General features: G+C 38.1%; 4 protein-coding genes across 6 annotated transcripts; 3 read left to right on the forward strand and 1 right to left on the reverse strand.

Annotated features, from left to right (window-relative positions):
* Positions 1 to 6,302: 6,302 nt before the first annotated feature.
* On the reverse strand, positions 6,303 to 38,933 carry MMUT (methylmalonyl-CoA mutase). 2 transcript variants are annotated; one of them, NM_001133673.2, is given in 13 exon segments: positions 6,303 to 7,405; positions 10,998 to 11,165; positions 15,652 to 15,799; positions 17,282 to 17,413; positions 20,082 to 20,197; positions 23,123 to 23,238; positions 24,272 to 24,383; positions 26,914 to 27,162; positions 29,034 to 29,205; positions 31,534 to 31,691; positions 33,145 to 33,512; positions 34,535 to 34,958; positions 38,769 to 38,883. In NM_001133673.2, coding segments are annotated over 12 exon segments (2,253 nt in total). In that variant the 5' UTR covers positions 34,920 to 34,958; positions 38,769 to 38,883; the 3' UTR covers positions 6,303 to 7,276.
* Positions 38,934 to 39,006: 73 nt separating this feature from the next.
* Positions 39,007 to 66,308, forward strand: CENPQ (centromere protein Q). 2 transcript variants are annotated; one of them, XM_009241945.4, is made up of 9 exons: positions 39,007 to 39,119; positions 45,806 to 45,973; positions 46,668 to 46,722; positions 47,765 to 47,885; positions 48,492 to 48,560; positions 56,692 to 56,821; positions 61,557 to 61,676; positions 61,812 to 61,889; positions 65,345 to 66,308. In XM_009241945.4, the coding sequence occupies exons 2-9, from the start codon at positions 45,872 to 45,874 to the stop codon at positions 65,474 to 65,476; spliced, it is 807 nt and encodes a 268-aa protein (XP_009240220.1). In that variant the 5' UTR covers positions 39,007 to 39,119; positions 45,806 to 45,871; the 3' UTR covers positions 65,477 to 66,308. The 2 variants fall into 2 exon arrangements, with proteins under 2 accessions (XP_009240220.1, XP_002817018.1); XM_002816972.4 differs by having other exon boundaries at positions 45,854 to 45,973.
* A 10,444-nt stretch (positions 66,309 to 76,752) lies between these two features.
* Positions 76,753 to 106,493, forward strand: GLYATL3 (glycine-N-acyltransferase like 3). The gene is made up of 6 exons (XM_024248958.2): positions 76,753 to 76,871; positions 88,771 to 88,876; positions 92,465 to 92,572; positions 94,265 to 94,391; positions 100,056 to 100,182; positions 104,900 to 106,493. The coding sequence occupies exons 2-6, from the start codon at positions 88,799 to 88,801 to the stop codon at positions 105,324 to 105,326; spliced, it is 867 nt and encodes a 288-aa protein (XP_024104726.2). The 5' UTR covers positions 76,753 to 76,871; positions 88,771 to 88,798; the 3' UTR covers positions 105,327 to 106,493.
* Positions 106,494 to 127,053: 20,560 nt separating this feature from the next.
* C5H6orf141 (chromosome 5 C6orf141 homolog) lies at positions 127,054 to 129,028 on the forward strand. Its single transcript, XM_054557617.2, has one exon. It carries the CDS (start codon positions 127,355 to 127,357, stop codon positions 128,087 to 128,089), a length of 735 nt encoding a protein of 244 aa, XP_054413592.2. The 5' UTR covers positions 127,054 to 127,354; the 3' UTR covers positions 128,090 to 129,028.
* The last annotated feature ends 15,151 nt before the right edge of the window (positions 129,029 to 144,179 follow it).

The raw sequence follows: 144,179 nt of genomic DNA on the forward strand, positions 1-144,179 counted from the left end.
TTTTTTCTTCAGTTAAAACAAAAATATTTCTACTAGAATAAACATATTTTGCATTAATAGACATTTTCACCATAACATATATGGTTTTATTAGATTCATTTTTAAGAATAGGTTTTTGACTAGTATGAAGCGCAGAGGAGTTTAAGGATGCGAATGGAGGGTGGCAGTGACATGCGGCATAATTTTGTTAGCAAATAGACAGATCTAGAGCTTTTTAAAAGCTTCTCCCCTCACCGCCCACCCCCCATTATATAAATTCCCATTCTGTGAGATGAAAATCGAAGGAAGGAGTAATCATCCAAATTTTTTTGTTGTTTTCTGTTACTTTAAATCTCCAGTTCCATGCAGGTTTTGCTCAGAAAGGACACCTCTCCAAAGCTCTGCTTCACTTCCTGTACTTAAAATATTTATACAATACTTAAATTTTCATTATGTTACAGGAAGAGAATTTTCATGCCTTCAGTGCCCCCTAAATACATCATTCCGGTGCTCTTCTGATGCCGGAAAAGCTCAGAGAGCCCTAGTATTGACACAAATTATCACTGAGAAAAAATTCCCATCATTTTACCTTTTCCTGATTTTGACATTATACCAGTGTATTCAGTCATGTAAATCACTGCACATCAAAAGAGGTCCAAAGAAAACAACCGAAATGGGTGAGGGGATATAGCAGATTCCACACAGCAATACCTAAGGATCTAGAGACTTTTTTTAAAAAGATAGAATCTAGTTTCTGTCAAGCCAATCTTCCAAAATAAAATCATATCCTCTCCATTTCTGACATCTCTCATCAGCGCCTAAGCAGATAAGCTTAGATACTTTGAATTCTCTGTTATATCACTATAACAGCCTTTTAATTCTTTTCTCTGTCATTGCCCACATAAAAAGGCATATTCTATCTGCTGTACTGAAACAATCAGATTATTTCTTTGGTTAAAACTCTTATATGGCTCTCTATAATCTTCAGGATAACAATCCAAATTTCTTAACAGCATAAGCCTCTAAATAATCTGTTCTCCGCCTACCTTCTTGGTTTCACACCTTAACATTCATTATTTCTATAAAATAATAATAATAGGAACACTAATACAATAATAATAATATAATAACTAATTTTACAAAGCCTGTATTATGTGCCATTGTCCTAAATATATTGTTTTTATTTTGATAAAATATTTATATAACATACAATTAATCATATTAACCATATTTCAGTGTAGAGTTCTGTGGACTTAAGTGCATTCCCATTGACCTGCAACCATCACTGACTTCCATCTCCAGAACTGTTTTTCTCTTGCAAAACTGAAACTCGGTAGCCACTAGAGAATAACTTCCCCTTTTCCCCTCCCCTCCCAGCTCCAGGCGACCACATTCTACTTTTTTCTCTGTGAATTTGGCAACTATAGAAACCTCATACAATTGGAATCATACAGTACTTTTTTTTTTTTTTAACTGGCTCATTTCATTTAGCAAGATGTCTTCAGGGACACATGTGCATATTGTAGCATGTGTCAAATTTTCTTCCTTGTTAAGGCTGAATAATATTCATTGTAAGTATATACCACATTTTATCATGGACACTTGGGTTGTTTCTACCTTTTGGTTATTATGAGTAATGCTGCTATGTGCTATGAACATTTGTGTCTTTGTTAACAAATTACAATCGACTGCATGGCTTAAACAACAGGCATTTATTTCTCTTATTCCAGAACAGGCAGTTCTGGAGGCTGGGAAGTAGAAGATCGAGATGCTAACCAGTTCAGCTCCTGGTAAGGATTCTTTTGAAGATGGCCGCCTTTTTACTGTATCTTCACCTGACCAGGAAAACTCTGGTCTCTTCTTACAAGGGCACTAATTCCATCATGAGGATCCCATCTTCATGACGGCATCCAAACCTAATTACCTCCCAAAGATCCTACCTCCAAATACCATTACACTAGGGGTAAGCACTTCAAAATAAAAGTTTGGATAGTCACAAACATTCAGTTCACAGCAATTAGTGTACAAATCTGTTTGAGTCCTGCTTTAACTTCTTTTGAGTACATACCCAGAAATGGAATTACTGGATCATGCAATATCAGAACTTTAAAAATGGCACTAGGATAACAAGGTCAGGAGTTCGAGACCAGCCTGGCCAACATGATGAAACCCCGTCTCTACCAAAAATATTAAAAATTAGCTGGGTGTGGTGGCACGTACCTGTAATCCCAGCTATTAGGGAGGCTGAGGCAAGAGAATTGCTTGAACCTGGGAGGTGGAGGTTGCAGTGAGCCAAGATCACACCACTGCACTCCAGCCTGGGCAACAGAGTGAGACCCCATCTCAAAAAAAAAAAAAGAAAGAAAGACACTAAATTAGCCCTACTATAAAGGGCTGTTCTTGACCCAGACTAACACAGCTTAAAAGCAAGCATGGAAAAAATAAAAATGAACTGCAAGTAGTTTAACTTCGTGCGAGGACATAGTTCAATACTCTTTGAAGGAATGCAACTGATATGGTTTGGCTCTGTGTCCCCACTCAAATCTCATCTTGAATTGTAATCCCCACTTATTGGCGGGACCTGCTGGAAGGTGACTGGATCTTGGGGGTGATTTCCCCCATGCTCTACTCATGATAGGGAGTGAGTTCTCACGAGACCTGATGGTTTAGAAATGTGGCACTTCTTCTCTTTCTCTCTGCCCTGCTGCCATGTAAGACATGCCTTGCTTTCCCTTCACCTTCTGCCATGACTGTAAGCTTCCTGAGGCCTCCCTAGCTATGCAGAACTGTAAGTCAATTAAATCTCTTCTCTTTATAAATTACCCAGTCTCAGGTAGTTCTTTCTAGCCATGTGAAAACGGACTAATACAGCAAACTAATACAAAACTTACAATATCTGTCATCTAATGATCAATTACCAGGTCTACAAAAAAGCAACATAACCCATAACCAGAAAGAAAAAAAAAGAATGCATACTCCAAAATGACAGAAATAATAGAATTGTCATGCAAAAACCTTAGCATAGCTAATATATTACAAATATGTTCAAAAATGTAGAGAAAAATGTGACAAATAAGAGAAATAGAAAGCTACAAAAAAAAAACCCAAATGTAACTTCTAGAGTTGAGAAACACAGTATCCAAATGAAAAATATGTCACTATTGTTAGGCAAACAGCCTCCTTACTTTTAGACAGGAAACATATGATACAGAATTTTTGAATGACTTAACTAGCACTCTATTATTAGAAGACTATTAATTGGAAATATATTTTCTGGATTATCCAGTCTGGAGTTCTTTTTTTCTATATTTTATATATATTTTCTATATTTTTTCAACAACACTTTGTGCAAGACTTTGAAAGAGTCCAAGGCTCAACAAATGAACTTTCCTTCTCCAGATTAGCTTTTTGATAGAACACTGCAGATAGATAAGATGTGATGCCACTAGCCTACCTATGATATTGCTCGAAATACTTTGTTTGCCTTCCCTGTAGTTATGGAACTCCATCTATTATAGCCAGAAGTTCCACTTGAGTCTATTTACTCCTGACTTATTTGGGAAGAAGAGTCAATGGTGTCTATAATCAGAGCAGTCTTTACAGTAAAGGAAAAGTAGTGCCTGCTTTGTATAACAATTACTGTTAGTTGTTACAGTCTTGGAAAAGTCTTAACGTATTTACTAATCCCAGTTGACATATTCATTAATAACAGAAGCAGCTCTGAGAATAATTTTTTTAAAGACTGGTTTTGAGAAAGTACATCCTCAGATACCTTTGAGGCAAATGTCTGATTCAATACAAAAGTGATTCTTCTTCAAATTTTTTGTCATCAACTATATATGTACTGACTCTAAATTTTGGACCTTTCTGCGGAATAATGAATAGAAAATATGGGTAGTTATAAATCTTGATAATGTGGTTTTCCTCAGATATGAATATGAAAACTGCTGAGTCTGGAGCCAGCAAACCAGGCTGTAGACACGCTATAAATACCATGTCATCTTGGTTAAATCTTCTTCCTTTTTCTGCATCATTTGCCTATACATAAAGTGACGGGATATGATGATTTTGTAATGTGTAATGTGTCAATTTAGCTAGAATGAACTACAGTCTCCAAAATTCCCTTTCTAGTATATCTCCAGTTAGGGTGAGATACAACGGATAAGATATTCCCTCTCTTTTGTGGATTGGAGGATGGAAAGGAGACAATCCTTCTGTAGCACACACACAAACACATTCTCCCAGTTGATCAAACACTAATCTCTGAATAATGCTGGAAAGAAATTTTGTAGATATAATTAAAGCCCCTAAACAATTGGCTTTAATCAAAAGAGAGATTATCCTGAGCAAGCCTTCTGACTTAATCAGATAAAAGCTCACTAGATAAATAAAATGTGGCACACATACACCATGGAATACTATGCAGCCATAATAAAGAATGAGTTCATGTCCTTTGCAGGGACATGGATGAAGCTGGAAACCATCATTCTCAGCAAACTAACACAGGAACAGCAAACCAAACGCCGCATGTTCTCACTCCTAAGTGAGAGTTCAACACGTGGACACAGGGAGGGGAACATCACATACAGGGGCCTGTTGGGGAGTTGGGGTGCAAGGCGGGGGAGAACATCAGGACAAATAACTAATGCATGCAAGGCTTAAAAAACTTAGATGATGGGTGCAACAAACCACCATGCCACATGCATATCTATGTAAGAAACCTGAATGTTCTGCACATGCATCCCAGAACTTAAAGTATAATGAAAAAATAAAAAATAAAAATAGTAAAAAGGGTTTGAACCTTTCCTGAGCCCAGACTCCAGTCATTGAATCAACAATTGCTCTCCCTTCCATCTATTATCTTCCTTCCTGACTGGTTCCCTGAAGAAAACAAGCTTCAGCTTATGCCTGTGGGGTTCCAGCCGGCTCATACACACACACACACACACACACACACACACACACACACACACACACACACACACACACACACACACACACTCACACACACATTTCTCCTACTGATTCTTCTTCTCTGAACCCTGATTGATAAGGGTTTGAGTTAGTTAATGCCTGAGTTCCCTATTTCTTCAGTTCAGGTGTGGATATGTGTATGTGATGTGTTTCTCACAGATGAACTCTTGATTCTTCATTAGCCTATAAACAAAGCAAAGATATCTAGATCACACTGGCTATGAATGCAAAATCTTCTTCCTATCTCTGTCAGTTGCCTCACTGGCATCATGCATCATAAATATAATCTTATCAAAGATGAAATAGCTGTAACTAAGATTGGGCACTATTAGATTGATGAAGTGCTCACCTGTGAAACGACACATATCAGTAAGTTAAATTGCTTTGTGCAGTATGTTTTGGTTGTGCTGGAATCTTCTATTTTGAATCAGATGTTTTCAATGAAAGGAAATGAGGAAAGTAGTTGTCTTCCTGATCCATTAATTATTTTCTTGTACTATTTGGTGAATATGGGATAGCTTATCTGTATAAAATATCTATCCACTTTTTTAATATACTCGGTTATTTTCCTGATCATTTCCAAAAGTCTGCTTATTGTTGGGCATACAAGTTTTCATCCAAAATAAGGATAGTAATAAAAGTCGGATGAAATTTCTTTTGGAATCTTTTGGAATCTAAATAACACTAAAGTGTTTAAGTTTTAACACTTTCTCGATTTAATAATAACGAGAAAATTTAGCGTCAGGCCAGATTTCATTTCTATGAGTTATGCCACTGGATATTTCAGAAAATAGGTTTTCAATAGTAAGGTTATTGGAGCCAGTACTTCTGACTACAGGTAAACACACACACACACACACACACACACACACACACACACACACACACAATGGATGTGAAATTTGGCAGCAAGTGGCTGCTATTCTTCCTCTCAAAGTAGTCTACTCAAAAGATACTGTCAAGAACTGTAAATTCCTCAAGGATGAGTTTATTTCACATGTCACCCAGCACACAACTGAACACATCACAGAAACCAAATACTTACTAAATTAGTGTGCATTGCTTTACAAGGAAAAGCCAATAAAATGGCATAGTGAATATATCATTGGACTTGAAGTCAGTGTTCATCTGTAAAATGGGAATAATCATGACAATACCATTCAGATAATCATATTCTGAAAATTAAATACATTGTATTACAATGAGTTTGTAAATTCTACAGTAATGTATCTATAATACTTTCCAAAAGACTGCTCTCTGATCTAATACAATAGAAATGTATCACAAAAGATAATTATTTATTTTATATTCATGTAATGGATCACGTTAACAATAAAGGACAACTTTCCTTTTTTATTTAAATTTTTTTATTTTACATTCTGGGGAACATGTGCAGGATGTGCAGATTGGTTACACAGGTAAATGGCAACTTTCCTTCTTTAGTGAGCAAATCTTTCAATAAGCAAAGTACAGGTGTTCTCTGTGATATTTTTACTTTTGAAATTTATGTTTAAGGAGCAAATCTATAGAAGGTAGCATCTTTCTAGATCTGGAAAGTTGAATTCTTTCTATATCATAGACCTACACTCACAGTTGACATCACCATTCTAGACAAAGCCATAACTACAACCTAAGCACTTTTATTTAAAGGAATGTTCATAAACATCCACTCTCCTTGGTCTTGAGCCAAGCCCAGAAATAACAAGGTCAGATGGTCATGCTCAGGAAGAAAGTAAAATCAGACTTGAAGAAATATACTGTCAAATTCCCCATATCCCAACCTGCTGTGCTTGATTTTAATACTTCTTTTATCAAGGTGATTCTGGTAGAATTTGGCTGAGGACTCCTCCCAAAATCTCTTTTGCCACATAAATACACTCCACTAGTTTTTCAAGATCGGTTTTTATTAATATATGGATTTTATTTTCCGGTGCTCAAGACAATGTAATGCTAAACTGACAAATGGGAATAGTCAGAGTTTTTTTAGATACAGTTTAATTCTTAATATAAAAAGTAAACAGATTTATAAGAAACATTCTAATAAATACATCACCATGATTTTTAAAAATAATACCATTGTCCAGAGTTCTTGATAAAGTATTGTTATAGAGAGTTTTTAGGGATTTTTTTTTTATTTTTGAAGCGAAACTGTATGTACATACTTATGGCATGACACCAGGCTTATAAGCAACATATTTTAAAGTAAAGCTTTCAAGGAAAGTACAAATCAGGTATTGAAATTAAATTGAAGACATAGCTTTACTCTCTTCTTTGATCATAACTAAAATAATATTTAGACAAAAGCTAAAACAAAAAGAGGATATTATACAGATTGCTGCTTCTTTTCCAAACACTTCTCAATATCATCAAGCACCTGAACGGCAGCCTTTGGAATTCGAGTCCCAGGACCAAATACATTGGAAACACCAACTTCAAACAGAAATTCATAATCCTGTTGAAAGAATGTGTTTAATTAATGAGACACTGTTTCCATTTTCACAGAAATAAAACTCTATCCTTTCTTCTTTGTCACTCAATTACCCAAAACCTTCTCAACTGGTATACTATTGGCATTTGGGGCTAAAAAATTCTTCCATGATTGGGAGTGCTACTAATAGCCATCAGCACCAGCCTCCCAGCCCAAGTTATTTAAAAAACAAAACACTCCGCCCATTTTCTAAATACCCCTATGTGTTGCCTGTGGTAGGAAGCTGGATATCCTGACTGAGAACTTCTGAGCCTTAAGCCATAATTTTCTCTCACCTAAATTTTCACTAGTTGTCATTATTTGTGTTAAATTTAGTATGATATGATAAGTTTGAGCTTAAAAAACTATCTTCTCCTAGGTATTTTGTCTGCAGTTAGTGAATGATGGCACTTTGAATTTGGACAACTGATAGATTTTCTATAAATGAAAATAAGCCCATTTTTTTTTTCATTCTCTGTTGCTATTGCTGTTTTTTTAGTTTATTTATTTGTTTTATTTATTTATTTATTTATTTTTTGAGATGGAGTCTTGCTCTGTTGCCCAGGCTGGAGTGCAGTGGCGCTATCTCGGCTCACTGCAAGCTCCGCCTCCTGGGTTCACGCCATTCTCCTGCCTCAGCCTCCCGAGTAGCTGGGACTACAGGCGCCCACCACCACGCCCAGCTAATTTTTTGTATTTTTAGTAGACACGGGGTTTCACCACGTTAGCCAGGATGGTCTCAATCTCCTGACCTCGTGATCCACCCACCTCGGCCTCCCAAAGTGCTGGGATTATAGGCATGAGCCACCGTGCCCAGCCTTTTTAGTTTATTTTAACAGCCAAAGTATGAGTGAAAAGACATCAAGGGCACAAATAATACTGCAGGATTTAGGCTGTTATAACATCTGAACATTTGTAGCTGCAATATCGATTGAGGTTAGGATGTGCTACAAGAACCTGATCATTATCAAGTAGGGTGATCATATATGACAAGACAGTCTGATTTGTGTTTATTGTTGCAGCACCCTTTTTAAGAGCACCCATTTCTATTCTCAAGTGATAAATTATATGGTTACGCTAATTACTCCCCAACTACTACTTTTCTGTCTCTATTATATACTTGTAATATTCTTATAATACTATAATATTGCAACAGAACTTAACACATCTCATTGAACTTGTCTCCTTCTAGTCTGTGAAATTCTCAGAGCTATCTGTTTCCCCAGTACTTGACACATAAAAGTGCTCAAAACATGTCATTGTTCTTGAGCAGATGATACAGAGTTTAAGAGCTCATAAGGGAACTGAATGAAACATGTAATAATAATCATCTCTAAATTGGAGATGGTCAGATTAATAGGTCTTATACTTCTCTCCTTCCTAAAAATCCCATGTGCCATTTGTCCTGACATCTGAGTTATGGATTTAGAATGGAGGATTCAACAGGAAGAGAACTGCAAGATGTTGCAACTGAAAAAAGGGTATGTGACTTATCTAACTGTTTCTTACATAAGCCTTGTAAAATATACCTTTGTGAGGGGGTTGTATACAGATATTTTTTGTACTATTTTTATTTTTGCAACTTATCTGTTAGTTTGAAATTATTTCCAAATAAAAATATATGTTTGAATGTCCTCCACTTAGCTGGGCCAGGGATAGCACAGTGCCTACTTCATGATGGAAGCAGGCATCATGAGTCTACTCAACTTGCTGAAAAAACTTGGAGGTGACTGCTGCTAAGAGAGTTAGAAAATGCTGATTGTAGTAACATACTGGTGAGGACAGACCACGTTTATTCATTTAATCAGACTGCAGAAACTGTAAGCTCCACATGGCAGAGGCTGTATCTGTTTGATTAGCCACTAGATATTAGTGCCTTCTAATTTAAAACTAAGTGACCTTTAACTGAATAATAGCAACATTTTACATATTCACTACAAACAAATAGTGAGAAAATACAAGGGTGTTAACTGCTATAATTATATAATACCCATATTCACACAAAAGTATAACACAGAAAATGGTCCTTATCCTTAGTTGTTAAATTCATGGGAAAAATCACATGGCAAACACCTAAAGATGTTCTAAGTAATTTAAATATTCAGAGAATTAATACAACTTATTTGAAATATAATTCTTGAAAATGTTAGCTCACTTATATAACAGGCATTTTTTTTTTCTCAACATGAATTCCAATTCAAATGTTTTCTACTGGCTAATTATTTTGGTCCTTACATTTTAATATCATGCCCTAGGTATCACAGACTCTAAAACTGCAACGCTGATAGAAGTGTTCTGTAGATAGACTGCAATAAAGAATACCTACCCTTTATTTTCTCAAATAATGACCTATTTTATGAATATAAATAGGCAAGCATATTAACAAAAAGAATTTTGTGTTGATTATATCACATTAAATAATGTATTGTTGGAAAGAAAGTAAATATGTAGTTTGTTCAGTAGCCCCACTTTATTACGAATCTCACAACTTTACTCATATGAATTTTCTCCTTTCACAAGTAGTATATGAATGTACTATTCTATATTCTGAGTATTAATGGAGGAAAAAAAAACTGTAGAGCTGGAAACAAGGTCACACTTTCCTGACGGATTCCTGCTATAGTGATGGGGCCTTTGTAGCTAGCATCTATGAGTCATTTACTTACAACAGCTTCATATACAGTTCTTCTAACTTGACATTTTTTCCATTCTCAGTAAAAAAGAAAATCTTGATATAATTGAGAACTGGATTGGAAACAGAACCTATTTGTATCTTAAATAACTATTTTAACTGGCCAGGAATATCATATGTGGAAGGTGTCTCCCTACCTCATTAATAAATTAACCAATATCATTGTAGGTAACATCTGTTTCTCCTTTCCTAAGAGGACTCACAGTTTTGTTCATGTATTCACCTCCTCCCCATTCAGCCTATAATTTTCAAGACAAGCTGATTCCATTTATGTCTGCAATAGGATATTTTTGGATCCCGAAATACCATGCCCTAATCAAATTAGCCTAAATAATAAAGGGTTTTATAGGACCATGTAAATGATATAGCTCTGAGGTAAGATAACATTTAGGGATGGGACCATCCTGGAGGAAAAGGACAAGGTAGCTCCTTCTAAATAGAAGCAAGGAAACTAAAGGACTCATTCCACCCCCAAGGACAAGGAGTACTCACTATATCTCTGGCTAGGTTTTGATACATTCACTGTGTATTTACTACCACTGTTCTCTACTCCACTTATGAGTTTTATTACTTTTATCCTGTTCCTTCTCCATAACTGTTTATTGAGAATGAAGGTAAACATCTAGCATAGGTTACTGGTTTGCAAGGAGGTAGTTCTCTCATTGAAGCTTTGTAAAGTGCTAAGTTAAATTACACATAATAAGTTGCAATATAACTTGAATGCAAAACAACACTGTCCACTTTTAGACCCTGTAGAATTTATTTAGTGAAATCACCAGGAAATAATATGTTCCTAAATCTACAAGTTTATCTTTAGAACCACATATAAGCTATCATTACTCAAGATTCCCATCACAGTACTAGAAAAATAGAGATGAAAAGTACCTGAGGTGGTATCACCCCTCCACACATGACAAGAATATCTGGCCGTCCAAGGGAGTTAAGTTCTTTGATGAGTTCAGGAACTAGTGTTTTATGACCAGCAGCGAGGGTGCTTACGCCCACAGCATGCACATCTGCATCCACGGCCTGCTGGGCCACTTCACGAGGAGTCTAAACAGTCAGAAAGTAAAGATAAATCATTGTTTATTACTAGATAATGACTATAAAAACCCTGGAAGACAATCTAGGCAATACCATTCAGAACATACTAATGGGCAAAGACTTCATGATGAAGATGCCAAAAGCAATTACAACAAAAGCAAAAACTGACAAATAAGATATAATTAAACTAAAAAGCATCTGCACTGTGAAAAGGATACTATCAACAGAGTAAACAGATAACCTACAGAATGGGAGAAAATTTTTGCAAACTGTGAATCTGACAAAGGTCTAATATCTGCATCTATAAAAAACTTAAACAAATTTACAAAATAAAAAACATTAAAAAGCGGGCAAAAGACATGAACACTTTCCAAAAAATACATGTGGCCAACAATCATATTTTTAAAAAGCTCCAAATCACTGATTGTTAGAGAAATGCAAATAAAAAGCCCAATGAGAGACCATTTCACACCAGTCAGAATGGCTATTATTAAAAAGTCAAAAAATAACAGATGCTAGCAAGGTTGTGGAGAAAATGGAACGTTTATACACTGTTGGTGAGAGTGTAAATTAGTTCAACCACTGTAGATGACAGTGCGGTGATTCCGCACAGACCTCAAAACAGAAATATCTCCCAACCCAGCAATCCCATTACTGTATATATACCCAAATGAATAGAAATCTATTATAAAAACACATGCTTGCAGCCGGGCGCGGTGGTTCACGCCTGTAATTCCAGCACTTTGGGAGGCAGAGGCGGGTGGATCACTTGAGGTCAAGAGTTCGAGACCAGCCTGGCCAACATGGTGAAACCCATCTCTACTAAAAATACAAAAATTGGCCAGGTACAGTGGCACGTGCCTGTAGTACCAGCTACTCATATGGCTGAGGCAGAAGACTCACTTGAACCCAGGAGGTGGAGGCTGCAGTGAGCCAAGATCATACCACTGCACTCCAGCATGGATGAAAGAGCGAGACTCTGTCTCAAAAAAAAAAAAAAAAATACACATTCACATGTATGTTCATTGTAGCACTATTCACCACTGCAAAGACATGGAATCAACCTAAATGCCCATCAATGATAGACTGGATAAAAAAAATGTAATACATACACACTAAAGAATACTAGGCAGCCAGAAAAAAAGAATGAGATCGTGTCCTTTGCAGGAACATGGATGAAGCTGGAAGCCATTACCCTTAGAAAACTAATACAGGAACAGAAAACCAAATACCACATGTTCTTTCTTATAAGTGGGAGCTAAATTATGAGAACACATGGACACAAAGAAGGCAAAGAGGGAAACAACACACACTGGGGCCTATCAGAGGGTAGAGGAGCAGGAGAAGGGAGAAGGTCGGAAAAATAACTAATGGGTACTAGGCTTAACAACACAAGTTTACCTATATAACAAACCTACACATGTACCCCTGAACTTAAAAGTTAAAAAAAAAAACAAAAAATAATATTTTTTTGAATACTAAAAGAATGTTTCCTCAAATGTTGGGGGTCTTCCTAATGTAATGCCTACCAGTATCAGAAACTTTTAAATTTAATATTCATTATTACATTATTTCCCTCAGATAACTTTGTTCTGATTATTTACATTTTTCATCAAATTTTCTGAAAACAATAACTCAATCCCTAATTTTTAGTGTTTGCTGATTTTTAAATGTTGTGAATATTCCAACCACAGCCAATTTCACCCTATTAACATGACATTACTAAATGCAAAGCAGAAAAAAAGATGCACAATAGCCACACAATTATACAGTATCACTACCATATAGATAAAATAGATGGAAATACCCTAAAAAGCAGATAATAAAATATAGTAAGTATAGGGAGTGATGAGTTTTTAGTACTTATCACCTTTGGTTTTAGGCAATAGTAAAAGGTGTAATCTCTAGAATCTATAAGGAACTTAAACAAATGAGACACCATTTCACACCATGAAAAACAACTGGCTTTTGAAATTCTCGAAAATTTAATTCCTGGAGGCCTCATTATTCCTTAGTGGTTCTATCAATCCTGCCTACATATCTGTAAGTAGTCCCTCCATTAAATTTTCTTCAAAATCCTAGCTGAGATTTGGTTTCTCTTGCGATCCTGACATTGCCCTAGTTAAGGTCTTCGTTGTTTCTCATTGTTTTTCTTCACCATACTCCTTGCATCTAGTTGCAGCTCTCCTCCCTCCACTTCAGAGAGTGATTTTACTAGAAAGCGAATGGCACTGTGCTTCTGAAACAAACATAAGTTTCAAGGATCAACAAATATAAGTTTCTGGGTTTCTTGTAACAAGTGAGGTGCCCTCCTTGTCCATATTTTAGTTACAGTAATTTTCATACGCTGATGTAATTACAAGTAAGTAAATCTCTCTTTGTTAGATTGTAACCTCCTTGAGGACAAAATTGTATCCTACTCAACTCAGAGCCTAGCATCTGGTAGATGATCAATACATATGTAGTAGATAAGACTTTTCATATAAAACTATTACAATGTACTTTTTAGACAAATTTTTTTGTATTATCATTCTATGGAAAATGTCAGTGTAATTTATCTCTAGCAAATTATTTTACTGTCTAAGTCTAATATTCTGTGACTAAGTAACATATTAGTAGAGAGTTAAAAAACAACAACAAAAATAAATGAAAATAACCTTACTTATGAATTGAGTTTATATTGCTATTTGATTTCCTTTTCAAAACACTTTTCACCAATCCCATGTGGGCTATCTTTCCCACAAAATATTAGTCAAATCTCAACAAAGAGTACAATGAGATCTTTGAAAGTAATCTTCATAGTTCCAGAGGCATTATCAGTTTTAGTTCTGAATTGACACTTTTAAAAGTCTGAAAGATTAATTATATTTTATTTTTATTTCTATCATAATTAATTGGACTATATGTGTTATGGTTAATACTGAGTGTCAACTTGGTTGAAGGATACAAAGTATTGACCCTGAGTGTGTCTGTGAGGGTGTTGTCAAAGGAGATTAACATTTGAGTCAGTGGGCTAGGAAAGGGCTAGACCCATCCTTAATCTGGGTGGGCACCATCTAATCAGCTGCCAGGCGTGGCTAGAATATAAGCAGGCAAAAAAATGTGAAAAGAGAGACTGACCTAACCTCCAAGCCTACATCTTTCTCCCGTGGTGGATGCTTCCTGCCCTTGAACATTGGACTCCAAGTACCTCAGTTTGGGAACTTGGACTGGCTTCTCCTTGCTCCTCAGCCTGCAGAAGACCTATTGTGGGACCTTGTGATCATGTGAGTTAACACTTAATAAACTCCCCCTTACATATATATATATATATATATATATATATATATATATAGGCTGGGGGAGAGAAGGCAGGGTGGCAGGAGTGGAGACCATGGGCATTTGAGCTACTTTCTCATGTAACTTACTTGTGCCTTCAGGACCTGCTCAAGCCGGACCACATATATACCACTTCCATTTGATGATGGAATGCTGCTGTGCAAGACCCACTTTATAGTTAGATGGGTCAGAAAGCACCTAGTTCATGATAGGCAGTTCTGGTCGCATGGTGACTTGATGACCCATAGTCAAACATTCAGTTTCCACCAAAGCCCAGTAACAGGCCAAGAGCTGTCTCTCAAAAGGAGAGTAGTTATCTGCAGAAGATGGCAGGGCCTTCCTTCAAAATCCTAGAGGCATCTGCTGTGACTCACCTATGGGGGCCTGCCAAAGGCTCCAAACATCATTGCTATCTGCCACTGACACCTCAAGCACCATTGGATCTGCTGGGTCATATGGTCCAAGTGGCAGAGCAGCTTGCACAGCAGCCTGGACCTGTTGCAGAGCCTTCTCCTATTCTGGACCCACTCAAAACTGGCAGCCTTTCGAGTCACTCGATAAATAGGCCAGAGTAACACAGAGTAACACATTCCAAATGAGGAATGTGTTGCCTCCAAAAATCCAAATAGGCCCACTAGGCATTGTTCTTCTTTCTTGGTTTTAGCAGGGGACAAATCCTTAATTTATCCTTCTAAGATTATCCTTAGAAGGAATATCTCAACAGGCCCCACACCACTGGACCCCTTACTGAGGGAGAAGTTCCCTGAATTTTAGTCAGATTTATTTCCCATCCTCTGGCATGCAAATGTCTCACCAATAAGTCCAGTTTGTTTGCTACTTCTTGCTCACTGGATTTAATCAGCATAGTGTCATCAATTAATGGACCAGTGTGATATCCTGCATAATCCGAATAAGATTATGACAAAGCCGGAGAGTTAATAAACTCCTGCAGTAGGACAGTAAAGGTATATTGCTGGCCTTGCCAGCTGAAGGCAAATTGCTGCTGGTGCACCTTATGGGCAGGAATGGAGAGAAAGGCATTTGCCAAGTCAGTGGCTGCATACCAGTTACCAGGAGATGTATTAATTTGCTCAATGTCTGTCAACATTTTACTATGTTTTCTAAATGTAAGTGACTAGTAAATACTTTTGAAATTCCCCCCAACAGTTTTTAGTACCTGGAAAAGAGGGCCTATGTCCACATCAAAACCAAGATCAGCAAATCCTGTAGCAATAACTTTTGCTCCTCTGTCATGGCCATCTTGTCCCATTTTTGCTACAAGAAGACGAGGTCTGCGACCTTCACGTTCCATGAATTTATGAACCCTGAAAAACATTTAAAAATATATCAGTAGTTAGATATTAATTTTCCAAAGGTAAGATATAAAAACTAATTTATTCACAGCAAATCTTTCAAGTTTATTTAAAAACACCTAATTTGTTTACTTGTATTTTGGGTTTTTTTTTTTTTTCCAATTTTTATTTTACATTCAGGGGTTAATGTGCAGGTTTGTTACATAGTTAAACACGTGCCATGGTGAACAGCTGCATAGATCACCCCATCACCTAGGTATTAAGCCCAGCATCCATTAGCTATTCTTCGTGATGCTCTCCCTGCTCCCATCTGTATTTTGTTAATGCATCTATTTTACATTGAGAGCTCCATTAAAGCCATCTCCCCCTTAGAGGAAAGTCTGAAAGATGGCACAGACTGTAAGCACATAAGACTGAGAACATTACGGTGAAGTAAGACAAAAAATGACAACCTCCCACCTTCGTGAGCCAGGGTACAGAGTACAACATGCAGAAAGATTTAAATATAAACTAAAAAGTGACTTCACAGTCATTTATACATATATGTGACAGACTGGCTGCTTTGAATTGTCCATATCTCATCTACCCTTCATAAGTGTGAACTCTCCCAAGCTAACAGCAATATGGTTTCTTATCATGCTATATAATCAAAATGCTTGCTTGCTCCACCAACAAATTTACTTCCAACACAAAAAAGCACTTATCTTTGTTAAAAGAAAAAAAGTTCCATTTTGATGACTTTCACCTTGGCTGTTTTGATATTTATCTAGTGTACAAGTATGGAAATTCAGTTTTTAATGGGAAGCTTGTTACAGAGGTTGGGAAGACCAGTCATCAAAAAGCTAGTTTTTACACTTGAGAAATATGATCACATTCATATATATTTCCAAGTCATGCTGTGGAGATGTTAAGTTATTATCAGTTCAATAAATACTGATTGTAATGTATGCATAGATGCCAACTAAATGTTTACTTTCAATTATGAAAATTAAGATTTTATAATTATTCAAGCAATGAGTAATGTAAACAAATTCAAAAAATATGAAACTCTACCATAGTAAGCAGATTGAAATATAAATACCTGGAGGATATGAAGCAATATCATTGTTAGTTAAACATCTGTTTGACATGAGAAACTCCTGAAGGGGACTATGGTGAAAGTTCCAAATAGTATTAATTATATGAAAACTAATATTAGTTTCAATATTTGATATTTATTATTAAATATTATTATGTACATATTAAAATGATAGTATAGATATATATGTATCATGTATGATATATTTCTAATTATATATGTAATGAATAAATTATATACTCTATTAATTATGTTATATAGTCTATATAATACAATTAATATTTAATTACTATTTATTATTTTAAAATTCAAAAATTTTCTCAGTTGTATGTAAGGAAATTAAGCTCCCAGTAGATTCATGGGGATTGTGTTAACAGAAAAGATGAAATTCTGGCCTAAGAAACCTTACATATTACCTCTTGATAGCAGATGTTATCTCTTTACTTTCTCCAAATTCCTGGCGATATGCTCCACTCACCATACGATCATTCGCTTTATGTTCACCAAATACCTTTTTCAGGGCATCTGTGATTTCTCCCACTGTACATCTGAAACACGAAATGGTGGTTCCATTAACTTCATTATTTTGTGATAAAGATATCTGTTTACCATAAAATTCAATATAAACATATTTTATTACCTAAGTAAACAATAGACTGTAAAAATGTAAAATAAGAATGTTTTTAATGTATTATGAAAGCGTCTCTTCTGAAAATAGTTATGAAAAATTTATTCTGGATGCCTTTATGCATCCAATTCTCTTTTCAACATTTGTCAACCAAGAAATGACTGAATGACCTAATAATTGTATATATAGACAAGTACCTGAAGGTTGCTGAATAATTCACCACTTAACACAAATGGATAAACAGCAACAGTCCCATAAATATTTTTTGATCAGAAGTAAATCTTTTAGCATATTGCATCCATTTGTTCACTAACTCATCCAACATTGGCTGTGTGCCTAATGTGTGCCAGATATTACTATATCTCTATATCTACTATAGCAGTACAGTAATAAATGAGACCAAAGAAAAAGTGCTTGTTCTTATAGACATTAACATCTGTAACATCTAGTCAGAGGATGCAGATGATAAACAACTAAATAAATAAACTAGTAAGACAATTTCATAAGGTAATAAGTACTATAAAGACACTAAACCAGGCAAAGATGGAATGGGGTATCTGGAAGAACTATTTTAAAGTTATTGAAGATGTGTAGATATGACTTTTGAATTAAGATATAAATTATAAAAAGGGGAATCTCAAGGGAACATAAGAGTGTTTGAAAAAGGAAGTACTAAAAGCAAAGGCTCTGAGATGTAGGAAAATATGTTTTATGTTCTAAAAATAGAAAGAAGGGCATTAGGAACACAGCATAGTGAGGAAAGTGGTATAAGATGAGGTCAGAGAGATGAGCAAGAGTCACATCTAGCATATCTTGCAGACTATCGGAAGATTAGGTTTTAATCTAAAAGGAATGGGCAACCATCAAAGGACTTTAATAAAAGTCAACTAATTTTTTTTATGAAATCTGTAGTAGAAAAGAACAGCACATATTATTTATACTATACCTTAACCAGTTAAAGCAACATATTTTTTTTAAAGTTCATTATATTAAGAAATAAACACTTAAAAGCAAAAGTAATCTATTTAATGATACTGCCATATATTGGGAGAAAATTTTCCATGGGTCACTTGCTTTTCTGCACATCCTGTGGAGCAAAGAACTGATGGCTCTTTATTCTGGACTATCTTTTCAAAGATGTCTGTATAGTGAATCGCCTTAGAAGACAGAAATATTGGCTACCTCCAGAGCAAAGGGTAGATTTGCTTTCTGTCCAATATAATAATGTCTTCCTCTACAACAATGGGGGCCATGCTTATTACCCATTACAAAAGATTCCGAATCCCTAAGCTCAGTCTTCCTCTCCTTGAATGCAACCCAATGCACTGTACATGAGGTATCATCTAGCAGTCCTTTTCACATCACTCACATCAATTGGGGATCAAAGGAACTAGCCCAAAACCTGCTGATGTTATGGCTATTAATATTGTAGTAACAAACTGTCATTAGGTTCTGATCCAGGGACCTCATATCATCAACCAGCACCCCACTATACAGGATAACTTGTTAGCTTGCAAGAAGGGTAATATTTCAGACTCCTTCTGGTTCTTAATATAATGAATTTATTTATATATTGATATATATAATGAGATAATTTTTAAATAACAACAAATAGAAAAATAATAAAAATTAACACATTAAGTGCCATATTCTGTTCCAGGAACTATTTTTAATGATTTAATGTCTTCTCACAACAATCCTATTAGGTAGTAAGTACAAAAAACTTCACCTTGCCAAATATCGTGTCTATGGGAACACAGAAGCAGATAACATGAGATTAGATTCTGTTTTTCACTCAGGGTTTTTTAAATGCAGGATGACAAAAGTTAGGAGACAAAGGAGCATGTTAAGGGTTATAAAGGCAAAAAGTTTCAAGAAGGAAGAGGTGGTCAATAATGTTAAATACTGTAGAGAATTCAAGATAAGGACTAAAAATTATCCACAATATCAGACAAAGAGGAGGTTGCTAGTGAACTTGGTAAGAGCAATTATATTACAGTAGAAAAATCAAATGCAGTAGACCAAAATGTCAACAGCAGATAAAAGACTAGTAACAATCAATAAGTATTCTACTCCTAAAAGAACACATGGCTCCAATAACAAGGGAAGAAGGACTGGGATGGGGGTGTGAGGAAGTTGGTTGCTCTTCTGGTTGCTTCATGGTTAAAACTAATTCAAAAGCAATGAGATGACAAGTTTTTCCTATAAATTCTCAGATTAATGTTCCCCTCCCCACCCCAGAGCCATTTTAACTGGTAAAATACCAAGGTAATAGGCATAAGCCTGGTGATATACTTGTGAGTCCAACACATTTCAACCTGCGAATCAGTGAAACGGATTCATTTCAATAGTTTCAAAATTCCTCAGCCACAGTAAAATATACAATTATTAATACAGTTCACCCAAAATATATGAATGATTTAAATACAGAGATTTTAAAATGATAAGAATTAAATTTATTATGGATGCCATTATTTTCTTTTGGGCCTACATGGTTTATAGGATCAACCTTTTATTTAGGTATACTCTGAAAAGCTAAACTGGTCAACTTTTAGTCTTTGGAAACCTCCAAACTTACAGATCTTTACCTTGCACGAGATGCATCCACTGCAAGAGCCAGGATATTTCCATCTCCACTAGCAGCACATTCGGTTAGTGCAGCAAGACAACGTTCAGCCAAAGCTTGATCCCTGCTGGATTTGATCTATGGAAAAAGTCAAGGAAAGGGACAATTTACATGAAGAGAGAATAAAACAGAGATCAAGAGATTAGACCTTGATGCATACCATATGGCATTTTTTCCATAATCCTAACTCCAAATATAAGAGGAAAAAATTGAAAAGAATAATATATAACATAGGAATTTTATTTGTTCAATTCATTCATTCACTCAGGATTTCTCAAAATAATATTACATTTGGTATAATCCTAACAAATCAGAAACATGAAGGGCAATAATAGTGCTGACTTTCCCAAGTAGCACATGTTACTTAGGCTTTTCTAAAGTACCAAGACATTGTAAACAAGTGGGTCTTTCATATGAAGTATTTTGAAGGAACACTAAAGATTAACAGTGACAAGAAAAAAAATCAAAACTTAGAGAATATTTTAGTTATATTTTAAGTTTCCTTTAGATAAATAACAATATATTGATAATAATATGTATATTGCTGTACTTTTATTTAAAAATAATCTCAAGAAAGAAAGAGGGACTAAGAAAAAGATATACAATGAAAAGCATAGTAAAAAATGTTTTCCCTGGGTCCTAACTCTGCTCTGACAATAATTTGTCAAAATAAAGTTGCATAAATCCATTTTTTTTACAAATTGTACCACCTGTAAAAGAGTCTAAAATATACTGCTCAAGATGCCACTAATATTATATAGTATATATAAGCAGAGGTTGTACAGAAAATTTATACAGTCATCCCTCAGTATCTATGAGTGATTGGTTTCATGACCCACTGCCCACCCTATCCACAGATAACAAAATTCAGGGATGTTCAAGGCCCTTATATAAAATGATGTAGTATTTGCATATAACCTATGTCCATTTTCTTGTATAATTTAAATCATCTCTAGATTGCTTATAATTCCTAATACAATGTAAATACTACATAAATAGTTGTTATACTGTATGGTTTAGGAAATAACAAGAAAAAAGTCTGTACATATTCAGTACAGACGCATCCATTCTTTTTTTCTCAAATATCTTCAATTCATTATTGGTTAAATCTATAGATGTGGAACCCACAGATATGGAGGTCCAACTATATTTAGAGCAAGAAAAAACTCAACTCCAAATTCTCCATAAAAATGCCCATTTATCTTTTATTGGAGAAAGAAACAATAAACACATACAATTTACAAGTAAACTAAAGTAAACCGAGTAAATAACGAAGTGATTTAGCACAGGGTAGTAGAGTGCTATTGTAGATATTGGATCACTGTAAGCTTCTTAGATAAGGTGACATTTGAGCAAAGACCTAAGAAGTACACCTTTTCTGGTTTACTAGAAAAGTAGTCATCCTTAGATTAGGTAGTTTGCTATAATTATCTCAACAACAGATTACTAAAATTCAGGGAGTGAAAACACATGCTAAAATTAATTAGGGCTGAGGGTTACAGAAAAATAATTTAATATAAAATTACTGTTGAGGTAGTTCACATGTTTTAAAAAATTACCACCACAGGTAAAATATTGTTAAAACCATAGGTAAAAGGAAAGCATAAGAAAATATAAACTTGAGTTCATTACTAAAGAAAGCTCAGAGTATTGCAGCAGAAATATATTTTGCTATAAAAATATCTGAGTCTAGCTATGAAAATTAATTTTTATAATAGAAGAACTTTGATTTGGTCATGGTCCTAAGAAAGTTCAAAACTAGGAAAAGGTTACATCAGAATATCCATTGCTCCTAAACTGGCTCTAGAGTCAAAAAGCCTGCAATCAAATCCCAGCTTTGTCACTTATACTATAAACTTGAGCAACTAAATGAGACTCTACAATCATTAGTTCCCTCATCTGTAAATGGAAATAAAAATAGTAACTACCTGTTAAATAAAATAATACACAAAAACAACAATTCAAGAAAAGGATTTAGTACAGTATGTGGTACACAGTAAGTGCTCAATAAATGTTAACTATTATTCCTATATTGTCATTAATGAATTTCTCTCTGTTGCCCAAAATAAGGTTTATCATTATTTATGATAAATGAAATCCCTCAGGCTATGAAGATATAAAGTTAATAACCTAAAGTATAAGAGAAAAGAAAGGGTTTTCCAAAAATAAATACTATTAGATTTTTATAGATTGAACTAAAAAAAACCATACATTAAACAATCTCAGGAAAAGTAAACAAAGAAAAACCATTAAATGTTTAAGCTTCCTACCTTGGAAACAGTAGTACTTACAAATGCCAAAGATTAAGAGGCCAAAGTAGCTTCATACAACAAAAATATATAGGTTACAACAGTGACAATTAATTTGATTTATCTATTTTAGTATTTCATATGCTCTGGATCAACTCAGTGACAAACTAAAAATAAGAAGGGAATACGGTACTCCAGTTTCAATCAAAATAAATGAAGGTTATTGTAAACTGTACCTTACTAAAGCACTACCAAATACATTTGAATTTTAAAAATCAAAAAGCAAGTCATTATTTCAAAGTAGTATCAGATGCCACCATTCTGGTGAAAGAAATTACAATAAGAAGCCCTGGGTTCAAATACTAACTCTAAACTTTATTCTGTTTTTAATTTTTAGTAAGTTAGATAATCATCTAAGCCTTGGTTTTAATCTATAAATTATGGAAGGTATTATTATTGTAGTGTGGTTTTTAATAACAACTTACAAGTTTCACAGAGGTAGACATCATGGTTTAAAACAAGTTTTTGGTGTCAACAGATTAAGACTGAGTCCTGGTTGTCTAACTATTTATCCTGAGCAAGTTTCTCAATGCTTTATCTTTAGTTCCCTTACATTTGAAATGATGGAAATTAATACACACCTCATGCTGTTGTAAGGATTAATTTAAGCAGGACAATTTAAGAGCTTAGCCAGAGCCCAGAACACAGAAAATACTAAAAAAAAAAAAAAAAAAAAAAAACAGGCTATTAATACCTTCTTAAGTTTTTCAATCTGCCTGTTTCGCACTGAAGTATTATCAATTGCCAGAACTTCTACAGCGTCTTCTTTTTCCAGTTGGTACTTATTTACTCCAACGATTACTTCAGAACCTGGTAATTTCCCAAAGAAAAATTTTATTCACAAATAATTACCTAATTGTAATGCTCTGGTTATGATGTATTTTCCTTATAAATTTAATATCTTTAAGTAGTATTCTTAATTCTTAATGCAACTTCAATATAGATCAGCAAATCCCAATCTGAGAAGGGGGTGTGAGAGGAAAGTAGAGGTATATGTCAGAGTCTCTGTAAGGAAGGACTTTCATTATTCTACCAAACTATTAATATACACTTTCCCACAGTTTCTAATAAATCTTCTAACACTTCAAAATAACAATCAGAGAAGTTGCCATCTAAGATTTGTGAGGTAGAGAATGAATACCCAGTAGCTTTTCTAATATTTTTTTGAATTCAGCCAATCACTTTTAAACAAAAAAAGAATCCTTCTATAATCTACAAGTAGTAAATCAAAATTACAAAGATACTTCCTTACATGATAAAGAATATATTTTACCTCAAACTACCAGATTATTACCCTTATATAAAACTTCCCACAACCCCTACCCCTGGTTATACTCCTTCATATTTCCTTCATAGCACTTATCATGATCTATAATTCTTTATTTACTTGTTCATTTTCCTCTCTTTTACTAGAATGTAAGATTTGTGTGCATAGAGGTCATAGAGGTCATGTCTGTCCTGTTCACAGTTGTATGCCCAGACATAGCAAGTGCCTCAAACAAAATAAACTAAAAAAGTATTCATTGAATGAATGAATACTCCAATGCAGAGAACACTGTGATCATCAACAGTGTCATCTTCAAAATGTTAATGACATCTACCCACAAACATGTACATATATACAATGGGTAGACATCCACAGACACTTTGTACATATGCTTGCCTGTGTGCATTCATATATGCGAAAATACATATATAGATAGATACAAGTATATGAGAAAAAATTTACCCAAGTTCCATTTTTCATTATTTTTGTTTTATTAACTATACATGTTATCTTCAAACAGAAATGAATTTCTTTTTAACTACTGGATTTCATATATGAACTTTCTCACTATCTTACCAGAATCTATTCTAGCTTGTCTTCGGGCAGCACATTCTTCAATTCGAAGTTTAGGTATTCCCTCAGCTACAGCTTTGGCCATTCCACCCATTTCTTCAATTTCATTAATGAGCTAAAAAGAAAAACATTAACAAAACTAAAAGAGAATATTAAAAATGTGTGTAGACTATATAAATTTGTTATCAGTGTTATGTAATTACTAATATTAATAAAATTATAAACTAAATGCTGATGTTTCATAAGAACACAATTAAATAAACATCAAAGGCATTAATTAGAATTTCTGTGTTTATAGTTACTTGAAAAGACAACTAACAAGTATATTCCAAAAAACACAAAACCTCTTAAATCTTGCGAGAAAATTAAAGTAACACCAATTCTCTAATCTTTATTTTTAGGCACATAAAGTTTTCATAATTACATAAAGTCTCTAAGAAAAATATATTTTAAAATGTAATTTACTTTTGATTTGAGCTGCAGAGAAACACTGTAACCTCATCTTTAATGAAATCAGGAAACATTTAAACCTTCAATGATAGCTTCATATATGAAGGCAGAAAACAGACAGTGGAATGACACATGACTTAGCAGAAAGGATCAAGGTCAACCTGCTTTTCCCTGATGAATTCAAGAAAGAAGAATCTGTATTGGATTCTACGTAAGTGTAAAATGAGAAGCTAAAAAGAAGAAGACAATTTGAGAGTCTGCAACCACCCCTCTCTCATTCTGTCAGGAGAACCAAAGTTTACTGTCTACAGAAAATGAACTCAAGATGCAATGAACTATCAAATACCAAATACAGAGAGAAGTAAGGGTAAGACGTCTTACTGAAATAAAAGCCTGTGCTCTGACTAAAGACTAAAAACAAAAAGCACAGAGAGAAAATAGAGACAGTACAGGATGCAAAAGAAAACTTCAGAAAATATCATGAATTCAGAATATAAATGGATTCTGCACTAATGAAACAAATGAAGATGACATTAATTATAAGGGGGAAATTAGAAAACAAAAATGAGCTCTACGAATTAAAAATATAATACATGAATGTAAAAATAAGTAGAAATATGAAGTTGACAAATCTTTAAGAACACAGAACAAAAAGGCAAACAGATATACTATAGAAAAGATAAGAACAGGCAGGGAGCAGTGGTGGCTCATGCCTGTAATCCCAGCTCTTTGGGAGGCCGAGGTGGGTGGATCATGAGGTCAGGAGCTCGAGACCAGCCTGACCAACACGGTGAACCCCCGTCTCTATTAAAAATACAAAAATTATCCGGGTGTGGTGGCGTGTGCCTGTAATCCCAGCTACTCGGGAGGCAGGAGAATCGCTTGAACTAGGGAGTCAGAAGTTGCAGTAAGCCGAGATCACGCCACTGCACTCCAGCCTGGTGACAGAGTAAGACTCTGTCTTAAAAAAAAAAAAAAAAAGATAAGAACATCAGCACATCAGGATATTATTTAAGGAGGTCCGTAGCTTATGACTAGGAGTTCTAGAAAGAGAAACCATATGAAAATGACAAGAAAAATACTGTCAAAGAAATAATACAAGAAAATTTCCTAGAGCTATAAAAATATTTTTTAAAAAAAGGTGAGATGAAAAAGACCCAATAAAGGTTCAGTACCATGTAGGAAAAAATACACCAAGTTATACATCAATGCATAAAATAGAGAAGAGGTCTCAGTACTTTCAGAAAGAAAGATCCTGAATGAGAATGGCATCAAATTTCTGATCAGAAATATTGAAAGCCAGAATAAAAATCTAGAATAAAAAACAGATCAATGCTTATAAACTTGCTTATGAATTTCCTGAATGGAAATAATGTCAAGCTTAGTCAGGCTATTAATCAATTATAAAAATAGAATAAAGACATTCCCAAACAGGCAAAGTTTCAAATAATTTATCTCCCATGTACCATTTTTAGCAGGTTTCTATGAGATGTACTTCCAAATAACCAAGAGATAGACATGGGATTCAAGATTCAGAATTAAACAGACGAGAAATGAAAATATATTCCTACTATAATGGCAAAGAGGAGTCAAAGAACAGCAATAGTGAGCAGAAATAGAGAAAAAACAATTTAAGTCAAATGAGAACATTAGAATTCAGAAAAGATTATATTGAGATATAATTATATTGGTAGTAAGGGAGGAGGAAAAGTAGGGGTATGAATCAGCCAAAATCTAAACTACCCTACTAGGAAAGCAATAGATAGTGTCTAAGGTCTCATGTGTAATGTCTACAGTTAATAAAATTAGAAGAAACAGTATACATGTGATTTTAAACTATGCAGATAAAAACAAAAATAAGCAAAGAAGTATGTATCTTACTCCAGGAAGCAGGAAAAAACAAGTGGATGATCAAAAACTGCTGTTCTTTGTATGAGCTTTTTAATACTAGCTGTCATTTTAATTCTTTAAATAAAATACTTTAATACAAATGTATTTTTAAATGGATTGTTTTGAAAACTATAAAATCAAATCTGAATTTTTTTGCAAACATTGTTTAAATTATTATATAAATCTGTAAGTGATTTGATTTATAAATTTAAAATCTATAAATCTTGACTTGGAAGTTTTAAAATCTATAAATCTTTATAAATCTGTAAATTCTGAAAACAAAGTTGCAAAGTGGAAAAACTTACCTTTAAAGCAGCATCATAAACATCATTTGTGAGACATTCCATCATGTAAGAACCTCCCCAAGGATCAGCCACTTTGGGAATCCCAGATTCTTCTTGAATAATGATTTGTGTGTTCCTGGCAATTCGAGCACTTTTCACAGTTGGCAAACCCAAAGCTTCATCAAAAGAATTTGTGTGCAAAGATTGAGTCCCTCCAAATACTGCTGCCATTGCTTCTATTGCAGTACGGACAATATTATTGTAAGGATCCTAAAATATTTGATAAAAAACAAAAACTCAAAGAAACAGGTGATAGATGTTGCAACTATAAACAGCAACATGATTAAACAGCAACTGCTGCATATTTTCTATGTCAATTTCTATATTAAGCTTCAGAATAGCAAATAAATTTAGACAAATTAGTTTAGAAGCCAAAATTAGAAGAGTCAGAGTCAGTGTTTAGTGCCTCTTATAATCTTCTGAAATATCAGATATTGTTGTGCTTACTTTTATATTGCCTAAATACTTTTCTATAAGTATATCAAGAATGCATTCTTTTTCTACTTAAGATTATATAGTCCTTCATTTCATAATTCACTCTCTCCTGATTATTTTGTCTACCTCACAGTATCTACCACAATGATGTGTATAAAACAGGCACTGAATAAATGTTAATAAAACAGATGAACAATGAACTGAGATATCGGAAATTTGAGTTCTAGTTTATTGTATGCCTAATTGTGATTTGGGCAAGTCATTGGATCTCTCTGAACTTCAGTTTCTTTAGCTGAAAAATTAGCAGGTTAAAATAAAAATGATTATTAAAGTTCCTTCCAACCCTAAAAATCTCTTATTTCTCCATGTATTTATTTATTTATTTATTTATTTATTTTATTTATTTATTTATTTTGAGACGGAGTCTCGCTCTGTCGCCCAGGCTGGAGTGCAGTGGTGCAATCTCGGCTCACTGTAAGCTCCGCCTCCTGGGTTCACTCCATTCTCTTGCCTCAGCCTCCCGAGTAGCTGGGACTACAGGCGCCTGCCACCATACCCGACTAATTTTTTTGGATTTTTAGTAGAGACAGAGTTTCACCGTGTTAGCCAGGATGGTGTTGATCTCCTGACCTTGTGATCTGCCCACCTTGGCCTCCAAAAGTGCTGGAATTTACAGGCGTGAGCCACTGTGCCAGGTCTATTTCTCCATTTATAAGAACCTGAAGTTATATTTCATATAGACTATAATAGTTATTATTCAACATTTAAATGTATAAAAGCAATGTGACTTTGCACATATAAATTATTTTTAAATGTACCAAAATAATTTCATATGTAAACAGAACATGTATAAAAACAAGGCCATAACTATACAATTTTTAAGAGAACAAATTAAATTACCCAAGTAAAAATAGTCTTTAAAAAGTCTGTTTGCATGCTTGCTTAAACATATAACTTTAACACATAAAATATGTATGTGTATATATAGTTAATTTTAAATAGGTGGTTTTATGTTAAGAATTATAACTCTTACAATTATATGAGTATTAACTTATGACTTTTGCTTCTTCCTCATCATCAAATTCTGTTTTCTTTTTCTTTTTTTTTTTTTTTTGAGATGTAGTTTTGCTCTTGTTGCCCAGGCTGGAGTGCAGTGGCGTCATCTCGGCTCGCTGCAACCTCCGCCTCCCAGGTTCAAGTGATTCTCCTGCCTCAGCTTCCCAAGTAGCTGGGATTATAGGCATGCACCACCACGCCCAACTAATTTTGTATTTTTAGTAGATGCGGGGTTTTGCCAGGTTGGCCAGGCTGGGTGCCTCAGCCTCCCAAAATGTTGGAATTACCGGCGTGAACCACCTCGCCCGGCCTTGTTTACTTTTACAAGTGTTGTTACAGCATTACAGGGAAGCTAGGATGTAAGTGATTTTATATTGTTAACCACTAGAGGGAGACAATTTTTATTTATTTATTTATTATATTATGTATAATTACAAACCTAAGTATACATTATGCTTCAGAATATTGATTATTTCAAATATTAACAGATAGCTTCTTAAATCTATTTCCTGCTTGTGCCACATTGCTCAGAAAAATATATATACATATATAACTTTATTAAAATTCTACATTTTAAATTATATACATACCTGCTCAGTAAGTGACCATCCAGATGTCTGACAATGTGCTCTTAGAAGAAGAGACTTTGAGTTTTTAGGCTGAAACATTTTCTCTATTAAGTGAGCCCAGAGTCTTCTACCAGCTCTCATCTTTGCTATTTCCATATAGAAATTCATTCCAATTCCCCAGAAGAAAGACAACCTAAAATAGTAATGTTAGGTCCAGAATTTAATTAAACTTAACAACATAGAGCAGAAAATAAAACTAATTGTATCACACACTAGAAAATCAAGGTCTATATTTTAATGTCAAACAACTTAATTTGAATTAAGATCAGTACACATATATTTATGTAACTTTAAACCTAACATAAAATTACAGTTTTATGCATATGGGAGAAATTTTGTTTCAGGTAAGAATTATTCACTTTGTAATTGGTTTTCTTAATGAAAGAATCTCTTCTTGTGTCCTTCATTAAATAAAGATTCAATTTATTTAAAAATATATAGTTTAGGAATACTCAATATGTAAGACAGGAGTCACCTATGAATGAAATAAAACAGCAAATTTGCTTTGTTTAAATAGCCAGAAAGTGTTTTGTAAGAGAATGATTGTGCATTGGTCTAGGCATATACTTCTCCAGTTTGTGCCCTTCACCTCTCCCTTTTATCTTATATTCTGTGCTGATTTAAACAGTTAGTTTACTTGCCTGTCTCTAAAGGCACAAAGCTTGCAAATCTACTTCTGACACATTTTTGGAAGTTCTTTTTTTGAGACAGAGTCTTGTTCTATTGCCCAGGCTGGAGTGCAATGAAGCAATGTCGGGTCACTACAACCTCCACTTCCCAGGTTCAAGCGATTCTTGTGCCTCACCCTCCCAAGTAGCAGGAATTACAGACAAGCACCACCATGCCCAGCTAATTTTTGTATTTTTAATAGAGACCGGGTTTCACCATATTGGCCAGACTGGTCTTGAATTCCTGGCCTCATGTGATCTGCCCACCTTGGTCACCCAAAGCACTGGGATTACAGGCATGAGCCACCACACCCAGCCTTGAAAGAAGTTCTTAACACAGCAGTTTTCAAATATTTTGATCTCAGGTTCCCTTTTTACTCTTAAAACTCACTGAAAATTCCAAAGAATTTATTTCTTTATTTGTATAATATCTATCAATATTTTATTTACTAGTTCATTTAAAAGTAACAATAAGGAAGGGCACAGTGGCTACTGCCTAGAATCTCAGCACTTTAGGAGGCCAAGGCAGGAGGATAGCTTGAGCCCAGGAGTTTGAGACCAGCTGGGCAATACAGGGAAACCCCATCTCTACAAGAAAATTTAAAAATTAGCCAGGTTTGGTGGCACACACCTGTAGTCACAGCTACTTGGGAGCCTGAGGTGGCGGGAATGCTTAAGCCTGGCAGGCTGAGGCTGCAATGAGCAGTGATCATGCCATTGCACTCCAGCATGTGCAACAGAGCAAGATCCTATCTCAATAATCATCAAATCAAATCAAAATAAACCCACAACATGTTAACATTAGTAACATTTCTTATGAAAAATAAGTATGCTTCTTAAAATCTACATATATATATAATAAAAGCATCATTGTTTTACATTTTTGCAAATCTCTTCAATGTATGGCTTAAGAGAAAACAGCTGGAGTCTCATATCTGTTTCTGCAATCCGTTGCAATATCACATATCGTGTAGCTTCTGAAAAACACCACTATAAATTCTTGAGAAAATGAAAGTGAAAAAGGCAAATAAAGCTCTAATATAAGCATAAAAACAGTTCTGATCTCAAATATCCCAGAAAGAGCCTTAGCAACGCCCAACTGTTCTTAGACCACACTTTGGGAACTGCTGTCACAGTAGTAAGTACACAAATTCCTGCTATAAAGGAGCATTTCAGTAGTCTATAAACATTAAAGGCAGAAGCTATGTTTTCTACATGTTGTATTGTCAGCATGTAGGCTAGTGTTTGGCACAGCAAAGCTTAGCAAGTGATTGCTGTACTGACTGAACCACTGAATGACTTTCAACTTCAAAATTTAAATATTTCATAAACTTCATTTAAGTTTTCCCATATTTTTCACACAACATTATTAAGAAACTGTTGTGAAACAAATGTTTCAACAGCACAGTGGATCCCAAAACATTACATTAGATAGTGCAACAGAAAAAAATAATAATAATAGATGAATTTTATACTCTAAAATGGAAAAATTAGAAAAAACTGTCTCAACATTATGTTTACATTTTAATGTAATTTGTTAAAACATGCAACTTAATTGTGTTCTCTAAATAGCTGGAGACAAGATACTCCTCGAATTTACAAAGAAGTACAGCCAAATTTAATTCTATTTTTTATTAGAAATATTGGCTTTTTCTCTCATTATCACTCAGATAAAATATAAGAAAATCTAAATCTAACGTGACATTTATATTTATAAATTCATTTTATCAATATACAAAATGGTCCTATGCATTTCTTAATGTTGAAACAATATCTAGGTTTAATTTACTTACCTTGGTGCAAATTCATCAATTGTCAGGCCAGCCTGGAGTCCAGTTCTAGAGTACTCCAATCCATCTGCTAAAGTATAGGCCAGCTCCAGAATGGCATCAGCCCCTGCTTCCTGCATATGGTATCCACTAATTGAAATTGAATTAAATTTTGGCATATGCTACATTAAAAAAAAAAATTGTAACAGTGAATAAGTAAAAATATTAAAAGGTTTATTAAATCCACTTTCTAAGCATAAATATTATTTTAAAATGATCTTAAACTCAAATAAACTTGGTAGTTTATAATGTTAACAAAATATTTAATGCTTATTGTTACATTTAATTTGCTTTCCAATTTAAATGGTTCGTCCATGAACCATCATGAGGATTGTACCTACTTTATTTTCCTGGTGGACAAGAATTTGTACTAACCATTCTTCTAAAAGTTTAAATTGTGGAATTAGCTAGCTGAGGTTAGGAATGTAACCTTTGGCCTGAGAACAAAATGAGGCATTTTTAATTCCAAACCAATGACTTGGACCTCATAAGAGGTTGTAGACCCAAACTTTCGGTTAATCTGCTGAAGATGTATAAATTTATTATTATTTACTAGTTGTTAATTTTCTAATTTGAATGAAGGCATCAAACATGAATAAGTACACAGTAGAAAAAATAAAATGATTTGATTCTTAGTACTATATGTTGAAACAAAATGGGATAAAATGCATGGCTTTAAAAAATCAAAGATTTCAGTTTGATTTACTGTGACATTTAATACTAAGCATATCCCAGACAGGTTCTTTCCACCACAATCACTACAAAAACTGTATTTCCACTATTCCCCTAAAATTTCATGTTAGGTAGAGTATATCACACATATCCTGCACAGCCAAGAAAAACTATCTTCACCAAGAGTTAACCAAACATAAAATGCTTGCTGCTCAATGCTTGCTAGAGTTTGGAGATAACAGTAATTACAAGGGTTGATAGAGATAAAAAGGGTTGATGATGATTTTCTCTGTGCCATGAAATAATGGTCTAACTTTAACGTAGGTAAGGAGAAGGAGCACATTGCTGGTAAGAAGCAAAGTGTGAATAATGGGGGGAAATATAAACAAATTGCTCACAGGAAAATGAAGGAGGAAAATGTGTCCCTATGGAAGGACTTTTCCCATCATTCTTATTGGGAAAGATGAGTCTAATTCAGGGGTGAATATTAGGGACCTCCTTGAGGTTGCAGATATGAGTGATGAGTGATATCTTCCAATTCAGCTTTTAGCAGAAATAAAGCTGATATTCCAATCCCCATTTGTCTGATACCAGTGTCTACTTCACAATTGCATCTGAATTTCGGAGGGAAATTTAAACATGTAAGTAGAAGACCTCCCTGAATCTAACAATTATCAGAGTTAAATTTTAGGAATAAAGAAAACACAGTAAAGATCTGTTGCCCAGATTCCTGCAAGTAATGACAGAACATAAAATTAGTACATTAAAAACAAAAAGTAACAATAACAAAACATTCTAAATTTATATTACTCAGACTTAGTTTTTAAATTCGGTTATAGCATGTTGTAAAAATTCCTACATTCAAGGAACTATAGAAAAACCTGTAATAACCACAAAGTATACCTTTGCTGTATATTCAAAGATGTCAGCAATAATTTTCATGGATGGTTCTGGAGGAAAAATGTATGTATTTCGAACCATAAATTCCTTTAGTATATCGTTTTGGATGGTACCAGTAAGTTTCTCTTTAGGTACACCTTGTTCTTCTCCAGTTACTATAAAATTTGCAAGAACTGGGATAACTGCTCCATTCATAGTCATGGAAACTGACATTTTTTCTAAAGGAATTCCATCAAAAAGAATTTTGGTATCTTCCACAGTGTCAATAGCAACTCCAGCCATTCCAACATCACCACGAACTCGCGGGTTGTCTGAATCATAGCCACGATGTGTCGCCAGATCAAAGGCAACTGATAATCCCTGCTGACCAGCTAAATACATAAAGAAAAATAATGTAAGATTCAAGAGTCTGGAATCAAGGTAAAATGATTTACTTTAACACTAGTAAAAATGTTGATTCATCTCATAACAGTATACTTTTATAACAACTATTTTTATGCTCATACATGTCAAAACCAACTTAAAGATACTTCACTTCTTAAGAGAGGCAGTTGTTTCCCTTGTGCCAAAATGCACAAATTTAGTTCCAGACCTCACTAAAGGAAAGAATGGAAGAAACAACAAATCTCAATCATCTCATGTCTATCTGAAGATATGGTACTTGATTGAAATATTTCTAAAATTCATGAAAAGATCTGGCTGTTCATATATGGTAAAAATAACTTAGCATTTATATGCTTGCTTACTTTTTTGTTCTTTTATCTAATATGGTCACAAAGGATTCCTGGCTATTCCAATATTCTGGAAAACAGAATTATGACCATCGTACAAAATTTTTAAATAATTAAAATAGTCTATACTAAATATAAGTTCAACCTTCCATGGGCAATACAAACTTATAAATCTACAAGTTTAGTATTCAAACAGTACAATTTTATTACAGCTTAGAAAGAAGAAATAATAGTTAAGATAATTTTCAGTGAATGAATGCCAGATTGCACTGAATATGTTTGTACCACGTTATCACATTTACACTCTCTTTGGGCATCATCTAAACTATCTTCCTCTCCAATCCCTATCCCAACAATGTTAATTGAACATTTTTCAAAGGCAAAGCTAATGTCTTCTTTTCTTCATGCAACTTCACCTCACCTAATTCCTTTTAAACAATGTGCACGTAAGTGTTGTTTTCTTTCAAAAATTTAGCACCTTATTCTGATTCACTTATCTTTTTGACCACAGAAGTTAAAAAAATCTACTTTTTTCAGAGTATAGTCTTTAACTACAAAATTATAGAGTGAATATCATCTTTACAGAGATTAACCCCCAAAAAATAAAAAACTAGGAGGTATATGTCTTATCATAAATATTATGTCTTACATTAAAATCTCACCCTTAATATTGTCCTTATAGAACTTATTGCTCTCTTCCACAGTACTAAAACCAGCATACTGGCGGATGGTCCAGGGCCTAAAGGTATACATGGTAGGATATGGTCCACGTGTGAATGGCTTCACTCCTGGAAGTTCTTCAGGTAAGTCCATAGTATCTCTCTTGGAATACAAGGGTTTTATAGAGATCCCTTCTGGGGTGTGCCATATTAGGTCTTCTGGGTTTTTGCCTTTCAGCTGCTTTTTAGCCAGGGCAGCCCATTCTGGGTGAAGAGGCTGTTGCTGGTGTAGAAGTCGTTGCTGTATGAGCCTGGAGCCTGATGATTCTTTTACCTGCTTCAGGTAATGAGGTGAAAGTAAAAAAAGCTGATTCTTAGCTCTTAACATGATGGAGCATGGAAACACCCAACAGAAATAAGAATTGACCTAGAAAAAGAAACATAGAGTAAAAACATTTAGAAGAGGGGGTGGGAAATAGGAGCTACTGATAAGGAAGGAACAGAAAAGAAAGAGGATGTATTAGTCTGATTTCATTTCCTCCCCTTTTCTGCTTCCTGCACCTGATATTTTATAAGTTTGGCCTCTCTTCTCTACAATTACTATCAGTCCTCTAGTTCCAGTCTTTTTCCTCAGTAGCCTCTTAGCTGGTCTTACTGACCAGTCTTACCCCCCTTCTACTCCATTCAATACGAATCCCTTCCATACAATGACATCAATGTAAATATGACTATGTCACACTCCCCATGGAATTTTTCAAAGACACTGTATCATGTGGAAGATATACTACAGCCTAATTAATTTTTTCATTCAAAATGCTTTTATTAAATATCAGTTTATGACCGACATTATGTTGGGTATTGGACAAAAAATGTGATGAATAAGACAAACAGGCATTCAAGGCCTTCATGAACTGGTCTCTGTTTCCCCCTCAGACCCATCTCTGTCTTTGTCCTCTATGCATTTTGTTCACTAGAAATACTGGATTACCTACAGTTGGCTGCGCATATGTCAAAGTTTTCTGAATTTGCTCTTGCTCTTCCTTCTGCCTAAAATGTTCTTCTCTGGCTAATTCAGCTAAGGCACTATCTCCAATTTGCAGCGTTTCCATGTGCTAGTAACATAGAAGGCTATAAAGACATCACAGAGAGTAGCAATTTTAATCTTTACAATACCCCTAAGAGGTAGGTACCATTATTATCCTCATTTTACAGATTAGGAAACTGAGGCACAGAAGAGCCAGCACTGATTGGAACCTATGCAGCCTGTTTCAAAGTCCTTGCATTTAACTAATACGCTCACAACTCATCCCAGCACCCATAAGGTGAGCTAAATGGCCTCTTCAGTAATCTACTTCTGTGCTAGTTTATAAACTGCTCCAACATTAGAGCTGCATATTCTGGATAACTAGCATAGACTTTTATACTAGGTTGCTGGGTTCAGCATCATCATTTTCCAGATGTAGAAACTGAGTCTCAGAGAAATAAATTCACTTGATCAAAACCCCACCTCACAAAGCAGTAAACTGTTTACCTGAATTACTAAAACTTGTCAGAGTCATACAGCCTATACATATAGAGCCTATTGTTTAAAGAGATATTGAGATACAAACACTAATATATTCACTATACTATGTGTTTTATACTGGATAAGGCAACAAGTAAAGGGAGTTTCAAATTTTATTTTCCATACCACTTCTTACCTATCAGTTTACTAAAGCTTAAATGAAATAAATACTCAACACTTATTATGGGGTCGTTAAATAAGAGACATAAACCACTGGTGAGAGTATTAACTATTTTAACTACTTTGGAAAGTAAATTGTCAATATATATGAAATGCTTCAGAAATGTTTATGCCATTCCACTGAGGAACATTACTCCTGGGAAAGCTTCTGTAGTAATATATAAAATAGATGTTTCCTATAGTTTTATTTCTAATAGAGAAAACTTAGGAAAATCATAAGTATCTCATAACATATGAATAAGTGAATTACAGCATATACAAATGATAGAATTTCATGTGGCTATTAAAATATGTTTAGAAAGCTAGCAAAACTAAGCTTTTTATTATTATTATTATTATTATGATACTTTAAGTTTTAGGGTACATGTGCACAATGTGCAGGTTAGTTACATATGTATACATGTGCCATGCTGGTGTGCTGCACCCATTAACTCGTCATTTAGCATTAGGTATATCTCCTAAAGCTATCCCTCCCCCCTCCCCCCACCCCACAACAGTCCCCAGAGTGTGATGTTCCCCTTCCTGTGTCCATGTGTTCTTTGATGTCAGAAGTCAGAAGAATGGTTACTTATGGTTGCTAGAATGAAACAGGAGCAAGAGAGGGGCTTTTGGGGATAATGGTCTTGATCTGATTGCCACTTACATGGATATATTCTGTGTGGAAATTCATCAAATTATACAGTTATGTTTTATGCAGTTTCTGTAAATATATGTATAAGTAAAAAGTTAAAAATGTGTTATGCATAGTTTCCCAAAAAAAGAGAAACAAACTCAACAAGTAGTAAGTAAAAGACTCAAGACACATAATTGTAAATGCAATAGGTTCAACTATGTAAAAAGTACATAGAACAAAGTCTAAATGGAAACATAACAAAAAAGAGGCCGGGCATGGTGGCTCACGCCTGCAATCCCAGCACTTCAGAAGGCCGAGGCGGGTGGATCACTTGAGGTCAGGGGTTCAAGACCAGCCTGGCCAACACGGTGAAACCCAGTCTCTACTAAAAATACAAAAATTAGCCGGGCATGGTGGCGCACGCCAGTAATCCCAGGTACTAGGGAGGCTGAGGCATGAGAATCACTTCAACCCGGGAAGCAGAGGTTGCAGTGAACAGAGATCGTGCCACTGCACTCCAACCTGGGCAACAGAGAGAGATCCCGTCTCAAAACAAAACAAAAAAACCTTCCATTTTTTAATACTAGCATGATTTTTATTCTTTAAATCCATGGGGTCTTTGTCATCCATTTTTTGCAAGCCATCCACTACATTTACTAGCTTAAAAGGTGGGTGAAAAAAACAATGAAGCTACAACTAAACTGTTTCAATAGTAATCCTGTAAAAGGTAATTTTAAAACCACCTGAGACTAAACTGTTGGCAGGAAATATCACACTCATTTCACGTGGGCTTTCCTAAATCTGAACAACTAATAGAAAAGAGCCCCGTATAAGTGACTTCCTGAAAATCACATGTGAATTGGTGGAGGCTGGAAACAGACACCATTTTTAGATAAAAACACAACTACTGCGGATGGCAATACGACCTCCGAATTTTCTCAGAAGACCATCAAGAGAGGCCTCAAGCATTCAAAGAAGCAACATGCAAAGCAAATATGTTACTGACAACTAAAATGAATTAAAGAGCAATGATTAATCCCACCCCCATACCTCAAAAACAAATCAGTGAGAAAAAGATTTCTGAACCAATAAGTTTCAAGCTTTGGCTGCTGACGTATGATTGCACATTAATACTTCAAGAAGATACTTTGATGTTCAACCAGTTGGGTTTGGAGATGGAAACATAGGGCATGAAAATTATATTTGATATTAGCATAAGTACATTATTAAACACAAAATTATATTGGGAGAAAATCATCAAGTGGTTTAAAACTTTACACACATAAGTTATCCAGGGCTTCGAGCTTCCCTAAGACGACCTTCTTTCTAGACAAAACTGAGAACGAGTTAGTAATTTAAGCTTTTATGTCAATTTAGACCTGTCTTTTCTAGTCTACCTTTCACTCTTAACCCTGTTTACACTCTTAATCCTGTTTACACACAGAAAATCACTTTCAGTCCCGAAAACTCTTAGAAAAACCCTGACAATAACATAACCCACAACCTAGAAGGGAGGCAGCCATGAAGCAGGAGCATCCCTTTGGAACCATACAAAAAGTGACCTCTGCCAACGGGAACAGTTCAGGGTGTTTAGGTGGCCAGAGAAGATAACGACATGGCCCCTAAAGTATTAAAAGCACCTTCTTTCCAGAAGTACCTCCGAATTGCCAGGGACTTCGCCCAAAACGAGAGGTTGGTCGAAGTAAAAATCTAAACCTAAGGAGAAGGCAGAGAGTGGGATCCCGTCACAGTAGGAAGGTAAAGAAGACAGAAGTAAAGGAGGGGGGGGAAGAGAAAGGACAAAAGTTCAAAATACAGGGGTAGAGGAGGGACAGGAGCCAGAAGAATGGAGCGATCTGAAAGGTGTACGTCCTACTCACTGGTAGGCCTGTTTCGGACTCCGCTGTGGGAGAGGGCGGCTAGACTTCTGCGTCCCCCGCCTCACCTGTCAGAGATCCACACAGCCAGGCCTCCCCGCCCTCACCCAGCCCACACAAACCGCGCCACCGCCAGCGCCAGCCGGACAACTCTGGGGGCGTAGGCCGACACCGCCCTCCCTCCAGCCAATCTAATCGCGCTCTCATGGGCGCATTCCTGATGACGTTTAGGGGGAAGGTTAGATGCCCGTTTCCGCTTTCTTCCCGCCCACTTCCGGGTTGCCTCTGTTTACGAAAGTTTGGGCGCGAATTACTCTAAGTGAGGCTCCCAGAAGGGTGCAAGAAGAATCAGTGGTGAGTCGTGATATCCTTAACCGGCTGGGTGGATCTAAAGTTCAGGGATGAGTTTTAAAGCCAACGTGTTTGTGGCAGACTCCGCGGTTTGCATTTGAGGATAGCGAGGAGGGATTGCTCACGGGGAAATGCCCGATGTCCTAAAAGGTCTGCCGTTAGGATCCTGAGATTAGATATTTGACTGGGGGGAGGGAGCAAAGCCATGAATACTTCCTCCCTATTTCCCCCGAATCATCCTCATGGCTCATCCTCATTGCTAAATTTCTCCCGCGGGCACTAGTGAAGTCAAGTGCAGCCATGGACATTACTGTCTGTGTTTCTCCAGGAGTCCTACTCACTCTTGTGCCCACATAGAGGTCTAAATAGAGATCATTGAGTCCCATGAGTATCAACAAGCTGGTAAGGAAAACAAGACAACCTAGAATGCCTCCCTCTCTCCTAAAGCATATAGTCTGGCGGCAAACAACTGTACCAGCTTTATTTCTTTTCACTCCTCCTATACACATTAAAAGCCTCGCTGAACTTTCCTGTCCCTGAACACGCCAGGTTTTTTTGTTTGTTTGTTTTTCCTAGCTTTCCTGCCATCCGAGTTTTACTGTTTTCCCTTGGATGCTTCATTTTTCTACTTTTTGGCTAAATATTTCAAAATGTTATTAATATAATACTTTTTCTATGAATAATGTACAGACATACTTCCGAGATATTGCGGGGTCGGTTCCAGACCAATAAAGCCTGTCACACGAACTTTTTGGTTTCCCAGTGCATATAACAGTTGTATTTACACTGTATTGTAACCTCTTAAGTGTGCAATAGCATTATGTGTAAAAAAAAAAAAAAATACATACTTTAATTTTAAAATATTTTATTGCTTAAAAATGCTACGAATCATCCCAGCCTTCAGCAAGTCCTAATCTTTTTGCTGGTGGAGGGTCTTGCTTGATGTTGTTGGCTGTTGACCAATTAGGGTGATGGTTGCTGAAGATTGGAGTTGCTGTGGCAGTTTCTTAAAATAACAAAATAATGAATTTTGTACAGCAGTTGACTCTTCCATTCACTAAAGATTTCTCTGTAGCATGCGATGCTGTTTGAAAGCATTTTACCCACTGTAGAACTTCTTTCAAAATTAGAGTAAATCCTCTTAACCCCTACCATTGCTTTAGCAACTAAGGTTTTGTGATATTCTGAATTCTTTGTTGATATTTCAAGAATATTCACAGCATCTTCACCAGGAGTAGATTCCATCTCAAGAACTTCGCTCATTCATAAGAAGCAACTTCTTTTCCACTAGTTTTATCATGAGATTGCAGCAATTCAGGTACATCTTCAGGCTCCACTATTTCTCTTGCTACTGCCACCAGATCTTTCATCACTTCCTCCACTGAAGTCTTGAACCCCTCAAAGTCATCCATGAAGGTTGGAATCAACTTTTTCCAAACTCCTGTTAATGTTGATATTTTGACCTCCTCCCATGAATCATGAATGTTCTTACTAGCATTTGGGATGGTGAATCATTTCCAGAAGTTTTCAATTTATTTTGCCCAGATCCATCAGAGGAATCACTGTCTAGGGCAGCTATAGCTTTACAAAATATATTTCTTAAATAATATAACTTGAAAGTCAAAATTATTCTTTGATTCGTGGGCTGCAGAATGGATGTTGTGTTAGCAGACATGAAAACAGCATTAATCTCCTTGTACATCTCTATGAGAGCTCTTGGGTGACCAAGTACATGGTCACTGAGCAGTATTATTTTGAAAGGAATCTTTTTGTGAGCTATACGTCTCAAAGATGGGCTTAAAATACTCAGTAAACATGCTGTAAACAGATGTGCTGTCACTCAGGCTTTGTTCTTCTATTTCCAGAACACAGACAGAGTAGATTTAAAAGAATAAGAGCCCTAGGATATTTCAGAATGGTCAATGAGCATTGGCTTCAAGTCACCACCCATATTAGTCCCTACAAGAGAGTCAGCCTGTCTTTTGAAGCTTTGAAGCCAGGCAATGACTTCTTTTTAGATATGAAAGTCCTAGACAGCATCTTCCAATAGAAGGCTGTTTTGTCTTCATTGAAAATCTGTTGTTTAGTGTAGCCACCTTCATCAATTATCTTACCTGGAACTGGATAACTTGCTGCAGCTTCTGCATCAGCACTTGCTGCTTCACTTTGTACTTTCATGTTACGGAGATGGCTTATTTCCTTAAACCTCAGGAACCAAGCTCTGCTAGCTTCAAGCTCTTTTGCTACAACTTTCTCACTTCTCTCAGCCTTCATAGAATTGAAGTGAGTTAAGACCTTGCCATGAATTAGTCTTTGGTTTAAGAGCGTGTTGTGGCTAGTTTGATCTTCAATCCCAGACCACTCAAACTTTCTCCCTATCAGTAATAAAGCTGTTTTTGCTTTCTTATCATTCATGTCTTCACTGGAATAGCACTTTAAATTTCCTTCAAGAACTTTTCCTCTGCATTCACAGCTTGGCTAACTGGTGTAGTTTCCAGCCTGTCTTGACTTTTGACATGCCTACCTCACCTTGCTTAATCATTTCTAGCTTTTAATTTAAAGTGAGAGAGGTGTGATTTTGGCTTTCACTTGAACACTTAGAGGCCATTGTAGGGTTATTAAATGGCCTAATTTCAATATCATTGTGTCTTAGGGAATAGGGAGGCCTAAGGAGAGGAAGAGAGGCAGGGAACAGCCAGTTGGTGGAGCAGTCAGAACACACGCAACATTTACCTATTAAGTTCTCTGTCTGATACTGGCATGGTTCATAGTGCCCCAAAACAATTACAGAGTAACATCAATCACCATAATAGCTATAATAATGAAAAGGTTTGAAATATTGTGAGAGTTATCAAAACATGACACAGAAACATGAAGAGTGAACACAATTTGTTGGAAAAATGGCATCAATATAGTTGTTCAATGCAGGCTTGCCACAAACCTTTAGTTTGTAAGACAACAACAACAAAATACAGTGTCTGTGAGACTCAATAAAGTGAAACACAATAAAAAGAGTTATGCCTGTACATTCTTACCCATAGCACAAACCAGTTTAAGACAGTCATTCGCTCACTTGCCTCTTTATAACATTTATAAATATACATAGTAATTATTTTCATTTCTGTCTCTACCTATGCACTGTCACTAAGCTATGGTTTCCCTTGGATCTAAGAATGGGACAAAATATCTATTCATTTTTATATGCACTGCGAGTAGCCCAGAAGTGATAGAAACGATGTCTTTTGTTTATTGGATTCTTACTATGTCTCAAATACTGTTCTAGGTGGTTTATATATTCTTTGTTAAATCATTTTTGCTTTACAAAAGCCTTTAATGTTAGTACTTTTATTAATCATTTTACTAATGGGGAAAATGAGTTAATTTACTTGCCCAAAGATGTACAGTTAATTAAGTGGCAGAGCTAGATTTGAAGCTTGAACAATTTACCCTTGTCGCAGGACTGCTCTTAACCATTATGATAGTGTTCTCAACCTGGGTTGATTTTGACCCAGGAGACATTTGGCAATGTCTAGAAACAATTTTGGTTGGCTCTGCTCAGGGGTTGGAAGTATTCTAGCATCTGACGGTCTACGTAGACCCAAGCATGCTGCTAAACATCCTACAATACACACCACAGTCTCCACAACAAAGAATGATCCATCTAAAATGTTAATAGTGCTGAGGTTGAGAAACTTGGTGCTATAGTCTAGTGCCTAAAGTAGGTTTCATTGTTAACCGTACTTCTCAAACTCTAGTTAGACCAGTTTTGCTTTTTATTTCTAATCAGTCATAACTGATACTTTTGTAGAATGCAATTAAAAATCAATTATTAGTCAAACTCCCTTGTGGTATAATACCAGGAGTGAACTCTGATGTAAACAATGGATTTTGGGTAATAAGATGTGTCAATAATTACAGCAAATGTACCAGTTTGGTGTGTGATGTTAATACTAGAGGTTGCAGGGAATGGGGAACAGCAGGGATTATATAAGAAGTTTCTGTATGTTTTGCTCAATTTTCTGTAAACCTAAAACTGTTCTGAAAAAAATCTTTTTTAAAAAAATACTAATTACTAGAAAATGCTATGGCAAAGACAAGGCTAATTATTTTATGATAAGGTTCAATGTGCATAAAATTACTCTATCAAATTGCTATAAAAGTTTCTAAATGATTACCTTCAGTTTCCACACTTGAAAGGATTATGGCAAACAGTTTGAATGAGATTTGGGGTAGCACTAAATTACGTGTTATTTTAATAAAGAATATCAAGAAGAAAATGATTAATGGAACCAAACTATAAATAAGTACCAAATGAGACAGAGCATAAGAGCCACAGACTTAGAGAGAAATGAAGTAGAATAGTTAGGAAGATTTTGAAAAGAAGGTAGCTCATGATCTGAGAGAGTGGGCAGAGACAGGAGAGAGCTGCTCAGGTAGAAGGTACAGTGTATGTTTGGGAGGCAGAATTACTCAAAGTGTGTTCAGGAAATCATCAAATCTAGCTAGAGAGGGAGATTTGATTAAGGAGTAGTAGGAGAGAAGTATGAAAAGGTAGGCAGAGTTAGGTTGTTAAGGACTAAAAATGGCATGGTAAAGAGTTTGAATGTTACACAGAACATATTGGGGTAAATTTTTTACTCACTTAATTTGTTCCAAAATTTGGGATTGGGAGGGACTAGGCAGGGCTTGCTCATGTCTTGTCCACGCAGTGTGGTCTGCAGCATATTGACTTCGGTACATGTACCAGACTGGCAAGTTGGTGTTGGCTCTTGGCTGGGAGCTCAGCTAAGACTTTCCTGGGGTTTCAGTTCCTCTCGTGTTGGCCTTCCTCATATGGTGGTGGCTGGGTTATAAGAGCAAGTGTTGGCCGGGCTCGGTTGGCTCACACCTGTAATCTCAGCACTTTGGGAGGCCAAGGCGGGAGGATCACTTGAGGTCAAGAGGTCGAGACCAGCCTGACCAACATGGTGAAACCCCGTCTCTACTAAAAATACAGAAAATTAGCTGGGTGTGGTGGTGGGTGCCTGTAATCCCAGCTACTCGGAAGGCTGAGGCAGGAGAATCTCTTAAACCTGGGAGGCAGAGGTTGCAGCAGTGAGCCGAGATCGCACCACTGCACTCCAGCCCAAGCGACAGTGCAAGACTTCTCAAAAAAAAAAAAAAAAAAGCAAGTGTTTCTAAGCAAGAGGAAGTCAAAGTTGCCAGTCTCTTCATGTCTAAGCCAGTAAGCTAGAACAGAATGACTTGTACTATATTCTACTGCTCAAACAGCTTCAGAGTCTGCCAAGATTTAAGACAAGGGAACATAGACCTTCTCATTAACAGTCGTGAGAAGGAATGTGTATCATTTTTAATCTAAAATCTCAGCTTTCACTTGCCCCTTCACCTGGATGCTCTTATTCAGTGAACAACTTGAACTATTGTGTGTGTCAGCCCTTCCAGGAGAGAACTACAAGTGAAATTCTGTCATGTGGATGGGTTTTTAAGTAGGGGAAGTATAAGGGTGTAGATGTAAAGTTAAGGTAATTAAGCATTTTAGAAATTGAACACAAGATAGAGAATAGGTGTTTGGTAAGGTATCACATTGTTCAAAGGCAGGGTAAAGTGATATTTTGGCTTCCACTGCTTTTTGTAACTGGTCTGATATGTGGTTGCTAAATGTAGTTTGTGATCTTTCTGTTAATTCTTTCCCAATTTTTTTTCCAGTTTTGGGTGGAGGGGAGCTTGAAGCTTTTAACATTTGAGAGGATAGATTTATCATTGTCTCTCTCTAAATCTGCACATATATTTAAACTGTATCGGTATAATAATTCTAAATGTTTAGAAAAGGAATGATGAATAATTTATCTGTATATCTAGCTATGGCTAATATGTGTATATATTTATATGTGTATATATATATATATTTTCTAGGCATGTATAGCTAATATGTGCATATACATATTTCCTTGTATACTGCACTTAACTTCTATCCACTTCTTATGGTGTAATGCAAGAATAAGTATTTCATTCTTCTGTTCCTTCTTATCAGAAATGAGTTTGGTAATAAAAGAGGGAAAATTACTCTAAATTTTATCAACATCCCCATTTCCAATCCCATGTCTGTTTTGTAATTTGCGGGAGGGCAGGGTAATCAGTACATTTCTGTACTCTTGTTAAAATGCACATAGTCCAGATAGGATTGCAGTTTAAATTCTTAGTAGTGTGACACATGAATTTCCACATAGATTGATGGTATAATCCTAAAAAGCGTCTCCTTCCATTTTTGGCAAAAATTGGGTAATGGTAAATTTGTTACTTAAAATAACAAGACCTAGGTTTTACTCCTTGAACTGACATTATCTGTGACTACTTTATATTTCTATTTCCTTGGACTTAAACATGGAGAGGATGTTATCATACGATAGAGTATAAAATAAGAGATACAAAAGCATTTTTAAATGATTTTCTAAAACCCATACAAATGGAAGTTAATTTCTAGGAATGAAATTGAATTAGATATCCTTATTCTGATGAGTCAAAATTATTTGTTTTAAAATATGTTTGTTTCAAAGCATGCAGCACTATCCCCAAACTTTTATTATGATTTTTCTTTAAAAAAAGAGAATGTGGAACATTTATAGGGAAGTTTTTTAAACAAAACATTGTGCAAGGCTTTAGTTTTTTTTGTATTCTTTTCATCTTTACAGGTTTTTGTTTTGTTTTGTTTTTGTTTTTGTTTTTGTTTTTTTTTGAAGCACTGTGTTTAGATCAAGATGTCTGGTAAAGCAAATGCTTCCAAGAGAAACTTACAACAGTTAAAAAGAAATCCAAAGAGAAAAAAGGATAATGAGGAAGTTGTGTCGTCAGAGGAAAAGGTAATGAAAATATCAAGTTTCTCATTTAGAAATCTTCTACTGGGGCCGAGCACTGTGGCTCATGCCTGTAATCCCAGCACTTTGGGAGGCCGAGGTGGGTGGATCATGAGGTCAGAGATCAAAACCATCCTGTCTAACACGGTGAAACCCAGTCTGTACTAAAAAAAAAGAAAAAAAAATACAAAAAATTAGCCAGGCATGGTGGTGTGTACCTGTAATCTCAGCTACTTGGGAGGTTGAAGCAGGAAAATCACTTGAACCCAGGAGGCAGAGGTTGCAGTGAACTGAGTTTGTGCCACTGTACTCCAGCCTGGGCGAAAAGAGTGAGACTCCATCTCAAAAAAAAAAAAAAGTCAGGTTTTACCCTACTCATTAGGCAATGCCTATATTTATTTTGGAGGTAAAGTATGTAACACTATTTCGTAGGCAAAGTGAGTAATGATTCATTTAAAACATTCTTTGACACTATATAAAATTCTGTTATTATCACCACTGTCAAGAATTGCTTTTAGTATATCCTCTGCCTGTGATAAATATATACCATTTTTCTGTAGAAGTAGCAACATACATTTTTTCTATCTACTAGAAATTATATGAATGCTCTTTGACATATATAAAAATCTATTGTAAAAGCAGTATCTTTTTATCTGATGTTTAATTCTGTTTATGTTTATGCATGTGTTTTTCCCTCTAGGTTAGAAACACAGTGAAAAGAAATAAAAATCATCTAAAAGATCTGTCTTCTGAAGGTATTTCTTTTCTATTAACCTTGTTTAACCTGCTTCTATATCAAGCTGTATCTACTTTCATGAAAAAATGTTCAGCATCTTGTTTGCGAGTTCTGCAAAAGATAGTAATAAACAAATACATTTGCATTTTTGTAAGAATATGTAGTAGTGGTTAGTTATTTTTGTCAACTGAAATTTTACTTAGCACCTCTGGCAAAATACTGTAGAGGCTTCAATGCCACTGAGTTGATAGGAAATAGAGAAAATCAAAGTGGCCCACAGCCTGAATTATTAGTGATCTGTGATATAAATACAAACCTACTAATTTTTCTTCAAGACAAATATTCTTTCTGTTCTGTATAGATTAGTTTGGAACCACTATTATAAGTTTGTTTGGAGTAAACCAGTTTGGAGTAGTTGCCTTTACCTAAACATCACTGTTTCATGGAAGGATTCTCTACGTCTCCTCAGCCACCATAGGTTAGGTTTTCTGGTTTTATACTCCCATAGCATACAATACTTTTTTTTTCCTTTTGTATGCTTTGCACACCTATAATTTGTTTAATATCCCTTCTCTCCAACACTCATTTTCATGAGATCCAGTACTATTTCTTCTTTTTTTTAAATACCTAATAAGTAGAACAGTACCAACAACATAGTTGACACTATCTATTTGTGGTTTAATTAGTCTGTTTTGTTCCAGTTGCCATCCAACATTTGGAAAATAGTTTCCTGGTCCTGGTCCTCTCAATGAAATGTTTAAAGAACTTAGGCCATTTCTGAGAATGACACTTTTCATAATTAAAGTTTGATTCTTCATTTAAAATTATTTCTATTATCACTTGGTAGTATTTCTGTTAACTTATCAATAGAAAGCGTATTCATATTCAACACCTGGGATGTTACAGCTGTGTGATAAAAAGTAAATTAAACAGCTTATACAGCTTTATAATATTTTGTTCTGATAATTTCATAAGCTTTTTTAGATGAAAACATTCAGTTTTTAAGCAAAAACATGTAAAACATCTAGATTGATCAGAGCCTCTTCTATTACTAACGACAGGACAAACAAAGCACACTAACCTAAAACATGTAAAAATAGCAGCCAGCAAGAGAAAAACCTGGCAACCTTTGTCAAAGAGTACCAGAGACCATTTGCAAACTATGATGGAATCAGTAATAATGTGAGTATAAAATTTTTCTATTTCATTCTTTTGGTTCCCACTTAGGTGTTTCCTATGGATATTATTCTTTTAAATATTGCTATCTATTTTAAGGTAATAGAGTATATTTCTATTTCAGAAGAAGATAAAATTAATGTGGCGGTATTTGCCTTCAGCAGAAAAGTCTTTGTTAATTTTAGAAACTTGAAATTCCATCAGTGAAATAAAAACAAGTGTTTGTGGCCTGACTTGCTATCGATAAAATTTTAATTTTTGTCAATAGAGATTCTTTAGGAAGAAGTTGAGTTCAAAGTGACACTTTACATAGAAGCTACCACACTGGAGGGGATACAGAGAAAATAAGACAGAATTCTGCCATTGTGGAGCAAATTCTATCAGAAGAGCCAGGCATATAAATTATTATAATACAGTGTGGCAAAATATATATATAAGTAGAATTTTTTCATTGTACTTCTGTTTAAAGTGTCTTTAATATGAAAGGAAAAGTGATGTATTTTGCCTGGCTAGTGGGGAGGGGCACTTGAGAGAAATCAGAGAGAAAAAGTACACAGAGTATATGATTTGTGCGTCAGACTACTATTTATGCCATCTTTTTTTCTTTTCTAGGACAATTTTGAGTAACAGTATTAAAGAAAAAGAAGAAATACAATACCATCTCAACTTCCTGAAGAAAAGGTAATACTGTTGCATAATTAAAATGATTAAAACATAATTTTTAAAAACCTGACTTCTTTCTACGTTGCCAAACAGACACTTGTGGAATATAAGTTTTTCTTTTTTTTAAAGAAGGTGAACAACTTGGAAGTATGTTTTCTTTTTTTTCTAAACTGCTGCTCCACGTGTTTCTCAAATAAGTTTCAGGGGAACTTACAAAAAAAACCCTGAAAATCACAAAATTCTGTTTCCACAGTTCACTCTTGCATATCAGAATTTGAAAACAGTTTTGTCAACTTGAACTCCCTTCAACTTCATTTTTAATAATTTGAAGTTAATAGTTCACCACTCTTATCTATCTGACATTTACCCTATTGCTGCGTTTTTCCACTTCATATTGTCTTAAGTTATTTGCACAAGCAACAAGTATAATTTTCTAAGATATTATTGCTCTTCATCTTATGGTAAATCACCAATGGAGATTTCTTCTCAGGAGTTCTTAAAAGGCACACCACTGCCTGTGATTTTCAATAATTACTTTTCTCTAGTATTTATACAACTTTTTCTTTTTATAAGAAACTAAGCTTCATAAGTGAAGGAGAAATAAAATCCTGTACAGACAAGCAAATGCTGAGAGATTTTGTCCCCATCAGGCCTGCCCTAAAAGAGCTTCTGAAGGAAGCACTAAACATGGAAAGGAACAACCGGTACCAGCCACTGCAAAAACATGCCAAATTGTAAAGACCATCGATGCTAGGAAGAAACTGCATCAACTAACGAGCAAAATAACCAGCTGATATCATAATGACAGTATCACATTCACACATAACAATATTAACCTTAAATGTAAATGGGCTAAATGCTCCAGTTAAAAGACACAGACTGGCAAATTGGATAGAGTCAAAACCCATCAGTGTGCTGTATTCAGGAGACCCATCTCGTGCAGAAACATGCATAGGCTCAAAATACAGGGATGGAGGAAGATCTACCAAGCAAATGGAAAACAAAAAAAGGCAGGGATTGCAATCCTAGTCTCTGATAAAACAGACCTTAAACCAACAAAGATCAAAAGAGACAAGGCCATTAATAATGGTAAAGGGATCAATTCAACAAGAAGAGCTAACTATCCTAAATATATATGCACCTAATACAGGAGCACCCAGATTCATAAAGCAAGTCCTTAGAGACCTACAAAGAGACTTAGGCTCCCACAAACTAATGGGAGACTTTAACACCCCACTGTCAACATTAGACAGACCAAGGAGACAGAAAATTAACAAGGATATACAGTAATTGAACTCAGCTCTGCACCAAGCGGACCTAATAGACATCTACAGAACTCTCCACCCCTAATCAACAGAATATACATTCTTCTCAGCACCACATCGCACTTATTCCAAAATTGACCACATAGTTGGAAGTAAAGCACTCCTCAGCAAATGCAAAAGAACAGAAATTATAACAAACTGTCTCTCAGACCACAGTGCAATCAAACTAGAACTCAGGACTAAGAAACTCACTCAGAACCTCTCAACTACATGGAAACTGAACAACCTGCTCCTGCATGACTACTGGGGTACATAACAAAATGAAGGCAGAAATAAAGATGTTCTTTGAAACCAATGAGAACAAAGACACAACATACCAGAATCTCTGGGACACATTTAAGGCAGTGTGTAGAGGGAAATTTATAGCACTAAATGCCCACAAGAGAAAGCAGGAAAAATTGACACCCTAACATCACAATTAAAAGAACTAGAGAAACAAGAGCAAACACATTCAAAAGCTGGCAGAAGGCAAGAAATAACTAAGATCAGAGCAGAACTAAAGGAGATAGAGACACAAAAAACCCTTCAAAAAATCAATGAATCCAGGAGCTGTTTTTTTTAAAAGATCAACAAAATTGATAGACCACTAGCAAGACTAATAAAGAAGAAAAGAGAGAATCAAATAGATGCAATAAAAAATGATAAAGGGGATATCACCACCGATCCCACAGAAATACAAACTACCAACAGAGAATACTAAAAACACCTCTACGCAAATACACTAGAAAATCTAGAAGAAATGGATAAATTCCTCAACACATACACCCTCCCAAGACTAAACCAGGAAGAAGTTGAATCCCTGAATAGACCAATAAGAGGCTCTGAAATTGAAGTGATAATTAATAGCCTACCAACCAAAAAAAGTCCAGGACCAGATGGATTCACAGCTGAATTCTACCAGAGGTACAAGGAGGAGCTGGAACCATTCCTTCTGAAACTATTCCAATCAATAGAAAAAGAGGGAATCCTCCCTAACTCATTTTATGAGGCTAGCATCATCCTGATACCAAAGCCTGGCAGAGACACAACAAAAAAAGAGAATTTTAGACCAATATCCCTGATGAACATTGATGCAGAAATCCTCAATAAGATACTGGCAAACCGAATCCAGCAGCACATCAAAAAGCTTATCCACCATGATCAAGTGGGCTTCATCCCTGGGATGCAAGGCTGGTTCAACATCAATAAATGTAATCCAGCATATAAACAGAACCAAAGACAAAAACCACATGATTATCTTAATAGATGCAGGAAAGGCCTTTGAAAAAATTCAACAGCCCTTCATGCTAAAAACTCTCAATGAATTAGGTATTGATGGGACATATCTCAAAATAATAAGAGCTTTTTATGACAAATCCACAGCCAATATCATACTGAATGGGCAAAAACTGGAAGCATTCCCTTTGAAAACTGGCACAAGACAGGGATGCCCTCTCTCACCACTCCTATTCAACAGAGTGTTGGAAGTTCTGGCCAGGGCAATCAGGCAGGAAAAAGAAATAAAGGGTATTCAATTAGGAAAAGAGGAAGTCAAATTGTCCCTATTTGCAGATGACATGATTGTATATTTAGAAAACCCCATTGTCTCAGCCCAAAATCTCCTTAAGCTGATAAGCAACTTCAGCAAAGTCTCAGGATACAAAATCAATGTGCAAAAATCAAAAGCATTCTTATACGCCAATAACAGACAAACAGAGCCAAATCATGAGTGAACTCCCATTCACAATTGCTTCAAAGAGAATAAAATACCTAGGAATCCAACTTACAAGGGATGTGAAGGACCTCTTCAAGGAGCACTACAAACCGCTGCTCAACAAAATAAAAGAGGACACAAACAAATGGAAGAACATTCCATCTTCATGGATAGGAAGAGTTAATATCCTGAAAATCGCCATACTGCCCAAGGTAATTTATAGATTCAATGCCATCCCCATCAAGCTACCAATGACTTTCATCACAGAATTGGAAAAAAAAAACTAAAGTTCATATGGAACCAAAAAAAGGGCCCACATTGCCAAGACAATCCTAAGCCAAAAGAACAAAGCTGGAGGCATCACGCTACCTGACTTCAAACTATACTACAAGGCTATAGTAACCAAAACAGCATGTTACTGGTACCAAAACAGAGATATAGACCAATGGAACAGAACAGAGCCCTCAGAAATAATACCACACATCTACAACCATCTGAGCTTTGACAAACCTGGCAAAAACAAGCAATGGGGAAAGGATTCCCTATTTAATAAATGGTGCTGGGAAAACTGGCTAGCCATATGTAGAAAGCTGAAACTGGATCCCTTCCTTACACCTTATACAAAAATTAATTCAAGATGGATTAAAGACTTAAATGTTAGACCTAAAACCATAAAAACCCTAGAAGAAAACATAGGCAATACCATTCAGGACATAGGCATGGGCAAGGATTTCATGTCTAAAACACCAAAAGCAATGGCAACAAAAGCCAAAATTGACAAATGGGATCTAATTAAACTAAAGAGCTTCTGCACAGCAAAAGAAACTACCATCAGAGTGAACAGTCAACCTACAGAATGGGAGAAAATTTTTGCAATCTACTCATCTGACAAAGGGCTAATATGCAGAATCTACAAAGAACTCAAACAAATTTACAAGAAAAAAACAACCCCATCACAAAGTGGGCGAAGCATATGAACAGACACTTGTCAAAAGAAGACATTTATGCAGCCAACAGACACATGAAAAAATGCTCATCATCACTGGCCGTGAGAGAAACGCAAATCAAAACCACAATGAGATACCATCTCACACCAGTTAGAACGGCGATCATTAAAAAGGAAACAACAGGTGCTGGAGAGGACATGCAGAAATAGGAACACTTTTACACTGTTAGTGGGACTGTAAACTAGTTCAACCATTGTGGAAGACAGTGTGGCGATTCCTCAAGGATCTAGAACTAGAAATACCATTTGACCTAGCCATCCCATTACTGGGTATATACTTAAAGGATTATAAGTCATGCTACTGTAAAGACATGCACGTGTATGTTTATTGCGGCACTATTCACAATAGCAAAGACTTGGAACCAACCCAATGTCCATCAATGATAGACTGGATTAAGAAAATGTGGCACATATACACCATGGAATACTATGCAGCCATAAGAAAGGATGAGTTCATGTCCTTTGTAGGGACATGGATGAAGCTGGAAACCATCATTCTCAGCAAACTATCACTAGGACGAAAAACCAAACACTGCATGTTCTCACTCATAGGTGTGAATTGAACAATGAGAACACTTGGACACAGGAAGGGGATCATCACACACCGGGGCCTGTCATGGGGTGGGGGGAGGGATAGCATTAGGAGATATACCTAATGCTAAATGACGAGTTAATGGGTGCAGCACACCACATGGCACATGTATACATATGTAACAAACCTGCACAGTTGTGCACATGTACCCTAGAACTTAAAGTATAATTTAAAAAAAAAAAAGAAAATGTGGTTTTCAGTTTCAAGTTTGCCTAGAAATGTTTGTGACCTATTTTAAGGAATTCTTTTGAGTACAAATTCTATTTACTTTTTCTTTAAATATAATTTTCAACCCATAGTAGCCAAGTAGAAAGAGTGAATGAGATAGGTTGGGTTGGGGTGGGAGTTTGCTGAGAAAGGTTTAACAAATTAAAAACTGCTAGAAGCAGGCTGGTAAATTGCTTAAAGCTATAGCAGCCTATTATTAAAGAAGGGAGAAGACACTAAAAAGATAATAAATAAGCTAATACAAGTATAATGAAAATGTAGCTGTTTAGGATCTTTTTAATATAGAACAAATACTAATGTTTAGTTTATGAATGAGACTATTACATTACATAATAGTTGCTGTTCATAGTGATCACCTTGGTTCATTGGAAAAGATTATATTCAACAGATAGGCAGTCTCTTCATCATGTAACAGCTGTGGAGTACATACATTTCAAGGCCTGACTATTTCCTCCTTATTTTTACTTTCACAGCTTGCTTTCTTTAGTTCCTGAAGTAACCATACCCAAGATACAGTTACTTCTACCAATACAACAAAGTACAGCATTAGCAAACTGATCCTAATTGGAACTCTAAATACATTTTTCTGTAGCAGTGTTTCTCAAAGTATATTTGAAACACTTGTTCTTACAGATATTCTATGGATAAAAGTAACCTATGGTGAATTATATTTGGGTACCTTAGCATGTAAGAAGCCCTGCAGTAAATAAATCTATTTCATTTTCTTTAAGCTAACATCTCCCAAATTGCTATTTCTGGGAACTCATTTTCATATAAATCTATTTCATTTTCTTTAACCTAGCATCTCCCAAATTGATATTTCTGGGAACTCATTTTCATATATTAGTCTCATCTCTGCTTTTGACTAAATGTTAGCTTCATTATTTTCATTTTTTAGTTTTCAGTTCTTACTAGATTACAGCTATAGTCATAGGCAGCTTCCTGTGTATATCATTTTAGCCTGGCGAAGAAAGAGGAAAAAGATGATTCTTACCCCTTAGCTTCAGTTAGAAAATTCTAGGAGATGGTTTCTGATTTGCTGAGCTTAGGTGATATACACCTATTCTTGGCGTGATTTTGTGACAAGAGCTACCATGGATATGATTGATATAGACTGGATTATATACCTAGCCCCATGATTACACAGACAAGTTTGCTAGGCAAACAAAACTGTTTGCCATTACAATTCTAAAGGGACATACTTCCAGAAAGTCTGCCCTATAGAAACAATGTTATAAGTGGTGATTAAATGTTGCTGATATAATAGGATATATTCAAGCCATGGTTTTAGTTTCTAAGAGTTAGTGAGAGTCTTGGAAATCTAACTGCTGTTTAGAACATTTGGAGCAGTGAATGACCCTTCCACATAATTGATTTAATAAACATATAGAAGAAACTTCATAAATAAAATATTTTTGTTAAGAAAATAAAAAACTTATCCCACTTAGGAAAGCTTAGGCAGATAGTTTGCGTTTAAATGTGATAGCCTAATGATGATTTTTCTAAATAACTAGTTTGTCTTAACAGTTTAATGAGAATTATGATTTGTGGAGTTTTTGCTGCTTACTTTCTTTACAAAAATTAAGATTTTATTGGCAAACAATGCATCGAACAAAGGTCTGTAACAAGACTCTAAGAAACTTAAACAAATTAGCAAGCAAAAAACCAACAATCCTGTTAAAAAGTGGGGAAAGGACATGAACAGACACTTTTCAAAAGAAAATATACATGCGGCCAACAAACGTGAAAAAAATGCTGTCAACATCACTAATTACTAGAGAAATGCAAATGAAAACCACAATGAGATACCATCTTAAACCAGTCAGAATGGCTGTTATTAAAAAGTCAAAAAGTAACAGATGCTGGGAGGTTGCTGAGAAAAGGGAATGCTTATAAACTTCTAGCAGGAATGTAAATTAGTTCAACCATTGTGGAAAGCAGTTTGGCAGATTCTCAACTTAAAACAGAACTACCATCCAACCCAGCAATCCCATTACTGGGTATACACCCGAAGGAATATAAATTGTTATAAAGACACATGCACACTTATGTTCACCACAAAACTGTTCACAATTGCAAAGACATAGAATCAACCTGAAGGCCCATCGGTGGTAGATTAGATAAAGAAAATGTGGTACATATAAAACTTGGAATGCTATGCAGCCATAAAAGAATGAGATCATGTCCTTTGCAGCAATATGGTTGGAGCTAGAGGTCATTATCCTAAGCAAACTAACACAGGAACAGAAAACCACATAGTGCATGTTCTCACAAGTGGGAGCTAAACATTGAATATATATGGACACAAAGAAGGGAACAACAGATACCAGGGCCTACTTGAGGGAGGAGAGTGAGGGTTGAGAAACTACCTATCAGGTACTATGCTTATTACCTGGGTGAAAAAATAATCTGTACACCAAAGCCCCACAACATTTCCCTACATAACCTGCATATGTATTCCTGAATCTAAAATAAAAGATTTTTTTTTTAATTAAGATTTTTAACAAGATCCCAAAAGTGGGATAGTGGGTTCCACTATTGTTCAGATTTCTTCAAATCTTAAGTAGTAGAACTTTTTAGAATCCAAAGATACTGCTGTTGTCAAGGGAATCAAATTTAGCTTTTCCTCCTCATAAAATTCAAGAATCAAATCTGGGAAAGCTATTTTGCAGTCTGCCAGATGTGACAATAGAAACAGATGTTTCTACTGGTGATCAAATCAACTCAAATTTGTAAAAGAATTTTTTGACTTAAATGCCATTCATGTTTATAGTATTTTCGAGCAATGCACTTTAATCTTGGTGTTTTATTTGCTTTAAACTCTATGGAACTCAATTTTCTTTGAAATCATTTAGAATAATGTAAATCTTCTCTATTTTTGATCACATTCTCTAAAATAATTGAGGTTTGGGGTCCAGGGTCATAGTTAAGACTTCTAGACTAGTGTTCTGTCTCTCAACCAACAATTCACAATCTATAATAGACTCATGTCTAGAAAACATCTGGATGATAAAAGGAAATTTTGGTTTTAAAATGTATATAAATTGTCAAATGTGTAAAATAGAAAATTATCTTTTAGTAAAGTAGCCCCAGTGTCCCTTAATTTGAGGTAAATCTTAATAAATTGAAAGGCTAAATGATGATTTGTCAGGGCTTTTAGAGGGGGAGACTTACTGGCACTGTTACCCAGTGGTAATAAAAGAATATTGTAACCTTAAGAATATGAGGACAAGAAAAAATGAGGACTGTTTTAAAATAATAATAATACTCAAAAATAAAATAATTGTTTTTATTTTATCCTTAAGATTTTTACAACTGTGTGAAACTCTGAAAGTCCCTCCCAAAAAGATGGAAGATTTAACTAATGTGTCAAGTCTACTGAATATGGAAAGGGCACGAGACAAAGCTAATGAAGAAGGTCTGGCATTACTACAGGTATGAAATTTGAATAGGGAATCCATAATTAGAGAGTTAGGGAAAGGGAAAAAGACCAAAGTTTTTAAAATTATCATGATGTTCTTCCAGTAGTGAATACTAGATCTTGAACCAGGTTTTTTCATTAAATTGTTTTTTTTGTTGTTGTTTTCATTAAAGCAAAAATTTATCTGAACTTGGCGCCTCTAAAGTTGAAGTATTTCTAATATATTTGTGGTTAAGTAGCAGTCCTATTTTTTTCATCAGATTTTAACTGAACTATCTTAGTATTTTTAATTATCAATTTAGAGGAGCTTATCACAAAATACTGTGGGATTTTAAAACGTGTAAGTTTTTCTGACCTGTATATGGCAAGAAAACACAATTATCATTAGAGTTAATATGTACTGGGGACTTCCTACACTCCAGACACTGTTCTAAGCACTTTATAGTTATATCCCTTAATCCTCACAATGACTTAGAGTATGACCTAAATTATTCTCTTTTTACAAATGTGATGAAAAGACATAATGCTATTTCTAACTGAACCTTAGACAAATTGCTTAAAGTTGAGATGCTAACTTTGTCATTCTGACATTAGCACATGATTCTTGATCACTATGTTGTATGGCATCCTGTGGAAGATAATAGGAGATAACCTTATCTATCATGGTTAACTTCAAGCTTTCAATGAATGGATATCTGAACAACTAAGACAAAGCAACCTTAAGGACTTTATTGGATAATTATAAAAACTAACACACATCAGAACATATATCCCTTAGACATTTTGAAGTAGTTTTAGATGTGGTGCATAGATTTTAGTTGCAATTTAGTAAGTACAAGGTGGTAGTAGTTTCTTCAAGGAATATATTCCCAAAATGTGTAATAATTCAAAGGTAACAAGTAATTCATTCTCATTTTTCCATAAGATTGAGAATAAAGTTGAAGGAACAATTTCTGAGCACAAATCTATATATATTTTTAGTTAATAGGGTGGCATTTTTTGGTGGCTGCCTCACTTTATTCAAAGTGTGATATTATATTTTATTTCCATCCCAAGGTTCCTACTTTTTTAGGGCATCTTTTTAGTATTGGTACTAGCTTCATCACCTAAACACTTAGATGACGTTTATTCAGGTTATTTTAAAAGGTGTGAGAGTATAGTCATGGAGAATTTTAACATTTAGTATTTATGCACATCAGTTAAGGGTGTTCTGAAGTCATAAATGATAGTGTGATTTTTATGCTACTGGTAAGCATTTCTGGTCTCCAGCTGAAATTTGACCTCCATGGGACATAAGCATAATTACAATCTATAATTTGCTTGTTAGTCACTCAGAAGAAGCACCACTGGCATTTGGGGCAGGAGAGTTCTTCATTGGCATAAGAGGATCTTCGGACTAGCAGCTTGTAAACTCTATCTGTATTCATTAATTTTCTCCTCTGTGCCTTAGAACCATTGCTTTTTCTCACTGCAGCTTTGAGTTATTGCTGGTGATGATCTTCCAAAACCTGTAATAGTAACAGAAATTGTATTTATTTAACGTTTTCATTGTGCTGTCACTCAGTAATGGTGCTGGGGAAACAACAATGGTGGACAACATCTCGGAGATTCTGGGAAGATGGCATTAGAACAGCTGAAGCATAACTTGTTAGACTCCCTTGATCTTGTCATAAAAATGGAGCCATAGGATTTCAGAGTCAGTTAGCATAAGAAAATATGACAATAAAGACCAAAAATAACATTCCTGATACATCGAAAGCATGCCAAAAAGACATGTGCCTGGAACAGATGAACATTAACCTAATTTATCAAGTGAACTGAAATACATTCAGAAAAAATGATAGAAAGTATAAGGGGAAAATTATAAATCAGAATTAGAAATACTGATAAATGAAAGTAGAGAATTCAGGAATGAATGAGACATAAAAGAAAAAACCTTTCAGATATGTAGACTAAATTAGAAGAAACACTAAAGCAAATAAACACAACAGATAATGCTTATGGTAAATAGAAGATAAAGAGAAAATTTTCGGAATCATGAAAACATTTTTAAAAGGAATTGAGGAAAAAAACCCTCAAAGAAGATACCATATGAGTATGGTAGCAATACCCAAAGATAACCAAAGCAATGGAACAAAATAAATTTTATAATGAGAAATTTTAATCCTTGTTATATTTAACCCTTTTATTCATTCAGTGCTGTTATACATTCCCTTTGTAGTGGGTTGAATCTAGGAAAAGGGTCTTGTCAGATGTAATTAAGGATCTCAAGATGAAATCATCCTGTATCGTCATGGGTAGGTCCTAAATCCAATGACAAGCGTTCTTATAAAAGACAAGAGAAGGCACAAAGACAAAGAAAAAGCCACGTGAAAGACAAGAGAAGGCACAAAGAAAAAGCCACGTGAAGGCAAAGGCCGAAACTAGAGCAGTGCAGCTACAAAGAATGCTGACAGCTACCAAAAGCTGAAAGAGACAAGAAACCATTCTCCTCTCTTGTCTTCAGAGGGATTGTGGCCCTCCCAACACCTTGATTTTGTACTTCTGTCCTCCGGAACCATGACAGAATGAATTTCTGTTATTTTAAGCCAATTAGGTGTACAGCAGCCACAGGAAACTAATATATGTGGTTTGATTTATATTTATATTGGACAGCACTCTGTTAGATCCAACAACCAATTCACAGAAAACACAGGGCTGAGGAACCAGTTATAAACTTCACCAGGGAATACAGTTCACAAAATTTAGCCCATGGGAAATTCCACAAACTATCTAATCTCCACAAATAAATTGAAATGGAAGCCTCCTATAGATGAAAAGAGACTTAAGACATATCAACCAGTCACAACCAATTTGGAACCTGATTAAAACAAAATGTAAAAAAAACTCCAATTTATGAGAAAATTGAAAATGTGAACACTAACCGTATGTTTGATATGAAGGAATTTATTGAGATTTTTTAAAGTGTAGTAAAAAAAATTGTACTCTTATGTATCTTTAAATCCTTTAGAGCTGTATATTGCAATATTTATAGATAAAATGATAGGATATCTAGGATTTGAAATAGCACAGGGGAAGCAGAAGCGGATGGAGTTAAAGGTGTGACAGGATGGCCATGGGCCAGGCGCGGTGGCTCACGCCTGTAATCCCAGCACTTTTGGAGGCCGAGGCTGGTGGATAACCAGAGGTCAGGAGTTCAAGACCAGCCTGGCCAACATGGTGAAACCCTGTCTCTACTTATAATACAGAAAAAAAAATTATCTGGGCGTGGTGGCAGGTGCCTGTAGTCCCAGCTACTCGGGAGGCTGAGGCAGGAGAATCACTTGAACCCGGGAGGCAGAGGTTGCAGTGAGCCAAGATAGCGCCATTGCACTCCAGCCTGGGCAATAAGAGCAAAACTCCATCTCAAAAAAAAAAAAAAAAAAAAAAAAAAAAAAGATGGTCCTGAGTTGATAATTGAAACTGGCCGATATGTATATGGGTGTTCATGACAACATTCTCTCTTACTGTATGTGTTTGAAATTTACTGTAATAAAAAATAAAAACAGAGTCTGTTCCTCCATGGAGTTTAGATTCAAGTGAATGGAGCTCACAGTCCCAAAATCTTAGGCATTCAGGGAACAGCACATTCCCAGTAAGGGGCCAGACAACATTTTAGCCTTTTTGGACCACATATGGTTGACTGTTTTGTTGCATATCCTTTTGTTTCGTTGAGGTTTTGACCAATCTTTTAAAATGTAAAAACAACTCACAGCTCTTGAACTGTACAAAAATATCCCATGGGCAATTGCTGACCCCTGCAGCTACCCTTTCTTAAAAAAAAAAAAAAAAATGGTCATTTAGAAGCCAAAATATATTTCTTGAGGAAGACTACCCTCCCAGCAACAGTTCTGCATCCAGTATTTGGAGAATGACATAGATATAGCATCAACTTTATTGCTGAACAAGATTTAAGAGTTATTACTTATGTATATTTTCTGTGGGCTTATTTATTTGTTCCCCAAAGCATACAGGCAATGTTATTATTGACTATTGCTAGGACTATATTTGAAAGCAGTGCCATATTTAATACCCTGTAGAAACCTGGAGGCTTGCTAATTTTAATTTTATACTCGGCCTGCACACAACACATCCTTGATGTGTTATCCCCATAGTTGTTTCTTTTATTCATTTCTTATTTTCTTTTCATCTTCCCCTCTAAATTATATATTCCTTTAATGTGGAAAACTGTTACTCTTTTTTTTTATTCTCCCTGCTCTAATGCCCAATATTACTTCCTTTTGACAAATTAAAATAGCAGGCTCTCAAATGTTCCTAAATAAATGAAAACAATTCAGAATTTCTTCACTACATGAAGTTTTATGCTGCTTTCTCCACTACATGAAGTTTTATGCTGCTTAAGGAAGGTTGCTTTATTTGCTGTCATTACTTCTGGGCTCTGCTAGATTTACACTTGGATCTTCCAGGATCTCTGACCCTACCAGCATTGGTAGGTTTTGAGGAAGTGTTCATGTACATCTCCTTATTCCAGGGAAATTAGATATCCTTATAACACATTAATACCTTGACATACCAGCTTTCCAAGAAGTCTGTTTTTTGAAAGAAACAAAAGTAAAGTCACCAGTTGTTTCTAAAAATTTTTTAAGTATATATGGTGTTTTTTAAAATGTGTATGTATAACAATATCTATTAGGATTTAATATAATGATGTGTTTAAGTTAAAATGTTTTTTTTCTCTTTCTGACCCAGGAAGAAATAGATAAAATGGTAGAGACCACAGAGTTAATGACTGGGAATATTCAGAGCCTAAAGAACAAAATTCAGATTCTGGCAAGTGAGGTGGAAGAAGAAGAGGAGAGAGTAAAACAGGTAATTATTTTAAACTGTATTATTGGAATTTGGATATAATTTTTAATGGTTAAATTATGCCAAGACAACTTTCGAGTATAATATGATGAGAGAAATCAGCTTTTTGAAATAATCTGTAGCTTTCTTTTACTTTAGATGCATCAAATAAATAGTAGTGGAGTACTCTGTCTTCCAGAACTTTCTCAGAAAACTCTCAAAGCACCCACACTTCAGGTAAGTACCTATTTACCATATTGATTACAGGCATACTTTAGAGATATTGCAAGTTTGGATTCAGACCACAGCAAAAAAGCAAATACAGCAATAACACAAGTCACACAAATGTTTTGGTTTCCCACTGCATATAAAAGTTATGTTTATACTATACTATACTGTAGTCTAGTAAGTGTGAAAAAGCATTATTTCTTTTAAAAAAAAAAAAAAAGGACATACCTTAATTTAGGAAATGCCTTTATTGCTAAAAAAAATGTTAACAATCATCTGCACCTTCAGCAGGTCGTAATCTTTTTGCCGGTGGAGGATCTTGCCTCGATGTTGATGGCTGCTGACTGATAGCGTGGTGATTACTGAAGGTTAGGATGCATGTGGCAATTTCTTAAACTAAGAAAACAATGAAATTTGCCACATAAGTTGATTCTTCCTTTCATGAAAGATTTCCCTTTAGCATGTGATGCTGTTTCATAGCATTTTACCCACAGTAGAACTTCCTTCAAAATTGGAGTCAGTTCTCTCATTCCTTGTCATGGCTTTGTCAACTAAGTTTTTGTCATATTCTATATCCTTCGTTGTTATTTCAACTATGTTCATAACATCTTCATCATGAATAGATTCCATCTCAAGAAACCACTTTCTTTGCTCATCCATAAGAAGCAACTCCTCGTCCATTCAATTTTTATCATGAGATTGCAGCAATTCAGGTACATCTTCAGGCTCCACTTCTAATTCTAGTTCTCTTGCTGTTTCCACCACATCTTCAGTCACTTCCTCCACTAAAGTTTTGAACCTCTCAGTCATCCATGAGGATTGAAAATTGAATCCATTTTTTCTAAACTTATTGGTATTTTAACTTCCTCTTGTGAATCATGAACAGTCTTACTGACATCTAGAATGATAAATTTCTTTTAAGATGTTTACAATTTATTTTGCCCAGATCCATCAGAGAAATCACTACCTAGGGCAGCTGTAGCCTTATGAAATATATTTCTTAAATGATAAGACTTGAAAGTTGAAATGACTCTTTGATTCATAGGCTGCAGAATAGATGTTGTGTTAGCAGATGTGAAAACAACATTAATCTCCTTGTACATCTTCATCAGAGCTCTTGGGTAACTGTGAACCTTTTCAAGGAGCAGTAATATTTTCAAAGGAATCTTCTTTTCTGAGCAGCAGCTCTTAACAGTGGGCTTAAAATATCCAGTAAGCCATGCTCTAAACAGATGTACTGTCATCCAGGCTTTGTTGTTCCATTTACAGAGCACAGACAACACAGATGTAGTCGATTTAGTAGAATTAAGGACCCTGGGATTTTCAGAATGATCAGTGAGCATTGGCTTCAACTTCTTGTCACCAGCTGCATTAGCCCCTAACAAGAGCCTAACAAAATTATGTCCTTTAAAGCTTTGAAGCCAGGCATTGCCTTCTCCTTTCCAACTATCAAAGTCCTAGAGATAGCATCTTCTTCCAATAGAATGCTGTTTTGTTTACATTGAAAATATGTTGTTTACTATAGCCACCTTCACCAGTGATCTTAGCTAGCTGGGTCTTCTGGCTAACTAGCTGTACTTTTTCTATCAGCACTTGCTGCTTCACCTTGCACTTTTTATGTTATAAACACAGCTTCTTTCCTTAAACCTTATGAACTAACTTCTGCTAGCTTCAAGCTTTTCTTCTGCAACTTCCTCACCTCTGTCAGCCTTCATAGACTTGAAAACAGTTAGGACCTTGCTGTGGATTAGGATTTGGTTTAAGGGAATGTCGTGGCTGGTATGATCTTCCATCCAGACCACTCAGACTTTTCCCATATCAACAATAAGGCTGTTTTGCTTTCTCATTATTCATGTATTCACTGAAGTAGCACTTTAAATTTCCTTCAAGAACTTTTCCTTTGCATTCACAACTTGGGCGTTTGGCACAAGAGGCCTAGCTTTTGGTTTGCGTGGCTTTTGATAGGCCTTCCTCACTAAACTTAGTAATCTCTAGTTTTTGATTTAAAGTAAGAGACGTGATTCTTCTTTTCACCTGAACACTTAGAGGCCATTGCAGCATTATTAACTGGCTTAATTTCAATATCGTTGTGTCACAGGGAATAGGGAGGCCCAAGGAGAGGGAGAGAAACTGGGAAATGGCCGGTTGGTGGAGCAGTCAGAACACTTAACAATTACCAGTTCAGTTCACTGTTTGATATGGTTGCAGATGTGGCACCCAGAACAATTACAGCAGTTTCATCAAAGAACACTGGGCATAGATAACCATAACAGATACCGTAATAATTTTTAAAGTTTGAAATATTACAAGAATTACCAAAATGTGACGCAGAGACACAAAGTGAGCATGTGCTTTTGGAAAAATGGTGCTGATAGACCTCCTTCTCACAGAGTTGCCACAAACCTTCAGTTTGTAAAAAACGCAGTATCTGGGAACACAGTAAAATGAGGCATCCCTGTATATCATAGACCAAGCTATACATTACATATATATGAAAACAATATGTCCTATTTTGTTCTTTAAACAGATGGAACCTGATATAAACTGTTTGGCAAATTACTTTTCTCATTTGACTATGTAGTTTGAACATCTTGTCAGTCACGTAGATCTCTCGTTTTTGTTGATAGCTATGTAACATTCCGTTGCATGGAGGTCATATAATTTGTAAATTACTGATGGAAATACATAATTTTTTTAATATAGGTAAGACTAGGTACACCATTGTACATATGTCTTTACTGATTTGTGTAGTCATAATTGTAGGATACATCTCTAGAAGTAAATATTAACAGTTTGGCTTTTTTTATGCTTCTAACAATAGTATATAACTCCTTATAAAATAGTACTGTATTATTTGTAGTAAACTCTTTCTTCAGAGGACTCCAGTGAATATTGTAGTGTAAATGTTTGTAGCATTGGAAAGTCTTCATGTTTTCTCAAGAGGTAATTTAAAATTTTCTTACTGGCCAGGCACAGTGGCTTACGCCTGTAATCCCAGCACTTTGGGAGGCCAAGGCAGGTGGATCACCTGAGGTCGGGAGTTCGAGAACAGCCTGACCAACATGGAGAAACCCCATCTCTACTAAAAATACAAAATTAGCCAGGCGTGGTGGCGCATGCCTGTAATCCCAGCTATTCGGGAGGCTGAGGCAGGAGGATTGCTTGAACCTGGGAGCCGGAGGTTGCAGTGAGCCAAGATTGCGCCATTGTACGCCAGCCTGGGCAACAGGAGCAAAACTCTGCCTCAAAAAACAAAAACAAAAAATCCTATCATTTACCAGTGGTGAAAGGAGCAGGATGGGGAGAGACAGAGATAGATTTGAAAGAAGAATAGCCATTAGTTGACAATTATTGAAGTTGGGTGATAGATACTTACGGTTTATTTTACTGTTCTCTCTAACATACATTGGAGATTTCTCATAATAAAATGTTAACAACTATATTTAATACTATCTTTCCCACAGAAAGAAATTTTGGCACTAATTCCAAACCAGAATGCTCTTCTAAAGGACTTGGATATTCTTCATAATTCATCACAGATGAAGAGCATGTCAACCTTCATTGAAGAAGCCTATAAGAAACTGGATGCCTCTTAAAGAGTTTTTTTTTTTTAGATTGTTCCATATTAATTTAATGTTCATGAATTTGTAAAACTGTTAACCTATGATTATATGTACAGAGGCTAAAGCTTCTGCAGGATTTATTATCTCCTGATACGCACTTTAAAATTAGTCTTTGTAGGTCTATCATTAGCATCTAATGTAGTTCTGAAAACTGTTTTTAGCAGTTGCCAAATCTAGGAAACTGACATTTATATTGCTGTATCTATAAGTATTTGCCTAAAACCATAAAATAGGAATTGCCTTAAGGATCTAATAGTTTATAATGCCTGAATGGAACTCATTTATTGGTTAACAGCTCATATCAGGAGCTATGATAAGTAAGTGTTTACATATAGTGTCTAGTGCATAAAAACCTCAGTGTTTGCTATCATTCATTCTGTAGCCAATGGCTTACAGTTTCTGTCTGGTCATCTGGAACTTGAAAAATCCTCAAATGCCTTCACTCTTTTACCTAACTCCCTAGTCTTTTTGGGAAGTAGCTAAGATATGCCTGGTATCTTTAACTTTGGAGGTAGTATCAGAATTTTACTTCTTTGGTTGTTTAGTGAATTAATGTTGAATATTTTCTACTGTCATCAAAACATATTCCCAAAAAGTATTAAAAAGGAACCTTAGCACATTTATTTTATTAAAACAAAAAAAACCCCAAAATGTATAAACCTTTTCTCATTATGATAATAAGCTTATATATGTGAATAAATTATAACCTAATGTATAAAAAATTATTTCTAACAAACTATAGTATACTGTCTTGGGTTTTTTGTTTTTTGTTTTTTTAATCTGTAAAATAAAATGACTGCAATTACTTTTTTGCGTGACCTATAATATCAGTTAATTTGGGAGATGCCATAATTCTGTTAACACCCTTCAGGCAGAGACCACCAGGAACAAACCTGTAGTTAAACAAGTTGGATTTTTACTGTAGTGAGGAGATCACACATGAGGACCTTGGGGCAGCTCAAGAAAAGGGTCACAAGCAATATCCTCATAGGAATAATGGTAAAGAAGGCCTATTAATAGATTTTGGAGGAAAATAAAATCTCAAAGAAAAACCTGGCAAAGTGACTAAAAGTAAAGATTATTACAAAATGTCTTAAAAACCATTCACTTGGAAACTTAAAGCTTCATGTTTTTACAATGAGTAGTAGAGCCCTAAGTCAGTGATTTTTAACACTAATGTTATAGTAGCTTTTGGTGGGGAGGGAGGAATTACGTATGCCGTTTCTCTCAGGGCATCTGTTTAACAGATAACTGATAGTTAACTGGGATTTTAACTTACCTTTGTTGCTGAGTGATATAGTTCTTCACCCTGTGTGAACTGGCCATACTACTCTTGTAGCTTTGAAGAGTTTATAATCTAAGAAATCTACAATATCTTCTGGTAGGTAGCATCCAATCCAAAACATACACAGTATTTTCTTTAATAAAGACTGCATTTTGGTATACTCTTTGGAAAGAATTTAAGAATTAATTACAGGTCTGTTATGATTTGCTTAGGGTTTGTTTGGCCCCACCAACCTCATGTTGAAATTTGATCCCCAACATTGGAGGCGGGGCCTGGAGGAGTTGTTTAGATCATGGCATGGACCCTCATGAATGGCGTGGTGCCGTAGATGCTGGTGACATGCTTCTTGTACAGCCTGCAGAAACATGAGCCAAATTGCTTTATTAATACATTACCCAGCCTTAGATATTCCTTATAGCAACACTAAACATACTAAGAAAATTGGTATTCAGGAGTGAGGCATTGCTCTAAAGATGCCTGAAAATGTGGGAGTAGCTTTTGAACTGGGTAATAGGCAGAGGTTGGAAGAGTTTGGAGGGCTCAGGAGAAGGCAGGAAGACAAGGGAAAGTGTAGAACTTCTTAGAGATTGGTTAAGTAGTTGTGGACCAAAATGCCTATAGAAAAAGACAGCAAAGGTCATACTGAGGAAGCCTTAGATGGAAATAATGAACTTATAAGTTACTGAAGCAAAAGTCACACTTGTTACGCCATAGCAAAGAACTTGTCCGCGTTGTGTCCATGTTCTAGGGCTTTATGGAAGGCTTCATTTAAGAGATGGCCTAGGGTATCTGGGAAAAGAAATTTCTAGCCAGCAAAGTGCTCAGGCTGCTGCATGGTTACTTCTAACTGCTTACAGTAGAGACCAGAGGAAAACTGGAAAATGTGCAGCCTTGCCTTGTGTTAGAGAAGGAAAGAAGAGTGTTTTTAGGAGAGGAATCTAAGAATATGGCCAAGCAGCAGCAATAGTTTGCTAAAGAGATGAGCATGACTAAAAAGGGCCAGGTGCTAATAAGACTATGGAAAAAATGTCTCAAAGCTATTTCAGAAATCTTTGATGCCACCCCTCCCATCACAGATTAAGAAGTTTAGAATGAAAGAATGGCTTTTTGACGGGGCAGGTGATACTGCTCCCCACACCCCAGTGGTACCACCTCAAAGGGCCTCAGGCTGCTGCTCTGGAAGGTGTACCCAGTAAGCCTTGGGGACTTCCATGTGGTGTTAAGTCTGCAAGCATACAGAATGCAAGAGTAGTGGAGACTTGGCAGCTTCCACTTACATTTGAGAGGATGTATTAGAAAGCCTGGGTGCCCAGACAGAAGCCTGCCATAGGGGCTGAGAGCCTCTACTAGAGAAGTGCCTAGTGGAGCAGATGGAGCAGGGGCACCACTCTCTGACCTCAGAATGGTAGAGCAACCAACAGCTTACAATCTCAGCCTGGAAGAGCTGCAGGTATTGGATTCCAACCCACGAGAGCAGCTACGTGGGCTGCACCCAGCAAAGCCATGGAGATGGGGATGCCTGAGGCTCTGGAACCTACCCCTTGAACCAGTGTTCTTAGGATGCGGGACATGGAATCAAAGCAGATTATTTTGGAGCTTTAATATTTAATATCTGTCCTGATAGGTTTGGGACTCACATGGGGCCTATTACCCCTTTCTTTTGGCCTATTCCTCCCTTTTGGAATGGGAATGTCTGCACCACCATTGTATCTTGGAAGTAAATAACTTGTTTTTTTGTTTTCCAGGTTCACAGTTGTAAGGAACTTGCCTTGAGTCTCAAATGAGACTTTAGACTTTTGAGTTGATGCTGGAACAGTTAAGACTTTGGGGGATGGAATAATTGTATTTTGCAATGTGAGAAAGACATGAGATTTGTTTTTCATGCCACCAAATCTTATGTTGAAATTTGATGCCCAATATTGGAGGTGGGGCCAGATGGGAGAAATTTGGGGACAGATCCCCCATGAATGGCTTGGTGACATTCTCCCAGGAGTAAATAAATTCTCTTGGTTCCCATGAGAACTGCTTGTTAAAAAGCCTAGCACCTCCTCATCTCTCTCTTGTTTTCTCTCTCACCACATGATCTGCAAATGCCAGCTCCCCTTCACATTCCACCATGAGTAGAAGCAGCCTGAGTCTCCGGCCAGAAGCAGATGCTGGCACCATGCTTTTTGTGCAGCCTACAGAACCATGAGCCAAATAAATCTCTTTTCTTTATAAAATACCCAGCCTCAGGTATTCCTTTATGGCAACACTAAAGAGACCCAAGACAAGATCCAAATAAAATTAAACTGCCGGGCGCAGTGGCTCACACCTGTAATCTCAGCACTTTGGGAAGCCGAGGTGGGCAGATCACCTGAGGTCAAGAGTTCGAGACCAGCCTGGCCAACATGGAGGAACCCCGTCTCCACTAAAAATACCAAAATTAGCCGGGCACAGTGGCGGGCTCCTCTAATCGGGAGGCTGAGGCAGGAGACTCGCATGAACCCGGGAGGCAGAGATTTCAGTTAGCCCAGATAGTGACACTACACTCCAGCCTAGGTGACAGAGTGAGACTCCATCTAAAAAAATAAAAATAAAGAAATAAATAAACTTTGACTATACATGGTCCCAATATTTCAAATAACAGTCCTCCTCTGTAGTGCCCTCAGGCATCTAAGTTCTCCCATGCACAGCCCATGCCAACTATGATACATCTCTTCTCTAGTGACTGATAAATGCCAATGCCAGAAACTTAAACAACAACAAAAAATATATACTTTTGGGATAGAGGATATATTGTATTAAAATGTAGCATATGATAAAGATAACATTTCAAATGAAATACAGAAAAATATTTATTAATCAATAAATGGTCTTCATAAAACTCGCTAACTACATGATAGAGGGTGAGAGGATGTTTAATATTCCTACTTTATGCCTAAATACATTCCCAGTAAATAAAGTTAAATATAAAAATAGAAGCTAAAAAGAAAGAAATGAACAGTGGATGTCAGGGTAGCAAATGCCCTATTATGCATATAAGCAAAAGTAAAATCATGAAAGATTACATAATATTTTGAACTTTTTGAAATTAAGATCTTTAAAAATACAAAACCGGCCGGGCATGGCAGTTCATGCCTGTAATCCCGGCACTTTGGGAGGCTGAGGTGGGTGGACCACCTGAGGTCAGGAGATCGAGTCCAGCCTGGCCAACATGGTGAAACCCCGTCTCTACTAAAAATACAAAAATTAGCCGGGCATGATGGTGCATGCCTGTAATCCCAGCTACTCAGGAGGCTGGGGCAGGAGAATCGCTTGAACCTGGGAGGCAGAGGTTGTAGTGAGGTGAGATCATGCCACTGCACTCCAGCTTGGGCAACAGAGTGAGACTCTGTCTCAAAAAATAAAAAATAAAAATAAAACAAAATTAAGCCAAAGACACATCACAAACAGGAAAACATCTACAATATAAATAAAATAAATAAAACTTTTTTTAATAAAGAGCTCTAAAATATCATTAACAAATAGGTTAAATACAAATAGGAAAATGGGCAATTCTCAAAGGAAGACATCCATAAGTATTTGAAAGATGATCAACCTTAACTTCACCATTTAAATGCAAATTAAAACATGTTTTCACCTATCAAATTGACGAAGATGGGAAAAACTAAAAGAAAATTGCTGAACATACTGAAAAATGGGCACCGAGTACTTGTGCTGAAGGAAGGTGAATTGGTAGAACTGTTTTGAGAGGCAGACTTTACAGATATGTTGCAGAACCTTAGTGTAATGTCAGCCACTTAAAATTCTTACTTTATATGAGCCCTTTGATTTTCCCCAACTCCCAGTTGGGCATATGTTCAACAAACAGGCTTTGTTTAAATATGAGCCACCTGCACTGGAACCTAAAATTAAAGGATTTACTTTTGTTTATTTGGTTGGATAGAATTTCTTGGCATTCCCTGTTTACCAAAAATATGCAGTTGCACCTGTCAAAATTAGTGTTTGAATTATACGGGTTGGCTTAGTTTCTAAACATAAGTCTAAATCCTCTCATGTTTCATTCATTGTTAAGAAATATTTAGCTTTGAGAGAGAGAAAGGAAAGAAGGCAAGCGAAAGCAGACAGAAATTTTAATTTCTCAGTTGGGTTTTATTATGTCAAAAAGTGAGCTATTTTTGTTTTCTAATTCACAATTTTGGTTAAGAGTTGTTACTAAATATGTTTCTTCACAACTAAGCCACCATAGAACCAATTTTTCTTTTTTTTTTTTTTTTTTTTTTTTTTTTTTTTTTTTTTTTTTTGTTTCTGTAGGTTAAATTTTTATTCTTTTTTCTTGTTTAAATCTGTTTAATTTTTTTTTTTTTTTTTTTTTGAGACAGTCTCGCTGTGTCCCCCAGGCTGGAGTGCAGTGGCACGATCTCGGCTCACTGCAAGCTCCGCCTCCCGCATTCACGCCATTCTCCCGCCTCAGCCTCCTGAGTAGATGGGACTACAGGCACCAGCCAACACGCCCAGCTAATTTTTTGTGTTTTTAGTAGAGATGGGGTTTCACCGTGTTAGCCAGGAGGGTCTCGATCTCCTGACCTCGTGATCTGCCCATCTTGGCCTCCAAAAGTGTTGGGATTACAGGCATGAGCCACTGCGCCTGGCCTAGATTTTTTTTTTTTTTTTTTAATTTTTGTATTTTACTTTTTTTTTTTTTTTTTTTTCTGAAGTATTTATTGATCATTCTTGGGTGTTTCTCGGAGAGGGGGATATAGCAGGGTCATAGGATAATAGTGGAGAGAAGGTCAGGAGATAAACACATGAACAAAGGTCTCTGGTTTTCCTAGGCAGAGGACCCTGCGGCCTTCTGCAGTGTTTGTGCCCCTGAGTACTTGAGATTAGGGAGTGGTGATGACTCTTAAAGAGCATGCTGCCTTCAAGCATCTGTTTAACAAAGCACATCTTGCACCACCCTTAATCCATTTAACCCTGAGTTGACACAGCACATGTTTCAGAGAGCAGGGGGCTGGGGGAAAGGCCATAGATCAACAGCATCCCAAGGCAGAAGAATTTCTCCTAGTCAGAACAAAATGGAGTCTCCTATGCCCACCTCTTTCTACACAGACACAGCAACAATCTGATCTCTCCTTCCTTTCCCCACACTTCCTCCCCTTCTCTTCAACAAAACCGCCATCGTCCTCATGGCCCGCTCCCGATGGTCGCTGTCTCTTCGGAGCTGCTGGGTACACCTCCCAGACAGGGCAGCCGGGCAGAGGCGCTCCTCACCTCCCAGACAGGGCGGCTGGGCAGAGGCGCCCCTCGCTTCCCAGATGGGGCCGCCCGGGCAGAGGCGCTCCTCTCCTCCCAGACGGGGCGGCCGGGCAGAGGCGCTCCTCACTTCCCCGACGGGGCCGCCCGGGCAGAGGCGCTCCTCGCTTCCCAGACGGGGCCGCCCGGGCAGAGGCGCTCCTCAGTTCCTCCCAGACTGGGTGGCAGCCGGGCAGAGGCGCTCCTCACCTCCCAGACGGGGCGGCCGGGCAGAGGCGCTCCTCACTTCCCCGATGGGGCGGCCGAGCAGAGGCGCTCCTCACTTCCCAGAGGGGGCGGCCGGGCAGAGGCGCTCCTCACTTCCCAGATGGGGCGGCCGGGCAGAGACGCTCCTCACTTCCTCCCAGATGGGGTGGCGGCCAGTCAGAGGCGCTCCTCACTTCCCAGACTGGGCGGCCGGGCAGAGGCGCTCCTCACCTCCTAGACGGGGCGACCAGGCAGAGGCGCTCCTCACTTCCCAGACGGTGTGGCGGCTGGGCAGAGGTGCTCCTCCCTTCCCAGATGGGGCAGCCAGGCAGAGGCGCTCCTCACTTCCCAGACGGTGTGGCAGCCGGGCAGAGGTGCTCCTCCCTTCCCAGATGGGGCAGCCAGGCAGAGGCGCTCCTCACTTCCTCCCAGATGGGGTGGCAGCCAGGCAGAGGCGCTCCTCACTTCCCAGAGGGGGCGGCCGGGCAGAGGTGCTCCTCACTTCCTCCCAGATGGGGTGGCAGCCGGGCAGAGGCACTCCTCACCTCCCAGACGGGGCGGCCGGGCAGAGGTGCTCCTCATCTCCCAGACGGGGCGGCCGGGCAGAGGTGCTCCTCATCTCCCAGACGGGGCAGCCGGGCAGAGGTGCTCCTCACTTCCTCCCAGACGGGGTGACGGCCGGGCAGAGGCGCTCCTCACCTCCCAGACGGGGCGGCCGGGCAGAGGCGCTCCTCACCTCCCAGACGGAGTGGTCAGGCAGAGGCGCTCCTCACTTCCCATATGGGGTGGCGGCCGGGCAGAGGCGCTCCTCACTTCCCAGATGGGGCAGCCGGGCAGAGGTGCTCCTCACTTCCTCCCAGACGGGGTGGCAGCCGGGCAGAGGCGCTCCTCACCTCCCAGACGGGGTGGCCGGGCAGAGGCGCTCCTCCCTTCCCAGACGGAGTGGCCAGGCAGAGGCGCTCCTCACCTCCCAGAGTGGGCGGCCGGGCAGAGGTGCTCCTCACTTCCTCCCAGACGGGGTGGCGGCCAGGCAGAGGCGCTCCTCACCTCCCAGATGGGGCGGCCGGGCAGAGGCACTCCTCACCTCCCAGAGTGGGCGGCCGGGCAGAGGCGCTCCTCACCTCCCAGACGGGGCGGCCGGGCAGAGGCGCTCCTCACCTCCCAGACGGAGTGGTCAGGCAGAGGCGCTCCTCACTTCCCATATGGGGCAGCTGGGCAGAGGTGCTCCTCACTTCCTCCCAGACGGGGTGGCGGCCAGGCAGAGGCGCTCCTCACCTCCCAGACGGGGCGGCCGGGCAGAGGCACTCCTCACCTCCCAGACGGGGCGGCTGGGCAGAGGCGCTCCTCACCTCCCAGAAGGGGCGGCTGGGCAGAGGCGCTCCTCACTTCCCATATGGGGTGGCAGCCGGGCAGAGGCGCTCCTCACTTCCCAGACGGGGTGGCGGCCAGGCAGAGGCGCTCCTCACTTCCCAGATAGGGCAACAGGGCAGAGGCGCTCCTCACTTCCTCCCAGACGGGGCGGCCGGGCAGAGGTGCTCCTCATCTCCCAGACGGGGCAGCCGGGCAGAGGCGCTCCTCACTTGCTCCCAGACGGGGTGGCAGCCGGGCAGAGGCGCTCCTCACATCCCAGATGATGGGCGGCCGGGCAGAGACGCTCCTCACTTCCTAGACGGGGTGGCGGTGGGGCAGAGGCTGTAATCTTAGCACTTTAAGAGGCCAAGGCAGGAGGCTGGTAGGTGGAGGTTGCAGAGAGCCGAGATCACACCACTGCACTCCAGCCTGAGCACCATTGAGCATTGAGTTAGCGAGACTCCGTCTGCAATCCCAGCACCTCGGGAGGCCGAGGCAAGCAGATCACTCGAGGCCAGGAGCTGGAGACCAGCCCGGTCAACACGGCGAAACCCCGTCTCCACCAAAAATACAAAAACCATTCAGGCGTGGCGGCGCGCGACTGCAATCCCAGGCACTCGGCAGGCCGAGGCAGGAGAGTCACAGGAGCCCGAGGCAGGGAGGTTGCAGCGAGCCGAGATCCCGGCAGTACAGTCCAGCTTCGGCAACAGAGGGAGACCGAAAAAAGAAGGAGAGGGAGACCGAAAAGGGAGAGGGAGAGGGAGAGGGAGAGGGAGAGGGAGAGGGAGAGGGAGAGGGAGAGGGAGAGGGAGAGGGAGAGGGAGAGGGAGAGGGAGAGGGAGAGGGAGAGGGAGAGGGAGAGGGAGAGGGAGAGGGAGAGGGAGAGGGAGAGGGAGAGGGAGAGGGAGAGGGAGAGGGAGAGGGAGAGGGAGAGGGAGAGGGAGAGGGAGAGGGAGAGGGAGAGGGAGAGGGAGAGGGAGAGGGAGAGGGAGAGGGAGAGGGAGAGGGAGAGGGAGAGGGAGAGGGAGAGGGAGAGGGAGAGCAATTTTTCTTGACTTAGGTGTTTGCTGTCTTATTAAAGTAGCCTCTGTTCTTATCAGGGCTGTGAAGTTGCTTTAGCAACCATATCCAAAATTGGATATAATAGTTGTTAAAACTAGACAAAGAAGAAGATAAAAGAGGGACATTTTCTAAATTCATTAGAACTACAATAGAGCACATTTTTAAAATTAAGTTGTTCATTTTTTTTTATACTTTAAGTTCTAGGGTACATGTGCACAACGTGCAGGTTTGTTACATATGTATACATTTTTACACTAATAGAAATAAATATGCCTTAGCCAATTTTGCCCCATTTCTACCCCCTAGAGGTGTCCTTAAAATTACCGTAAGTTTTCAAATAGTACAACAGGGATATAAGACAGTAATAGCAATGAGAAAAATGGCTGACATTTATTGAGTGCTTGCTACATGCCAGGTGCTAGTCCAATCCCATTACATATATACATGTATTTATGCCAATGTTTAATCTTAATGACAACCCTATGGGAATTAAACCTCATAACATTTATTATTATCTCCATCCTGCAGGTGAAGAAACTGCGGCACAGGGAGGCTAAATAACTTGAGATCACACAGATAGTAAATGATAGAACAAGGAAGTGAAAAAATAATTGAACCTCTTAGGAGTTTTCTGATAAACTACAAGTAGAAGGGGCTAGTGAATCTAATGAGTAACCCCTATTACAGCAAAGTACAATCTGACGTATTTTTCTGAGTACAGTGATAATATGTATTGCGGATTTGTTCACCTGGGTTTTCAGAAGACAATTCCTTTAAATTAATCTTACATTGGGAATCTCCTTTTTTCCGCCTTTTTCCATTAATCTCAGAGTTAAAAGTTTGCCTTAGCCTAATATATATAAATATCTCAAATTTAATTACCTTCAACCATACTTTCCAGGAAAAGGAATGTTTTGCCTTTTTATTATTTTTTTCTTCAGGCAAAAATTAGTTCCAATTAGTTCTGATGTTTTATAAAGAACAAAGAGCTCAAGTTTCTGTTTTAAATGCACTTGGAAACAAGATGTAATCTAAATTTGGGGAGACTTTTACATGTCTCAGAGTTTATAAATAACCAGACCCCAAACTTTTTAAAGTTTCCCCTAGGATATTGCACTTACTGTCTAAAGGAGTTCCTGTTTTGCAAATAAAAGCCTTAGCTTAACTTTTAAAAAATCTATTTTACTCAGTTGATATTTAGAAAACTATATATAGGCTCCTTAGGGCCAAGAGTAGGTATACTTTGTTCTCAGTAACATCTTTTAAAAAAGAAGTTATCAATGTATACAGCAAGATCAAAAACTCTTATTTTGACATCTAGTAATTGACATCTAATACAATTTCTCCACTCGCTGTCAACTACTAGCGGCCCATTGTATTACAAAGCTCAGTGTCCTCTAGTGAAGAATGCCCTACCTTAGCATTTTATGAGACCTAAAGGTGGTAAACAGAATCCTCCCATGTGACCGCATTCAAATTGAAGCACTCTGCATATGCCCTTGAGACATTTGTGTTGCATATTATTTCAAGATGTAGATATTGAGTGCTGAGATGTCCAAGTAAATACTTACATGGTGGTTGAAATTGCAGTTTTTTGAAAGAAGTGAGTAAACTCTGAATGACTTTTCATTTAAAAGAATAGGCTGAAGTAATTAAAATTCTTGAAATTACTCTCATGTGCTTATGTATCCTCTGTAGAGATTACCCCCTTTCAGCCTTGGAAGTTTAGGGCAGCAAAATCATTTTCTTCAGAATATATAAAAAATAACTAAGGGGTCAATACCTTTATATTATTTTCTTATCGTACTACCATTTGCCTGGGTTCCTTTTCTTTTTATTCTCGTTCATGAGATACTGATTAATAGACAGGTTTTATGGCTAGAAAATACCTATCGCTAAATCAAGATTAGTATTCATTGGCTTTTACACCATAAGGCTAAATGTGATAAAAAGGAAGAGATGGAGTGGAAATGCCTGTGTTGTATGTGAGATGATTTTCACCTGATCAACATCATAAACTCCTCCCCCTCTACAGGTGTAGGCACTTTTTTTTTAACTCTCCCTCCTCTTTCCACTAAGGCCTAATTGGGGAGGTTGCCTTGAAGAATAAACTTACCATTTATATAAAAGGGCTACTGGACTGATACACGGCTGAAAACCCTCAGTTCTGGACTGAACTCCCAGCAGGTAAACATTTATTCATTAATATAATACATTTCAAGTCATAGTTTATAATTGCAGAAAGGGATGGGAAAAATAGAAAAGGGATGAAATCCAACCTTATACAGAACGAATACATTGCAATTAGGTTTCAAGGAAAGATATATTTTGTTTTGTTTCTTGGTGTGTTTTTGTTTGGGTTTTTTTAACCCTTAAATTTTGATATGAGGAAAATTTTTACTCTTAAATTTTGATGTGAGGAAAATAAGCATTACCAAGTATAAATTTGTTTGCATTGTGATATGGGCACAACTAGAACAACCTCTCTGAACAAAAATCCTAACATATGAAAAATAATTACTAGCATTGGATTGCAAGTGCTTAAAAAAATGTATTTCCTCATTAACAAATGCCCACCGTTATATTGTAAATATTGTATTACATTACAAAAAGAGAGGTCTTATGTTTTATTGCTTACAAGACTTAAAAGTCTCCCAGGAGAGTGTAATGCTTTCATTGTTATGATAAATATTAATCAATAAAATATTTTAGATGCTTGCTCTGTGCTTATAAACACTCAAATGCCCCCAAAGAAACTTCAGTTTCTAAAACTTACATGATCATAATTCTTTTTCTTGACAAATACTTTCAAACAGTGAGTCTATTGGTTATAATTTGCTTAAAGGAGTTACCAACCTTTAACTTCCAATTCCAGAACATACTGATTATGGACAGTAGTAATCAAATGGTAAAGATATGACATTCTGCTCTTGTAGCTTTCAGAGTTAATCATCATTATGACTCTCTAACATGTTACAAAAATGTGTAGAAAATATTTTCTGCATCAATGAGAATTTTTGCTCTATTTTGTGGCATTAAAAAAATTTCTGTTTAATGAAAGATCCTTATGAAATGAATCACTGTTTACTGAAAGGGTATTGTCAAATGTAGATTAATTGTAGTGTCCTCTCTGCATGAACCCATGGGGGAATGTCTCTGATTTTAGTTTGTCACCCTGAGTAATTTGTGAGTTGCAAGAGTATAGTCTAGAAGGGTAAGTTGAAGCCAATTAAGTAGAGGTTTTACTATTAAGAAGCTAGAGGCCAGGCAGGGTGGCTCACACCTGTAATCCCAGCACTTTGGGAGGGCAAGGCAGGTGGATCACATGAGGTCAGGAGTTCGAGATCAGCCTAGCCAACATGGTGAAACCCCCATCTCTACTAAAAATATAAAAAAACTAGCCAGGCGTTGGTGGTGTCTATTGCGGGAGCTGGCTAGCAGCCCGCAATGCAACGGGGCCCTCTCTTTGTTCCTAGGTGGAGCCGCAGGTCAAGAAATAATAGACTCACACAAGGTAGTGAAAGCAGCTCCCGCAGTGCCGCCAATGCACTGACTATACCAGCATCTATTATTAAGTTTAGTGAGGGCGGCGGTAGGTTAGTGAGGGATTTAGGGTCATTCGATTATAAGGTGAGATGGTCACATGGGGATGAAGTAATTCTTTAACATAATATCTGTATGCAGAAGTACAGTATACAGAGATAAGAATTTACAATATAGTGTGTGCATCAGTAATTTCTAACAGAGCCTTAAAACAGAAACACAGTCTTTCCATAACCTATGATTAGCAGGATATTAATAAGCAGTAACAGTTGCAGCAAAAGCTGGTTACAAACAATCCATAGAAACAGGATGTGAAGCTAGACAACTGGCTAGACTAGAAATCCTCAGAAGGAAATATGTCTTAACCCTAAAGAGGCCTAGAAGAGCTGTGGCAAGATGAGGGTGTTATAGCCCTAGCTTATCCATATGGACAGGTGCCCCTCATTCGTCCATTTATAGGCTATCCATAAGGGTCGCATTCCATTCCCAGTGCTATGAACATCTGCTCTTCTGGGATAGGAATCTTGTTGATGTGAAACCTCCCTGAATGCACGTCCATTCATAGGCTCTCTGCAGGGGGAAGCACATCACGTGCTATTGGCTCGTTCTGGCAGTCCAACCTGGCATTGTCTTTACACAATCCTGCATGCAATTTTGTATTTACAATAATCAGGAGCATTTCATCTTTTATTCCATAGCAATAGTTTCAGGGGATCTCCCTACATCTCCTCCTTTCCTCTGATTTAAATGAACCATAGCAATCATAGCTTGGCACTGATCACGATTGGATTGAAGAATATTTTTTCCAATTTTGCATATGAACAATAAACCAATAGCACAAATTATACACAGAACAAAATTAACAATAGTGCATCCTCCCAAGGATTTTACCCATTGAATGGGGTTGAGATTAGATAACCCCTCAGAGGTACCATCTAAAACTTCAGCACCGGGTAAAGCAGTTAAGTGTGCTTGAAAGGCCTCAAAAATCTGTTCTTTTAGCTTGCTTATGTCTAAACTTAAATGATCTTCACTTCCTTGTAGATGGCATTTTACTGATTCCCAATTGTGAACAGACTCATTACACTGAAACAGATTTATAGAAAATCAGAAGTATTCCAATCACATTGTATTTGTAATCTATGTTCTAAACTTATAATTCTATCTCCCATCCATATAACAGTTTGTCAGGTTATTAATTTGATTGGTCAATTTTTGATCAATACCTGACTGAGAATTCCACATCCAAGTAGAATCTTTTTCCCATTTATCCACAAAATGAACAGTTTGAATAGATTGAGGTAATGCAACTCCAGCAGCAGCAGCAGTCGCAGTAGCAGCAGTTGCAGTAACAGCAATCAAACCATTATTACTGCAATTAATGTAAAAATAAATAATTTACTCCTTTTAATAATTTTCTGTAGAATATTATTAATAACATGGATAGAAGGGGAAGATTCCCAAGGCCTATGTAAGGCTACGGGAAGCCAAATACCTTCTCTGGCTCTGACTATTAAAATACTATGATATTGATTAAAGGATGAGTCAATCCAAGTATACAAGTAACAACTAACACATGTAATTACATTGGTTTTTGAACTAATATGCATCTTTCCTACTAATAACATATATGGTGGTTTAACACAACTTTTAAGTGGTATAGTTTTATCTATACTCCATATAGATAGCATATTTATTTTGGGATGGTACTCTTTTTGTGAATGTGTGGTGGGGGGAATAGGTTGTATGAGAGGTGGTGAGGGGACATTAGCAAAGGGGGGGGATATAAGTCCTCATCATCTTTACTGTCCCATCTTTGAATTGACCTTTTGACGATTGCCATAGTGATATTTTTGGCCGTGTGAAAATAGTAGTGTAAATCAATCTGTTGTCTTAGTTTTCAAGGTGACAAGGTGGATTTACTTATAACACTTTCTCCAGCCCAAACTCTCATACCAGTCATAGCTATGGTTAATCTCCACAATTCTGAATGTTCAGGTCCTAAGTGGGGAACAATGAGCCTTGGCTTTGGAGGGACAACCCCTGCCCCTTTCCACCTAAAAGGAAAAAAGCTGTTAAATCTATGATATAATAGGGGAGGGTTGTCACTACTTTTTTGATAAGTAATATCATAGAGAAAGTGTTGACAATCTCTGTGACCTTGAGAGCAATCATTAGTGATATGACTTTTAGGAGCCCAATCAAGAACGGTGTAGTGAGAAGAATTAAATAACACACTCCTTCTGAACTGACGCAATCCTTCCATATTAATTTGTCAGCATTTGAAGACAAGTTGAGAGGACACGCAGGTCCTAAAGGCTTATATTGGGATGTGTGAATATAATCAGAGATTCCTGTTTTGATCTGTCTTAGAGGTTTTAATGAGAGCCCTGATACCAAGTGTCCTAAAGAGTGACCAGATGGTAGTGTGACTGCCCAAATTTGAATATCTAATGAGAGACATCCATTTGTGGGTCCCAGGCACAAAAGTGGATACCTAAAACCTAAAGTGATATTGAAAGGAGTTCCTTCTTCTGAAGGTTGGGCAGGACAACGATCATCTACAGAACCAGGCATCCAAATACTATCATTAACATAGACCTCAATAGGAGCGTCCATCCATGTCATGGCTCGAATAAGAGGAAGAAAAGGAATAAAGGCCCAATATGTATAGTTTTTAACAGTCTGTGGGGTGACAGAGGGTAGAAGGATCAGTGTAATCAGGAGGAGGCAGAGGTTGAGCCAGACCTGGATCACTGGAGGCAAGTTGTTCAGGATGGCTGACTGGATTGTCTGTTGTAAAGGAGTTAGCATGGTTATTTTTTTTCTTTTCTTTTTTTTTTTTTTTTTTTTTTTGATGGTTGGAGGTGTTAGTTGTTTTTTGCTGTGGCATTTTTTCAGCAAATTTCTCTGTCTCGTTGTTGCATGCATCTTCAGGACACAATTTCAGGTGTCTAGCAGGAACCAAAACAGGAGATTGGTATTCACTTGGGGAAACACAAGCATAGCCTCTACCCCACGTTAAAATAGAGCCTTTTGACCATATATTAGATTGAACATCTTTCCACCATACTTCCCTTCCTTGGTTTACCGTGGGACAGTTACCAGAGAAATGTTTTTTGGCAGCAGTAACAGAACTAGATTTAGGAATATTAAGAAAATTTAATGTGAGCAATGCCAAGTTTAATTGTATGTGAGGGGTAGACAACCCCTTATCCCCCTGTTTTTGTTTAAGTAATTGTAATTTTAAAGTTCTGTTACTTCTTTCTACAATAGCTTGGCCTTGTGGGTTATAAGGAATACCAGTAATATGTTTAATATGCCACTGATGAAAAATTTTTTTAACAGCTTTACTGCAATAGGCTGGATCATTGTCTGTTTTGAGCTCACTAAGAATTCCCATAACCGCAAAACATGAAAACATATGTTTTTTAACATGAGAAGTGGCTTCTCCAGTTTGACAGGTAGCCCAGATGAAATTGGAAAAGGTGTCAACTGTGACATGCACATAAGCTAATTTTCTAAAAGAAGGAACATGAGTAACATCCATTTGCCAAATAGCATTAGGAGAAAGGCCTCGGGGATTAACTCTGGGAGATTGTGTGGGTAAGACAAGAACCTGACATTGAGAACAGTGTTGTACAATTTGTTTAGTTTTTTTCCAGCTGAGAGAATATTTATGTTTAAGACCTGAGGCATTAGTGTGAGTGAGTTGATGAAATTGTTCTGCATCTATAATGGCTAGAGAAACTAGAGTATCAACTTTATGATTACCACTGGATAAAGTTCCAGGCAAATTAGTATGAGAACAAATGTGAGTGATGAAAAAAGGGTGGTTTCAGTTTCTAACAGTTTTTTGTAACAAAGAGAACAAGGAAAATAGATTAGTGTCAGTAATATTTTTGATGGTAGCTGTTTCTATTGCCTTAGTGGCATGGACTACATAAGCTGAGTCAGAGACAATATTAAGAGGCTGATTAAAATCCTGTAATGCAGAGATAACAGCAAACAACTCGGTTTTTTGAGCAGAAGTTTATGGAGTAGAAATGACTTTATCTTTTGGTCCTACATACCCTGCCTTTCCATTACTGGATCCATCAGTAAAAATGGTAATGACTGCCTTTTCATGGTGATGAATGAGTAAGTTTTGGTAGAATCCAGGAAGTATTTCCTAGAAATTAAAAGAATTTTGACTTAGGCAAATGATTATCAATAGTGCCAATGAAGTCAGCCAGATTAGTCTTCCAGCACAAAGATGTAGAAAAGGCATTTTAAACTTCATTTTTTGACAAAGAGACCACAATAATGTTTGGATCAAAGCCAGAAATTTTAGTGATACGTTGACATCCTAACCCAATCAAAGTGGCCATTTGATCAAGATATATTGAAAGAGTCTTAGAGGCTGAATTAGGAAGAAATACCCATTCAACTAGAGAATTATTTTGTACTATAAGTCCCGTAGGAGAGTGGATGGAGGGAAAAACTAAAAATTGTAAAGGGAAATTTGGGTCAATACGAGAGACTTGTGCCTCTCTCACTCATTGTTCTACAAAAGACAACTCTTGTTTTGCTGGTTCAGTTAGAGAATGAGGACTGTTTAGATCTGTATTTCCTGATAAAGTAGCAAATAGATGAGATAATGCATAAGTAGGGATGCCTAGGGTTGGTCTGAGATAATTGATGTCACCTAGTAATTTTTGAAAATCATTTAAGGTGTTTAAATTGTCAGTATGAAGTTGGACTTTTGGGGGCTTAATGGAGCGAGCTTCTAGCTGCATTCCTAAGTACAGAAAAGGAGTGGCTTGTTGAATTTTATCAGGAGCAATGTGGAGTCCTGCATTGGCAACAGCTAATTTTAAAGAGGTAAAACATTGAATTAATTCATCTTTAGTGGGGGCAGCAATTAGTATATCATCCATATAATGAAGAATGTAATTATTTTTAAAAGTCTGTTGGATAGGTTGTAACACAGTACCGACAAACAACTGACAAATAGTAGGACTTTTAATCATTCCTTGAGGTAAAACTTTCCATTGATATCTAGCTGCAGGAGCTGAATTGTTGATGGAAGGTATAGTGAAAGCAAATTTTTCACAGTCTGACTTGTCTAAAGGAATATGAAAAAAGCAGTCTTTAAGGTCAATGATAATTAAAGGCCATTCCTTAGCAATCATGGAGGGGGAGGGCATACCAGATTGTAATGCCCCCATAGGTTTAACAACTGCATTAACAGCTCTTAAATCTGTTACCATCCTCCATTTTCTTGACTTTTTTTTGTACAACAAACACAGGCAAGTTCCATGGAGACAAGCAGGGCTCAATAGTGTTTGCTTGTAGTAAATCATTAACAATTTAAATGAAAGCCTCTAATTTGTGTTTGGAAAGTGGCCACTGCTCTACCCAAACAGGTGACTCACACATCTATTGTGAAAGGGCAGGGGAAAAGAAGGAGGGTGAAGGCACCGGGACGTGGACTGGGGAAAAACAGGATTCTAAGCCTCTGAAAGAAGGGGTCCCAGAGTGTTGAAAGAAACAGTAGGCTTAGAAGAGGGGAGAGGTCCAAAAGGATGATGGGAATGAGAAACAGGCCATTCAGATGAATGCCACACATCCTCCTCTGGCAGAGGGGCCAACGGCTTAGTAGAAGAAGAGTTAACATATAGAGGTTCCAAGATAGGAGGCAGAGGGTGGGGATCATCACCAGGTTCCTTCTCTTGGGGAGAAACCAAGGAGAGATCAAATTCTTCCTCATCATCAGAAGGAGGACTAGTAGGGGAGTCAGCTACCCAAGGTAAAGGGAGCAGTTCATCATCCACGTTAACTTGTGGCAGTTGAAGAGGATCACCAGATGGAAAAGGAAGTAAAGCAACATGAATAACAGCCCAGTCAGTCCAAACAGAAATAGGAAGTAAAACACCATCTCTCATGAGCTGGTGGAGAGAGGCACCAACTCTATCCCAGTCTAACAGGTCCATAGAATCTTTGTCAGAGAACCAAGGACAATATTTTTCAATAGTCTGAAATAAAAGAATAAGGTTACTGGAATCAGCCTTGATTCCACCCTGTTTAAGAAGAAGTTTAATAAAAGACAGATAAGCCTGGTGTTTAGACTGTGATTGTCGCATAATAACCCTGGAATAATACTGGTCGACAAACCTGAAAAGAGGGGAGAGCTGGAAAAGCATACCCAGGGACCTTACTGTCGAGACTGAAGACTAGTCATCATGAACCTGCATTCGGAGTGCACTGAGCAGAAGAACAAAGAAGGCCACCTTGGGCGCCAGATATTGCGGGATCTAGCTAGCAGCCCGCAATGCAACGGGACTCTCTCTTTGTTCCCAGGCAGATCGGCAGGTTGAAAAATAATAGACACACACAAGATAGTGAAGGCTGGGTCCAAGGGGGTCACCACGTTCTGGTCCCGCAGTGCCACCAATGCACTGAATATACTAGCATTTATTATTAAGTTTAGTGAGGGCGGGGGTAGGTTAGTGAGGGATTTAGGGTCATTTGATTATGAGGTGAGATGGTCACATGGGGATGAAATAATTCTTTAACATAACATCTGTATGCAGAAGTACAGTATACAGAGATAAGAATTTACAATATAGTGTGTGCATCAGTAATTTCTAACAGAGCCTTCAAACAGAAACAGGGAGGCTGAGACAGGTGGATCACAAGGTCAGGAGATCGAGACCATCCTGGCTAACATGGTGAAACCCCGTCTCTACTAAAAATACAAAAAATTAGCCGGGCATGGTGGCGGGCGCCTGTAGTCCCAGCTACTCGGGAGGCTGAGGCAGGAGAATGGCGTGAACCCAGGAGGCGGAGCTTGCAGTGAGCCGAGATTGCACCACTGCATTCCAGCCTGGGCGACAGAGTGAGACTCCCTCTCAAAACAACAACAACAACAACAACAAAAAAAAAAAAAACCAGAAACACAGTCTTTCCATAACCTATGATTAGCAAGATATTAATCAGCAGTAACAGTTGAAGCAAAAGCTGGTTACAAACAATCCATAGAAACAGGATGTGAAGCTATACAACTGGTTAGACCAGAAATCTTCAGAAGGGAGTATGCCTTAACCCTAAAGAGGCCTAGAAGAGCTGTGGCAAGATGAGGGCGTTACAGCCCTACCTTATCCATATGGACAGGCGCCCCTCATGCATCCACTTATAGGCTCTCCACAACGGTTGCATTCCTTTCCCAGAGCTATGAACATCTGCTTTTCTGGAATAGGAATCTTGGTGGCATGAAACCTCCCTGAATGCACGTCCATTCATAGGCTCTCTGCAGGGGAAGCACATCACGTGCTGTTGGCTCATTCTGGCAGTCCAACCTGGCATTGTCTTTACACAATCCTGCATGCAATTTTGTATTTACAATAATCAGAAACATTTCATCTTTTATTCCATAGCAATAGTTTCAGGGGGTCTCCCTACAGGTGCGCGCTTGTAATCCCAGCTACTCAGGAGGCTGAGACAGGAGAATTGCTTGAACCTGGGAGGTGGAGGTTGCAGTGAGCCAAGATCATGCCACCGCACTCCAACCTGGGCAACAGAGCGAGACTGTGTCAAAAATAATAATAATAATAAATAAATAATAAATAAAAATAAGCTAGAGTATTGGACTTTAGAGATGGCATAAGTGAAAAAACAAGTAAATGTTAGAGGAAAGAGTGTAAGGAGGACAATTTTCTGGGCAAACTGAATCATGAAATGAATCATATTTGTTTCTCTTTGTGTTAGAAAGTTTAGTGTCAAAAGTGGCCTCTCACCTGCTGCAAGTACAATTGATTCTCATTGTGGTAGTTATTTTCAATAAAATGATACCAGACACTGACTTAGTCAATACTGAAACATTGTTCCAAGTAGAAATACAGTTAGGTTCCTGTCAGCCTCTGGTTATGGTATTTTCATCAGCCGGTCAGTAGTAACCTTGTTTTATATGTGTTTTTGTTGAAAGACACATTAATATATATTGTTGATTCAAGAGCATTGTAACTCATGTCCAAAGGAAACTTACCTAACACATGTATTTCCTCCATTATTCACATCACAGCCTTTTTGCACTTAGAAACACCAGTACAACCGATAAGTGCTATGCTTTTGGTCCATTTTTAAACAGCAAAATCAACACAAGGCACAAAAACTTGAAAAACTTAGCACTAAACAGACCATGAAAAGGGCACTTGTTTACAGTATGAGAACAAACAAGAAGACAGAGCATTCCCTGTTCAACCTTAGCTGGAAACATGTGAGTTAGGAAACCCAGTTCTTTTTGCTGCTGTGTGCATGACTGCAAATGACTGTAAAAGTGCCACAAGTATTGAATTGGGAATTACAAATAAATTTTAGAAAGCAGGTAAATTTTCAAATATGAAATTCATGATTAAGGATGATCAATTGTATACATAGGATTATGTTCCATGCTCCATACTTTGCATATTAACCTCACTTTTGACTCCATATTACTTTGTCCTTCTATTTCTCCTTTGCCAAATTTTAATTTAAACTTAATTATTTTTCTTGATATATTTTACATATTTCTTTCTTTCTTTCTTTCTTTCTTTCTTTCTTTCTTTCTTTTTCTTTCTCTTTCCTTCCTTCCTTCCTTTCTATTTTTTTTTTTTTTGACGGAGTTTTGCTCTTGTTGCCCAGGCTGGAGTGCAATGGCGTGATCTTGGCTCACCACAACCTCGCAACCTCTGCCTCCCAGGTTCAAGCGATTCTCCTGCCTCAGCCTCCCTAGTAGCTGGGATTACAGGCATGTGCCACCACACCTGGCTAATTTTGTATTTTTAGTAGAGACAGGGTTTCTCCATGTTGGTCAGGCTGGTCTCGAACTCCCGACCTCAGGTGATCCACCCGCCTCAGCCTCCCAAAGTGCTGGGATTACAGGCATGAGCCAACACGCCCAGCCTATGTATTTTCATAAATGGCTTTAGATCCTTCAGGGAACAAACCAGGTAATAAAGAAGCAAATTATCAACAAATATTCTAATTCCTACTCTTTTCATTAGCTACTTCAGTATTCAGGCATAAAAAAATCTCTAGACATCAAACCTAATTAAGAGGTTCACATTCCACTGCCCTTTGAAATAATTTTGTTTTGTTTTCTATCAGGATATATTGAATTAGAATAAATAAATGTATTTCAAATAAGTATCTATTACAAAGTTAAAATTATATTTAGAGATGACACAAATGAGTGAAAAGTCAAGCAGATGAAAAAGTGAAGAGATGATGGCTGTACTTCTTTCTTTGCCATCCTGAAGTCTGGAAACTCGATCTTTTCAAAGTTTCTAATATTGGTCCAGACTGGAATTCAAAAGCCTCTTAATGTTTGGGTGCTACCCTGGCCCGTGCAATCTCTTCTGACTCCTGCAGAGAGCACAAACACCTCAAGTGTACCACTCAGTGAACTAGAGCCCACAGGGCTTGATCATATGCTTTCCAGAAGTTCAGGCTTACATAAACCTCATGATAGAATTTTACAGCAGATTTTAGGTAGATTACAATTGAATATTCAGGGTATCTTGTAATCACAGGGGTATGCCACATAGAGAAATTGAGTAGAATTTTCTCTACCTGGAAAATATGTTGTAAAGGAATGATCCCAGCTCTCCACCACAACCCCAGAGGCACCACGTTCTCCTGTCTAGCTGAGTTCTCTTTGCCATCCTAGTGCCTGTCTGCCAGATGTAAGTTGATAAGCTCTGCTACATTTAATGTAGGAAATATTTTTTTTCTTTAATTCAGTCCATCCCTGATTGGAATGCCAGAAAAAGTTTTCTTTGGAACAAAGCAGGGGAGGTGAAGCCCCCAAATATAAAAAAAAATCTAATTGCATGAGAACAGATGACTTTGCATACATTATATTTAGGCCCTTCTTTTTTCTTTAATTTTATCAGACTAAAACGAGTCTCAGCCTTTGACCACTTCTGATTCTTCACTTCATTCTAGGTATTTCTCTCCAGTTGTTCCTCATAACAACCTGACCCACTCAAGTCTTTCTCTAGTCTTTGCCCCACATTGTGAAAAAGATGTTTTCCAACTTAGCTCGAGGTTCTTACCCTGAGCTTCATATTTGCCATTCATCAACTATTTAGAAGGTCCCTACTGTGTGCCAGGTCCTTTGGCAGGTGCTGTGGATACAGTGGAGCACAAAGAAGGCATCGGTCCTACTTTCATACAGCTTATAGGTTACTCAGGATGGATTTAGATCAAATAAAATACAAATAAATACAAAATTACAACTGTTATACATGCTCTGAAGACAGAGTTTAGAGTACAATCAATGTATATAATAGACTTAACCAAGGATAGATACGCACAACTGTTCGGGATTAGGTCATTAACACTTCCCGTGTATTCTCCGGTTTACCCATCCCAGTGCCTCCCCATCTTCCTTTTCCCTCTTCAGAGGGAGCAATGGCAGTCAGAATTATACCCAATGAAAACAGAATTACAAGAATACTCCTAAATAGATCCAAATATTAACAGGCAAAAATTAAATGCCTACCTTCAAGTTTCTAATTAGGTGTGGAGTTGCAAGAGCTCTGGAAAAGATGTTGGTGCTAAACTGTTCTACCAAATTACTGATACTGGAGAAAATGTTGAAGAGTTGCTTTCCTGAATCACTCAAGGTACCATAAAATTAATAATTTTATTTTATTTCTTTATTGTGTTAATCTTAAAATAATGTCAAACTTGTGGCTATTTTCCTTTTTTTCTGATAATAAGACTCTCTAGGAGCACTTGTTAAACATACAGCTTCCCAGCTCCCTCCTGCTGGAGACAGATTGAATAGACTGTGGATAAGGCCCACGGAATTATACTTTTCTTTTTTTTTCTTTCTTTTTTTTTTTTTAAACTTTAAGTTCTGGGATGCATGCGCTGAATGTGCAGATTTGTTACATAAGTATACATGTGCCATGGTGGTTTGCTGCACGTATCAACCCATCATCTAGGTTTTAAGCCCTACATGCATTAGGTATTTGTCCTAATGCTCTCCCTCCCCTTTCCTCTCACCCCCTGGAAACTATGCTTTTCATAGTCACCTGGATGACTCCTAAGGAAATTTAGGTAATTTCTAGATTATTTCTAAATAAATTTGAGTTCTAAAGTATTTTAAATAGCAGAAGGATATAGACTAGGTGGCACTGCAGTTAAGAACATAATCTAGTTAAAATAATAGAACTGAGGTTTAGATCTTGTTATAAATGCAGTGAAATTGCCTTTAAGAGCTGAATTTCTTGAGCAAGGAGACTGCCCTATGCCTGGTTTTCAAATGTGAGTGGCATGCAAATCACCCATGAGAGACATAACAAATAAGAATTTGTGAAGACAGAGACTTGCATTTTTACCAAAGACCCTATTTAATCCTTATATACATTAAAATTTGAACAAAAGTGATCTAGAAGGAGTCCTCTAATGCACTATACTGTGTGAATTAAATCTGGCCATCTTGCCTTATTGATCATGCTTAAACTGTATGTGGTAACGAAAATGTGAATAATAATTTGGAATCATTTGGCTAAAAAATAAAATGTACCAAATTGACAATCTGACCCAAATTTTCCCAAGATCAATGCTGACACTGAAGTGAATTAATAGAATGAAATGGTAGGCTACTTTGCCTTAATAATATGTCCAAATAATTATTTTGCCAGAGATAATGAAAAAAATTTCAGTGACCTTTACAGGGTAATAAAAGATGTTAGAGAATTAAAATATTAAATAAAATACAGTTTTGTTTATTTACACTTCCTCCATTTTTGGAGTTTTTGGCTATGGATTTTGTAACCTCAGCTTAGTGTTTAAGTGATTAAATATCCTTCCAAAGTTCCTTCATAAGCTCTCATCTCATTCCCCCAGCACATTGACATCCTTCTAGCCACACCCCCTCAACTCAACATTCACCCTTTGGATAAATAGCTTTTGGAAGAGTTTGTATTTAACCAGTGTCAAATATTTCAGTTGGTTCCAAATCCTATACAAATAAGTTACGTTTTTCCTTTCCAAATCTGAATATTGAAAGGGTTTTTGCCTTTTAAGATGCTGAGTATTCCAATCATATTTAGGTTACATTCTTGAGTAAGAATGTATAGTTTCCTCATGTGAAACTATATTAATAAACATTACTCTGTATATGCAAGATGAGCAGCCACATAATTTAATGATTAACAGAACAAACATGACCCTTCCAGGTTACTTTAGATCTTGCATTTTCACTAAGGGTGATCCATGTTACACAATAATATAAGCCAAACCCAATTTGGAAAGACTCCTTCTATGAGGATATGTGAATGAGGTCCAGATTGGGTAATATAGAAGAAAGTTGTACAATTCTAGGCGTTGAAGAAAATGAGTGATTTAGATTACAATAGTGATAAAGACAGGTGTGGTAGCAAGCTTGTAGTCCCAGCTACTCGGAAAGCAGAGGCAGTAGGTTCATTTGAGCCCAGGAGTTCAAGGCCAGCAAGGTCGCATTTGTTTAAAAAAGTTGTTTTTTAATTAAACAAAAAAGTGATAAGGGAGGTAAATGTAGGTTCCAATGTCCTTATAAACAAAACAAAGCAAAACAAAGTCCATTGAAATCTAACACATGCTAGCTACAAAGTGCACACAATTTAATTATATAGCTCAATGAATTTTCATAAAGCAAATGCCTACATAACATCCACTACTACAGAGAAAGAAAATTACTTTTGACGTCACTCCTTCCCACTCGCAATGCCCCTTTCCAACCACTACCTCTCCCTGTTCCCTAAAAGTGACCACTATCCTGACTTCCAAAGCCATAATTTAGTTTTGCCTGTTTTGAATGTAACATAAATTGGATCACACAGTAAGTATCTTTTTCGTATCTAACTTCTTTTGCTCAACATTATGTTTGTGAAATTAATTTCATTGCTGTTTTGTAATCTATAGTACCAATGTGCCACAATGTATTTATTCATTTCACTGTTGACGAACATGAATCGTGGTAAAAAGGATTCCTATAGTTCAGCAGTCTTTGTTATCACCAACTTTGTCCAACCTCTACAAGCATACATGTGACATATGAAAGCTATTTTGTAGGACAATCATCTTTCGTAGTAGAGAAAAATATGTGGCTGCCTATGGTGGCTCATGCCTGTAATTTCAATACTTCGGAAGGCCAAGGTGGGAGGATCACTTGAACCCAGGAGTTCAAGACCAGCCTGGGCAACGTAATGAGACCCCATCTCTACAAAAAAATTTTTTTTAATTATCCAGGTGTGGTGGTGCTTGCCTTAGTCCCAGCTACTCAGGAGGCTGGGGTGGGAGAATCGTTTGAACCCAGGAGGCAGAGGCTGCAGTGAGCAGAGATGGTGCCACTGCACTCCAGCCTGGGTGACAGAGCGAGACTGAGGAGTTCAAGGCTGCAGTGATCTGTGATTGCCCCACAACACTCCAGCCTGGATGACAGAGTGAGACACTGTCGCAAAATAATAATAATAATAATAAAAGAAAGGCAAACTTTAAAGAAAGAAAAGAAAAAATGTGAAAGGCCACAGAAAGAATTCTAATATTATTCCAGTTTGGTTGAGTCACCAAGCATTCAATCATCTATGTCAGGCTCCATGGACATAAGAATGAATGAGACATCGTTATAGCCCTCAGGGAATGCTTATAAAGCCTTGCTCCATCAAATCTAAAGTGCAGTTTTTGTTTGTTTGTTTGTTTTAATTTGAGTTGGTGTCACCCTCTAATGATGTCTAATTGTAATTTAGGGTTGAAGAAGTAGTTGCATTTCACAGGTTATTTTCAAGTAGTATCCCGGGCTTGAAAAGCAGCTGAGCACCAAAATTATTTGCGGAAATTTTTAAATATGCATGAACCCTAAGTACATATGTTATCCTGATTCATTCAGCAAGTATTTACTGCTGACCTATGTGCTAAGTACCCACCTAGTAAGCCTATGAATTTGGTATCTCTCACTGCTATCATATAAAAAAACTAGGTTTGGAAAGAGTTTTTATAGGATTTCATAGACTTTTTACCAGTTTTCATGTGCACTGATAAAATAACAATAGAAAAATTAATATGTGTGTCTATTATGTGTCTGAATGTATGTGTATATATATATTTATGATTTCCCCTCTCGTGGACATGATTACACAGTAGAACAAGAGGTAAAGAAGATAATATGTGACTGAAACAGCTTATGTAAGTATGATTGGCTTGTCTCTCTGGGTTATCTGACTCAGGTTTACGGAGCGGTGATGAACATAAATCGTGGGAACCCCTTTCAAAAGGAAGTGGTGTTGGATTCATGGCCGGATTTCAAAGCTGTTATCACCAGACGACAAAGAGAGGTACAGTTTTGAAAGGTAAAAAGTTTAAAAATAATAAGAATTGGAAAGAAAAAATAGGTAATGGTATTTTATAACCATAGTAGCCATTTACATTAGCTTGCAACACTGTTTCACCATTCATTTCTTTTCTTTCTTTCCCTTCCTTCCTTCCCTCCCTCCCTTCCTCCCCTCCCTCTCTCCTTCCCTCTCTCTCTCTCTGTCTCTCTCTCATTCTGTCACCCAGACTGGAGTGCAGTGGCATGATCTCAGCTCATTGTAATCTCCACTTCCCAGGTTCAACCGATTCTCCTGCCTCCGCCTCCTGAGTAGTTGGGATTATAGGCACCCACCACCATGCCTGGCTAATTTTTGTATTTTTTGTAGACACTTTAGTAGAGATGAGATTTCACCATGTTGGCCAGGCTGATCTCGAACTCCTGACCTCAGGTGATCCGTCTGCCTCGGGCTCCCAAAGTGCTGGGATTACAGGCATGAGCCACTATGCCCAGCCTCAGCATTAGTTTCTAATTTGACTGGCCTCAGAGTGTCAGGAACTTGAAAAACCTCTAGTCCAAACATGTTCAATAAAGTGGTTCCTTAGTGTTTCATGATCTCTAGAAGGATGAAGCACAAATGGCTGACTTATAGATACTAGCTTTTTCCCTGGGTGAATGATTCCTTATGACTGATGACTTTGGTCATGTGGGTATTTGGAAGAAGAGTGAAGACAACATCTGCCCCATTCTGCCCCTGAGACCAAGGAGAAGCTCATGTGGCCAAAGAGGTACTGTCCTGACCACATTAGGAAGATTCTGAGAGTTGTAATTCTTGGAGGTGAAGCCACTGAGTTATATACCCTCTTTATTTTTATAAATAAACAAAATCCTAGAAAAATGTGAAATAGATGTCTTAAAACCTTCCCAGCCAGATGTGGTGGCTCGTGCCTGTAGTCCCACCTACTTGAGAGGCTGAGGCAGGGGGTTTGCTTGAGCCCAGGAGTCCGAGGCTACAGTCAGCTATGATTTCACCACTGCACTCCAGCCTGGGCAACAAAGCAAGATCCTGTTGCTAAAAAATAAAAAATAATTTTTAAAATTTTTAAACAAAACAAAACCTTTCCTAATCCCAGAAGAAAGAATCAAGAAAAAATCAGCTGGGCGTGGTGGCTCATGCCTGTAATCCCAACACTTTGGGAGGCCTAGGCGGGCGGATCATGAGGTCAGGAGATCAAGACCATCCTCCTGGCCAACACGGTGAAACCCCATCTCTACTAAAAATACAAAAAATAGCTGGGTGTGGTGGCGTGCACCTGTAATCTCAGCTACTTAGGAGGCTGAAGCAGGAGAATCGCTTGAACTGGGGAGGCGGAGATTGCAGTGAGCCAAGATCATGCCACTGCACTTCAGCCTTGCAACAGAGCAAGACTCCATCTAAAAAAAAAAAAAAAAAAAAGAAGAAAAGAAAGAAACAAAAAGAAAAAGTCTTTCCTAATCCCAGAAGAAAGACTCAAGCAAAAGCTACAAAACTTCATTTTCCCCTCACTACAGCATATTAGCCCCATTCCCATTTAGCCATTGTTTTATAGGGGGCTAATTTTGTTAGCCACCTATAAAAATTAGCTAGACATGTCCAGCTAATGGTATCTAATCTACCTAAGATTTGGATTATCCAGATAATACATTTATGTTTTTGTGATTATGTCTTCTGTCCTAGGCTGAGACAGATAACCTTGATCATTATACTAATGCCTATGCTGTGTTCTACAAGGATGTCAGGGCTTATCGACAGCTGTTGGAAGAATGTGATGTTTTTAACTGGGACCAAGTTTTTCAAATACAAGGTGAGGTCAAGTGCAAGACTTATATTATGCAGTCTTTTTTTTCCTCCTTAGCATATATCCAGATAGATATGGATATTTTATATATATGAAAATATATAGATTATGTATACACACATATATGTATAAATACATACACATACATTTTATGCATTTACCATTTCTATATTCTAGTGTTGTAAGAACACGTATTTGTCACTTCTAATGAGGCACGCATGGCCTTCAGGGTAAAAAGAGACCATTTAAATGGAGCTGTTCTTAGGTGACATATTTCTTCTACTATTACTGTAATATAGATGGATATCAGTGAGAATCAGACTATTTTTCCTTATTGGTTTTAATCCTTTTCTATCACATTTTTAAAATAACTATCATTTAGGTCTTAGCCAATAGGTAGGCCTTTTACTTTTTCTGAAGCAGATGATTCTGGAAAGAAATAATCGATTGATCTGCATAAAATATCCTCAAATGACTGTCTGTTTTTTTTTCTGAGTCAAGGTCTTGCTCTGCAACCTACGCTGAATGCAATGGTGTGATCATAGCTCACTGCAGCCTTGAACTCCTGGGCTCAAGGATCCTCTCTCTTCAGCTTCCTGAGTAGCTAGGACTACAGGTGGCACCACACAGGGCCCTTTGTTGTTGTTGTTGTTGTTGTTGTTGTTGTTGTTGCTGAGACAGGGTCTCACCCTATTGACTAAGCTGCTAAAGTGATTTTATACAGAAAGAGTTTATATGAGCTGTGAGGAGATAACGGCATGGCCATCAGGGCTTGGGGCAGAACTTTATGCCAAGAGAGAAGAAGATTAAGGGTTTCTGATAGTTTAGATGAATAGTTTCAGCATCAGTGTACACTTACTCTTCCAACTTTTCATAGTGATTAGGTGTTGGCACAGGCAATAATGTTGTTGTTTATGATTGTTCCAGTGAAATGAGTTCCTTGATCATTTAACAGGAAAGTAGGGAACCTCATATTGGAAATATAAAGTCTAGTATTTTTTTTCAACTACAGAAAGCTGAGGACCTCCAATAAGGAAAAGCTTCTATCCACCTGGAAAATTTACAAATAATGATTAACACATGGTCATAACCCAAAGACTTCAGATGTCATATAAAATTTATTCATAGGTGCAGTGGCTCACACCTGTAATCCCAGCACTTTGGGAGGCTGAGGCGGGCGGATCACGAGGTCAGCAGATTAAGACCATTCTGGCTAACATGGTGAAACCCTATCTCTACTAAAAATACAAAAAAATTAGCCGGACATGGTGGCGGGCGCCTGTAGTCCCAGCTACTCAGGAGGCTGAGGCAGAAGAATGGCGTGAACCCAGGAGGTTGAGCTTGCAGTGAGCCGAGATCGCGCCACTGCACTCCAGTCTGGGCGACAGAGCAAGACTCCATCTCAAAAAAAAAAAAAAAAAATTATTCGTAAATGCGCAAAAAGACCTTATGCAGGAAGCTCTAAACTATCTCTCACCTTTACAGATTTGCCCCAGTCATGCTGGTTAGAAATGAGACATGATTCTATCACTTCCACAGCCAATTTAGGAAAAAATGTTCTGACCAGTATTACTTTAACACGGAAATGAATAAATTTCCTCATTGGTGTGAAAAATCATGGTAGTAATTGGATGGATCTTGGGGCTACAGGCCTATTATCACCTCAATCCATCATTATATAGAAAAAAGTTATATAATTTCCAATATCCTTTTCAGAAGGCTGAGCTGATAGTTGTGAGTAAGTTATAGTCATCTAAATTGACCCAATCATTCTTTCTGAAGGTTTGGTGGGGATAAATGTGAATTAGTATCACCTAATATAGCTGGAGTGGTAAAGGTCCCTCATTTAGCACATAAGTCAGCCTGGACATTACCGTTGGCTTCTCCTGTGGTCTTTTGACTACAGACTTCTGTGGTAATAGCTGTAATGTTCTTGGAATACTGAATACCTTCTAAGAAGTCATTGGTATGTTTACTGTTCCTAATTGGAGTATCCAAAAAGGTCATAAATCCTCTCTGTTTCCATAACACAATTCCAAAAGCCTACCTACTGGCCATATACATGATCAACATTTGCCACAGTGCAGGCTCCAGTCACAGATACTAATTTGGCTACTGGATAGATCAAGCATTAGGTGGTGGAGCTGCTTCAGGACTTGATGTCCAGAGGAATGACACATCCTGCATAGGAATGCCTTTGTCATTTTTAATCTGAAAGCCATTAATGAACAATATTAAATCATGTTTAACACAACAAGCTACCCAGAGTAGCTAAACCCCTTTAGTTTGCCATATGAAAGCAGGAAGTGAAAAAGTATACAGCTACCCACACAGGCCAGGCTCTTCTGCTCGCTACTGGTTGCACCGACGTGAAAAAGATTATCTACATGTGTACTAACCTGAGAGTTTCAGAAGCCTGCTTATTGGTAACTAGTCTAATAAATGTCCTGAATTCTGGCTTATCCAGTTAGCCACTCTTCTCAGGAGAAGGTAGGTAGAAAGAGGCAGAGCAAGATGGGTAGTTCCTTTCACTTGTGGGAAAGGAGAAAATCATTTGTTAAAAGTCGTAACTTGTAAAGAAGACAAAAGGACATGATCAAGAACACTATGAAGAGGAAATCAACAAAATCCAAGACTGTGAAAACTGCACAGCAAACACGTCGGTTTTTTAAACAAATAAACTGTAAGAATCAAAGAGTGGGGATAGGGATTGAAGGAAAACATGTAGATTAAAAATTTGAGACCAAAATTAAACTACAGTGTGTTTAAGAACACACACTTGAAAAGTAGGCACTGCCTCCTTTTTTCTCATAGTCTTTTGAATTACTTAGATGGAATTCAGTGTTACAATATGAGATACTAGCTAGCCACAGCATCTGTAATTTTAGTAACATTAACTCAAAAGCCTACTTATCTTTTCTGAGGCTTAACTCCCTGAGGGAGGAGCCAAGGCTCAGATACCACACTGTGTTCAATACACCTTCCCACTCATGCATTCTTCAAGAAGTCCCAAGCCCACACTGAAGAGCCTTACCAGAGGAGAAGAAACAAGCCATTAGTCATGGGAAGAGGGGAAGTCAGCTTGCAGAGAATTCAATCCATCAGGACACAGACTGGAAAGGACAGAGTAGATGGTGATTTGGAAAGGTGGAGAAAGGAATCATACTATAACCTCTCTAAGAACAAAGACCAGGAAGGGCCAGGCATGGTGGATTATGCCTGTAATCCAAGCACTTTGGGAGACCAAGGCAGGAGGATCACTTGAGGCCAGGAGTTTGAGACCAACCTGGACTTATAGGGAAACCCCATCTCTACAAAAACAAAACAAAACAAAACAAAAACTTAAAAAATAAATCAGCCAAGTGGTGGCACGCACTCAGGAGGCTGAAAAAGGGGGATCATTTGAGCCCAGGAGTTCATGGTTATAGTAAGCTATGATCATTCCACTGCACTCTAACCTGGGCAAGAGAGCAAGACCCTGTTTCTAAATAAAATAAAGAATACAAACCATACCATTTTTGTGTACCACTATGAACATTGTCTAGCTCAGCACTTTATATATATACAACACCTACTGAGTCAAGATTTATCAAATAACTATGACAAGTGGAATCTGGGTGAGGTAAGTTCAGGGTAAATCTCACCAACACTGAGTTACACCTGGCGTTCTGTAATGGCGAGGTGTAATAGAGAGTCTTTGAAGTTGGTTTGCCATGCCAAACAAATCTAAGCTCTTGTATACTTCATAGACTTTTAGAGCTCTAAAATGTCATCCTTTATTTCGTAGAGCTTAAGGTTAGTCTGAGAGTCCAAAGTATCAATATTCTCCCAAGAAATTCTAAAGTCCCATGAGATATTCCCATCATAAGTTTCTATGAAGATCCTGATGAGTGGTCCCAATGGGCAACATCATGGGAATTTGAAACTCCTACAAAAATTTGAAACTTAGACAATAGCTGTAATAATTTATTTTTTTGTTTTGTTCTGCTTTGTTTTTTTTGGTTTTTTTAAATTTTTTTTATTTTATTATTATTATACTTTAAGTTTTAGGGTGCATGTGCACAATGTGCAGGTTAGTTACATACGTATACATGTGCCATGCTGGTGTGCTGCACCCATTAACTCGTCATTTAGCATTACGTATATCTCCTAAAGCTATCCCTCCCCCCTCCCCCCACCCCACAACAGTCCCCAGAGTGTGATGTTCCCCTTCCTGTGTCCATGTGTTCTCATTGTTCAATTCCCACCTATGAGTGAGAATATGCAGTGTTTGGTTTTTTGTTCTTGCGATAGTTTACTGAGAATGATGATTTCCAGTTTCATCCATGTCCTTACAAAGGACATGAACTCATCATTTTTTATGGCTGCATAGTATTCCATGGTGTATATGTGCCACATTTTCTTAATCCAGTCTATCATTGTTGGACATTTGGGTTGGTTCCAAGTCTTTGCTATTGTGAATAGTGCCGCAATAAACATACGTGTGCATGTGTCTTTATAGCAGCATGATTTATAGTCCTTTGGGTATATACCCAGTAATGGGATGGCTGGGTCAAATGGAATTTCTAGTTCTAGATCCCTGAGGAATCGCCACACTGACTTCCACAAGGGTTGAACTAGTTTACAGTCCCACCAACAGTGTAAAAGTGTTCCTATTTCTCCACATCCTCTCCAGCACCTGTTGTTTCCTGACTTTTTAATGATTGCCATTCTAACTGGTGTGAGATGGTATCTCATTGTGGTTTTGATTTGCATTTCTCTGATGGCCAGTGATGGTGAGCATTTTTTCATGTGTTTTTTTGGCTGCATAAATGTCTTCTTCTGAGAAGTGTCTGTTCATGTCCTTCACCCACTTTTTGATGGAGTTGTATGTTTTTTTCTTGTAAATTTGTTTGAGTTCATTGTAGATTCTGGATATTAGCCCTTTGTCAGATGAGTAGGTTGCGAAAATTTTCTCCCATTTTGTAGGTTGCCTGTTCACTCTGATGGTAGTTTCTTTTGCTGTGCAGAAGCTCTTTAGTTTAATTAGATCCCATTTGTCAATTCTGGCTTTTGTTGCCATTGCTTTTGGTGTTTTAGACATGAAGTCCTTGCCCATGCCTACGTCCTGAATGGTAATGTCTAGGTTTTCTTCTAGGGTTATTATGGTTTTAGATCTAACGTTTAAGTCTTTAATCCATCTTGAATTAATTTTTGTGTAAGGTATAAGGAATGGATCCAGTTTCAGCTTTCTACATATGGCTAGCCAGTTTTCCCAGCACCATTTATTAAATAGGGAATCCTTTCCCCATTGCTTGTTTTTCTCAGGTTTGTCAAAGATCAGATAGTTGTAGATATGCGGCGTTATTTCAAAAAGCCCATATCGCCAAATCAATCCTAAGCCAAAAGAACAAAGCTGGAGGCATCACGCCACCTGACTTCAAACTATACTACAAAGCTACAGTAACCAAAACAGCATGGTACTGGTACCAAAACAGAGATATAGATCAATGGAACAGAACACAGCCCTCAGCTGTAATAATTTAGATGTAAATATACAGTGGTTAGGATAATACAAGGTGGCAAACTGCTAATATTGATGATTCTCAGTATAAAATTACTGCAAGAAATTACCTTTTTGCTTTTTCTACTAAAATGCCCACATACTAAATTATGTCTTTCTATACCCAGGGCTGCAGAGTGAGTTATATGATGTTTCCAAAGCGGTTGCCAACTCAAAGCAGTTGAATGTAAAGCTAACTTCCTTCAAGGCTGTTCATTTTCCTCCTGTTTCAACTCTGCCAGATACCAGTTTCCTGTATGTAAACCAAGTTTTTGCATTTGGGGCAGGACTTACTGCTATAGAAGTACATGTAGCAGTAACTGGAGTACTTAGTATCACTATGGAATATCTAGGCACTTCGGATTTCAACCATTGAGCACAAACAGCGGTGTGTGTGTGAGTGTGTGTGTGTGTTTACTCTTCTCCTCTCTCCTGTGCTTGACTGCTCATAATTTCATTGAAAATCAAATCAGTATCTTTGTCCATAGTTATAAATGAACTCAGAATTCCTGTGTTTTCATAGTATCCATGGAAAAAGTATTCTTTGGTGTCCTTATCCCTGAAATAATTCTAAATAATTTATACTGTCTGAGTCCAAGGTTGTTATTGATTTTGCTGTTTCAGGGATGGGGGTATATAGCTGACTTATGTTGAGCTCTTATGTGTCAGGGACTACATATCTTAAATATATTATCCCATTAGTTCTTTCCACAACCCTGTAAAGTAGGACTATTATTATTGCCCCTCCCACCCCCACACATCTTTTTAAACAGAGATGAAGTAACACACAAGGGTAAATTATAGAGCCAAGAAGGAATCCCAAGTCCAACTCCAGATGCAATCTTTCAAAACATTGATTAGTTTGTATCTGCATTTATTCTTCTTTTGGAGTCCCTGCTCTGTCATTTACTAATTACCTTTCTGAGTCTCAATTTCTTCTGAATTCATTCCTTTAAGTGTTTTTTAAATTAATATCATTTTAAATCAACAAATAATAATTGTACACATTCATGGGGTACAATGTGATGTCTTGATAAATGTATATACTGTAGAATGATTAAACAAAGTCAGTTAATATTAAAAAAATTGTTATAATATTTTCCTGCCACATTGTTTTGCAAGAGACTGAAGCAAGATAATTAAAAATCACCCACCTAAATGAATGTTAATTTTCTTTACTCCTACAGTGAATATTGAAGAAATTGTTGAGCAAAACAGCACTAAACCTTAAGAATGTACATTTTAAGTCATAGGAAAGCAACTGGATTTTCTTTTATTGTATTTTTAATTATGAAAATTTCAAACACACATAAATGTTTAAAGGATAGTATAAAGAACCTCCCACCAATATGTAGCTGACCTTATTTAATTCATACAACTATATATTCTTTCCACTTCCTGCATTATTTTGAAGAAAATGTCCCAGACATTATCCTTAAATATTTTAATATGTAACTCTAAAAAATGAGTCTTAAAAAAAAAACACCCACTATATGGATATTACTCCTGTGTTCGAGGTCCCCAAGAACACCCACAGGTTCTACGGTTCACTATGTTGACATACAGGACTCAGCAAATGTATTCATGGCTATGATTGATTACAATGAAGAGATAAAATGCAAAACCAACAAAGGGAAAGGGAGCATTGGGTAAAGTCCAGAGGAAGCCAGGCACAAGCTTCCAAGAGTTCTCTCTTAGTGGAGTCACACAGAATGTGCTCAGTCCCTAAGCAATGACCTGTAATGATATGTGTAAAACGTTTCAAACTCCTGGCCTCAAGCAATCCTCTTGTCAGGGTCTCCCCAAGTGATGGGATTACAGGCATGAGCCATCGTGCTCTGCTAAAAGTTATCTACCACGGAAACTTATTAATAGACACTCAGTGACCAGGATTTTATTGGCAGCATCCTCTGCCTACCATAGACCGATTTCCTAGACTCGCAGAAGGAAAACCAGTGTTCAGCAAAACCCACACTGTTTGCACAATTTAATCACAGTGAGCCATTTATGTGAGTCCTGGAAATGGTAGCCCCCCTCCAGATCCACATTCCCAGACACCAACCAAGGGTCAACCTTGCAATTAGGACTTTTTAAGGGCGATGGCCTCAAGCCTTCTACATTAGTCTTTTCTGCACATTCCCTTAAAATACTGTTAACATATTTCCTTAAAGTAAAATAACAGTATTCATATTTCCAATATCGTCATAATACTTTTAAGTTTGTTTTGAATGAGCATCTAAACAAGGTTCATACATAGACCTCTTTAATACATCTGAAGTTTCCTTTGACTTATAAGTTCCCCTTCATCTTTATTTTTTGCATTACTTTTCTGTTGAAGAAACCAGGTTATTTGTTCTTTGAAGTATCCCATAATCTGTTTACTATTGTATGCCTGAGGTATTATTTAAAAATTTACTCTGTCCAGTCAAGCCTTTTGAAATGGGGTTTTAACTTGAATTGATCTCTTTTGCATACAGTTAGACATTTTGTCTTTTTTTTTTTTCTTAACTTCCCACACAACACTGATGCAAACAATTTGCCTTTAACACCTAAGTCATTACCCAGCTGTGTGAACTCTATTTTGAACACCCAGCCCTTTGGAAACAAGGTCAGAGTCTCTAACACAACTACTCCTGAAACACTTGCTTTAGCAATGATTTTATTTGCAGTGATATTTCTGCCTGAAGCTTCTTTGCCCTTGCTTTAAAGTTCATTTTCAAAAACTCAATTGAAAATTCCATTAAGCCAGCTATTTTTTTCCCTCTGCTTAGTGGATAGATGACTGGCCCAGTTCCATAGCTGATAATATGCCTGAAATGTGCAATAACACTACACACCTCTAATTAAAAGAAAACACAAATTTTTACTTTATAAAAATGATGACAAGAACATTATCAGTCTCTTACCAGTCACTGGGGATAGTCTTATGATATTAATAGCTTTAAGACTGAGAGCAAATTCTGAGGCATTGTCAGCCTCATAGGCTTTCAACTAAGTAATCCATTTCAGTTTTTAGAAATTGCAGCAATTCTCTTTCTTTATCTTAATATCAGGGGCTTTATATAGTAAATTAATAAAAACTTTCATAACATTAGAATAAATACAGTGAAAGCTAGTGGCCTATACAAATACTGCCAATGGAAAAGTTGAAGGTTGGTACTATTTAACCTAGAAAACAGCAGGCCTAGGAGACAGTTTTAAAGAACAAATATGGTCAGGCTCAGTGGCTCACACCTGTAATCCCAGCACTTGCCGAGGCGGGTGGATCACCCTGAGGTCAGGAATTCCAGACCAGCCTGGCCAACATGGCAAAACCCCATCTCTACTGAAAATACAAGAATTAGCTGGGCATGTTGGCACGTGCCTGTCATTCCAGCTACTTGGGAGGCTGAGGCAGGAGAATCGCTTGAACTCAGGGGGCAGAGGTTGCAGTAGGCCACTGCACTCCAGCCTGGGCAACAATGCGAGACTCCTTCTCAAAAAAAAGAACAAACATTTCTAAAGCATGCACATAAGCTTGGCATATTAAGAGATTTTATTTATTTTTTGACCATGGATGCATAACCACAGAAGTTCTATTCTAAAACATTTTTTTTTTTTTTTTTTTTTTTTATTGAGCAAAAGATTAGGGCTTCAAGAATCGGGACTTACCAAGGCTTCAGAGAGGATTTCAGCAGAGTCACGACTAAATAAAAGCAATTCTGAGGGTTTTTGTTGTTGTTTACAGAAAGTGTTAAAAGAAAAACTTTAGACAGATTAAATTTAGCAACGTTGGTCTGGGTGCAGTGGCTCACACCTGTAATAATCCCAACACTTTGGGAGGTCTAGGATGGTGGATCACTGGAATGTAGGAGTTGGAGACCAGCCTGGCCAAAATGGTGAAACCTTGTCTCTACTAAAAATACAAAAATTAGCCAGGCGTGGCGGCACACCTGTAATCCCACAAACACGGGAGGCTGAGATACGAGAATCGCTTGAACCGGATGGGTGGAGGTTGCAGTGAGCCGAGATTGCACCACTGCACTCCAACCTGAGAGACAGAGCAAGGCTCTCAAAAAAAAAAAAAAAAAAAAAAAATAGCAACATTTATTTGAGCAAAGAACAGTTCATGAATCTGGCAGCACTCAGAATGAGACGTTCAGAGTTACACCCACCAGTAGGAGATTTTATACGCCAGACACAGAAACAAAGTAGGTAAATCCTCTGATTGGCAACAGTTAGGTATCTATATATTTGGGCATGGTCTGCTCACTTACCTGCCTGTGATTGGCTTGTATAACAAACTCTGCTGTTCATTATACTCCTAGGGTTGGTTTTGTGTCAAGTTAGGTTGCAGTTCAACACGTGGGGACTCAAGGTATGGAGGGAGCTGCAGGCCAAACTTAATTTATTTAACAGCAGAAACACTTTCCTTAACCTGTGCTGAAGGCAAAAGCAAGTGAACATAAAATTAGAAGCAGCGACTTAAATTTGGTGTAATAAGTGTTTTGTCTTCTCAGAAATGAAACCCGGAAAGGTGCTTGTAAATCGGGAATGGTGGATTCTAACTCACTGAAAATCTTAGGTGCCCTCTCAGGGATGGTTTCTCAGTTTGAACCAATATGAAAAGAATAGTTATAGGTCGGGCACGGTGGCTCACGCCTATAATCTCAGCTCTTTGGGAGGCCGAGAGGGGTGAATCACGAGGTCAGGAGTTCGAGAACAGCCTGGCCAACATTGTGAAATCCCGTCTCTACTAAAAATACGAAAATTAGCTGGGATGGTGACGGGTACCTGTAATCCCAGCTACTTGGGAGGCTGAGGCAGGAGAATTGCTTGAACCCGGGAGGCAGAGGTTGCAGTGAGCCGAGATCACGCCACTGCACTCTAGCCTGGGCGACAGAGCAAGACTCTGTCTCAAAAAAAAAATGTGTAGTTATGTATAACCACATGAGTCTGAGGTCCTATTTGTTCTTGTGTCATTCTGGTCTAGCAAGGGGCCTTCCCCACGACTAACCTACCTGAGTGTTGCCGATGCGGATCTACTCAACCGGACTTGGTCGCGGGGAGGCAATGAACAATGTCTCCGGTACATCGCCAACCTCATCGCCTGCTTCCCTAGTGTGTGCGTCCGGGATGAGAAGGGAAACCCGGTCTCCTGGTCCATCACAGACCAGTTTGCCACCATGTGCCATGGCTACACTCTGCCAGAACATCGCAGGAAAGGTTACAGCCGGCTGGTGGCCCTCACGCTGGCCAGGAAGTTGCAAAGCCGGGGATTCCCCTCTCAGGGGAACGTCCTGGATGACAACACGGCGTCTATAACCCTCCTGAAGAGTCTGCATGCTGAATTCTTGCCTTGTCGCTTCCACAGGCTTATTCTCACCCCTGCGACTTTCTCTGGCCTGCCTCACCTCTAGCCCAGTGAAAAACTGCAGTGGTTTTCTTACTTTCCATGAGCATACACACACTCTTGGCTGCCAACGAGGGGGGAGTTAAAATGGGAATCAGGAGACTCTTGAGTTGTTGGAAAGGGTCTGGAGAATACATACAGGATCCACTTGAGAAGCCTTAATTTTTCGTATCTCAGGTTTCTCCATTAAATAGCTGTGGGGGCGAAGAGTAACTGTGGCTGAAGACTGAGGATGATTGTCCTCCTTTAGGATCCACTGTAGGAGAATAGGTTCTAAAGCCAGCAGTTTTAGTGTACTAGGAGAAATTACTGCATGAGAACAAATGATTTAACAGAGGACCATGTGGCTACTGCTTTTTGATTGCTGCTTGGACCTCTGCTCTGTATTCTTAAAGCCACACCGCTTCCCTACTGCCATCATATTCCCTTGTCCCCACTGCTATGTCTCATCAACCTCTGTTCCTAACACCTCTGCCACCAAGTTCTCTGTAGAGTAACCTCCTTTTTCCCCTTTAATTACTTGCTCTTTACTTCTGCCTAGGACTCTAGCCTATAGTTCACTGCCCTGGGAATGTTCAAATGTAGTGGTTCTTACATTTTGGTGTTTATCAGAATCACCCAGAGGGCAGGTTGCAACACACATCACTAGGCCTCTTCTTCTACGAGGTAGGGCCCAAAAATTTGCATTTCTAACAGCTTCCCACTGCTTATTTGCCTTGGATGAATGACAATATGGGCATTTTGATGCTATAAACAAATGCTGTCACCATAGGACTAGACTTTACCTATAATCTGTTTCAGCCCCCTTATTTATAGTCTACTTTCCCATATAAAACTAAGATTCATATATAGGGGTGTTTGGGGGTATGCAAATGAATATATAACATATATGCATACACATATATATACATTGTATTCATTTCTTCTATATGTATAGGTATATATACTCATAGAATTTTGATAAGATAATAAATTTTAACCCTCTGATTACATATGAAAAATTTGAGGACCAGAGAAAAGAAATGACTTTGGCAAGATTATATTCTTTATAATCAGTACTGGAGGCAAAGCCAGAATGCTGCCATTTTAATTCCAATCTGTTATTTTCACTAAATCATGTATCCTTTTTTATAATGAAAATTAAAATGCTTACATAATTAAAATATTAATTTTATTGTTCTTTTATTCTTGTCATTATCTCTTAATTTGGGTTCCAATTCCTTGTGTATGTATACCTTTCAAGGGCAGTAAAGAAAGAGATAAGCATCACCAGCTGTGTTCTCCATTTACAATAAAAGCAGGCACTAACACAATAGTTGGATTTGCCTTGTCTTGATAATGTTGACTTAGCTATATAGAAAATATTGGTTTCTTATCCCCAAGGAGGTCACAAAATTCTGACTACAAAGATAAGGGAAAATCCAACTTTTAGGCATTTATTCTGAGAAAAGGAAACAAACTGGCTGAAGTAAAGCACATTTTAATTTAAAAAATAGGACTCAGTAAGAGCAAATATATGTTTAGTTCATCCTGAGCCCGCGGTTACCTGGAAACTTATCTAGCCTTGGATCCAGAGAGGAAAGCACCAAGTAACCAGAGTCCATAAACCTCTTAGGAGAATATGCCCTAAGGATGCTAATTATCTTTAGCATTGCTTAAGCGTGAGTTACTCCTGCTTGATAGATGGCAATATTATTATAGCCTTATTTTCTTCCTAATGATAATTTGCCTAACATTTAACATTTAACTGTGTGCTAATAATTGTACCAAATATGAGATGTATATAACTTAATCCTGGTGACGGATAAGGTATTGCTTTGTTGTGGGAATTCTTGCTTAGAGGTGTTATGAGTCACCAAAGTCATGCAGGCTCTAAGTGGCCAAATCATGATCAGAACATGGGTTTGTTGGATTGCAAAGCCTATACTACTAGTCATTATGCTAATTGGCCTCTTAAGCAGCTTGGAACACTTTGTAAATAATTATTCCCTTATCTTGTTACATTCTGAATTTTCTACCTTCACCTCCACCTCCAAAACAGACCCCATATTTGAAAGATTTTTGTTCCTACCAAATTGCTCTTATACTATTTTCTTACTTTTGTCTTCCAGCTAACTATGTTAGATATAATTGCTCAACTTTTAACACTGTTTCTGACCCTTTTAAGGCATGTGCAGAGAAATGTCTGGAGTAAGGAGAGGACAAGAAGAGAAAAACTCAAGAAGTAGAAACGGGGCCAGGCGTGGGGGCTCACACCTGTAATTCCAGCACTTTGGAAGGCCAAGACAGATGGATCACTTGAGACCAGGAGTTAGAGAACATCCTGGCCAACATGGCAAAAACCCATCTCTATTAAAAATACAAAAATTAACTGGGCATGGTGGCACATGCCTGTAAGCCCAGCTGCTTGGGTGGCTGAGGCATGAGAATCACTTGAATCCAGGAAACAGAGGTTGCAGTGAGCCAAGATAGCGCCACTGCACTCCAGCCTGGGCAACAGAGCCAGACTGTGTCTCAACAAAAAGAAGTAGGAAGAGGCTTGATTAACATAGGTTTTATTTGTTGATTTAAGGAAATTCTTCAATGTAATGTAAAAACCAAAAAAAAAAGCCTTAAGCAGCGCATTAATCTGTTTGGAAATTAGTTGGGAGGCTATAGTCTAAGCAAAAGGTGGTGGTAGCTTGGATCTGAATGCTAGCAATGATAATGGTGAAAAGTGAATAGTTACTTAAACTAGAAGGAAGAGTCGTCAGAACTTAATAATTTAGTGGCTGTAGGGTATGCTTAGAGAGAAATGTCAAGGATGACTACTGGGCTTCTACATTGTGAAAGCCACAGCTGGTGGTAGTTTTCACTGAGACCAGAAACCCTGGAACAATCCCAGATCTGGAGCAATTTGTAGCAGGGAAAATTGTTTGTTCAGTTTTGGGATGTTGAGTTTTGAAACATGCAAGTTGGATATCTGAATCTAAATCTCAGGGAAGTTATTTGGGATAGATGTATTGATTTAGAAGTATATAGATGATAACAGAAGCCATGAATTTAGCTGAGGTTGTCAAGGACTGAACCTTAAATGCATCAGCTATTTAAGGCAAGGGAAAAGAAAGGCTCTGGAATAGGAGAAGGAGCAGCCAGAAGATAGGAGGAAAGCCAGGAGATGACTGTCATGGAAGAGAAAGAAGAAAAATTTTAAAATGGAGGGATGATCAATGGTGTCAAATTATGCTGAGAGGTCAAGAATACATTAGGAATGAAACATCTTCATTCCATATTTCACTCTCAAATATTTTAAACATATGTACCAAAAAGAAGCCAGAAACTGCATATTGCATAATCCTGTTTCTATAAAGTTTAAAACCAGGCAAAATGAATCTATATCTGTAGAAGTCAGGAAGTAATTACCCTTCAGAAGGATAGTAAGTAAAACTGGACATGAAATGGCTTCTGGATTTCCAGTAATATTCTGATTCTTGACTTGCGTGGGTTACAAAGGTGTGTTCACTTTGTAGCAGTTTGTTACACAGCTGTATTCCACTTTGTAACACAAGTATGTTCCCTCCAGCCCTGACTTAGCCAGGCCCTTCCCTGCTGGGCTCAGTCTTTCCATAGGCAAATCTGCATGACTAACCACCTCCTCCTCACCCCCTGTGAGTCAGGGCCTAGAGCATATGATTATCAAGCTATACAGTTATGATATATCTACTTTTCTGTATGCATGTTATACTGCAATAAGGAATATTCGTTAATAGAACACAGGCCTGAAATCTGGAAAAAAAAATGCATATTTCCATTACATAAAAATTCCACTTTTTAAAATTTGTCATATTGGTATAATATAAAAGTATGCAAAGATTTGTATAAAAGGATGTTTATTACAGCATTGTGGGTAAAGGTGAAAAAACTTAAATATTTTAAGTAATTCACTGGTTAAATATAGTACAAGCATTCAATGAAATTTTATGGAATACTAGAAAACTAGGTTTGGTGATACAGAAAAGATGTACATAATAACACCAAATGCAAAAACAATTACAGAAAATATGTGTAATCCATTTGAAATTCAACTGTGAAGGTAAAGAGGGAGCAAATATGTAGGTAAATAGCTTTGAAGGCAGTTTAATGAGTTTTATTAAAGGTAAAAGTTGGTAAATGGTGGCATATATTTTATGGTGTGGCCATGGCTAGATATAATGATAAAGGGAGTCAGTACAGGAAACATGCTCAGCTTCCTGAGACGTGTGTTTCTCTGTTTGGGATAAATCTTGACTAGGTTTTGTAAACATCTGTATATTTTAGCAAGAATGAGTATTCAGTCTGCCTAAGATTCACTGAAGAGACATAGAGGGGAATAACTGAGAATTCAATCTGCTGAAACTTTGAGAGCAAGAGAGGGAAGTGCAATTGTGGGGAACATTTATACAGCCTCTAAAATAGAATCTCATTTAATAATACAAGATTCGATTCTGTTAATTTTGCATTTTTTTAGTCACTAAGTTTTGTTCAGTGATTTGAATTTTCAGAAAGAACATGAGGTAAATATATATTAAATTTCCTTAAGCTGTCTTTGATACACCTCAAATTTTGTATCCCTTTTTCTAACCTCAATAAATACTAGGGGCAAGGAAAAAATGACAATGAAAGTAAAAGGTAGCAGATGGAGTAACAAAACATGGAGTGGAGTACAAATATTATTTCTTCCTTCTTGCCTGAAATGATGGATTAAAATTATTTATTTCAGTGGGGAAAATGAAGATAGTAGAAACATAAAATACAGATTTTTTTTTTCTACATCAGTGTGGCCAGTTAACATTTCCTAAGCTTCTCATAGCCCAGGGTTCTCAATCTAAGCTTCAACAATAAAACCTAATCGTTAATAACTTTGCTTTTTCTGATCTTGGCCCTGAAGGATGGAATAAAAGAAGGAAGATAGTCATTCCTAGTGTCTCCTTTTTTCCTTACCCCCTCCCACCTCAGCAGTTCTAGTGTCATACGTATTCCCAGGACTGTCTCAATTTTGTTCACCACTTGAGGAAATGTTTTCCTTGAGACAACTTGTTCACTTCTTAATCTTGCTCTAGTGACTTAAAAAATTACAAAACGCATAGCTAATGTCTGAATTTTCCTCTTACTAATTTATGTGCAATTTTCCCTTCCACCAACAGATGTATGTGTTTCCAAGGCAAAATATGCTTTAGGTTTTAAACACTGTTTGTTACAAGACATTGCTTATGATAGGACTATGAGACATTCAGTTAATACTATGCAGTTATTGCAGCGAACACTAGATGTCAGATTTTACTTCTAGATTATTTCCCAACAGAGGGCGCACTTGAATTGTTTCTAAACATTTCATTAGAATTTTTGCCGCATTTTGAACTATTTCCTTTCAGCAGATTCCTATAAGCTTAACTACTACATCAAAGGATATGAACATTTTTAAATCTAAACATATAATGTGTAACATTTGTTTCAAATGAGTTCATCATAATTAGTTCATCATAATTAGTTCTTATGAACTCATAATTAGTTCATATGAGTTCATCATAATTAGTTCTTACCTATTTATTAAAAGATATCCAAGGTCTTATACTGAAGCGATTCTACTTTGCCTTACTTGCCAGTTTTATTGGTAAAAGTAGAAAAATGATGTTTCTTTTAAAGTGTTCCATTATTTGTGGAAAGATCTTCTTTTGAATAGGACACTCAACATTTATTATGTTTATTTTATTATATGTCAATTGTATGGGGAAAATACAAGTTTTTTTAATTTTTGACTTTCTGGGGCTAGATAAGTTTATTCTAAAGTTCGTATGTAAAATAAATAGGTAAGAGTAGCAATACAAAGTCTGAAACAGCAGGATAAAAGAATAGGTTAACCTCACCAATATTAAAATACACTATAAACCTTCTATAATTTTAAACAATGTAGAATGGTACATGATTATGCAGAACAGTAAGACAGGAAAAAAGTTCAGAAATAACAACAAATAGCTAGGAAAGTTTAGAGAAAGATAAAAGTGTAATCTCAAATCACTTGGGTAAAAATGCAATTTTAAATAAATGATAATGAAACAACTGTACAGTAATTTGAAAAAAGTAAAATAAAATTGGATTCATAACTCACACTCTATACCACAATGAATTCCAAATTAATCCAAGGTATAAAAAATTTAAAAGCCAGGCAAGGTGGCTCATACCTGCAATCCCAGCATTTTGAGAAGCTGAGGCAGGAGGATTGCCTAAGCTCAGGAGTTCAAGACCAACCTGGGCAACATAGTTAGTTAGACTCTAGTCTCTACAAAAAAAAATTGTTTTAAAAAATTAGCCAGGTATGGTGGTGTGTGCCTGTAGTCCTAGCTACTCGGGGGGCTGAGGAAAGAAGATTGCTTGAGCTTGGAAGGGAGAGGCTGCAGTGATCCGTGATTGTGCCACTGCACTCCAGCCTGGGCAACAGAGCAAGACCTCGTCTAAAACAAAAATAAAAATAAAAATGAAAAATAAATAAACAAATACTTTTAAAAAGAAGTCACACATTTACTAGAAGAAAACATGGGTTCGTTTTATTATAACCTAGATATGAGGTTATAATATCTAGGTTATAACAAAAACTACAAAACCAAAACAAATTTAGAAGCAATAAAAGAAAAAAATTAAGCTCAGTACCTTGAGTAGAAATGTATGGTGCATGTATGTAATTGTTCAATTGCAAAACAGCATAGCTACAGCAATAATACAAATGACAAACTAAAAGAAACAATTAGCAACTTATGTCAGAGATAAAGGGCTATTTTCTACAACATGTAAACAGTCCCAAAAATCGAGAGATGAAAAATATTTAAAACCAAACAGAAAAATGGGCAAGTGACGTAGTTAATTCACAGAAAAATATAAACAAAGTGGCTGCTAAGCATATGAAAAGAAGCTTAAATTCACTCAACAGAAAAATGCTATTTAAACTATAATGAGATACGATTTCTAATCTATCAGATGGCCACAGTCAGAAATCTTGAAAATTAAATATTGATGAATTGTGGAAAATTGGCCTATATATACATTGATACTGAGCACATAAAGTATTACATTTCCAGTGAGGGGAATTTAGTAATAGCTAATAAAGTACGTATGCATTTACTCGAGCAATTCAACGTCTAGGAATTTACCCTGAGATTTCCCCCGTGAATATAAAACAAATGTTTGCACAAAGTAATTCATGCTGATATATTATTTGTAGTTGCAACTTTTGGAAACAACCTAAATTCCCATGGTTAATAATCTAGTTGAATAGATTATGATACATGCACATAATGGAGCACTATTCTCCATGATATTTTTAAGTAAGAAAAAAAAAGCTAGGTGCACAAGAATAAGAAACATGTACATCAACATAGATCTCTACTTATTTTGCAAATAGCAACTCAAAAAAATTAAATCAGAAACTTTTAACAAAAAATGTTAAATAGTGGAGACTGGACTAAGGACACACTGCCTTGAATACATCCCTTTTACATTGTTTTAAACTATGTATACATTTTGAACAATGTATAAACCTGTGATTAAAAATAATATCAGGCTGGGTTCAGTGGCTCAGGCCTGTAATCCCAGCACTTTAGGATGCCAAGGAGGAATGATTGCTTGAGCCCAGGAGTTTGAGACCAGCCTAGGCAACATAGTGGGACTCTGTCTCTACAAAAAATTAAAACAGAAAAACAAAAATAAAAATAATATCTACTCCCTAGTTCTATCCACTGAAAAGACCTACAACTACCCCTGAGAAACAATGACCATTCCTAGTATCCAGATCTTTGTTTCTAATACATGTTAGGGAGGAGTAAGACTTTTGATAAAGTCTACTTCTAGGTCCCTGGCAAGGAAAGATCATCTTGGGCAAGAAAGTAACAAAGTGGGGGCCGGGGCGCAGTGGCTCAAGCCTGTAATCCTAACACTTTGGGAGGCTGAGGCAGGTGGATCACCTGAGGTCATGAGTTCGAGACCAGACAAGCCAACATGGTGAAACTCCATCTCTACTAAAAATACAAAAATTAGTTGGGCATGGTGGCACACGTCTGTAATCCCAGCTACTCAGGAGGCTGAGGCAGGAGAATCACTTGAACCCGGGAGGCAGAGGTTGCAGTGAGCTGTGATCGCATCACTGCACTCCAGCCTGGGTGACAGAGGGAGACTGTGTCTCAAAAAAGAGAAAGAAAAAAAGAAAAAGGTAAAGAAAGAAAGTAATGAAGTGTGTGGACTAAATATGATCCTGTCAAAAGTAAACAAAACTGGTGTAACAGAACTCTAACTTGCCAAATTTGGTATAATTTGAGCATCAAAAATAACAATAATGGCAATGAATAACCGACTGATTTTTAAAAAATACTTGTGTCCACAATGATATAAAAACAGGGGTAGGATAGGTAGCAGGCCAAAAAGCTTCTTTTCTTTTATAATTTAGAGACGGGTTTTTGCTCTATCGCTGGGGCTGGAGTGCAAGGACACAATCACAGCTCATGGCAGCCTCAACCTCCCAGGCTCAAGTGATCCTCCCATCTGAACCTCCAAAGTAGCTGAGAGTATAGGCACTGCCACTACTCCCTGGTTAACTTCTGTATTTTTAGTACAGATGGGCTTTCTCCATGTTGCCCAGGCTCGTCTCAAACTCCTAGGCTCAAGCGATCTGCTCACCTTGGCCTCTCAATGTGTTGGGATTATAGGCGTGAGCCACAGCACCGGGCCCAACAGCTCTTCTTTATAGAAGAATATCTACTAAGAAATGAAGAAGGAATGACAAAATTAAAAAATTCCCATTTCAAAGAACTCAGTTTAATAATTGATTCAGGAAAAGATTATCAACGGATGGTTAAGTCAGTGCATGAGTGGCTGTTGGGAAACACGAAAACATAGTGTCAAACTCTAATCTCACAGGTTATTTATTAATTGCAAACGGTAAAATGTACCTTTATAATGGGATATCTAGTAATTATCATCTTAAACAAGTAATCAAATTAGCATTAGTAATGGTGGAACAACCTAATACCGTGAGTCTTCTGATATGATACAATGAGAAGTGCCATATGTTGCCTATGTAGAATTCTTGTCTAAAGTGTTTAAGCAGAATCTAATCAGAAAAATCCAAAAGGTGGAACATTCTATTAGACAATTGGCCTGAACTCATAAAAATAGTCAATGTCATAAAAAATTGAATGCTTCCTTCATCCTAGATTATAGGGAACTAAGGATTCTTAACCAACTGTAATTTATAAACCTGCAGGAGAATAAAATCTAAAATACACTTTTTGGGGACCACTGGAAAAAATTAAATATGGACTCTATATTAAATATTATTGGATTAATGTTAACTTTCTTAGGTATAATATGGTAGTGGTTACATAGAAATTGATTTTTTTAATTCATCCTTGAGTATTTAATGGTAAACGTGGCATCTGTAATAATTTCAAATTGTTCTTAGTGAAGGGATGTATACATGGTTGTATGTGTAAGGGAGGGTGGGAGACAGGGAGAGATGTGGAATAAAATATTTTAATGATAAAATATTAATAATGAATCCAGATCAAGGTTATAGAACTATTTATTATATCATTATTTGAACTATTTTTACGTTTGAGCTAAACTAAAGCTATTGATAAAAAGTAGCAGATTAATATGTACAAAAGACTGAAATAGAAGTCATCACAAATTTAATATAAAATATTATACTAAAAATGGTATTTTATTTTTAGTTTTCCTTGACTAAGGATTTCTTCTTTCTCTATCTCTTCATCATTAACCCTATGACTACTAATTATTAACAAATATTTACTTTTTAATGTTTTATTCTATTCAAAAACCTTAAACCCAGACATAAAAGAAAAAGTGTTAGCAGTAGATGATAGAAACCTAAGAAGGAGGCTGGGCGCGGTGGCTCACGCCTGTAATCCCAGCACTTTGGAGGCCGAGGCGGGCGGATCACGAGGTCAGGAGATCGAGACCATCCTGGCTAACATGGTGAAACCCCGTCTCTACTGAAAATAGCAAAAAAAAAAAGAAACCTAAGAAGGCAAAAATGCAGTAGAACAAAGATGAATCACAGAGGAAAGAGGAAGCAGAGCTCCAAAGAGAAAAGAAATAGTAAGATAAATATGATAGAAATAAGGAGGAAAATGCCAAATCAATTAATTCAACAGTGGTGTCAGGCTGAGTGCTGTGGCTCATGCTTATAATCCTAGCAATTTGGGGAGGCTGAGGTGGGAGGATCACTTGAAGCCAGGAGTTTGAGACCAGCCTGAGCAACATAGTGAGACCCATCTCTACAACAAATAATAATAATAATTAATAATAATAATGAGGAAGAGAAAATAAACAATGGTATCAGGCACTGTTCTAGGTATTAGAGATAGAGTGATAATGGTTAAACTGCGGTGAACAAAAGAAACAAAAATCCCCACTTTCTTTCTAGGAAAAAAAGGCATTTACTAAGTAGTAGGCACTATTCTAGGGGCTTTACATATATTATCTCACTTTATGAGATTTGTACTCTTCTTCACTTACTTTTTCATGTGATGAAACTAAGGCAAAGAGAAGGTAAGTATCCTGCCCACGATTACACAACTAGCATGTAGCAGAGGTAGGAATTGCATCTAGGGAGTTTGGCTCCACCATTCACTATTGAATTCTGCACTACACCACATTAGGAAGTAAGGAAGGGATTGTGCTATGGTTTCAATGTGTCCCCCAGAAAGTATGTGTTGGAAATGTAATTCCCAATGCAACAGTGTTGGGAGGTGTGGCCTAAGAAGAGATGATCAGGCCATGACGGCTCTGCCTTCATGAATGGATGAATGTTCTTATTAAGGAAGTGGGTTTATTATTAAAGAGGAAGTTTGGCCCCCTGAACTCTCCTCTTTCTTGCCCTTCTACTTTTTCCTGTGGGCTGATGCATCAAGAAGGCCCTTGCCAGATACTGGCCCCTCAGTCTTAGACTTTCCAGCCTCCAAACCATGAGCCAATAGATTTCTATTAATTGTATATTGCCTATTCTGTGCTATTCTGTTGTGGCAGCACAAAATGGAAAAATGGATTAGGAAGGATTACGTAAAAACTAAAATAAATAAATAAATAATAAAAATAAATAAATAAAAGTGGAGGAGGAGGGAAGAGTGAGAAATTACAGAGAAAGAGTAAAAAAGGTGTAAATCACAGCCAGAGGAAAAGATTGCTATCAGTATTTAACTGAGAGAGGGCTAATTCCATGGTTTTCTTAATAAAATTATAGTATAGAAAATAAAATAGCTATGTGCAGTGGCTCATGCCTGCAATCCCAAAAATTTGGGAGGCTGTGGTAGGAGGATTGCTTGAGGCCAGGAGTTTGAGACCAGCTGGGACAATATAGGAACATTTTATCCCTACAACAAATTACCTGGGTGTCATGGCTCACACCTGTATTCCCAGCTACACAGGAGGCTGAGGCAGGAACACTTGAGCCTGCACGGCCAAGGCTATAGTGAGCATGACAGTGCCACTGCACTGCAGCCTGGGCAACAGAGTGAGACCCTGTCTTTTTTTTCATTTTTTTTTTTTTTTTAAAGGGACCGGGCACAGTGGCTCACACCTGTAATCCCAGCACTTTGGGAGGCCAAGGTGGGCGGGACAAAAGGTCAAGAGATCGAGACCATCCTGGCCAACATGGTGAAACTCCGTCTGTACTAAAAATACAAAAATTAGCTGGGCCTGGTGGCATGTGCCTATAGTCCCAGCTACTCAGGAGGCTGAGACAGGAGAACTGCTTGAACCCGGGAGGCGGAGGTTGCAGTGAGCCAAGCTCATGCCATTGCACTCCAGCCTGACGACAGAGCAAGACTCTGTCTCAAGAAAAAAAAAAAAAAAAAGGAAAAAGGAAAAGGAAAGAAAAGAAGCAAATAATACAAGTTTATCCTTAACAAAGAGGTTGAGAAAGAAGGAGGAGCAGAAGTAAGGAGCAGAATTGATTAATGACCAACTCAATGACCACAACTCAGCCTGCCTTGCCATTTTTCCCAAGCCTTGCCCTTGAGGGGTGAATTATGAAGTATATGTAAGATAATGAAGGATTATTACTAACAGTTTCTTTGACTTCATGGACATTCCAGATCAACTTGTTTGCAAACTTGCCAAACAACAGGCAGTATTTTCCACCCACCCACTCTTTGCTTTGTTGATATAACATAGCACATTTGTACGTCTTCACATGGAGCTAAATATTTGGAAAATGAAGTCTCTGTGGATATAATATATTATTGAAGATTCCTCCAATTGTTATAACCTAATTTGATCTTGTACATTGATTATGTAATAATATAATTGGAGGAAAAATTGCCTTGATTTTTAAAAAATTTTTAAATTATTATCTAATCCAGGTTTGATATTAAGATTGTGACCTTTTCTTTAGAACTATAGTGAGTGATTATTTTATTTGAAATATTTAATATTAACTGATGTTGAGTCAAAGATTAAATTCTGTCCATTGGAGAGGTAAATTTTTGTGCTCAAGATGGAGATGGGCTAAAGAACATTGGTTTTTTATTATCATCATTAAATGCTGACTCAATTACTGGTGATGCGATTTCCTGTTTAGTAATTGCTTATTCAAACTCAGTCAGAGAGCCTCATCTTAAATCTTGTTCTCTGACAGGAGAGAATGATGATGAATATACTTTAAAACTTTGGATAATGCAGGCAGCTGACACGGAATTACACTTTTAAAATCCCATTAAAGCAACAACTAATCAGAGTACTACATGAGTCATCCTTTGCAGTTATCTAGCTAACTTCATATTCTTTGTCTTTTAAACTGCAATTTCAAAATGTCTTGCCAACATCATTTAGGAGTTGCCACATCTCTATGGAATGAAAGTGCTTTTGAGAGAGAAAAAAGAGAGAGAGAGAGAAAGTCTCAGGGCCACAGGCTAAGTAAACTTAAGCCTCTTTTATCTTTTCCCAGGAAAAAAGAAAGATATTAGTCACTCAAAATTTAAGCTGAAGAAACCTTTTTAAACAATTACTTCACTTTCCATTTAATCTCAGACCACTGGGGATGTTTACAGTATTGCCACTCTCCCTCTTTTCCTTTATCCCCCTAAATTTATAACTTCCAACATTTGCTCTTCTATCCAAAAATTATGAGTCTCATTCTCATTATCTAGCTTAAGTCCCTGACTTCTACATCTTTCCCTGAGGACCTCATAAAAAACTATGCTTTGGGTCCACAATTCTGAAGAACAATAAACTTTAAAAATTAAATTTTAAAATTTGTTTACAGGTTTTATAATTTACAAAGAGTTATCAGAAGAATTGTTTCATCTGAACTCCATAATAACACTGGGAAGAAAGCAAGGCTGGTATTCTTTATACCTCAGAGATGAGAACATAGGGAGACTTGCCAAGGTAACATGACCCATTCAAATCTCCTGACTCAGTACAGAAAAACAGCCAGGTGTTTTCCTTTGCATAGTCTGTGTTATCCAGGTCATGAAAACCTTAGTTATAAGAGGAAATATGATTAAGATCTCATTTTAAAGGCTTGCTGTTTTTAACGTCTGTCCATAATCAGGTTGAATTTTGTTTATATAGAGTAATCTCACTCTATCCTCAAACCCGTGCTTTGTGTTCATTTAGGCTGTTTGTTTATTCTTTTTATTAATATTTATTCACCTTCAACCATATATAATAACCATTCAGTGTAGGATTATGAAGCTCTTTTATGTCATGTCTAAAAGTTTGACTTTATTTTTGTAGCTTCAGGGGTTGGAGTAGAAGGCATAGAAAAGAAAAAATATTTTAAAGCCAGGCGCAGTGGCTCACGCCTGTAATCCCAGCACTTTGGGAGGCTGAGGCAGGTGGATCTCCTGAGCTCAGGAGTTAGAGATCAGCCTGGCCAACATGGTGAAACCCCATCTCTGCTAACGATACAAAAATTAGCCAGGCATGGCAGTGCATGCCTGTAATCCCAGCTACTCAGGAGGCTGGGGCAGGAGAATCGCCTGAACCTGGGAGGTGGAGGTTGCAGTGAGCTGAGATCATGTCACTGCACTCCAGCCTGGGTGACGGAGTGAGACTCCATCTCAAAAATAAATAAATAAATAGTTAAATAAATAATTTTTAAGTGGGATCTACAGCACTTGGCTTAATATTAGATATACGGGATACAGATAACCTCTGACAGAAAGGGAAGATCATACAGTTTCCAGTTATGTAACTTTCGAGCATAAGGAATGCAGAAAGAGAAGACAAATTTAAGTAATGATAAATTCAATTATAGAAATTTTGGATTTAGAATGACTGCAGAACCCTCAGAAAAGAGTCCAGTAGAAAACTCAGTGAAACATTTTTCACTATATTAGACTGTGATAAGAAACAATCCCCAAATTTCATTGGTTTTCAATGACAAAAATCTACTTCATGCTCAAAATACGTATCAGCTGCCACAGCTTCACTGGATTCTACTCAGCTCTGTCCTATGTGTTGTCTTCATTCTGGGATTATAGCCAAGATAGCAGCGTGACATGGGGCATTCCCAGAGCCAACCTTGCAATGACTCTTTAAACTTCTGCTCAGATACATCCAATGTCACATCTGCTTACATCCTATATGCTGCAGCAAGTCACATGACCAATGTCACCGTTAGTGGAATGGGCAAGTGTATTTCTATAGAGGAAGCATTGCAAATCACATAAAAAACAAGCTCATAAGTATGATCCTCCTTCAGGAAGAGGAAGTAAATAATTTGAGGCAATAATAAAATCTACCACAAGTCTAGTCTAGAGGTAAGCAGCGTGGTCTAGAATACAAATATAAATTGGAGAATCATCAGTGTACAGGTTGCAGTTGAAGCCACGGAGATAGTTAAAATCATGGAGAGTATTTTAGATTTATGATAAAAGAAATATCAAGAACAAAATTGCTCTATTCATATGCCTCCATTGCATCATAGCCTATAATGTTGCTTTGTTCAGAATACCCTATTTGTCACTTCCATATCCAAATTCTACTTCTAATATATTGTACGGATTTGTTGTTCAGCTGAATGCTTTTCCATTATAGAAGCCAAAGAGGTCCCCAAAGTTTTTTTTGACTATATCTTTTCTTTTATTGTCCTGTATTATCAAAGGGTAAGAAGGTGGTATAAACTCAGCCAAGTGGATACCTCTGAGTGGGATTTTGTTTCCTAAATGCCTCAAGGACAAGTGAGAGAGTTCAAGTTTATTGACTGGGCATGGTGGTTTATACCTGTAATTGCAGGACTCTGGGAGGCTGAGGCAGGTAAATCAGTTGGGCCTAGGAGTTTGAGACCAGCCTGGCCAACATGGCAAATCCCTGTCTACAAAAAATACAAAAATTAGCTGGGCATGGTGGTGTGCACTTTAGACACAGTTATTAGGGAGGCTGAGGTGGGAGGATTGCTTGAGCTGGGGAGGTTGAGGCTGCAGTGAGCCACGATAGCGTCACTGTACTCCAGCCTGGACAACAGAGCAAAACCCTGTCTCAAAAAAAAAAAAAAAAAAAGAGATTATTCAGCCTAGTGATGGAATGTGCTTCCACTGCAGAGACTTCTCCTGCAATATTATCTGCAACAACTTTCCTTTTTACCTATTTTAAAGTCTGCTACATCTGCTTTCCCAACAAATCTGTGAGCTACTAATATCCTTATGTTAGTTAAGTCTATTTTCCTTAACTGACTTAGGGTTGGTATATTAGCTCAGACTGCTCCATAATAAAATACCATAGATTGCATGGCTTAAACAGCAGAAATTTATTTTCTCACAGTTTTGGAGGCTGGAAGTCTGAGAGCAAAGGGTCAGCATGGTTGGGGATTTTCTTCCTTGAGAACAATCTCTCTTCCGCTTCTTCTAAAGGTCACAGTCCTATGGGATTAAAGTCATTACTCTTATTACCTCATTTAACCTTATTATCACATTAAAAAAACGCTAGCTCCTGACACATTCACATTGAGGGGCAGAGTTTCAACCTAGGAACTTTGGGGGGATATCATTCAGTACATAGCCTTTGGTTTCTGTAGCTTCCAACTAAAGTATCCAAACCACACAGACAGAATTTCCCTGTTTCCAAGAAGCCTGTCTCAACTACTCTAGCTCTCACCACTTTCTTTCCTTTACTAAATTTCATTACTTTAAATTCCCTTTAGTAAATTGTGGTCCCAAATATACATGTTATTCTTAATTTTTCCTTATTTGATAACCTTAAAGGTAATCTAATTTGGTGGTTGTCAGACTTGGTGGCATATTAGAATCATCTGAGCAGATTTTTAAAATGCCAGTGTCCTAAGGTCCACTCCCCGTCAATTACATCCAAACCTCTCAGAGGAAGCCAAATAACATTTTTCTTTACAAGTATTCCTCTAGGTGATTTCAGTGCATAGCCAAATGTGAAAACTACTGAAGTAATTCAATCTTCTTTATAAGTTAGAAAATTTGGCTGTTTTATGTCTATTAGTTTTGTTCCCCCAACCTGATTATAAACTCTAGTTACAGAAATTTTTGCATTTACTTAACAAGAATAATGTAGTTATATAGGATGGGTGCATATCTAGCAACCAATTAATAAGCTTCTTTATGCAAAGAAGGTTTATTATCCATTTTTTTTTTTTTGAGATGGAGTCTCGCTTTGTTGCCAAGGCTGGAGTGCAATGGTGTCATCTCAGCTCACTGCAACCTCCGCCTCCCAGGTTCAAGTGATTCTCAAGCCTCAGCCTCCTGAGTAGCTGGGACTCCCGGTGTGCACCACCACACCTGGCTAATTTTTTGCATTTTTTAGCAGAGATGCAGTTTCATCATGTTGGCCAGGTCAATCTCCAACTCCTGGTCTCAAGTGATCTGCCCACCTCGGCCTCCCAAAGTGTTGGGATTACAGGCATGAGCCATCACACTTGGCCTATGCAATGGTCCTTAATCTTAGTTACACGTTGATCATTTCAGATGGGGTGGTGCAAAAAATGGTCTTGCCTGCACCCCCTCATTCAGTCTGATTGAATAGTATCAGGTGAGGCCTGAACTTCATGTACAACCATAGTTGAGAACAACCACTAATCTATTTCTTGATGAAATTGATATGTGAGTGAGCACAACCTGTCATAACATGGCAGGCTCATTTATCTCTAAAGATGAAAAATATTATCTGAATATATTTATTTATCAACTGACCTAATAAGAGTAAGTGGGCCTGAGAGTCTTTGCTGAAAGACTCTTGTCTGAATTGTGAATTCTGTTGCCAAAAGCACTAATGGACAACTACTCTGCCAATATTGTATAGATTCTCATAGGGTGTCACATTAACTCTACAACCAGATACAGAAACAAAAACTGTAGCTAATATACTCAAATAGAAGAGTTCTTCTTTGTCCTTCTACTTGCTACAACTGTGTATTTCCCACTCAAAAGTAAAATCCTATTAATGTATTGTTTTATTTGATTGATATATTTATTCAATTGATGCATTGCTACATTTCTTAATCAGCCACTTCAAGCTGATTGTAACCAAGTAACTACAAATCCATTCCTGCTCCAATGTGTCCCCCTCACTTTCTACCCACAATGTATGTGCCTACTTCATTTGGGAGTACAACATTATATGTTTTCTAAATTGACAAGTTTTACGTTTTAGTAAACAAAGACCAGCAGGAACACTCCTGTACTAAAGAAAAATAAGTTAGGTTTATTTTTCTTGCTTCAGCATCTAAGAATGCACCCTTGAGTAATTATGCGATAATTCACTAAGTGGATTTGGGAGGGGCTTTGTATAGGATTTGGACTAGAGATGATAGTCCTAAATAAGATTTAAGGAAGCAGGAGCCAGTGCTGCATTAGATGTTGTCAAGAACTGGGATCAACTCCGTGATAGGGTACCTTGATGACTTTTATCTAGGAAAGGAGAGGATTAAAGTAGATGTAGACCAGAAGTATCATTAGTAAAGGGTTGATAGTCATTTCTGTTAGCTATGAGAGGGGGATGTTTAATCTTCTTTACGGTTTTTAGTGTCCTTGTCTGTCTTGTTCCAAACATGGTCACAGAGTGGCTTTATATAAATGATGCTTCTATTCTGAATTTTGATAATGTTCAGTTGGGATCACTATGGCCTGGCCACCTGAAGGGCCACTTTTTGCTTTCTCAGAAGTTAAAAACTGTTGAATAGACAAGCTTTTCAACTCAAGAATGTTATATCTGATTGGGGGAAAAAAGCTATGAAATATTGCTACGGGTGTAAATTAAAGGCAGAGGTCTGCAAGTGGAGAGTAAACCTTTGAAAGGCAGAATTGCTCAAATAACTAAGAGTGTCGTAAGTATGTAAAATAACTTCTAGTTCTAATAGGCAAAATAAGAGGGAGTGGTCTTTGGTTAGATTGGGCTATTAATTAAAGTCTTCTTCTTTTGGCCCTACCAGGGCAGAGCATGTGCTGATGATCCCCAATAATTTTACAGATCCCAGGAATATAAATTGCTTTATGACCCCTCATTGGCCTGCATATTTGCAGCTATAATGGCCACATCAGAGAGGAAGTAAATGGGTTCACTTTAGTGTCCTCTATCAGTCTTTTAGGCACTTTGAGATATTAAAGCACAACAGACACCACTATCCTAGAGGCAAGCTGCCTGTTTTTCTGGTTGATACTCTTTTTAGACTTTACCTTTTTGAAGACTGATTTATTTAGCATTTCCCTTTCATGTTCTTTCATGCATTAATACACAACTTCTTGACATCTAGAAATTCAAGTGCAATATGACAAATAAGTCTGCTTCATTCTTCAGCAAATAACTTTTCCTCTTTTCTCATCCCCTACTCTAATATCTCATACAATCCCCAATGGCAAGTAAACTATTTGAAAGCAATAAATGTTGTGGTTTACATTATATTTCCCTTAAAATATAGACATCTTATTGGAATTCTCCTAATATTCTTCAAGGAAAGAAAATATAGTATTCTTGTTGCAACTCTAAATAAGCAAAAAAGTGTTAGAGTTTATCTATACATATTTTTGGAAATACTTCTCATAATGTCCGTAAACCACTAGGTTAGAATTACTGAGGTATTTGCTAAAAATCTGTATCCTAATCTCTACCCCAAACCTATAAGAACAGAATCTTTGTAAGGAGGGTAAGACTTGAGCTGCAGGTAATTTTCATGTATATTAAGGTTAACTGATTATCTCCTAGTTCTGGACAGAGGATTGATGTATGTTATTGCATATATAAGAATAAAAACTTTAGGCCGGGTGTGGTGGCTCACGCCTGTAATCCCAGCACTTTGGGAGGCCAAGGTGGATGGATCATCTGAGGTCAGGAGTTTGAGACTAGCCTGGCCAACATGGTAAAAGCCCGTCTCTACAAAAAATACAAAATTAGCCAGGCGTGGTGGCACATACCTCTAATCCCAGCTACTCAGGGGGCTGAGGCAGGAGAATTGCTTGAACCTTGGAGGTGGAGGTTGCAGTGAGCTGAGATGGCACCATTGTACTCTAGCCTGGGCGACAAGAGTGAAACTCTGTCTCAAATAAATAAATAAATAAATAAATAATAAAATCTTTAAGAGGATAAGCAATTTGGCTTGTTCCTCCAGATGTCTCTATCACCTAGAAGAGCAGCATATAGTTAGTAATTAGTGGTTATGTAAATGAACAGAAAAGAACATGAAGTCACAGGCTTAAAATATGAAGGTAACTTAGAGGTCATTTTGGAGCAAGCACTTAAACAAGTTAGAATCTTGGCTCCACTGTTTATTGGTGTTTGACCTTGGGCACACACTTAACCTCTTCTTGCTTCAAAGATTTCAAGGAGACCAAAGAAATATTACTACTTTCACAGTTTATTGTGAAGAATAAATGTGTTTAAATATAGAGTACTTAGAACAATTCTTGGCTAAGACACTCAAAAATTTGAGTTCATTATGATTGAGGAGTAACCAGCCCAAGGTCAGGCATGTATATTTTTTGGTTGCTTTTGTTGTTGAAGAGACAGGGGTCTCACCATATGGTGCAGGCCAGATTCCAACTCCTAGGCTCAAGAGACCCTCCCACCTCAACCTCCCAAGCAGCTGGGATTACCAGTAGGTGCCACTGTGCCCACTAAGGTCAGGCTTCTAATCAACCAGTTCTGACCCAGATTTTCTCACTCCTCTTCTATCACTTTATTTCTTTATATGATTTGGCAGATATCAAAAGTCCTTCCTTTCCAAATATCTCCCTACACTTCTTTTGTTTTTTACATATGGACAGAATTTTTCACCATTGCACTCATTTTTCTAAATCAGGCAGAATTTAGATTTCTCTTTCTTTCCTTTTTTTTTTTTTCTTTTTTAGACAGATTCTTGCTCTAACGCCCAGACTAGAGTGCAGTGGTATGATCTTGGCTCACTGCAACCTCCCCCTCTCCGGTTCAAGCGATTCTCGTGCCTCAGCATCCCAAGTAGCTGGGATTACATGTGTGTACCACCATGCCTGACTAATTTTTGTACTTTTTGTAGAGACGGGGTTTCACCATGTTGACCAGGCTGGTCTCAAACTCTTGGCATCAAGTGATCCACTGGCCTCAGACTCCCCAAATGCTGGGACTACAGGTGTGAACCACCACATCCAGCCATCAGTGGGTTTTTTATAAAATAAACAGCCAAGGATGAACTGGAAACCACAAACTGAGCTCTTTTTCTATGACCTAGCCTCCTCGGTTAACCTTAGGCAAAGAGTAGTGGTCAGCGGGCCTGCCTATGGGTAAATTCTAAAAGCCTCGCCAGAGACACCTACTTTTTTTAGCCCCTGTGGTTAAAGAGGACGGGTGGGTGCGGAGGGAATTTTATAAACGACACAAACACAAACAATTTTAAGTCCTGAAAAAATTCATTTGGATGTTCGTTTTGCTTCTGTTTTATAGCTTGTTTTAAATCAAAGACTACACCTTCCTGAGGCAAGCGTTGATTACACACAAAATGAAGACTGGCCAGGGCCGTGGCTCAAGCCTGTAATCCCAGAATTTTGGGAGGCCCAGGCGGGTGTGTGGGTAGGGTGGGGGATCCTGGGTATCTCATAAGCCCAGGAGTTCCAGACCAGCCTGGGCAATATAGGAGCGCCCCACCTGTACCATCTCTTAAAAAAATAAAAATAAATAAATAAATAAATAAATAAAAGCCGGGCATGGGGGTGCGTGCCTGTAGTCCCGGCTACTTGAGGGGCTGAGGTGGGAGCCTGGAAAGTCGAGGCTGCGCCACTGCACTCTATCCTGAGCTACAGAGCGAGACCATATCTAATTGGGGGGGGGGGGTAAAAGAGGGAGGGGAAGCGGGGAGAGGGAGAGAGAAAGAGAGAGGGAAAAAAGGAGGAGGAAGAGGAGGAGGAGGACACAGGTGTGACCATTGTCCTCGAGAGCTACAGATTCTGGCATTCTAAAGAAAGAAGGACAAAGAAACCAAAACCAGTTTCTCCAAGGCTTCAACTTTTCAGTCTGACCCTTTGATCTACATTCCATTATTTTGGCAGCATGGCGGGAGTGGATTCGGAATGGACAAAAACCCTTTTCAGAATTAGATCTGATAATTAAAATGCACACAAACTTCTTTGTTCCTTCACCTCAAGGAGCGTCCTTGGAAAGCAAACATACTTCGGGGCATTTCGGGGGGGGGAGCGCAGTGCGAGGGTGTCCTTTGCGCCTCAGCTCCGGAGAAAAACGAAAGGTGGGTGGGAAACTAGGATAGAGGTGAAAAGTAAGAGGGGACTGAATCAGCGAATGACAAAGGGAGCAGGGCTCCGGACAGGGGTAAGAGGAAGAAGAGGAGTGACTGGGGCTTGTGTCAAGCTTCCTCTGAATGGCTAGACAGCCGCCAGGTGGGAGAGGCGGAGGGTGAGGAGGCGGGTTCTGCACGCGGTTAGCCTGGGGCTGATCCAGTCTTCAGCTCTCGCAGACTGGGAGTCCGGAGCGGCAGCAGAGGCCACACCCAGGGCTTGGTGGTCCCGCGCTTTCCGGAGCTCAGCAGACGCTTGCTGCTTAAATCGGTCAAACAAGGAACGAATGAATGACCCTTTTGCCAGGATGGAGACCCGGGGCCCTCAGGGAGCTGCGAATCCCATGGACTCCTCCCGCAGCCTGGGGGACCTCGGGCCTTTTCCGCGGGAGGTAGGGCGCGGGGCTCCGCTAGCTCCGGGCGCCCGGAATCCCGCGACAGCAGGGGCGAGCCGAAGCCGGGGCGGCGGCCACGAGGACAGATCGGCAGATCGGGCCCTCGGACCTTGGGCTGGGGAGGAATTCGACCGTGAGTCCTGGATCAGAGAGAAAGTGCTCTTTCTCCTGCACCCAGAGAGGTGGTTAGGGAGTCGAGGGGACTCTGCACGGGAAGAGGCGGCCGGTGCAGAGGACCTTCCTCATGCGAGTGGAGAGGACCACGGCGAGGAGCCCAACTACCCTTCTGTCTTTCAACGAGAAAAGCGAATTTCTGGCAGGCGTGTAGCCCCGCCGCGGGACCCAGCAGACCCACCCAAATACGTGCTTGTGCGGGTGGAGGATTATCAGGTAACACAAGAAGTGTTGCAGACCTCCTGGGCCAAGGGTCACATGACCACGAGGACTGAGGAGCACTCCGTGACCGCGCTTACTTTTCGCAGCAGTAGAGAGGGACAGCCTGGGGGACACCGGGGCCTTGCTGAACCCCGGGTTCTCCAGGCACAAACAGGGGCACCCTGCGTCCACGCCGCGGAGAGGAGGGTTTCACCGTCTCCAGGGACCTGGCTCGAGGAAATTAAACTCTAATGAGTAGCCCGAGAAATGTTCCGGGATGGTGGATGAGTGATCATCCTTAAAAGAAAATGCTATTCTGGGAGCTCCAACCTGCAATTAACCTACAGAAGGAACCTTTTGAGAGGCTGGCGCAGCGCTTCGGGGAGGCAGATTAAGAACTGTAAGCAGCATAATACCTCCTTTGTGGCTTGAATTCGTTGGCTGTCTGGGGACCTAAGTCATTCAGAAGAGGGGGAGAAAAGATATTTTCAGATTGGCAGAATGTGGGAGTTTTGAAATGAGAAAACCTGTTGTTAATTTGCATTTTGGAATAACTCTCAATTGATCTCTTTTCTGTTCCCCCCACCCCGCCCCCAACCTCTTGTTTCTGTTTAGGACCTAGAAACAGAAGTGAAGTTTGAAGTCTGCTCTCTGCAAAGAGAGTGGGAGTGGGTGGAGAAGAGGCTTGTTTTAAAAGCCAAAAACAGAAAGTAAAAAGAAATGAGAAAGTAAAACCAAAGCAGCAAGTGACTGTCTTCTGATGTGCACTTTTCATTTTTCTCCCCCACATTTCAGTGTTAGAAAGAAAAAGAGAGGAGCTAGGGAAAGAAGGAGTTGGGGACAGAAGACTAAGATTTCAACATGAAATTCCGTTTACAAAGGCTTTACCGCAAACGATAGCTAATTTAGTCCTGTAAACATGCATTTATCATACATTTTAATTTTAATATTAAAAATACTGCATGCAAATGTTCTGATCTAAAGGTAGATAGCAATATGTAGTTTTCCATAAAATAAATGCATGTCTTATTCTTTTCCATAGTTCTTCATTAGTGAGACTTGTAGTCAAGAATAGATTGAAAATACCGTTCTCCTGGTATAGTTAAAAAAAATCTCCTCTGGTACTACTGAAACAACTAATTTTTCTTATTTTGTTTGTTTCTCTTTATTATTAAATACTATCTGAATTAACTCTTTAGTAGTTGGCCTGGTTGAAGCTCTGTGAGGAACAAAGCAGCCCTCTCTAGGTGAACTGCTTGACTTTACCACCTGAAGGAGTATTTACTGCAAGAATTAACAAAGCATGTAGGACTCTGGCTTTTGATGAGCAAACGGTTGAAAAGTGCCTCCTTCCCCAGTCTTCCCTTTTGCCTTCATTTTTAGTTTAGAGCTTGAAATGTTCTCAAAAGATCATCTGATCCACCTCTTGCCTCCTGGCAGGCCGGATAGGTAAGATGCCCCTGTTTTACTCATGAGCCAACCTAGCCCTAGAGGTCTTGTAGCATGTCTAAGTCACACAGCTAGTAATTGCATATGCTTACTAAGTGGATGAAGAATGTGATAATCTCCCTCCTAAAGGTTTGGGGCAGCCTTTAGAGGATTTATTTGACCCTTACTTAGGGGTCAAAAGATGCCTGAGGATATCCTAGGTTTTCTTTCTTTTTCTATTGTTTTTTCTTTTTTTTTGAGACAGAGTTTCTCTCTTGTTGCCCAGGCTGCAGTGCAATGGCACGATCTTGGCTCACCGCAACCTCTACCTCCGGGGTTCAAGCGATTCTCCTACCTCAGCCTCCTGAGTAGCTGGGATTACAGACATGTGTCATCACCCCGGCTAATTCTGTATTTTTAGTAGAGATGGGGTTTCTCCATGTTGGCCAGGCTGGTCTTGAACTCCCAATCTCAGGTGATCCTCCTGCCTCAGCCTCCCAAAGTGCTGGGATTACAGGTATGAGCCACTGTGCCCAGCCAATATCTTAGGTTTTCTAACTCATGTTTATGAGAAGTACTAGAATCACCTTAATGTTCCTGAATTCTGCAAGGCCTCTTGGCTGGAGAATCATCACTAGCAGTTCTTAGGCCTGTGAGACCCTCACTTGGGAGAGGAATTCAGCATCGGAGCTCATCTGTGTTCAAAATTGCTTGACAGGTAGAAAAGATTCATCCCTTAAAATGAATCTCTTTTCCTTAACAACCCTCCCTGACTCCAATGGGAGATTAACTTGCTTGGCATATAAGTTTCAGACCTGAGCTTATTAATTTGGTTGAATCATCACATGTCCCAGGTTACTGATCATTGAATATAGAGAACAAAAAAAGTCCCTTTCACAATAACCAAAAATGGTAAGTAGCATCACTCAGCTGCCTTCTCTGGAGGCAATCTCTGGAGTTCAGTTGCTTGGGTTCAAAACTGGCTCTACCTCTTTATTAACTTGTGTCCTTGGGCAAGTTGCCTTATCTCTGTGTGCCTCTGTATCCTGATTTGTTAAGTGGGGACAATAAATAGTATCAACTTCATAGAGGGTTTTTTTTTTTTTTTTTTTTTTAGGGTTAAGTTAAACAAAAATACTTAGAACCCTGCCTGTCATACAATAAATCCTCAAAGTTAGTTGCATTTTTTATTATTAGCACGGTTATTATTTAGTTCACTTTTCATCCTAACTAGGCTTTAGTCTTTCGTTTAGTAACAAAGAGCAGAAATTGTATAACACAAGAAAGCTAATGAAAGTCAAACTGGTGGTTTTTAATAAGACTCTTCTGTACTCCTGAAAGAAAGGACGTATTTCTAGCTTTTCCCAGCCTTTAATGGATCAGTAAGTATATGTCTTAAATTCTTTAGAAATGACCTTCACATCTTGTGTAGGGACTCATGGTAAAGCTCAAAGGACTAAGGCACACTATGCTTAACAGTCACTGAAAAGAGTTTACAGACCACCTAGTTCTGGGCAGATGAGAGCTTTGAATACTTTCTTTGACCTGTCAGGTTAGTTTGTCTTCCCTCTGGGATTTTAAATCTGATGCCCTTTGTCTGGAAAAGCAGAATAGACACAATTTGTTTTCATTTTGTCTTTCAGCCAAAAATGTATTTAGTCAAGTTAGCTTAACTCCTTTAAACCAAATATGTTTGAGTTAATTTTGTTTTGTTTTGTTTTGTTTTGTTTTGTTTTTGAGACAGAGTCTTGCTCTGTCGCCCAGGCTGGAGTGCTGTGGCAGGATCTCGGCTCACTCCAAGCTCCACCTCCCATGTTCACACCATTCTCCTGCCTCAGCCTCCCGAGTAGCTGGGACTACAGGCGCTCGCCACCATGCCTGGCTAGTTTTTTTGTATTTTTAGTAGAGACAGGGTTTCACCGTGTTAGCCAGGATGGTCTCGATCTCCTGACTTTGTGATCCGCCTGCCTCGGCCTCCCAAAGGGCTGGAATTACAGGCGTGAGCCACCATGCCCGGCCTGTTTGAGTTAATTTTAAGTGAATTTTTTTTCCTTTTCTCACTGTGTTTCAAGCAATGAAAATTTATTTTTAAAGTGCTTACTCAACTTCCCTATTAACTGCCTACAACATGTTTATAGATTTCATTTAATATAGGGTTCCTTTTCATTGGAAACAAAAAGTAGTAAGTCGAAATACTGTTGAATTTGCTTCGCAGGTGTTCCTGATCCAAGCAGAACCCTGTTATTTGAAGAGCCTGAGAAATCTTATCCCATTTACAAATATCCTGGGAGTGCATCCAAAGTGAAACTTGGGCATCCTCAATACTAAGAAATCTCTGAGAATGGCTGGGTCTTGGCTCTTTGACCTTACCTCTACTCCACTGAAAAACATGATTATCTAAAATTGTATTAGGTGGATGAACCACATCAAAGACTTCCAGAAGCCACTCCAGTGACGATAAGATAAATGTCAGAATCGCATAACCCCCAGGATCAGGCAAGTGTTATCCTCTCTTAAAACTGTTTACAACCATGATCTCTTTTTGGGAATCATTACATTTGACTTGCTGCTTATTTTTGTTGGATGTTACCAGTGCTTGGTGATAAAACTTGATGTGGCTCTTTGCCTTGAAAAAGAAAAAACTTTTTATTAAAAGAAACAGTTATATACACTGCATAAAAATTGGAAAAATATTATGAAGAAAAAGAAGATTATAATAAAGGAAACAAAAATTTACAGATGACCCCAAATCTCTTTTAATATTTGGCATGTTTCAAGCATGAGTTTTTTGTTTTGTTTTGTTTTTGTTTTATAGAGACAGCACCTTGCTATGTTGCCCAGGCTAGTCTTTTTTTTTTTTGAGACAGAGCCTTGCTCTGTTGCCCAGGCTGGAGTGCAGTGGCGCGATCTTCGCTCACTGCAACTCCGCCTCCCGGGTTCATGCCATTCTCCTGCCTCAGCCTCCCGAGCAGCTGGGACTACAGGCGCTCGCCATCATGCCAGGCTAATTTTTTGTATTTTTAGGAGAGATGGAGTTTCACCATGTTAGCCAGGATGGTTTGCGTCTCCTGATCTCGTGATCTGTCCACCTCAGCCTCCCAAAGTGCTGGGATTACAGGCGTGAGCCACCGCGCACCCGGCGTGCCCAGGCTAGTCTTAAAATCCTGGACTGAAGCAATCCTCCTGCCTTGGCCTCCCAACATGCTGGGCTTATGGGCATCAGCCACCATGCCCGGCCAAGTATGGTTTTATTTTATTGTATTTTCATGTGTATATACCTACATATATACATACATCTTTCTAAGCATAAACTATATAAAGCAGTATTAATGTAACCTCTGTATATTTTCTGAATATTGTCTGTATATAAACAAACATATACTGATGCTACTCAAGACATGTTCTGTGAAACGGCAGCATGGGCATCTCCAGGAAGGTTTTTAGAAAAGTAGAATCTCAGGCCCCATTCCAGATCTGCTGAATCAGAATTCGCATTTTGTCAAGATCATTGGATGATTCACATTAAAGTTTGAGAAGCACTGACATATTCTCATATATTTAGTTATGTATCCTATTTTGTCACTTACCAAAACTGAAAAGTTTTTTTAATTCTGTATTCCCAATTAATTGTTAACAATGCCATGAAGATGATAATTCATAGAGTTTTGAACACATTTAAAGATTACAGGAAGGTGAAAGATAGAGGATATGAATTGGTAAATTGGCAAAGAGATCTCTATGAAGCTTTATAGTGTCTTTTTTAAAAAGCCTTATTATTTGAAAGTTTGTCCTAATGAGCCATTGACTCATCATTGAATTTCAAACTATTTCAGAAATGTGGCTATTTTGTTGTCTAGGAATATGAAATAATACATTATGAAAAACTCCTGTAAAGGTGAAAAAGCAGGAAGTCATTAACACATTGCACAATTGCAACTCTGCAGGCTGAGTCAGAACTTGTCAGCCACTTGTGATGAATTGAGAAGGTGGGGAAAAGGTGGAGCCAGAATTTGAATCAACTGATTCAGATAAGTAAACAAAGGGCTGTGACTCTTGAACACCATGACATCTCTATAACTGCAGTCAGTACTTTGCTCTGTAATTAGGGAGGGCAAATCTGTGAATTTGCTTCTCTAGATGAAGATAAAGTCCAGATTACTTTGGAGAGAGTAAGGATTTATGATTGGTTTTCAGGCATTATGCAGCCAATAGTCACAAACAAAACATTAAGACTTGGTTATCTTCAAAGCAAGGAACTAACCAAATTCAAACTTACATTTCTAACCTTAAAACAGAACAAGAGGCCAAGCGTGGTGGCTCACACCTGTAATCCCAGCACTTTGGGAGGCCAAGGCAGGTGGATCACCTGAGGTCAGGAGTTCAAGATCAGCCTGACCAACATGGAGAAACCCCGTCTCTAATGAAAATACAGAATTAGCTAGGGTGATGGTGCAGGCCCATAATCCCAGCTATTCGGGAGGCTGAGGCAGGAGAATTGCTTGAACCCGGGAGGCGGAGGTTGCAGTGAGCTGAGATCGCGCCATTGCACTCCAGCCTGGGCAACAAGAGCAAAACTCCGTCTCAAAATAATAATAATAATAAATAAACAGAACAAGAGTATTTTGAGGAGACTACAGCCCTCCCCAAAATAGAACAAACAGAGACTGTGTTTGCAGAGCTTGCTATAATAAGAGAGTCAGCCAACATCATTTATGCTTGGCACGAAAGCGAAGGCAGGTAGGGCAATAGGAAAGCTTTGTAGTGGCCAAGATGATCTTACCCATTCCTCAGCTTGACTAAATTTTAGATAAGCTTCTTCTTGACTTAGGTCCCTGACTTTCCTTTTCTTAGAGCATTTACTTTAGAAGACTTTCAATTGTAAATTCTTTCTCTGCCCCTTTGAAATGTAAATCTAAGAAAGATCCAGGTATGTCTTTCTTAAGGACCTAGGAGCCATTACTTTGAAGTGTAATCACCGAAAACAAACAAACAAACAAACAAAACCCAGAGGTCTCTAACTATCAGTCTCTGTGGGAGGGTGGAAGCCCACCTTCTCAAAGTGCCAATCAGCAAACATAGATGGCATAATCACATTGACCAAATGTCCCTTTTAACATTGTCTTGTAGTTTTTCACTAGCTCACCTTAATGCTTAAAACATTCCCACCTTTTGTTTCAAAGGAATTAAGTTCAATCTCTCTCCCCTAATGCAATAGTTTTTGTTTGTTTGTTTGTTTTTTGAGACAGTCTCACTGTGTTGTCCAGGCTGGAGGGCAGTGACGCAATCTTGACTTACTGCAACCTCCGCCTCCCGGGTTCAAGCGATTTTCCTGCCTAAGCCTCCTGAGTAGCTGAGACTACAAGTGCATGCCATTACGCTCAAATATGTTTTGTTTATTTTTTTCACTCTTTTTTTTTTTTTTTAGTAGAGACGGGTTTTGGACATGTTGGCCAGGCTGGTCTCAAACTTCTGGCCTCAATGATCCACTTGCCTTGGCCTCCCAAAGTGCTCGGATAACAGGCGTGAGCCACCATGCCTGGCCTCTAATGCAATAGTCTTGAACAAAGTTTTCCTTGCTGTTTAACTCTGTCCCATGCAATTACTCTTTAACAATAGTGGAAAAAGAAAGGCTTTAGTTATGTTCTGCTTGGAGCCTATTGGCATGGGGGAGCTGGAGGCAGGTGATCTAGAAGGACAGCTTCTTACATGATTGGTTTAGGGATTTCTCAGGTGGGCCCTGAGTTGGAAACAAAAAAAAAAAAAGAGAGAGAGAGAGAAGCTGGCAGTCACTGACCAAGTCCTGACCTTTTGAGCTGATTGCTCCAGAGGCTGTGTTTTGACTTTCCAGGTTGTGACTTCCTTGTCACAAAACCTGTAGGTTGGAATTCTGTAATAAATGGTATCAACCTCATAAGTTTTTTTCAAGGATTAAGGTGAATAAGAAATTCTTAGAACAGTGTCTGGCATATAATAAATACTCAAAATTAACTATTATTATTATAATTCGCAGTAGCGGTAGTGGTAGTGTGTTCAGTGGTAGTGTGTTCAGTTTACTTTTCATTTTTTTGGGGGGGGATGGAGTCTCGCTGTGTTGCCCAGGCTGGAGTGCAGTGGCACGATCTTGGCTCGCTGCAAGCTCCGCCTCCTGGGTCCACGCGATTCTCCTGCCTCAGCCTCCCGAGTAGCTGGGACTACAGGCACCCGCCACCACGCCTGGCTAATTTTTTGTATTTTTAGTAGAGACGGGGTTTCACCGTGTTAGCCAGTATGGTCTCGGTCTCCTGAAATCGTGATCCACCCGCCTCGGCCTCCCAAAGTGGTGGGATTACAGGCATGAGCCACCATGCCCAGCCTTCAGTTTACTTTTCAATCTAATTAGGCTTTAGTCTTTAATGACTAAGAGCAGAAGACATACAGCACACACACAAAAAATCAAATCCAAACCAGTGGTTTTTACTAAGACTCTTTTCTGTCTTTTTTCATATTTTACCATATATGATCTGGTCATTGTCCATATATATATATATTATATATATTATATATATATTTTTTATATATGTATATATATTTTTTATATATGTATATATATATTTTATATTTTATATATATGTATATTCAGTCTTTCATTTATGTTAGACCAATCCTAAAGACAGAGTTAGAAACTGAAAAACCCAGTCATAAAATTCTGGACGATTTAGTCACAGATTTCTTTTATGGAGATAATCACATTATACTTGTTTATTAGAAACATCCAGAATGCAGCCTTGTAAGTAGCTTTTTTATGGAAGTGAAATATGCTTTGGCATAGTTTAATCCTGTTGACATCCAAAATGCTATGTAATGGATTAGTGCCACTTACTGAAAGCAAAGTCAAGTCTGCATAAGTCCACCTAGGCATGGGGTATTACCTAGTGGTCACTGGGGTTATAGCATACATAAGCATTACCTTAAGACTGCGTGACTTGTTCCTGGCCCAAACCCGAGTGTTAAATTTGCTTTGTGTGACCATTGGACCATCCTTAGGCCATTTTCTACCTTCAAAACATCTTGCAACTTTGAGCTTATTTGGAAAGGCCATGAGGTCCATGGAAAAGTGGGCACAATTGGATATCTTGAATTCAACTTACTTGGAAGAGGAAAAAGGAGGCATAAGGGGTACCACATAATTTTTAACAAAGCTAGAGAACTTTCAGGGAGGACTTCGGAATGCAGTCATCTTCTGTAAGGATTCTCTAACTGGTGTCCCTGTGTCAAGAAAAGCCCTAAGCCTGCCTATGGACTTTCCAATCCAGCCTCAATGTTATCCCAGGCCCCTGAGGTTATAGGGTTTATCCTACAGTCTTTCTATCCTAACTGGGTGGAATAACGTACAAAGTTACAAATGAAATAACCTTATATTAGAAATTGATCACGCTGGGTGCGGTGGCTCCTGCCTTTAATCCCAGCACTTTGGGATGCTGAGGTGGGTGGATCACCTGAGGTCTGGAGTTCAAAACCAGCCTGACTAACATGGTGAAACCCCGTCTCTACTAAAGATACAAAAAATTAGCCAGATGCAGTGGTGTACACCTGTAATCCCAGCTACTCGGATGGCTGAGGCAGAAGAATAGCTTGAACTCAGGAGGCACAGGTTGCAGTGAGCCGAGATCGCACCACCGCACTCCAGTCTGGGTGACAGAGTGAGACTCCATCTCAAAAAAAAAAGAAAAGAAAGAGATTGGTCATTTTTCTCCCTGTTTGGGATTCTGTTGGAGTGGAAGAAGGGATTCTCTGACCCATATATTCAGTGGCATGCTAAGGACCAGGCAATGGGTGGGGTTTGCTCGGGAGAGAACAATAAGCAGTGCATCGTCATTAGAGATTTTAAAACAATGATAAAGCCAGACTAAAAGTCTTTCTGCTTTCTTTTTTTAGCCTGTTGCCCAGGCTGGAGTGCAATGGCACGATCTCAGCTCACTGCAACCTCCTGCCTCCTGGGTTCAAGCTATTCTCCTGCCTCAGCCTCTTGAGTAGCTGGGATTACAGGCGCCTGCCACCACACCCAGCTAATATTTGTACTTTTAGTAGAGATGGGGTTTTGCTATGTTGGCCAGGCTGGTCTCGAACTCTTGACCTCAGGTTATCTGCCCGCTTCAGCCTCCCAAAGTGCTGGGATTACAGGCTTGAGCCACCGAGCCTGGCCTCTGCTTTTTATTACTGTCATGTAGTTAGTGATAAGATGCTTCTATCTGGAAAAAAAAATTATTTTTCTAAATTCTAAAAAATTCTCATGATTATTGCTTAAATTTTAATAAAGCAGATGTGATTTTCAAATTACCACATTTTTATTTTTCTTTACTATGTTTTTTCTGTGTTAAGATCATTGACAAGCCTCTGTGTTGTCCTCCTAATATCTGTGTCTCTCTGTCACCTGTCACTCTCTCTGTCTCTCTCTCTCTCTGTCTCACACATAAACTCAACTAAATGCATTCATTGTGAGAGTAAATTTTTTTTTTTTTTTTTGAGACAGAGTCTCACTTTGTCGCCCAGGCTGGAAATAAGTGGCACGATATCAGCTCACTGCAACCTCTGCCTCCTGGGTTTAAGCGATTGTTGTGCCTCAGCCTACCAGGTAGCTGAGATTACAGGTGCGTGCCGTGAAACCTGGCTAATTCTTGTATTTTTAAAAAAGACAGAGTTTTACTATGTTGGCCAGGCTGGTCTCAAACTCCTGACCTCAGGTGATCCCCCTACCTTGGCCTCCCAAAGTGCTGGGATTACAGGCATGAGCCACCGCGCCTGGCCAGGTTCAGAATCTTTAGAGCTCACTTTGAGTGTACCTTGTGTCTCCAATCCCTACATACAAATACTTGCATTTCAAGAACAGATTTAACACAAACAATACCACAGCAATTGTGGTGTCTGAGGAAGAGAACTTGAGTTACTTCAATCCTGCCATTATATATGACTTATTTATGTGTAACATTTAAAATAAGAAAACAGCAAAATGTATTATTTTTGATAAGTGTAAATTTATTTCACAGCTGAACTGTTTTACTGGATTTGAGTGAATGTATTTAATTAAAATTTATTCTTTTTTTAAAAAATGGAGATGGAGTCTCACTCTGTCACCCAGCCTGGAATGTAGTGGCATCATTGTAACTCACTGCAGCCTCAAACTCCTTGGCTTAAGTGATCCTCCCACCTCAGCTTCCCAAGTAGCTGGAACTATAGGCACAAGCTACCATGCCTGGCTATTCTTTTTTGTTGTTAATTTTTTTTAAACTAAGGAATCAATCAAGAAAATAAAACATTACATGACTGGTACAATTTAGTTGTCTTGATTGTTTCTTGATATCATTTGGATCTGTGTCTCCGCCCAAATCTCATGTTGAATTATAATCCCCAATGTTAGAGGTGGGGCTTGGTGGGAGGTGATTGGATCATGGGGGTGGTTTCCCATGAATGGCTTAGCACCATCCCCTTGGTGCTGCTCTTGTAGTGAGTGAGTGCTCACAAGATCTAGTTGTTTAAATGTGCGTAGCACCTCCCTTCTCTCTTGCTCCTGCTCCCACCATGTAAGACAGCCTGCTCCCACTTTGTCTTCCACCATGATTGAAAGCTTCCTGAGGCCTCCCCAGAAGCAGAAGCCGCTGTACTTCCTGTACAGCTTGCAGAAACATGAGCCAGTTAAAACTCTTTTCTTTATAAATTACCCATTCTCAGGTATTTCTTTATAGTGGTGTGAGAATGGACTAATACATTTCTTTTGCAGACATTTCAGTTTTATTAAAATTTTCTTACTAACTTGACATTTACATGAAATATTATTACATCAGACTAACCAAAAGAGCAAAGTTATTATTTGTTTTACTTTATGATTATTACTAAAAGTTATTTTCTCATATTAATGTAAAAATTGACCGTTTCTGCTGGCAGATACACTAAGTACGTCACTGCCAATATATAGTCATAGAGTCCTAAATACGGAAGGAAGATAGGGTTGCAACTAAAATTAGATTTCTTTTTTTTTTTTTAGACAGTGTCTCACTCTGTCACCCAGGCTGGAGTGCAGTGGCACGATCTCGGCTCACTGCAACCTCTGCCCCCTGGGCTCAAGTGATCTCCCACCTCAATCTCCCAAGTAGCTGGTACTACAGGCTTGCACCACCATGCCTGGCTAATTTTTGTAATTTTAGTAGAGACAGGGTTTCACCATGTTGGCTAGGCTGGTGTCAAAGTCCTGACCTCAGGTAATCTGCCCACCTCAGCCTCCTGAGTAACTGGGACCACAGGTGTGTGCCACCACACCCAGCTACTTTTTTTTTTTTTTTGTATTTTTAGTAGAGATGGGGGTCTCACCATGTTGCCCAGGCTAGATTTCTTGATCTTTAATTAAAGCTGTTTCTATTCCCTGCAAGAGAAAGTAGTCCACTATTTCAGGGGTCTCCACCCCCGAGGCCACAGACTGGTATTGGTATGTGGCCTGTTAGGAATGAGGCCACACAGCAGGAGGTGAGCAGCAGCAGGCAAGTGAGCAAGCTTCATCTGTATTTACAGCTGCTCCCCATCACTCACATTACTGCCTGAGCTCTGCCTCCTGTCAGATCAGCAGCGGCATTGGATTCTCATCTGGGAGCATGAATCCTATTGTGAACTGCACATGCGAGGGATCTAGGCTGCGTGCTCCTTATGAGAATCTAACGCCTGATGATCTGAGGTGGAGCTGAGGCAGTGATGCTAGCACTGGGAGCAGCTGCAAATACAGATTAGCATTAGCAGAGAGGGCTGACCGCACAGAGACCATAATAAATCAGTTGCTTGCAGACTCGTATCAAAACCCTATCAGTGAGTGGCAAGTGACAATTAACCTGCATTTGGTAGCAGGCTTTATAGTGGCAAGTGAGTTGTACTTCAGTTGTACAGCTGCATCTGGTGGCCTTAAGTCTGTTTGAAACAACTTCAAATCTCTGTATGTTCTGGATCAAAGTCAAGGTGGAATATCCTAAGATTCCCACAAGAGAAAGCACTGAAAAGCCTGCTTCCATTTTCAATATCTTATCTTTGTGAAGCAGGGTTTTCTGCAGTGGCTGCAACCAAAATGAGATTACAGAGTAGCCTGGACATATGGAACACACTTTCAGTGTCACTGTCTCCCATCGCCCGCAGATTGGACTATTACAGGAAACAAGCTCAGGGCTCCCACTGATTCCACCTCATGGTGAGTTGTATAATTATTTTCTTATGTAATACAATGTAATAATAAGATAAATAAAGGGCACAATAAATGTAATGTGCTTGAGTCACCCCAAAACCGTCTCCCTACCCACCCCTGGTTCATGGAAAAATTGTCTTCTATGAAACCAGTCCCTGGTGCCAAAAAGGTTGTGGACTGCAGAACTAATTAATTTTGACTTTGGATTCAGAATTAACTGATATGTTATTGAACACTATTTGTGAACTAAGTGTAATTCAAAAAAATGGAACTACCCCTTAAATGTGTTCAAACAATGAACTAAGATTAGCAGCTTCCATTTTTTTAATTATTTACAGTTTCATTCAGTTCAACTGGGAAGTCAGGGAACCAGAGTATTTTCCAATGGACTTACCTAATTCACACTGTATGCCTGTACCAAAACATCTCATGTACCCTATAAATATATACACCTACTACATACTCACAAAAATTAAAAATACGAAATACAAAAAAATTAAATTCTTTATAGAAAATACTGGTTTTCTATAAAGTATTTATAGAACACCTAATGTTCCTCTCAGCTTAACTAAACTTTAAACAGTTTTTTTGGGAAAATTTTCGTTTGTAAATTCTTTCTCTTCTCCTTTGAGATGTAAATCTATCAAAAAGTTTGCTAGTTTTACAATCCAGAAATGTCTTTCTCAAAGGCTTAGGAACCATCTTTTTGAAAAGTAGTAATCAAGGGATAAAACCCCCCTAACTCCCAGTCTCTGCAGAAGGGTAGAAGCCTGATTTCAATGTGAACCAATTAGCAAGCACAGATAACCTTATCACAGGGGAAAATATTTGTAAATTTAGGAGTAACAATGTTGTGGGCACATCCTACTAATGAAACTCTCCCTAACCTCCTTCAGTACTTTTTCATAGCTCACCCCACTGCTTTAAACCTTTCTGCTCTTTGTTTCAGTAGAGTTGCATTTAGACAATTCTGGCCTCTCTCCTCTGTTACAATAGCCTTAAATAAAGTCTTCTTTGTTTAACTTTATCCAGTGCAATTTTTCCTTTGACAAAAATCAGCTAACAGCAGGGGAGAAGGATTTATGTTGATGATGGGGAAGTATTTGATTTCATAAAGGCTGAAGATGCTTTGTGTCTCAAGGCAACTGACAATGATTTCTTTATGGTGCTGATAGGAGTCCCTTGCTCATGCCTTCACTGGGACTTCAGAGCACTGAAAACAGGGACGTGGAGGTCTTCAAGTTCCAATTTTGCTAAAAAAAAGAGTGAATACTTTTGTTGAGACAGAGTCGCACTCTGTCACCCAAGCTGGAGTGCAGTGGCACAATCTCAGCTCACTGCAACCTCCGCCTCCCTGCTTCAAGCAATTCTCATGCCTCAGCCTCCAGGGTAGCTGGGATTACAGGTGCGTATGACCAAGCCTGGCTAATTTTTATTTTATTTTTTTTTTGTATTTTTAGTAGAGACAGGGTCTTGCTATGCTGCCCAGGAAGGTCTTGAACTCCTGGACTCAAGTGATCTGCCCGCCTTGGCCTCCCAAAGTGCTGGGATTACATGCATGAACCACTGTGCCCAGCCAGGAGTGAATACTTTTGATCTCAGCAAGCTGGCTGTATGCCCAAACAATTCTCTGTTATTAACCATTGTTTTTTAGTTATTCACAGAATAAAACCATTGCCTCATGTTTAGTATGATGTGATCCTCACTTAAGAGTTGAATTTTATTTATTGCTGTTATTTTCATTGCCATTTTGATGATGTCCATGATCTCAGGACAAAGTGTTATAAAGTACCTTCCCCTCCCAAACACACGTCAATTATAACTACTGATTGGTGACAGAAGGACCAAACCATTTCATGTTTGAAAGACAAAACCCTAAAGCTCTAAATGAAGGTTCTATTTGTGAAATGTTTTATTTATTTGTTGGATGGAGGATGGCAGTAAGGATGTTTCCACTACAGCAATTAGCATAGGAACTCATTCTGATGTGATATGAGAATGCTCTGTGATGGCGCAGCTGACCACCTAAATAATCTCAAACCGCTTGGAAGAATACTGTGGCCGGCAAAGTGCAGGAAGGAGAAATTCATGCTAAGGACAAGATAACAGTGAGAACTGAGGCTCCGGCACATATGCAGAGCCTAGGCCTGGGCAGAGCATAGGTCTTATGAGGCGCTGGTCAAGTGGTGAAGCCAATGTCCAGGCTTAGGTCCAGGTCCAGATGGGAGACTCTAGGGAGTGGCTGGAAGGTGAACTTTGCAGGAGGCTGGTGAAAAACAGGAAAAGCTCCTTCTTGCGAATGACTCACCAGCACACATCCGGCGACCTGGACACAGACATGCTGGGGGGTTATAAAACATATTGGCACAAAAATCTGAAAAACAATCTAGACAAAGACAAAAACAGTCCACATGTGATTTCTTCTATTTTGGAATGTGTAGATCACTCACTTAACTTTCCCTGAGCTTCATGAGCTCTGCCTTCCAGTTTAAGCCCTGGAAATACATAATGAAGCACAAAAGCCAGCTTTGCTTTATGAGCTCCATGGAAAAGACACACAATAAAATGGTCATATTTTAATGTGAAAAATGTTAATGACAAGTAAAGCCAAGTGTGTCAGGGGAACATAGTAAAGGGGCCTAATGTGGCTTGGAGAGTCAGGGAGGGCTCGTGCTTTGTACAAGGGCTTTATATCTAAACTCTCATACAAAGGGTGAGAAGTTGGCCAGGCAAAGATGGGGAATTTGTGGAAGGGCTCATGACAGATTTGAGGGCTGGAAGAAATTTCACTCTGGCTAGGGCATAGAGCACGAACTAGGTTCTCAGACCTGAAGCCAGAGGAATGAGTAGAAACTACATCACGGGACCTTGGAAACCAACGTTAAGAAGCTGCCAAAGCAACTTGAGGAGAAATACTTGATTAATATTATTTTGAAACATGAATTATTTGGGAAATGTCAAGGTGTCTGAAAAGTGGAATGAGTTAAATTGAGGAAGGAAGCATTCTAGGTAGGTTTTTATTAAAACAACTGTGGTCTTAATGATTATACATATGTATTTCTTAAGACATTGTGTTGAGAATGGTATTTTTTTCAGCTTAAGTTTAATGAGCTTTATGGTTGTTTTACAGAGCAAAGATAGCCTACTGCACTGAAATGTAGTATTATTAAAAGTTTCTACTTCCAGTCCTTCAGAAGACCCAACCAGGTCTTTTCATTCCTGCTCCCATAGTCTGTAAATACTAAACTTGCTGCTTGCTGCTTGTCAGTAAAATGTTGCAGATAATTTAGTTAGATTTCATGTTTCTGTTTCTTTAATTTACAAGGTAAGTGTGACAAGTGTACTGAAGACTTCAAAGCTCAGAAAAATATTTGAAAGCAGATATATTGACCAGGCGCAGTGGCTCACCCCTGTAATCCCAGCACTTTGGGAGGCCGAGGCAGGTGGATCACCTGAGGTCAGAAGTTTGAGACCAGCCTGGCCAACATGGTAAAACCCTGTCTCTACTAAAAGTACAAAATTAGCCAGGCATGGTGGTATGCGCCTGTAATCCCAGGTACTCCAGAGGCTGAGGCAGGAGAATCGCTTAGAAACTGGGAGGCGGAGGTTGCAGTGAGCCAAGATCACGCCACTGCACTCCAGCCTGGGTGACACAGGGAGACTCTGTCTCAAAAAAAAAAAAAAAAAATTAGCGTTATTTATGTAGGACTTCCAGCAAAT

Source organism: Pongo abelii, chromosome 5 (genome assembly GCF_028885655.2).
Source record: "Pongo abelii isolate AG06213 chromosome 5, NHGRI_mPonAbe1-v2.0_pri, whole genome shotgun sequence".
NCBI lineage: Eukaryota > Metazoa > Chordata > Mammalia > Primates > Hominidae > Pongo > Pongo abelii.

What these genes read in the sequence shown, in the direction of transcription:
- GLYATL3 (XM_024248958.2), top strand. Translation starts at nt 88,799, where the DNA reads ATGTTGGTGCTAAACTGTTCTACCAAATTACTGATACTGGAGAAAATG. An exon ending in CCAAGTTTTTCAAATACAAG is followed by an intron (nt 94,392 to 100,055) that starts GTGAGGTCAAGT and finishes TTCTATACCCAG; the next exon opens with GGCTGCAGAGTGAGTTATAT. An exon ending in CTGCCAGATACCAGTTTCCT is followed by an intron (nt 100,183 to 104,899) that starts GTATGTAAACCA and finishes ATTCTGGTCTAG; the next exon opens with CAAGGGGCCTTCCCCACGAC.
- MMUT (XM_024247953.3), bottom strand. Translation starts at nt 34,919, where the DNA reads ATGTTAAGAGCTAAGAATCAGCTTTTTTTACTTTCACCTCATTACCTG. An exon ending in CTATAAGGACAATATTAAGG is followed by an intron (nt 33,513 to 34,534) that starts GTGAGATTTTAA and finishes TTATGTATTTAG; the next exon opens with CTGGTCAGCAGGGATTATCA. An exon ending in ACATAGGCCCTCTTTTCCAG is followed by an intron (nt 11,166 to 15,651) that starts GTACTAAAAACT and finishes CTGACTGTTTAG; the next exon opens with ACTCCTCGTGAAGTGGCCCA.
- CENPQ (XM_009241945.4), top strand. Translation starts at nt 45,872, where the DNA reads ATGTCTGGTAAAGCAAATGCTTCCAAGAGAAACTTACAACAGTTAAAA. An exon ending in AAAAGATCTGTCTTCTGAAG is followed by an intron (nt 46,723 to 47,764) that starts GTATTTCTTTTC and finishes TACTAACGACAG; the next exon opens with GACAAACAAAGCACACTAAC. An exon ending in AAGAGGAGAGAGTAAAACAG is followed by an intron (nt 61,677 to 61,811) that starts GTAATTATTTTA and finishes CTTTTACTTTAG; the next exon opens with ATGCATCAAATAAATAGTAG.
- C5H6orf141 (XM_054557617.2), top strand. Translation starts at nt 127,355, where the DNA reads ATGAATGACCCTTTTGCCAGGATGGAGACCCGGGGCCCTCAGGGAGCT.